Raw genomic sequence first — 144,179 nt, 5'->3', positions numbered from 1 at the left:
GAGCAGCCCTGCCTGTGGCTGTCCTGAAACAAATGGTTAGAAGAAGAAGAATAGAAAATACCCTTATTTTTTTTCTAACATGGAAGCACATGGGACTTAATGAAAAATATACAGAATTAAAACCAGAGAAAGCCCAAGATTTCCTGACTCCTGGTTCTGTCTGAAATGCCTTATTCCTCATTCAAGCATAAAGGTACTTCAGAGCCTCATTTAAACTTAAAGCTCTAATGGGATTCTCTACCACATAAGGGTATAGGACCTTGGACTACAAATTAGGAAATAAAAATTACTGAAATTCAGCAATAATCAACTTTCTAGTTCACTGTCAATACCATGAAATAGATTGAAAAAACTGTTTGAAGCTAAATCATAACAAATCTTTTTTGAATTTTCCTCAAAAAAATAAATATAACTTCTGAGGAAAAAATACTTTGTTAAACTTTTTTATTTGAGTGTTCTTCTGACTCTTAAAGGAAAAGAAAACTTCAAGATGATAAAAAGATACATGTCAGGTAGTCTGCATCTTACTGATGTATCCTACTAATCTATCAACAGGCTGGGAAATATGTGTAGTGACAAAAGGAAGCAGATGTGCTCTTAATCCTCCTAAAGTGAACTATGGGATGGGTATCCTCAATCATCCAGAATGGTTTCTCTGGTGCCCTTATGTCTCTTGGTAAAGGCTGAATGGAGTATTTGTCATGGAATCAGGCCTTCACTCAGGATTTGTGTACTTTTTAGTCCTTTGATCATATGTCTCATATATTACCTTAACTGAACCTTCACGGACTTCTGAAGACAATCATTGCTTTCCATTTTTCACCAGAAAATGCTACTGGCATGAGCAATCATCCCTGTCTGCAAGCACTCCTCTTGAAATGCAGGAAGTCATTCACCCAGCCTACTGACAGACAAATAAGATACAGGAGGTACCAGATTCAGGCTATTTTCAAAGAACAGTTGTTAAATCTTTGGTTCTTCTTGTTGATTGCAGGCTTATTTAATCTTTCACTGGTCAGATCCAAGAGAGATGGGAAAACATCTTTAATGCCAAAAAGGGAGTAGTGTTTATTACACCTTGTTCATGACCAAGATGCTTGTGTAACATGGTGTGCAGAGGGCAGTCACTGAGCTCTGCTTGGCACTCTCTCCAACACTATGTATATGAGAGCTTAAGGCAATCTTAGCCTATTTTTGAGACAGGAAAGCTGCCTTTACCAGTTTTCAGTGAAAGTAGTCTCCTATTTCGTCAGCACATAGAGGAGAAGGAGTCATGCTTTGCTAGAGAACCCGAATATCCCACCCAAATATCTGAAAACAGCAACAAAAATACACCTTGTATTTAAACACTACGCATCATGGATCCAACTCCCTTGGAAACAGGGGCCTTTGGCTCTTGTAGGAAACACAAGACTGGAGAGCAGGTCAGTGCAGTCACCAGTGAACTTTCTTCTTATTGTGAAGGAAGTATGAGCTAGATCTTCTATCAGCAATTTTCTCCTGGAGTGAGCCCTTTATCATTGTCTATTCTGCAGATTCATCAGAACAAGAAGAGAATACAGTCAGGACATTCTGCACTGCAGCAAACCCAGACTGACATTTAACTACTGCTCTAAACTCCACCAGAGCCAAGACACACATTCAGAAATTCGGAGGTCTATAAATGGTTCATTTCCTCTGTACACATAGTGCCTTTGACAAAACAGTACGTGTAGTACACTATAGCAACCCTCTTACCTTGACTGAGAAAGCAGTGTAGCTTTTGTTTGAACATAACCTCCTTTGCAAGGTATTTACAAGTATGGTATATTAGATTGATCACAGGACAAAGCATTGTGCATCATCACACAAAAGGCTGTAAGTCTTTTGCTCATAGGAATACAAAAACACTGGGCAAGTGATTACTTATTAATATCACATAATGAGACAGACAGAGCTCTGGCTGAGGCTCAGGTCTCTTGCCACCCAGATCCATTGTAAACCACTAGGCCGTTTTTCCTACAATCAGATTACTTAACCTTTGCATGTCTCATTCTCCCCCAAAGTAAAACAATACGCTATAATACTCTTTCATCTTTCATTGACTTAACTGGAGTGCTAAACATTCACAGCACACTTTGAAAATGTAAGATACTCCATAAGAAAGCAAAAAACTGGTCATGGTTTAGTGCTGGTTTGTCTGCAGGAAAAACAAAACTATGCAGTAACGACTGCAGGCACCTTTCACAGAGGTGGTACCATAAGAGTCTTCCAGATCAGCTCAGGATAGACAAAATGAATTAATTCATTCTGTGGCACTTTTCAGCTCTGGAACTGGACCCAAATGAACTAATATAGATGATTGCCATGATTTGACAACCTTCTTTACGCAGCTAAAATATTCACTGACAAAAGGCAGTGTTTTATTGTGCTAACTAAAGAAAATTGGTTGTTTCATATAAAATTGACCTGTGACTCAGGAGTTCTGAATTCAGCTGCCATCTCTACTACATATTCCTGTAGGACCTTGAGCTAGTCAAGTGTTCTTTCCATTCCTCAGCTCCCCATGTGTAGCTATTTCACCAGCAAAGCTGCTGGGATTGACAAAGGAATTGCTGGGAAAAAAACTACAGTAAGTATTGTGGATTGTACATGATTATCAAGGCATAAGTGACATAAAATCTATGGCTCTGTATCTTCTAGATAGAAAGTCTATGCAACTGTTCAATCTTGCAAAGTTAAAAAATTCAGCTGGTTCTATTTAACATTTTCCTAAGCATCCAATTTCTTCTTTCTCTTAGCTGCCAAAGTTTTGTAATTAGAAAACATTTTGTTCTCAAAGTCTTGCCATGCTTTCATTGCCATGTTTTTACGAGCTAAGTGACAGAGGAGATAAATGAAGGCTCAGCCGTCTGTGGTTAAAAAAAAAAAAAGCAGTTAAAAACTTCTTAAAGACTGGGCATAAAAGCAGCAAGACAGATGATTATCTAGTGGTTACTTCCATTAAGTGGTCCTGAAGGATAAACATTTCAGGAAAAATAAAAAAATATTATATTATCCCTCAATCGTTTAATTTGTTTTATGAAATAAAACCATTCCCTTTTCCCCATCCCCTTTAATTTCCATATATAACTCTCCAAGTCAACTACATAGGTATAGACAATGCCAAGGAAATATCACCTGATAGTATACCTGACAGGTATAAGCCATGATGAATATGAAGACTACAGTGAAGTTATAAAATCATTTACTAGTAATAAAACCAAAATTTAAATTTTATCTTGTTTACTGAATTGCCAGAAATTAAATAGCACATTTTCACTTAAACAAATTTTCTGTGCAGCTATATATTAAATATACTCTTGGACTTTCAAATCAGCTACTCACTGTATTTTACAATTCAGTACTGATGTTTAGACTAAATTTTAGTGTTGCACTCACCCCATCTAGCTGCAAGCAGCAGGAAGGCCAGTTAGACAAAGACAGAACTAGCTTTACAAAAAGGAGCATGAATCTGGATTAACTAAAACACAGAATCTTATTTTTTACAGAAATAAAGTTTAAGACATTTTGAGTTGTGATCACTCAGTACTGGTTAACAACCCACTGAGAATATATTCTATTGTGTTTCGCTAACAGAGTTGTGGCACTTCTGCACTTTACAGAAAATTTATGTCAGAAAAGCATTCTTAAAGGTGCATAGTCATACACTGACAAGTTTAGAAATGTAGAAACTAAAATTCTTTGAGACACTTAAGTAATTTCTTTAGTTTGCATGCACTCTGTTTCAAACTTTTATCAGTACAATGATACGCTATCTTCCCCTATGGAAAAACAACCAAAATGCTGATCACCAACTTGTTGATCTCAATTCTCATCTGCTTACACAGCAGCACTCTCCATATCCTCTGCCTATCTCAGTCTCCTTGAGAACCACATAGTCCTTGCCCCTGGGCACATGGAGGAAGGTTCCTCTGCCCATTTTATAGAATCATAGATCACAGAATATTCTGAATTGGAAGAGACCCACTAGGATCATCAAAGTCCAACTCCCAGCTGAGTAAGTTTTAGCAAGACTTTTATTTCCAGACAATGCTTCTTGCTAAGAAAGAATTCAACAGAGCTGCTCTTCCCTTTCCCTTGTCTCATTTGTTCTCACTGCCACACAAAGGGAATGAATTAATACAGAGCAAGGGAGAAAGGAACAGAGAGCATGGCAGAAGACTTGAGAATGAGCATGGTTAGGATACCTGCAGGAATAGGTTTTGACATGTAAAAGGGGCTCAGGATTAATGGACACGTTGGCAGTAAGCCAGGGTACAAAACTGTGTTTCTACAAACTAGTTATATATTTACTTCTGCCTAGTAAAAGGTTATAAGAGTTTCCTGTGCTTTTGTAGCACATTATTGGTCATTTGTAGACAGTGTAAGGAAGAAATCATTTCCAGTGAAACAAAATACTGGCAGGAGGGGAGAGGAGGAATGGGGAGGGATAGAATTTCAGTTAATAAACTGTAAATACATAGCTTCAAATAAAAATTTAGTAAATAGCAATCAATACTGAAAGCATTATTTTTTTGTTCATAAAAGTTTCCTTTTGTGAAAGAACAGAAATAACTTAATGGGTTGCTGCTATTAGAAATCAATGAAAATTTTTTTAAAGTTTTTCTTGTACATTAAAGAGAGACCTAAATTTAAGATAGACCCAGCAGTCAACCAGGACCTAGAGTGCCATCATATTTTCAAGAAAACAAGAATAAAAAAGGAAGCTGAGTTTAGGGAATCCATTCATAAACTTGATAGCAGAAAAAGAGCTGGCTGACACTGAGAAAAAGCAGAGACAGACTGTAAAACCACATCTCCAGAAATTCCCTTAAATGTGATAGTGCATGCAGTCTGGTGGTCTGTACAAGTGAGAGAGAGCAGAGAAACAGGAAATCAGGGACAACGATAAGACTGTAAACCAGCAAACTGCAAACATAGAGCCTAGAAAGTTAATAAAATGCCCACTGCTGTTCTCATACTTTTGGGATAGTTTCACCTATAGGAAGACTAAAGAACTGATAATTTTACTATTCATCATAATTTTTTAAAACTCTGCAATCAGTCTTTGTTACTACTGGTAGTTGCAATACAAGAGTCTCATCAGCTTACTTATGCATGCTGTGCCATGAAAGTCAGCTCAGTCGCTCCAACCTGTGTTAGGAATGAATTTGTGCTGTTGCCAACGAGCAGGAGTCTGTGACTGCCTCATTTCCCCCAGTGTGTGAAGATCTCACAAGAGTCTACTCTCTCAACACTGGTGATTTCTGCTTCAAATCAGCCCTGAAAATTCCTTCTCCTACAAGCCCTGTGCTAAATGAATCAATAGTGCATTCTGTACTTTCTCTTTTAAATGTGGATTTCAGAAGCTTAGCAGGAAAATAGAACTCAACAGGAACTACATCTTTTATCATTAACAACTGTATTAGTTCCTCTTCCCATTCTCCCCCTCTTGCTTGTTTCCATAACATTAAGTTATATCGAGTCAATCCTGATTGCAAATTCTTTGAGACAATCTTCCCAGTTTTGTTAAATACCAGCCATATTTTGGGAAGCTATATTAAAAATTAGTGTCATCATGAGTCTATCTAACAAAGTGCAGACCCAATCCCCTTAGCCAAAGATGCCATCCCTCCTTGGGATGTCATGCAGACCCACACAACTTGATTAAATTTGTCAGCAGTGAAGTCTGATAAGGTAAAATAATAGTTTGTAGCTTCTTGTACAGCTATAACAGAATTCCAGCTGGTGGCAATTCTTCTCCTGTTCCAGGTTTCCTCCAAGTGAAACAACATTTTTAAAACAAATAATTTTAAGGGAGCGTATGGCATATGCATATAAAAAAAAGTCTAAGGCATCAAAAGCACAAAGCAATTTTTATTTTGACTACCAAAGAAAGATTTAAAATTTCTTTTTGGCATTGCACAGAAAGGAACCATTGTGAGGCTTTTAGCAGCACTTACTCAGAAATCTAGCATTAATAATTAAAAGTCTTTAAAAAATACCATAAACGTAGGATTTGCGTGCCAATGTTTCAGGTCTATTAACATGAAACATTTGGAATTCCTTTTGCCCTCTAAGTCATCTGTGGCAGGAGCCACTGAACAGATCGTTTTGCTTGTTTTACCCTGGCTGCCACTACCTCAGCTAATCTAGAACATTTTTAACCCATTCCTTTGGACAGCAATTTTCAGGCAGGCTCCTTAAGGGAAGTGAGAGTTGGATTTCTCCTGCTCTTGTAACTAGTTTTTCAAGGGCCTCTCTCAGATAGGAAAGTTCCATCTTATCTTAAACTAGTCACCTCTTCTGAGGCAGATTTATAACTAGTAAGTTTTCAGCTGACGTACTATATTTGAGTCTGTTCTTAAATTTTGTTTTTCTGATTTCAGATTGTGTCAAGGAGAAGCTAATTGTGCATTTATTTGACTGGAAATCAGGATATTGTTTTCTACAAGGACTCTACTTTCAACATCTTACAGCAATGTTTATGTGCCATTCACGTGTATCATTCCCAATAATAGCAAATTTATTATTTGGCAAAATTGAGATATGTTATTTTTTTACAAACTATCATGTTGGTTTCTATTTATCTTATTATTACTCTTTCTAAGGTGGGGAAAGGAAAGAAAAATAAAGTGAAAATATCATGTCCCTTCTGAAGGAATCTTTCAAGCACCACTCATGCCTCTCTCTACAGTAAATTGGATCTTCCTGAATAGATAAACTTATATCTCAGATGATCTGGTAGCAGAGAGGATTTGCACTCCTGTAGTTCATGTCTGCACACTTCCTATATATGAAAACATGACCTCTCGCTATGCAGTGTAATGAAGTCAAGTCGTTGACGTTGTCTTTTTAATTCCCTCTGTTACTGGGCTCACAGAGCTTCAGGAATGTAAGAAGCTTAAGAAACACTGAAACGTCTACAAATAGGAGCAAGTCTCAAGACAAGCCCAGGTCAATGTCTAAATTATACTGAAAACAAGGACACCTGCTTAGCAGAAGCAACCAAATTAAAACAAATATTTCTGTCAGCAGCAGCCTCCCACAAAATGCATAGAACTCTGGTAGGATGTTGAAAACAGCCTCACCTTCAAATTTATCAATATTCTCATAAAGTCTCTATTCTACCACTGAAGAAAGAGAAGGATTCTCATCTCTATTGAGAAAAAACTTTTTGTAAGGAAATTTCTAAAAGTTCACACAGACTGCAAATTCTAATGCACTTGACTGCAAATTCTACCACTTTGGGAGTTCTGTGACAACTCATCTTTCTCTCCTTTTCAGCTCCAAAAGTATTTTCAGTGAAAGACACAACGGCTGATCTAGACCAAATAGGTACGTTATGTGTTAGATCATTTCCCAGAAACTATATGTTTCCTCATATTTGTCCTGGTTTTGACTGGGATACAGTTAATTTTCTTCTGTACTGCCGGTGCAGTACTGTGTTTTGGATTTAGTATGACAGAGTGTTGGTAACACACTGATGTTTTCATTGTTGCTAAGTAGTCCTTACCCTAAGTAAAGGACTTTTCAGTTTTCCATGCTCTGTCAGAGAGCAGGTGCACAAGAAGCTGGGAAGGAGCACAACTAGGACAGCTGACCTGAACTGATTAAAGGGATATTCCATTTCCACAGAATGCCAAGGAATTATTTTTAAAAGTATATAATGTGTAGACAAAACATAGCACTTTCCTACATATAGCACATGTGCAGGCTTTTGCTCTGAATTATTTGAGTCCAGATGTTTTCTTCAAATCCCTTGACTTCAGAAACCATGGTAGAAAATTGTTTCCCTCACGAAATTTATTCTCAGTAGAAAAGAAACATTGCCATTTACCAGATCTGGCTGGCTGGTTTTGGCCTTCTTGACTATAATATAGGCAAAGTATTCCGCTATAAAATAAGAGGATTTTTATTGGTTTTTAATCCTTTTCCATGATGCTGAGACAAAGTGGGCTTAACTGTCTAGGCCCACATAGAACCTTCCCATGATTTATGTTGTGGTTTCTTTAACAGCCATACAAATTCTGCTCTATCACCATTCCTTCCCTATCACAGCATTTTTCCTCAGCTGTGCCAGTAACATACTGCTGTTTTTTGTTTCAGTTTTTAAAATAGTTATCATCCCAGTAATATTGAATAGTTTATGTCTGTGCTGTCTGTAGTCACATAGGGTGGAGAGGAGAGTAAAGAAAGGTGTTTGTTTTTCAGAATAATTTTTATTCTTCAGAGGTGTTTTTCACCACTGAGAAAATTCTATGATGTTAAAATGCATGAGGAGAAACCACCTGGGAGCTAGCACCCACCACTTACAATCATTGATAGAAACTAAGAAAACTTTACTAGAAAGAAGAACAAAAAAGCTTTAGCAGTAAGACTTTTACCAATTTTCCAAGAAAATATAAGAACCGAGAACTGGAACATTGAAAACATAATTCTGCTTTTCTGAAGATACTGCAAGTTAAGAAACATACCTTATCCAGAAAGTATTTTTTCAAAAAGCCTCACAATGACAAAACAACCAATCTTTCTTATGTACATTTCATATACAATTGCAGAATTTTTTACATTCCCTATTAAGCTAACATTGATGATCACACTGACAAGATACACATTTTTCTGTATCTTACTGTCATGGTTTGAGACCCCTAAAATCCAATTCTCAAGTCCAAGCCCCCCTCCAACATCTCCCCCCAGTGTGAGATGGGTTTTCCAGACACAACACAAGACTCAATATGGGGGGAGGGGAATTATATTACAATCACTGTACAAATAAATATTACAATACATCATATACATAATCTTAACTATCTCTCCTATGATAAATCAGTATTTACAATGGACCAATCTCTTCTCCCTCCAATAAAAGTCCAGAAGGGCAAAGGAAAGATCCTTTCCGCTCTCAAGGCAACAGTGTCTCTCTTCTTCCATGCAGCAGCAGTAGCTGGATTGTTGTAGCTGGATCTCTCTCCAATACACACAAGGGGGTCTCCTCTCCCCTCTCAGCCCTTCGGCTCCAATCGAAGGTCTCTCTCTCTCTTCTATGGACTGTGGTAACCGGGACAAAAGTTCACCTCACCACGTCATGTCACGAAGTGCAGGGGGTCTTCGTGACAGTCCCTTTCCTCAAGGCATTCACCCCTGAGTCAGAACATCTCGGGCAGCTTTCAGTTGAAAAGCCTTTGCCTCTGCCTTTGCCTGAAAAGAGTTCTACCAGAACTCCTGTGCTCTGTCTCAGAACTGCCAGTTTGGCAGTAGCAGTGGGGGGCAGAGCAAGGTCACCCCCTCTGCATTCCATCCAGCCATCCCAGTCCAGCTCTGGGACATCTTGAGCTTCTTAGCTCCTCTCTCTGGTGCATGCTGCACTCCAAAACTCCTCTCAAATAGGAGTCCATCTCCTCCTCCTCTATAGGAGGTCTCAGAGGGGTTTGGGGAGCTTGTTTCAGTTCTTACCCCAAAACTCTGTCTCTGTAGAGCTTAGTTCTCTCTCTGCTGCTGGCTCTCTCTCTCCTTGCAAAAGTTGCTGCATGCCATCTCTGCTGCTTCTCCTTATCTCTTCTAGTTCTCCGCCACTGTTCTCCAGTCAGTGCTGTTTCTGCCACTGCTTTTCAGTCCTCTGCTGCCCACTCAACGTGGAAAAACTTCCCCAGCTCTTAGCTACAGATACCTGGCCCAGTTTAATAGTGTTCCAAGTTCCTGCAGCCCCATCTGGGGGGCTGGGGGGGCCATTGCCCCCCAGGGGGGCTCCTGCCCCTTCTCCTCGTGGCTTTAGAACATGGCCACTTCTCTCCAACAACTACCACATCACCCTTCTTTTCCAGTCTGCTTGTGATATGTTTCTATTTTGCAGGAACGCTCATTGGGTCCACATCAAGTGACACCACCCCCTCAGGAGTTACCATTTTTTTTAACTCCAGGGGGAAAACTTTTTTTCTCCACCACTTACAAAGTTCAAGTAAAAGACACCAGAGTCAAAGAATTATTCTGTCTGGAAGGGATTTTTAGAGATCACCTTATTAAATATGCAGATTACAGTATGCTAATTTCAAAATTAGATCAGGTTGCACAGGCCCTGCCAAGTCAGATACTGAAAATTCCTAAGGGTGAAAATACCACAGATTTTCTAGACAGTCTGTTGCAGTGCATAGCCATTCTCATTCTTCATATCTAACCAGAAATCTCTTGTTAGCTTGTGTTCTTTCACTGTGTACCTCAGAGAAAGAGTCTAATTCCATCTTCCCTGTGACTGCTGTTTAGGGAGCAGAAGATTTTGGGCTACCCACCATTCTGTCTTTCCTTGTCCAGGCTACACAAACGCAGTTCCTTTAGCATCTTCTCATTTTTCAGGTGCTCCAGTTCCAGCTACTACTGCTGTATTTTGCCTTCAAAAATTTCTGCTTTCGCAAACACAGTAATAAAAATGAAGTTAGGGGGTTTTGGTTTATCCTCTTCATTACTTAAATAGGAAGAAAATGAATATTCCTTAAAAAAAAATCTGGGGTTGGAGTGAATGATACACAAAAGTATAATTATTTGTAATTTATCATGAAATTAAATTATAATTTCTAATAATTAACTCATCTTTTTAAACATCTCTCTAATTATTGTTCTAGTGATTAATTACATTAATCATCTTCCAGTGCTAAAAAGGAAACAATTGCTGTTCTACTCTGGAATGTTTAATTCTAATTTTTACTCCCTATGAATACGTTACAGTTCTTCTGTTGGCAGTCGCAAAAACTCTCTATAAAGGCATCATTTACTGCAGTTTCTCTCAGAGCCAAGGAATACAAATGGAGCTTGACGTTTTTGAATTTTCAGGCATTGAGCTACAGTAGTTATTAGAACTATTGCTCTTACTATATTACACTGTCTTAAATGTACAGCTTATGGAAATTTTTATTTGTTCATCATAAAGGAAAAAAATGGCTTTGCATAAAAATGAATGTGAAATGGACAAAAAGTCTACACACAGTCACTGTAGGTCTCTAGGATCTCTGCTTTTTTGGTTACCGGGAAAGTAACACTAAGAGAAATAAAACCAGTCTCTTTAAAACACTGGAGAGCCTTCTAAACTGAATTGTGTACCAATTGCAGATACAGAGAACCTTATATTTTAAAAAGAGGCAATTCTATCAATTCCTGAGGAACGTGCATCCATTTTCTCTTTTATCACCTGTCCCTTTAAATAGTAACAGCTAGACTATGAAACATCCTATTTTTGGACTCTGATTTCCTGCTGTAAAGAAGGGTCAACTTTCTAGTCAAAACACTTTTTGAATCATAGTTAAGACAAAAATGAGACTAAAGTTCTCACTAAAAAACAATCTGCCTTAATATTTCTCTCTTACAGTAGACAGGATCAAGCCCTCCTGGCACCCATTCCCTCCCCAGGCATTCCTAACAAGGTGAAATAGTAATAAAAACACAACTGTGGAAGAACACTGACAAAGAACAATATCTAGAGAACCTCTGTGCAGTTAATAACTTTCTGCTCCATATGACTAAAACGTGTCTAGAAACAGTATTTAAAAAGCGCTTTGTTTTCACTGCATACAGGTGACCTCGTGCATCAGGTACATCATCAACCAGTTTCAGTCTGCTCAAAAATATTTGTGGTCCTCTGTTCAACTAATCACAAAGGTTTTTAGATAACAAGCCAACAAAGTAAAAACCAGTATTCTTTTTTCCACATTGCTGTTACTACAGTATGAAGAAAGGACATCACATCACCTGTAGTAATATTTTTCCCAGTGTTTTTCAAGAAACTCACAAGATGATGCATGGTTAATGTTAGATGATGATGGTAATGAACAGATTGGTCTTCAGGAATTGCTTCAGGCTCTGCTTGTGATCAGTCTCCTTAGAATACCCAATGGCTATATTCTTATTACTTTGACATCCATTCTGGCACATGCCAACTTGCTCTTCATGTGATTCTGCATCATCACTATTATCTTCTTTATGAAGCCAGAGAAGGTCTCAGTCTGAATACAGTCCCCACTGAAAATCTAATAGCCAGAAATCATTCATGTTAGAGAAGTAAACTGTTCTTCATGTGTATCAATCAGCTGACAACCATGGGGATCAGAAACTGTATATACCCTCATACGACTTTTCTTGCATAGTTCTTCATCTGGACATGAGGAGAAGAAAAACCATTCAATGCAACCAAGTTGAAGGAAAAAGAAAAATTTACTGAGGCTTATTTTTTTCACATTAGCTACAGACTAAAAAGAGAAAAACCCATAACCAAAACAGGAAAAGGCACACAATTATTTTAAAAAGTGGCTAAAATTATCCTGCAAGTTAGTAGTAACTCAAACTGTTAAAAAGTTAATTTGTACTTCAAACTCAAATGTACAATATAGGGCTGTTTGGTCTTATCAAGGAGCCAAATTAAGTTACATTAAAGTTTCAGAGCATCATTTGTAAGAAATGTAAAACAGAATCTCCAACCCTCAGAGAAGGAATAGTTAATATGAATTGAATCTTCTGCTACACTTTCAGAGTTCTGCATGACTTAAGTCTTATAGTACTCAGTTTCATGCACTCTGTCCTGAGAAACACTACAAAATATGGCCTCTAAAATGTTGTCCAGAATTTTCCATTAATGTTTCCCCCCCAACACTCTGCAGTTCTGCGTTGTATATACCTGCTAAGTAAGAGTTCAAGGAGTCCTGTAAGGAGAGTATCTAGCTGTTTTTCCACAGCAATCTCACTCCAAAGGAGGTTTTGTCAATAAAAATGGGATATTACAATACCTGATTCTGGTTCCCAATACCTTTTTTCCATGGTTACAAAGAAATGACGCGTTTTATTTTGTAAAGATTAACTATTTTACAAAATCTTACTATGGTAATAAGTTCAAAAATTTCATAACAGTATCAGAGTTCCTCTTCACTGTTTTGAAGTGAAGTTTTCAATGTAGTTTCAACTGAGTTTCAGCATAATGTGTCATTTCTTGGGCTTTTAAGTAAAGTTAGTTGTTCAAAAAGCCCATGTTTCTTTTAATTTTCCAGCATGATCACACAGCTCAGGAAATGACATCACTCTCCTACTACCAAAAATCTGGTTGAAAGTCCTAAACCTCAGTGCACTTTCTCAGCCAGTGACGAGAGCAGCCTGCTGAAATGAATGAAACCTTTGTCCTAGTCAGTGAAACTGGATTTTGCCTGCCTTTTTTAAGAACTGTACAAAACTTACCTGTTTAGAAAGCAAGTTTCAAAAAATAAAAATCTCAAAAAGAGACAAAATAAGTTTCAGAATGGGATTCAGACCTCTCGGGATTAATTGCTGGCAATGTTCCCGAGTTTTAAATAGCAACTTATTTAATCTTAAAAAACAACAACAACAAAACAACAACAACAACAACAACAAACGAACAAAAAAAACCCTATTCAAAACATGATCCCTTATTTTGTAATAATTAACAACAAACATGCAGATTCATAACAGAAAATAGGCACTGCAGTAACACGAACAGGAACATTGAAAGGCCACTTCTTTCCCCAAGTGTCATATCAATAATTTAGGAAACACTTTAGCTGAAGATCAACACAGGCCAGCACAGTAAACTAAATGTAGCTATCTATATATGATTATGTTAATGGAGATCAAAATTACAGTCCAATCCTGGTGACTGTCAAGTATATGCCTAGTTCAGGGGAAACTGTTTCACTGTCCAGTCTCTGTTCACTGTTTTGCAAGTAGGTTTTGTAGCATGAGATGGGGATAGGTCACAAGCTATGCTGACACCAGAGGAATACCTGAGGCTACCTGTAAAAAAGAAAAAACAAGATTTCTTCCATTTCTTCCACACGTTTTGTATGTTGGGGTTTTTTTTCCAAATTGTATGAAGATGGGTTCAATTCAAACAGTGATAAATAATGTTCATGACGCTGAATTTTCACACTGTTAAATCAGGTCAGTGAATTCAGACTAAAACGCCTTAAAAAGCCCACTGATAACCCTTCAAGTGCATGGAAACAACATTTAAATTTTCTTCAAGTAGCAGACACATACATCCATCAAACCCTGTCTATATCCTACTGGAGATAGAAAAAGTTAATTCACAACACCCAGAGCACATCACATAGATCACTGATAAAAGTCACCACAATTTTTTAATCAACAACAAGTGTTGTGAGGTCTGCTCTTGTTCGAAAGCACTCAGCATGTGTCAGTGACATTCCCCAGCAATATGACGTCAGTCTTTACAGACCTAAACTTCGGGCATTACAGGAACATGAAGTACCACACATCATTTTGAGCTCCACACAATTGAAGAGCCTGTGGGGAACCACTTCATACCTTAGACACTGCCATTTCCTGCAGCATACAGCAAACACGAGGCCATGCAATATCCTGGAGCAATATGCTTGAGGCTACTCCTTTAGCAAATATAAATTAAGTTCTAGCATTGTTTTGTTCTCTCCCTTTACCCCTAATGTCCTGCACATGAGTTTACTAGTTAAGCAATATTGCTTATTTTTTAAATCAGAAACCTTTTTTTTCTATCTTGGCATCAGAGGTACAACCCCAGTTCATAACAACCCACCACATCAGCCACACTTTTACAAAACTGTTGCAACTTATGCCTCCAAACAACGAGTAAAGTGAGTGGAAAATCACCCAAGTTCATTTCAGTGGGGTCAGTGAAAGAAGCAGTTTCCCAAATGACTATTTTTTTTCTCCCCCAAAGCAAGCTTCCCAGGCTTTGACTTTACCTGTGTCAGTGGTCCAGTAAATGCGTTATTTTGTTTACACTGAGCTATACTCCCGACACAGGGAAAAAGAATACAGATCAACCCTGGATAATCATGGGTTTATGGGCACAGCAGCTTTCCTGACCTCTGTCTTAAAAATGCACAACTGGTCCATGCCAATGGAGGAGAGAAGCTAGGACACAAAGTATAGAATTACAAGGGTAAATACTTATTTATGCACACGAGGTGTACCAGCCAAAATGGGGCATCATGAATGTGCTTTTGCCCAATTGTTCTGGTCTTCAAATATTCAGGTACAACACAATTTTGCTATTCGTTGACACCTACACTGCTGATTAGCAATCAGAGTAAAACATTGTAAAGCAGATATATTTTTGCAGCATTCTTGCTGCTTGTCTACTGATCCAGATGTCCCTGGGTTCAGTGTTGCTAGTTATCTGTGACATGAGACAACACTAAGAAGGTTTCAAAGACATGACAGAGAGGCTGGGATGCTGGTGTTATCTTGGTTATCCAAGCATATTTCTTACCCTTCCTAAACAGTTCTAAGCTTCCAAGAAGCAAAGGCTCTTACTTCCAGACTGAGGTAGTCATTTGTTTTGTTTTACTTATGCATGAATAGTAATAAAGTGTCCAGTAAAATTTCACTACGTTATGACATTACAGTATCTAACATGAACCAACATATATGCTAAGATAATACACTTTCACAGAAGAAAGACTTACTGATACAATTATTAGGGAAGGTAATTTTTGTAACAATTCCCCAATGGGCTGCGGAAGCAGGCAGGCAGCAGGAAGGCATTTGGGCTTGCTGCTGACCCTCTTACGGAGGCAACAGAGGATTCTCTGATTTCTCCTTCTCCCTTGTGCCAGCACAGAAGACAGACTCCGTCTGTCACTCCTTTTCCCAGTTAAACTGCCCTGCAGAAGCAGCCCACACCTTTACATGACCTCATCAAACCACATCGAGGACCTCTTTTCACCTCACAGACTACGAGCTACATGCACTGACCAGAAATCGTGGGGCTCTTTACAGCCTCTCAATTTAAAATAAAATGCGGATGCCTAATACCGCTGGAGCTCGGGGAAGGTGCCAGGAAACACCCTCTGGAAGAACCCGCCGGGAGGCGCGGCCGGCTTTGTTCCCACCGCGGCCGCTTTCCAGAGCCTTTTTATTCACCATTTGTAACTGAGACAGTTGCCAGAAGATGGCACTAGAAGATAAAATATCCTTGAATTTTAGTCCCAGCTGTTACCCACGAAGTGATATCCCCCGAAGCCTTTTACAGTAAGGTTTCGATTTACTGCAGCAAGCGGTGTGCTACAAACCTCTTGTACTCCACTGATTTAGTTCTTAAACGGTCGGGTTTATAGCAGCAGGTAGAAAACAATTTGTTTAAAGAATGTTCAGGTTTGGTGACAACAAAAGCTGGAGCCATGCTGAGGAAGCAGGAGCCAGGACCAGGGGCCGGCCAGCATGAGGGCCTGGTGCTTTGAATCACAGAATCATAGAATGGTTTGGGATGGAAGGGACGTTTTAGAGGTCATGTAATTCAAACCTCCCCACCATGGGCAGGGTCATCTTACACTAGACCAGGTTATTCAGAGCTCCATCCAACCTGGCCTTGAACACTTCCAGGGATGGGGCACCCACAACTTCCCTGGACAACATATTCGAGTGCCTCACCACCCTCACAGTAAAGAATTTCTTCCTAATATCTATTCTAAACCTACTATCTTTTGAAACAATTCCCCCCGTCCTGTCACTACATGCTCTTGTAAAAAGTCTGTCTTTCTTATAGGTTCCCTTCAGGTACTGTAAGGTTGCAATAAGGTCATCCCAAAACCTTCTCCAGGATGAAACAAATCCTTTTGCCAGTGTTAGTGAGGTACACTGTGCCTGGAAGTCCAACTCACTTCTCTCAGCTCTGCTGTGTCTGGGGCACTCTTCATTTGAGGTGGCAGAAGATTTCACAGTAAGTACCAAAGTTAGGTTTAGGAAATTCATTGTTCTTACCAGTTCTCATGAGATTACCTGATATCCACCTCTTTTTTCCTCATAAATAATACTAAAAAACGCATGGCTCCCAGCATGGTACAATGTTTTAGGAGAAATGCTTATTAAGTAATTATGGGTTTAATGTATTTTGAGAACTTGCTAAAATATGAATAACACGAGTCTTCTCAATCGACCATATAAAATACCAGAATAGTAGGAAAATAGCTGACTTTTATGCCTTCATCTGCAATAGGCATAAGAGAATCATATTCTGAACCTTTATGTAAACTTGGACAATTGTGACCAATCATAAAGAAATGTGTACTATAACAGCTCTACATATATCAGATACAAATAATTGATTTGTGGTAGAACTTCATCTTCTGTTGGTATCTCAAATATCAAATGCCAATTTGAAGCTACTGGGTCACTTAATTAATTAGCTCTACTAGTTGCAAGCTTACTTAAATTACCTTCCACAATATATTATGCCTGCAGAATAAATTATTAATTTTACAAAACTTCTTAGCTAAAGAGTCTTGCCTCTTCCTAGCCACAGTATTTACATCAAAGCAGAAAAAAAAAAACAGAGTATTTATCTTAAGTAATGAAATTATAAGGAAAAAAAGATATGTGGAGGTTATAATTTCTAAAACTATAAGCTGTGCAACCCCAGGATTGAGAAAACAAAGACACACATCTCCAGGAGGTGTGTGTTACTGTAATAGTGCAAGAGATCCATGTTTTATAACTTTTGTTGAAGTTATTTTACTGTTTGATCTTAGAAACAAGAAATATGTTTGGTCTTAGAAACAAGAAAAACACTTTCATGTGTTGGACTTGACTGTGTGACTGAAGCATGTTAGCAAGCCCACATTTACTCATGTATTAAGTGAATGTCCGGATCACATGGAAGGCTTCAATATCTGATTTCTTCTGTTACCTCTTATAACAAAACTAAATAAAATTTAATTTAGGAAAAAATACATGGTAAACAGACACTTGGTGGGACACTGGTTTTGATGGTTAATACAGATTTGCCTAAGTTCACAGTTGCAGATTTGGGTTAAAAATTGCATTTTTGGAAAACTGTTTCTCCTTATGTGGGAACATTTTATTTTCATCTTCAGTGCCCATGTTTTTTCATAGGCTTTGGTACTTTCTTTCATTAAAAAATAAATATAAGAAAACAGAAATTTTAGCTTTTACATGGGACCTTGATTCTATAATATTCATAGTTACCTGATTTAGCAATTTTTCATCCTTCTCCAGCGATTTTCAAAAGAAAACGAGCAAATAAAAACAGAAAGAATGACAACAAAAAAAACCCCACCAAACTCTTTAAAGCATAAGATGTTTTCCTTACATCTCTAGCTCACCTGCTTTTTAACCACCAAGCCTCGCTATTTATTCTGTAATGGCATTTTTTGTGCCCTGCTTTGAAGGAAAGAATATTTGTCTCTTTCTAAAACACAGTTCAAGGTACTCCTGACATAAATAACACAGTTCAGGATAGTCCTAACATAAGTAACACACCTCAAATATCCCTGAGGTGAAAATTTTTATAACATGTAGTCAGACTACCTAAATATAATAGGTCAAAATTTGAACTGCTTTGCACTTGCTAACAGACAATTAACATAATCCTCCCTCAGTAGTACCTACAATGGGTCTCTGAAATTTGGAGCTTTACATACTTTACCTGAATCCCCTGCATGCTGCAAACATGCCAACTAAGCAGCACCCTGGGAAACTGCAGTGCCAAGGTTCAGTACAGCTGCAGAGCAGATGGTAGGGGACAGAGCTGGCACAACAGACTGTGGCAAAGGCAGAGGTAAGCTAGTCATTAAGTCAACCTCACATTCTCTGTGCAAGCTCACACTGAGGTGGAGGCAAATCTGTTTGGTTTACCAGCACTATGACAGGTACACACTGAGGCCCTGCTGTGCGATTATACAATCAACCATAGAACTCCCACTGTGTTCAGTGGAAGCAGGGGCATGTCCTGATCAAATAAAACCTTCAGCATGGTCATCTCTCAGATGATTTCTCTTATTTTCACACTTGATCCCTTTAATGTTCACTATTGAGGGTGTTATCCTGCCAGGTAGGTTTTGTACAGGAGATTTAGTTCCACAGCAGAACTGTTAAGCATACTGCGATAGTCGGGCCTTAGCATGTGTCCTCCCCACATACACACACACCCTCTGCCTTGCCATTGTCTCTAGTGGACATTATGATTTGTCTTAAGATAAGGTGGGAATTGCAGAAGGAACTCTGGATGCTGGTATAATATAAGAGTGGACTAACTGGGTAAACTGGCCTCTTGAGGTTGCAGGCAGCTCCCTGGTCCTTGTCCCCAGCCTGTTCTCATCACATCCCTCCAGGAATGCCTGCAAGGTAAGTCCAGACCTGAAACTGGGAACACTCACTTTAAGATGGGTGTGTGAAAGTGCTAAGATCTGGTAAAACACAAAGATAAAATTCTAAAGAAGCTACATAGATGCTTTGTTGATTTATAATTCTGAATTTTGAAAGGCCAAAGACTGTAAACCTGTGTTTCTAGTCAAACCTACTTATTTTATAAACCTTTATATCTGCTTATATTATATAGTGCATTGACAACATTTAGATGCTGTATTAGCAACAAATTTTATCATAACAATCAACATAATCAGTGTCGCATTTCTTCTGCCTGGCTGACAGTCTTCTCTCTACCACTCTGCTACACATACGTATCAGAAGGTGCCTATCCATTAGCAGGAAGACAACTCCTTTACCATATCATGTTGACCAAATACAGACATTTAAAATTTAAATTTAAAATTAAAAAAACAGGGAGCAGTGTGGTCATTGTATTGGTGCTAGGAAAACAGCCTACAGCTGTCAGATAATATTTTGTTCTTACAAGATGGATCAAGGAATCTTACATGGTCCACGTAGGAGTCTTCTATTCTATTATGAATTTTTTGTTGAAGAAAAATAAATTGGAGTTGGATAGTCTTGTTATTAAGTGGTATTTCTGAAGCTGTGACACCTGACAACACACAATATCTGTGCAGTTTAGTTGTTGGAAGAGGTTGCACCATCAGTTTAAGCCTGTGATATTTTGCAATTTTTGCATGCTATTTATACATGTGATTTATCAGCAGCATATTATGATCTGACAGCCCTCTGATTATGGCTTCAGTGGATTACGACAGAATTTGAATTTCCTAACCAGAACTTTGTGACTATCATGTGTGGTCTTGAGGCTTCACCTTTTGGCTTCACAGTCTGCAAAAGAGCCACAATGAGAGTCATCAGGCATATCTTCACGGAACAGTTAATAAAGGAAACAGAAAAGGTGGGAAGAACGTGGAGTCTCGTTAGAGAAAATGCTGTAGATGATGAGTCCTTTGTCCTTCTTCAGACAAACACAACTAAAAATTAGGTCTGATACTCGAAGCAGTGTTGTTTTGTATGAACATCTTCATTAACCAATTTATTTCTATGTAAAAATAAGCCTAGGCCAAAACACCAGTTGTTCCTATTTTGAAGAATGTCTGATCCGTATTTCTTACCTTGTTCATCTGGTTCACTTCACTTATACTGTTGAAAGCAGTTTACACATGTTTAACTTATGTGAATTCAATGAGCATTAGAGAATTAATCAATGTTTAAAGCAGTTGTTAGCCTGACTCTTGGGCACTATCTTACATTCTTAGGCAAGTGAAAATTTTCGGTCAATTCTGAGAATTAAGCAAACAAGATTAATGCCTTTCTGTAACTGAGAGTTTAATTGGCTAGCCAAGTTGTGAATTCCAGTCAGCTTGCCCTGCATGAATGATAAAATAGGAATTAAAATAGCTGAAGTGGAAAACCACACTGTATAGATTTTTTTTTTCCTAAGAGAGAAAGTCCTGATTTTCTTATTTTGAGAGAATATGGAAATATTATTCTCTGGGATATTTTAGCTAGTAGTAATTTCCACAGTACTCTATTATAGTTTGTCACTCTGGTTTTCATGACTTCCATAGTCATGAATTAGGTGTTAAACTAAAATCCATTAGAATTACCTGGATATATCTGCAAGTAAGAGGAAAACTAGGCCCATCATTTCTTAACTCAAGAACCTATGTATTTATAGGTTTGGGGAAGTTTGTAATTATCTTCTAAATGGGACACTTACCAATAAAGAAATTACTATCAAAGTGTTGTGTGTGCGAAATTTTACTGACACCTGATAGTTAGTTCTGCAACAGTGGCCTCTAATAGCCAAGAGGAATGTCATTGACACACAAAAGGTGATTTATTTTTCCCTCAGGGGTCTCTGGGCCTTTGTAGTTCCTGGGAAAAACTTCTATTTGTACAGGCTTTGTGTGAGTTACTTTATTTTACTGACTTGAGAATATATTTTTAAGGAATGAACTAAAATAAATATGTATTTCTATAAAAATATTTCCTCTTTAATTAATTCATCTCATCTTCATTTGCTGTTTTTCTATGTAACATGCTTTTCCTCTAGTGAAATGGCGAAGTCTGAGAACTTTAACTGAAACATATGCTTGCTTCAAATATGAAACAACATATAATGCAGACATTTGTCATTCCCTATGATGGATGGTGGTTTGTTTTGACATAAATGGTATTCATTTGAGGACATTGTTTTGTAAACACAGGAATGCACATTACCTGTACTGATCGACAAGTGATTTTAGACTTTTCCATGAAATGTAATTTGTTTTAGGAGGAATGGAAATATCCTTCAAAATGTCGGATTGTAGGTTTAGTTTACTTTGGCAGTAATATGGGTGTGGAATTCTGCTGCTAGGACACCTAATTTTTTTTTTTTGCCTTGTTCCTGGTCAGTAATACTGTGCAGATAATGTTTTCTTTTGTTTTGTTTTTTTGTTTGTTTGTTTGTTTTCTGTTTTGGGTGTGTCTGGTCTTTGTTGGAAAATTCAAGCAAGGAAAGAATGTATTCTAAATGAACTGTGTTCAAAAAATCAGCAAAGCTGAGATCTAAGTTAATTCAGAAAGATTTTGGATTTTTCATTTGATAAAGCAGAGAGATTCCAAATGCAGAATAAGGAATCTGATCACACTGCAGCTGGTACACGTTCCTGCCGAGTGTTTTTTTTCCTTTGTGTGTAAGCCTGTACCATCCATCACACCATCACAAACGGAACAGACTTCACGAATAACTGAAAGAAAAAGCACAATAGGGCCACGTGATATAAATTGCTACTAGCCTTGCAAGGCACACATTTAGTAGACTATTAAATAATCCCAGAATATTGCTTTGTATTTGCTGGGGTATAGAAGTTGTATTAGCATTTAATTGCCACGTGCCATATTCCCCATTGCGATTTTAACACACTTCTCATAAGCTCCTCTGGCACAAGGAGAGCATGCCAAGTAATTTAGACGGGAGCTACACATCCTTTGTTGTCATTGTTACACAGACTGCGGCACACGCTCGTGGAGCTTTGTTGCCGTATTGCCGAGCTTTAGATCGAGTTTTAGGAGCCCTGCAATTTAATGATACGCTCGCAGGAGCAAGAAAATCAGAACCGTCAGAATCAGCCTCGTAGCTGGATTCGCGGGCCAGCAGAACTCGGGTACTGTCTGTTCAGACCTCCGTGTCGCAGCCGCAGGGAGCGAGAGGCGCCCCGCGGGTGCGGTTCCTTTGTAGGCAGGCGGACCGGCCGCCTCTCTGCCCGCCGGGCGCGGAGGGTGTGCGGGGGGTTTTGTGGAAGAGGGGTGTGCCCGCGGCCGTGTCCGCCTGTCCCGGAACGGCTCTGCGCGCGCTGCCTGGCAGGGGGGCGGTCCCGTCCTCCGGAGCGCGGCGGCTCCGGCGGGACCCAACCCTCCCGACAGCCAGTGGCGGCGGGGTCGCCGGCGGGCGAGGGCGCTCGGAGAGCGGCCGGGGCGAGGGGAGGGAGGACCGTGCGGTATACGCGGCGGGAGGAGGAGCGGCGGCCACATCACGTCACTTATCCCCCCCCTCCCCTCTTCCCTCCCCCCCGCGGCCGCGTGTACGTGGAGCCGAAGATGGCGGGAGCCCGGTGGCCCGCCACGCAGCTGTCGCGCTGTGAGGCGGCATCGGGACGGGACGGGACGGGACGGGGACGGGACCGGACAGCGAGCTTGTGACGCCCCGGCTGAGGGGAAGGGCGGGCGGCGACCCCTCCTCCTGTTACGCTAACACCCTGCTCTCACCGCACAGACGCCATGGAGACGAGGAGCGGCTGAAGAAGCTTGGAGGCTGGGAAAGCCAAGGTAGGAGGAGGCGGCGGTGGTGACAGGGCCGGCATAGGGAGGCAGCGGGTTGAGGGAGGGGCGGTTGTCCCAGCGGGGCCGGCCGCAGGTGCGGCGGCCCCCCGGGGGGGAAAAGGCGGGGGGCTTTTTGGCGGCAAGGGGCTTGGCGCGGGGCCGCCGCCGCGAACAAAGCCGCGGGCGGAGCAGGCGCTTTGGTGCCGCCCCGCGCCTGCGCGGCCCGCAGCGCGTCCCCGCCCTCGCCGCCGAGCGTGGGTGCGAGTGGCCCCGATACAGGCAGCCCCCGACAGCGGGCACGCCACCAGGTGCCTGCTCGCAGGACCGGGCGATGACAGCCCGGCCGGCCCCCGCGGCGGCGCCGGGCGGAGGAAGAGCCGAGGAGGGGGGTTAACCTCCTTATCCTTCACACCCAAGGCGCGAATCCCGTTTGCCTCATAAGCCTGGGAAACCCTGTGAACCTTTAAGGAAGTTGTATAAAACTGACAGCTGTTCCTCAGTGTGGAGCTAATGCCGCGAGAGAGCCTTAGGAGACAGGGGATTAGCGGTGCCTCCAGTGGTGCGGAGGGCCGGGAATGCCGGGCAGTGCGTGAGTCACCTGCCGGCGCCGCCGCAGCCCCGGTGCCCGCACACCTGCGCTCGGCCGTCACCGCCCCGGGGCTGTCAGGCGGCTCAGACGGTGCCCTGCGGGCTTACCCGAGTGGTAATCGGGGAGCTTATCCTTCTGCTCTTTAAGCACGGCTCAGTACACACCGGCTGAACAGCGTTTCGCCTTCTGGGCAACAGACCAGTTACTATGCTTTGGGAGGACGTTCTTTTTACTTCAAAGAAAGCTTTGGTGTGGTCAGTGAGATAAGATAATTAATGGCATCGTAGGAAAATAAGATAAAATTAGTGTTTTGGCGTCAGGTATCATCTGTTTCCTTCCTGCAATCATTGCTAAATGATAAGAGTTCAGAAGTTGGCCGGTCATTCATGCTAAAGATATACATGTAACGTGGCAGGAGGTAATAGTACAGCAAAAAGAAGACAAGCTAAAGATGAAACTATGAAACAACATCATTGCCTTATTTATGTGGATTATGGAAAAGAGCATATCATTCATCTGCAAAGTATGAATAGGTATTTTGCTGTATTAGGAAAAAATTAGTAACTTAATGTGTTTCTGTTTGGGTTCAAAACGTCTATTGGGAAATTCTCCTAGACAGAGCTGTGTGTTTGTAGAGGAAAACCTGTTCTTTAAACGCTTAGTGCAAGAATGGTGTTTGTACAACATTATGCAGTACTCCTAAAAGGCACTGGCACAAATTAAATCCTGGTGACAGTACATTCTGTCACACACAGATTGGCTAATTCTTCTGTGGAAAATTAGGCAGTAGTTCACAAGGAAAATGGTTGGAGTAGATTTGGCATTATTATAAACCACAAAGAAGAATTTATCAAGAGAATTTAGATTTTTCTGTCCATGTTGGCTTGACACAGAAAACTAATGACAATTACTGAAAGTTGAACCAAAGGCTAGGACTCTAGCAGGAGTTCAGTGGCCTCCTTCATACTTTGAGAAAAGACATGTACACATTTTACTAATTTGTTTTGCATTTTAAGACTATTGTCGTAGCTCTCACTATTGTTGTAGTCTTTTCTGCTTAAAACCCAACGATGTTCTTAAAAACCCAATGATGTTCAGTATTTGACTGAAGACTTTAGTATTCTATGTTTTTAAACATTTCCCATGGTTTAAGTAATTATCACTCTTTAAAAGTATATGTGATTTATGTGGGAAAAGACTATAAAAACAGGGTTAAATTTTCAGATTTTTCATTGGTATTCTGTGTACCATTTACCCCTTCTTTTTACATGTGAATGATGTAACTAAACGTGCTGTAGAGTGGAGACTAGGTCACAATCTTCCAGTGGCAAGTCACTGATAAAGGCAGAAAAGAAGAAATTGTGTTAGCAAAGAATGGAAGCAGGAGTTGCTCCTATAGCTGCTTTTCTCTTTTTCAAACACATTCACAAGTAGCATAATTAGTGCATCTCTTAAGATGCTTGGCTCCAGTGACTATTTTCTGAGAACTGTGGCAACAAGCATCCAGAAAACTTTTGAACCTAACCACTTGAGAGTTGTTTAAATAAAATAGTTGAAAAATGTATTTAAGTACGTGTTGTTACTGTGCTAAGAGTGCAGGTATTGCTATACTGCAAATACATTAAACCATCCACCTGAAATTATAAATTTTAAATGTAAATAAGATGTTTCATAAACTTCGGGATGAATGTAGGTAATTGGGATTATGGTAAACGAGCCTAGTAGATACCATGAAGACAGCTGCTACATTGCTAATGGTGGCATCATTGTTTGAAATTGAGACTTGCATTCTTCTTTGGTTTGGTTTTGGTTTGGTTTTTTTTCTTGAAAGGTAGGTACTGCCAAATCTCAGTAGGTGCATATCAAACAATATGAACTTTCTGTAAAGCAACCATTTGGTTGTTTTCTCATCATAATGTCAAGTAGGCAAACTGTGGATTTTTGTTTTGTGTGATTTGATCTGCTTTTGAACTTTTTCTTGACGTCTTCCTAAGACACTGTCTCTCCACATAACTTTTACATAGAAGTGTAAAATGGATTTTCTGCAACTGGTTTCTTCTGAGTCCTCCTTTATTGTTACTGGAAATAAGAAGCTGCATTGTGAATCTTACCTTCATTGAATGGTGCTAAGTGTACTCAAGCCTGGCAGAATGGGTCTCAGTGTGAGCACACACAGCCTTTGCCAGTACATCATTTGAAAAATGGAATAAAAAGCTCTTGATGGAAGCTCACCAAGATTTGTGTTTACCTGGTGATTTTTGGAGACTATGCCAAGTCTGTATTGTGAAGCAGTTGCACCACATGTTGTTCTGTCTGTTACAAGCCCAAAAAGGCAAGGGAGGCACAAAGTTAAAACCAGTAAATTATGTGTTCCTTTTTCCAGACCTGTAGTCATTCATTTTGTTTTGCTGCAAGGTAAATGTGCTGGATATTAACCCAGCCTCTATAAATGCCTGTCTCCCTCCCATTAAAATGATCTCTCTGTTTGTTTACAGAACTCTCTTCTCTCCAAACAGGCAATTTCTTCATCTTATATCATGGTGTGATTATGGTGGAGCAAGAAAAGTGTTTGTTAGAAAGGCCACTTAAGGGAAAGAGGGTTGACTGTGATGGAAGTTGGAAGGGAGAGGATGTGTGCCAGCAATAGAAATACAGATACATGCTATTAGGTTGATCAGAGCCCTAAAACAAAGTGACATTAGAAATCAATCATATATGTTTTGTGCCTTGCTAAGGAAATTCTGTAATATTGTTGATGGTCTCAAATAGTGTAGATGTATCTGGCCTTAAAAAAGACTACAGAAGATGGTGGTTGAAGAACTTGATATGATATTTATGTGGACACATACTATGTGTGCATGCCTGCATGTATCAGTTTCCGTGGAAATCTCATCTAACATTACAGAGGATACTATTTATGGTAGTTGGCTTGGGTATTTTAATTTCATGTATTTATTTAGCAGCTTAGGAGCTGGCTTTTATCAGGATGTGGCACCATTTTGATCAACTTTCAAAACTATACAGAGTAATTTCTATCTTCAGAATAAAATCATCAGTGATTATATTCCCTTGTAAGAAAATGGCTGAGGGTATTTTGATGTAAAGCTTTTGAAACTTATAAAAATATTTTGATTTAATTTATCCTCACACAGACACACATGAAAGGCACAGCTATTATAACTGGTAAAACTGAGATGAAGCTATCAATAGCAAATTTTATGGAATGATCCATTTTACAGTACTGAAATTTGGTTTGCAAAGTATTTAAATATGTGTTTAAATTTCTGTTGAGCAAAGGGCACACTCCTTAGCTGTGTGGGAGGAGTGAACAAGGGAAAAACAGTAACATGCTTTGTAAATTCTCCCAGGTTGGTCTAGGATTTCTGTTCTAAGGTTAGAAAGGCATAATTTAATGTCTTTTCAAAGCTTCTATGTATGTTTGCAATACATGGTTGCACTGTTCAAAGAAACTATGTCATTGTTGGAGAAGCTTAAGAAATTAGGGAATTGGTTTAGTTAAACACTCAAGCATAGAATAAGCAGTGTTACTGCTTTTGATCTATACCAGAGAATTACTGAGCAGATGGAACAGTGAAGTTGGTTTGGGAAGCTCTAATGACACTCAATGGACAAGTACTACAGGTTGTATAACTAGTTGGAGAAGTTATCTTGACAAATTGAATAGTAAAAAGAAATAATTGCATATTTTGTGATCTGGTCATGCATGTAAATATTTCAGGCGGCTGAAGATGAAAATGATATGTACTATTAAAATAGCATTGTCTAAGAGTCTGGGAATGTTTGCTCTTTACATGCTACTCTTTTGAGGGTAGAAAAAGATTTTGCCTGCTCATCACAAGTCTATGGGATCCATCTAGGGTGATGAGGGAGCCAGCAGAAGAGCTTTCCAAGCGGCTCTCCATCATCTACCAACAGTCCTGGCTCACTGTGGAGGTCCCAGATGATTGGAAGTTGGCAAATGTCATGCCAATCCACAAGAAGGGCTGCAAGGAGGACCCAGGAAACTACAGGCCCGTCAGCCTGACCTCAGTGCCTGGCAAGATTATGGAGCAGATCATCCTCAGTGCAATCACACAGCACCTACAGGATGGACTAGGGATCAGACCCAGCCAGCACAGGTTTAGGAAGGGCAGGTACTGTCTGACCAACATGATCTCCTTTTATGACCAGGTGACCTGCCTGGTGGATGAGGGGAAGGCTGTGGATGTGGTCTATCTGGATTTCAGCAAAGCCTTTGACACCATCTCCCACAGCATACTCCTGAAAAAGCTGGCAGCCCATGGCTTGGATAGGGGCACTCTGTGCTGGGGTAGGAACTGGCTGGAGGGCCGGGCCCAGAGAGTGGTGGGGAACAGGGCTGCATCCAGTTGGTGACTGGTCACTAGTGGTGTCCCCCAGGGAGTGTGTTGGACCCAGTTCTATTTAATATCTTTATTGATGATCTGGATGAGGGAATTGAGTCCACCATTAGCAAATTTTCAGATGACACCAAGCTGGGGCGGGGGGCGTGTTGATCAGCTGGAAGGCAGGAGGGCTCTTCAGAGGGACCTGGACAAGCTGGAGAGATGGTCTGATTCCAATGGGATGAGGTTCAACAAGGCCAAGTGCCGGGTCCTGCACTTTGACCACAACAACAGCCTGAGGACAGAGTGGCTGGAGAGAAGCCAGGCAGAAAGGGACCTGGGAGTTTGGATCAACAGGAAGCTGAACATGAGCCAGCAGTGTGCCCAGGTGGCACACTTCCCTGATCCTGCTGGCCACACTGTTCCTGATACAGGCCAGGATGCCATTGGCCTTCTTGGCCACCTGTACTCAGTGCTCGTGAGGCCACACCTTGAGTACTGTGTCCAGTTCTGGGCCCCTCAGTTCAGGAAGGATATTGAGGTGCTGGAGCAGGTCCAGAGAAGAGCAACGAGGCTGGTGAAGGGACTCGAGCACAAGTCCTAATGAGGAGAGGCTGAGGGAGCTGGGGTTGTTTAGCCTGGAGAACAGGAGGCTTCAGGGGAGACCTCATCACTCTATAACTACCTGAAAGGGGGTTGTAGCCAGGTGGGCATCGGTCTCTGCTCCCAGCAACCAGCAAGAGGACAAGAGGGCATGGTCTTAAGCTGTGCCAGAAGAGGTTTAGGTTGGATATTAGGAAAAAATTTTTTACAGGGAGAGTATTTAGATATTGGAATGGGCTGCCCAGGGAGGTGGTGGACTCACCGTCCCTGGAGGTTTTTAAGATGAGACTGGATGTGGCACTTAGTGCCATGGTCTGGTACATGGTGGTGTTGGATCAAGGGTTGGACTGGATGATCTCAGAGGTCTTTTCCAACCCAGTCGATTCTATGATCTCTGGCCTCTTCACACTGAGCAGTTTTGGAATTCTCAAGGAAAGGTGTTGATTTGGGTTTTTTTGAAATAAAATACTCAAGCAAAGCATAGAATAGTTATGTGAAACAGTGATTAAAGCTCTAATTTAAAACTCCCATAAGAACTCAAAATATAGACTGTTTGTAAAACATGGTCCTTTTAAGCTCCCTGTAATTTATGTGAAAAGGAAAAAAAGCGGTATCTCAGTGGTTCTTAAGAGTTTTTTATCACAGAAGTCAAATTAAATAGATCTAAATGTTATATTTAATTAGAGAGCTGGGCTACTAACACATCATCTTCTGATTTCAAGTGTAAACAGTTCATTTTGCTTATTCTCTGTCTGCCTCAAATAACTTGAACAAAACTCATTAGACAAAATCAAGGAAACAAGAATTTCCCTTTTAGTCTGCATTTTCTTAGTCTTCTTTTCTCTTAAAATAAGAAGTCATATTTGCCATATCACGAAGTGTTTATTTCATCATAAAGCCCTAGTCATTGACGTCACTCTTCATAAATTATGGAGGAAAGCAGCTTTTTGAGTTAAAAGTTCACAGAATGGGACTCATGCTGAGCTATATTTGAAGATGCTGGTGTGTATTAGTGGACAGGAGAAGAAGCAGTTGGATCTCTTAAGAGTTTCCTGGACGAGTGTGGGTGAGTTTTGGCTCAACAGAGCCTAATCTCTTTGTTTGTAACAAAGCAGGAGAGTGCAGTGAAACTATGAAAAAATGCTATAATGAAGAACATTTTATTTGAAGAAACCCTTTTTCTTGCACGGGAAGATCCTTATAAACCTGTATCTAATTCCTAGGCATTCCTCTGTTGTATTGCTTAGCTATTTTTTTTTGTAGGGCCTTCTGAACTTGTGGATTTTGGCTTCTCTTCTTTTACAGGCTTCAATCTACTCTCATTTGCATCTCTGTCAATTTTAAATGCAAATAATAGAAGGTATGTGGAATTGCCTGTGTATAGTTTGATTATGAACATGACTAAGCTTAAAACTGATTTTTGTCTTGCAGAGGAAGTTGCAGATACAGGGACTGAACAGCACCTTACAGAGAAAACGTGGTTTTAAAACTGTTTGAGTAAAAGCAGATAGAGCAGAAATTGAGTAGAAGTGAGAAACAAAGTGTGAGGTGTTTAGCTTGTTGTCCATGTATTTGTTTTTGTTCAAAACAGTGGATATCTTCATTTTATTGTAGAAAAAGAATTTTTATACATTTGAGATGTATATAACTTTTATCTAGATAATTGATTGCTACTGGAGTGGTACATAAGCTTGGATGAGAGATCCAACAGAAAGGTTATCTGTGAAACCATTTTCAAGACACCTTCTGTAGCAGAAAAATTGGTACGACTAGGCTAATTTTTCCTTTGAGGGTAATAGAACTGCCAGCTCTTTGCAGTTTACTCATTGTTCTTTTTTTACTTTGAAAAAATAAAAAGAAAGTTATATTTTTTTTGTCACGTGTTCAAGTTTTTTGTAGACTCTATTGGGTCTTTGTAAATAAAAAAATAGTACTTGAGTTGAAATTTAGGATTTCAAATCTCTTTTCAGTTGGCACTACTAGAACTCTTCCTGTTTCCAAGTGTGTTCTCTGTTTTTTTTCCATATCTGTCTTTTGATCTCCATTTCCCTCATTTCAGAGATCTGTTCTTACTTTTAATACAGAGTTTGATTATTGATTTTAAAGGTATATTGATAATAATATTTTTGTTCAAAGCTTTAAAGTAGCTGTCTACCTTACAATAGTGATGTAAAATAGAATGAGCTCAAACTCATTTCTTCTAAGAATGCAGAGAAATATCACTTCAGATAACCTTTGTTATTTTGCCAGTTTAGCGAGAATTGTTCTTTAATCCAAGAAGCCCGTGAATTTCACATTAATTTCATCATATAGAGAACTGTCAACACAGTATTGTTAGTAGCCCTGCAAAAGCAAGGAATTGCATTGTAAAAATGCAATTTAAAATTGCTCCTTGCGTAAGGAAAAGGAATTACGAAAATGAAAGCACAAAGTTTCTCTTTGCCTACTTGCAGGACTTTCTTCATTTTAGCACTAGTCTCTCCCTCATTTCTATGGTCTGCTTTCCAACTACTTATTTTTTTAGTCTGGGTGTTGCAATAGCAAAACAGAGATGACTGCAATATTTGTTTCCCTCAGTTATAACAGATTTTAGACAAGTTTATTTGTTTATACTGATTTGGAAATCAGCTTGATCAGCACCACAAATTCTTTCTAAAGAACTTTCAGTAAAATGTATCTGATACTCCAGGGGAAGCACATTGGACTTTTTGGCATGTGTAGGTGTTGCCAGAAAATCCTGTGGTTTTTTTCCCCATAGAAAATACCGAAACAACAGATTGCTTTTAAATATTGATGTACAAAGGTATTAACTGCAGAATAATGTGTGGTTACTCTAGCATTTTAGAGTTCGGAATAGGGAAAAATCTGATGGAAATGAGGACAAAAGAAAAAGTAGGTTGTCCTACCTTATATTGCAATATAAGATTATATAGTAGTAACACAATTGTTGGGAATCCTAATTTATGGAGTGGAAGCTCTGACTTAAATATCTGCCCTATAGAGAGGGATTTCAAGGTATTTCTCTCTATTTGTTTCAAAATAATTTTGTTACTAATGCAACCTAATATGTCATTTTGAATTTGAAAAGATAAATGCACCACAGTTCACTGAAACACAGCTGATAATTGCAGTCTTTTGACTGCCATACTGAAACATAAAGTAAGTAGATGTTGAATTTTATGACGATGAGACATATTCTGTTGACTGTGAAGTGCTGGCATGCCATATCACGTTGATGGTCCTGGTGTTCCTGTTTCTTGAAAGAAACAATAATCTTCATTTTCACATGATTTCTTGAGAAGCCAACATTTTATATTATAAACTACCTTTCCTACAACCAGTGGACAAAAGACAGAGGAATGAGTAAAAATGTTAAGATTTCTTAGAATTCTTAGTTTCTTGGAAGTATGGAGTCGGTTCTCCTGCTTCCCTCCTCTTCTGAAAAGGAGCCCCAACAGGCTTCCAGATGGAACAAATTCAATAGTTGTCAGCTGAGCAAAAGGATGTGAGACTCTGGAAACCTAACACTAAGTTTAGGATAGTGGGGGAGTGATCAAATCACAGTTGTAACAACCCTAAGTTGTAGCATCATCACAAAACAAAGAAGAGATGGTCTTTTGGACCATGCTTTTAAATCTCACAACATGAAGAAATTTTAAGATTCTCCACAATTGGAGATAATAATGTTAAAGAGAATATATAGCATTTTTGTGATATTTTCAGAGGAAAGCCTAGATTTGAAAACTACTGCCATGGCAAAAATACAGCATATCTCTCAAACTGCAATAGCAAGCAAAAGATCCAGGAAGATTGGTGGAGTTGAAGAGATAGAGTAGATGGCATCCTGGGACTGAGTATGTTTCTGTGCAAATATTGATAAAATAGGTGTTCCAGAGAATAAGCAGTGTAAATTGCACAAGATTTGATTCAAATCTGACTTCACTGGTAGGCTGTTATCCCTTCATCCTGGTTTTATTTGCTAAACTTTTTACTTGTCATCAAACTCTTCTCTCGGAAGAAAACTCCAGTATCCAACCAGAAAACAAGGGGAAAATATTTAAATATTCCTGAATCCATTTAGATTGCCTAAGGGAGGTGTATAATTTAGCATTAAAACCATACATTTGCATAGATAGATAGATAGATAGATAAATATATATATCTATATATATAAATGTATATTGAGAACATATGTTTTCAATTAAAAGGTGTATAGGAGAAATGGCTTCCTATTACAGGTAACAATGCTAAGAAAACCCTATCTTGGTATGTTCAGTCATACACTCTCTTGACTAGCCTAGTTTGCTATGTTAAAAGAAATAAGGGAAGTCCTGATACAAGACTCCTCAAAGAGGGATGTGTTAGATTTTCTTCATTATTTGGAATATATTCCTGGAATTCAATTTAGCTTTATTCAGAAAAAAAAAAGTCCACTGGCAAGTCTGCAGTTTTGTGAGCAGTATCAGTGTCTTTGTGAGTTCGCTTTTCTCATTATTCAGAAGCATGTAAAAAGTAATAAAAGCCTGTCAAAATGGTACAAGCCTGTCGAGCCTTGCACACTGAGCGTGAAATTCATGCAGTTGGTTCTCTCCTTATGTCTGCTCTGCTTCTTGCAGAGCTGTCTCTCACAAGCTGCAGAGTTCGGGGGCTTTATTCTCACTCTGTTCAGTCCCACATTGTATGAATTAATGTAAAAGTGGCATAAACAATGTGGGAAAGTAATGAAGCACAACTGAGTTTGACTTGTTCTACAGTATTTTACAATTTATTAAAAAAAGATCAAACCCCAAAAACATTTTTTAAAATGAAAATTTAAGCTTTGTTCAGTTTCTATACAGAGTTGAAGCACAGAGATGGCCAGAATGCCTATGAATAATCTCCTTAAAATGTATTGAAATTCTCCAAACTACTTTTGAAAACTCAACATGATGTGTGTGAAAAGATTGCATTGACAACTGGATGGAAATCATCACATTGCTTCAGTTTATTAACAAGGAGTGGCTATTAGTTCCTGCTCAGCTTAAACTGAATTCAAACTATTGATCTGTATCTGAACAGTTGACTGTCTTCTTGCCAAAGATGTAACCTCTCAGACTCTTCGTCAGTTCCTTTGTCTACTTGAAAAAAATTATAATCTTCTGCTCATTATTAAAAAGTCTTATTTAGACATTGTCTGTTCATTCTAAAGGTGCCTTTTTCTTTCAGACTTCTTGGTTAATGAGAAATTAACTCTTCAGGTCTTGCTGTACCTTAATATATTCTCTCTACCTGTAAAGGGTTTTTTCTCAATTTTTGATCTTTAAATATCTCTGCCATAGCTGCATTTTTACTAAAGAGGACACAGTGTGGAGGGAAAAAATCTAGGGGTATGCTACATAAATACAACTAAATTGGTTTCCTCTTGGAAGGAAATGTTAAATTTACATGAATCAGCAATATATAAGCAGTACGTAGAGTTTCAAAGTAAACTGATAGTCGATGCTTTTTCTAGCATCAAAAAATAGTCTCTTCAGCCCTTTTCAGCCAATATCTAATGAACTCTTCTTCCTTATTTAATATATAGACTAAGTGCTCTAGAAATGGTAGGTTTTTTAAGTTAATTAATTCTAATTTGCATTTCATTATTTCCAGTGTGTTGTGGAAGAATGAGCTATGGGACCTGGAATAAAATATTGATTAGGATCCCACAGGAAGCAGCAGTTGCCTGCTATGGTTTTCTTTAGACGTATCAGGATTTTTGTTGTAGGATTCTGATCAGTATTCATGATTTTTGAGAAGCAGCTGATTACCCCCAACCTTGGCCCCCTGGAAGCTACACTGATGCTTGATAATACACTGTAACCAAGGCTGCAGTCATCAGTAAGACTCTGCATATATTAGAGAGTCTCAAAAGACTGGCAAAGATTGCTCTTTGAACAGAACAGACTTCTCTAAATGAATTGTCAACATTTAGGTCCTTGGGGATCTGCACAACTGTTAATACGAAACCACCTTTAGGTAACTAGCACTGATCCAAGCAGAACTTACTGAAAGTGTTAAAATTTTTGATACTGTTTGACATGGTCTTATAAGCAAACTAAAGACTTGGTCTAGGTACAACCATCATTTCCTGGCTACAACCAAATAAAAAACTGTACTAAGCATTATTTGTTTTAATGGCTTACTGTCAAAGTAGGTGGTCTTTCAGTCTTTCACAAAGCCTATGTCACTCAGTATTTACATTATTAGTGGTGGAAAGAATGTGTGGGTATATGTAGACAGTACTAAACTGAAGTAGATGGCAAACACAGTGAAGAGACTTAGAATTCAAAATGATCTGGTACAAAAGGACACAGTAGCAACACTTGAGCGGTTTTTTTGCCTCTTTGATGATAAAGGCTGTCCTTGGGCTTCCCAGGTCCCTGAGTTTAATGGCAGAATCGGAGGAGCGAAAGCATTATCTACTGTACAGAAGGTCGAGCTGAGGACCGGTTCAGTAATTTTGATGTATACACATTTACGGCACTGTCAGCATCCTGCAGAAGTTGGATGCTGCTGTTACAAGGCTGTTTCTTTCCTCATCTTTAAAAGGTCATTGTCATTAGAGATTTCAAATTAAGCAGGGGAAAAAAAGCAAACATCAGATCCATCTTCAAGGCGGGTGAGAAGGAGGATCTGGGGATCTACTGGAAAGTCAGCCTGGCCACAGTCTCTAGGAGGATTATTTCAGATCCTCCTGGAATCCATATTGAGGCATATGAAGGGCAAGAGCATAAATGGAATTTATCAAAGGCAAGTCAGTTATCTTCTATGGTGAACTGAGTGTCTGAGCAGATGGGGACATTGTTTACCTCGACATTAGGAAGGCATTTGATGTGATCTCTTACAGGTGATTTGTAACTAAGCTGGAGATAGGTGGCTTGGGCAGGTGGACTGCAAGGTGGGAAGAAAATTATCTGGACTGCTATGCTCAGACTGTTGAAGCAAAGCCCAGCTGATAGCCTGTAATGTTCCTCTGGTGTTGAAACCATGGCTGATACTGTTTGATGTTTTTTAAATGAGCTGCAGAATAGGAAGGAGTGTACCTTCAGCATGTTCACGGATGAGACCGTTAGGGAGAGCGGTTACTGGATTGAAGTGAGGGCTTCTTTTCAGAAAGACTTTGACAGTCTGAAAAAGCAAGGAAATAATTAGATACAAATTCATTCTTCCCAAGCAACTGCAATAAGATATTCCTTTTTGTTGGGAGAATGACATTCAAATAATCCATTTCACAGAACCAGAATAGACCCAACATAAAGGTAATTTAGGAAAATACAAATAAGTATGTATTCAGTAGTTTAGTACTATACTACATCCTAAGGAGCTGGGCTAATCTGTGCAACAAAAGTGTTATATAAAAACTGCACTTTTTTTGGATGTAATGCAGTATGATGACTAGCAATTAAGATAACTTACGACAGTGTCTCACTCTTTCCGTGCTCCCTAAAATAAGTCTGTATTTTTGAGTGTTGTCTTCATCTACTTGGTTTGGGGAAGGACATCTTTTTAATTTGAACCATAATGTCTATGTAGCTCTATCTGTGTGAGGAAAATGGGTTTCAAGTATTTTATTAGGAATCCACTTGAAGTAATGTACAGAATGCTATAAAACAGGTGAAAGTATATTTATTCTGGTGATTTTTCCCCAGTTGAAAACATAAACATTTTCCTTATAGTTATTTCTTACATAAATGCATGTAAACCAAAATATAAACCAGTCTGGTAATATTCAAAATCAAATAGTGCAAGGAATTTGTATTTAGGATACTGGTATTAGAAACATAACTATCATTACTTTCCTTCTTGAAACTTTATACTTTTATAATTTTTTTGTATTTTTATTTGTATTTTTTATAGTTTAATGTTAATAGTTCAGTCTTTGTAAAAATGAAAAGTGTCAACCTTAACTTTTAAACATGTAAGACAATTAATAAGCAGAATAAAGTGTCTGCGTTACATATAAACTTGCAGATTCCCAGTGATTTGATTGACAACCACTGTGTGAAGTTCCTGGCAACCATTGCTTTTGCATACTTTTGTATTTTTGTTGTTGGCTTCTAACTGGCAGGCACAGATGGCCATAGATTGTGATTTTTGTGTGTTTCTGAATTAGGGTATTTATATGGTATTTTAAATTTCATTGTATAAATATCATGTGTTATCTACTCTATATGGATTTTTATATTAAGTGCTAAATTGGAGTGTGGGATTTTTGGAGCCAACTATTTTTTTCTTAATAATAAGAAATTATTCTGTGCCCAGCTAATAATTAGAACATTTGTTCTCAAGTAACTTCTCATTAAGCAGTCAGTGTTATTTTGTGGTGTTTAATGGAACTTCGCAAAAAAAAAGAAGCTTTTTAAAGTTTTTCTTGAAAAAGGATTCATCAGATTTGACACTATCAAGCCTTTATCTTGGTGATAATGAAGAATATTCTACTACAATGTCAGAATTGGTTGTTTCATTGGTATTAAAGTCTTAAGGTCATAAAGTATTTAGGACTGCTCTAACCTAGAGTTTAAAATGCTTTTAGAGAAACCCTGTGAACTTCTATTTGAAGGATCAGGCTTGTTCTGCCCAATCCATGAAGTTCAGTGTCCTGTATAACTTTTTTCTCCCTCAGATTCCTCGTAAAAATGAGGAGTAAACTCTGTGTTCTAGGATGTGATAAATTGCATTTGGACATGGTTAATAAGAAGAAAAATTATATTTGAGGAGAAAAATTACTAAATATTAGATATGAAAATAATTTTTTATTTTACCGGAACAAAACTTTGCTCTTTCGATCTATTATTACTGAAACTTAGATTGAAGTTTAGCATTAATTTGGGCTCAAGGAAAAGATAGATTTAACTTTTTCAGTGCCCCATAGTTTCAGGAATGTTTTCATACAGTTTTGAAGAAGGGCAGCATGTGAAGAAAATTAAGGAACAAGGCAGAGATTTATTAACTGTTTGACTGCTTGTAGTATTTGAGGACATAGTTTCATTGCTTTTTAGACTATACCTATCCTGAAAGACATTTCTTTTTACTTGAACCTTTTTTAAGACCTAAATGTAGTGGAATGAACATGCTTAATGCTTAACTGTGTTACTGCGTTGCAGTTGTTTTCTTAAAATAAATTGTTATCCTGTAAGAACTCTGAGGGATTAATTAAAGGCGTCTCCAGCTGTTGATTCAACTATATTTAGTTACATAGCTTATACCACTATATGCTTGTTAAAGAACAGGTGTTAAAACAGTTGCTTTAAGAAGAAATAGGGTGAAGTTACTACATAAGCAATGCTCAGATTGTTAGTAAGTTTATTTTTGTGACACAGAAGGGAACATACTTACTGACACGTGTCTGATGACTCTCTTGCTTTCCAAAAATTAAAGTTCTGAACAGATTAATGTGTTAATGCCTATATTTAACCACTAAGTTGCTACTATGCTGTGAAACATGTTTGTTGGTGTTTTTTTTGAAGCCCAGCTAAAGCTTGTTATCTGTAAAAGTCCATTACTTCTACCTGTATTTCTCTTTCTTGTTGTGTGGGGCATATTCATATATGTGGTTTGTTTAAGTAATTCATTGTGAACAGTTCACGAAGTATGGTTCTGCAGGTAGGAATGACAAAAATTGATCCTTGTTACTCACTTGACAGCAATAGGTCTGTAGAAGTCAACTGCAGTAAGTGTAAAGCCTAACACTACAGTTTCGTTGAATCGAATACAATATTGAAAGAATAAAGCACATGTAAAACTGGAAGCTGCTACACAGTCTTAATACTTAAGTAGCCTGGGGACCATCTCTTTTTGGTCTTCTGTTCAGGAGGGCAGTATCTGACTTTTACTTTCAGAAGATAGCTTGTTTCACAAGGCTCATTTCATCAGGAATTGAGTGGGAGAAAAGTACTTAAAATCTTAACCACAGTTGTAATTTTACAACCTTACAAAAAATGTCAATGCAGAAGCTTGAAAAAAGAGTTCATCTTTATGAAATATTGTACTAATTATGGCTTCTGTCTAATGATTGTTCTGCCAAGTGTATTTTGTTGGCATTACTTTAATCTGTCCCAGAGACTTTGAGGTGTGATAACTTTTGCAAGTCTCAGGCCTTTTTGTTTGTTTCTTTGTGTGTTTTCTTTTGTTTTGCCTTTATCTTCATGTGATCAGATTTATTGAGCACAAGCTTTGTCTTGGTTGTTCTGTATACCTTTGACCAGTGGAGATACATGGCAATTTACTTTCCATTTGGTTGGTGTCACGTGTAGCATGTGTACACTACCTCATTTAGTCTACTACATGCCACCAGTGGCTTAATTTTATTAGTTATTCTTAAGTTCTAGCACAATATTTGGCAGCTTTTCATTAAGGTGAAGGGGGATCATGTTGTTACACATCAAGACTATGATAGGTAAGGTTGTGTCTCCTTTATTTATTATTCTGTCTGTCATAGCCTCCACCAGTTATTGTTCAGCTGTTAAGTGTTGCTAAGATATGATCATTTGATATCTTGACTTAAATCACCAGAGATCAAATTGCCTGTTCGCTTCCTGAAGTCTGTCTTTTGTTTGTATCAGCAAAACATATCACATCCGGTGTTTTCATTTGGTAGGAAAGTGATACTAAAATAGTGTAAACTCTCACATACACTTTAAAAAGAACCTATCACTTTATAGAACCTCATCTACATTTACATCCTGCTTAGGGTCCTGCACTTCACTGAGCTTACTGTCCTTGCATGGATGTCAGAGCTGAAGTTATCTACTGCCGTATGTGGATACCAAAACACCCCAGAAAAGTGCCTAAAGATAAATATTGATACATTCGTTTCTAACGGACTGTGAGATAACATGTTCATACAGTCCAATGAACAGTGCTGTAACTGTGTGGAAAGCAGCTAATGCTTTCAGAGTATCTAAATCTAATCTTAAGATTCATTTTCAAGAATGAATTAGTATACAAACCCATCTTCTGGGCAAATTTTCAAAACACTTTCATGAGATGTGAGGAACGGCATGACAAAGCAGCGAAGTTTTCCATTTCAAAGAATTGGTGGAGATCATATGACTCCTTAAAAACTAGCAGTTTAGCAAAGTAGTACAACTTTTTTTCCTCATTCTTCTAGAAGATTAAAATATAACTGAAACATTTGTATCTCCTTTATTAAAATTCATTTGACAGAATTTTAGCTCCGACCTGGAATTTATTGGCTATAGAAGTTGGGTTATTTTAGAAAGGCTAAGAGAAGAGAGTAGAGGGGGAAACATTTTTCTTAAACATATTCGAGAATCCATTTGTTAGCATTGTGATACATCCTTCTCCTTCCATAACTTCCTACCAAAAATTTATTCAAAAGATTTTAGGACATTTAAGGCTGACTTTGTGCCATGGGGTTTTTTCAGCCTAGCTAAAGAACATTTCAGGATCCAGTTTTTAATTGGTGTTAATAAACCTAGTGGAATAGGAGTGTGTTTCTGTCAGTGCATAACTCTTTTTGCCTTCCCCTTCTTACCCAGCCTTTGAAACTCTGGGCAAAGGCAAAGGATAGATGGTGTCTTTTGAGACAATTGGTGACCTTCATCACTTAATGGAGAGTAAAGAAGGCTCTGTTTTATGTCAGATCCCTTTGCCTTGCTGGCCAAAGACTTCCTAATGTTTCAGGCTTCAAGTATGGATGATCTGTGTGTTTTTAGAGAGCAGCATGAAACAAGCTTCTGCTGCCCTCTCATTTTTGTCACTAACAGCTTGGCCCAATCCATTTATTTTCCTCTTCGCTTCGGGGACATATGGTACCAATGTGGGTCAGATGTTTTTTTCACCCTCTACATCAGCAGAGGCATTCAATGTGAGAAGAGTAAAGTTAAAAGTAGATAGGAACAATATATAAATCATGTCTGTAGAAGCAGTTTAGTTAAGACACCAGCTGACCAATTTTTTTTTAGAAGATAGTTTGAGGCATTGCATTTCTTGAAGCAGTCCAGCATTGAAATGTGCTTGGTGTACTTGTGTCAGTCATTGTAACCTGACTTGAGGGAATTTTCATACACTTAACTTCCATTCCTTGTCCAGAAAATAACCCAACTGTAATGAACTTAGCTGCTCCTAGATCTGTTCCTATTTAAACTCTTGGGACAGGGAAGAGCAGACCAGATCAGAACCACACTAATTCTGAGGCTTTCCAGCTCACAGTGCCATCTGGAGGGGTTCATTCAAGTTCAGCACCCTTGGTTATTAGCACTGCCAACAGTACTCTAACTTGATAGAGGCTGCTAAAAGAATTGCCCAAGGTGCTGTTCTTCTCATCCCGTGTTGACCTTCGTGGTACTTCAGCTATAAATGTAAATTGTGGTGGTCCCATTGGTTTTCTTCAGAGTACTGCAAGTACTGCCTCTGAAGCTGAAAGACTCACAAGTTTGTATTTAGGCGGAGACTATAGCACTTCTTTGGAAACTTTCATAGTCTTATTGTCATCCTGTAATACTCTGAGCCACTGAAGTCTCTATAAGGGGAGACATTCTATAGTCTTGCTCTAGCTATTTGGGAAAATCTGGCTATGAATGCAACCTAAAAATGAGATCTGAAGTACCTTGTTCCTGGGTGATTATTTCTTGTTCATTCAGCCTAATGTTTCCCATTTAGTAAATTCAGCATCTGTTGAATGGAAGAAATAAAGGTCCACTTGGCTCAACAGATAAGCAGATTGAAACTTGCAAAGAACATTAATTCTTCTCTTAGAGATTGGATTTTCAGCTATGTGACATAATAGGTATTTGCAGGTTACTTGCTTATCTTCTTGAAGTTTTTATCTCAGGATTTGAAAAAAGTTGTGATACTCTCCTATTTGTTGATTAGCAGACTAGAATAGAATTGGTAGACTTCACTAGAAAGATGTCTGTTTATCCTCTGTGCTTGAGAATTTTTCATTTGTCTCACTGTGTTATCATTTTCTTAGTATAGGCATCAGGACTCTAAGAAACAGGCAGCACTATAAATTTGCCTACATGTGGAGTTAGTGCTTTCACAACACAACCCTCAGTGTTTACACCTTTTGAGAATATGACAAAAAGTGACAAAGTGCTACTTTCTTCTCTAATACAGTTACCAGTTAACTGTTCAGCACCTCTTAGGGGACAGACTGTCAAGCTTTTACAGAACTTGGTGGCCTAACAGCAAATGAGTCTTAAAGAGCCTAGGCGAGATTTACTGCCTAAATCTCAGTGTTGCTGTCTCCCAGACTCTTTTCCTTATCTCTTGTGAGGGCCTCTTATCTGCTGCTGTGAAACATAAAAATGTGACTGTATATTGGAATCACAAAACCAGGTAATGACTGAGAGAGAGATTATGGCAGGTATTTTTTCAGTTATCCAGGGTAAGGTGGGATAGATAAGCTTAAACCACAGCAAATATCCAGCTTCTGAACAATGTCAAAATTTCAAATTCAGGTTGGCCTTTTTGCTTTGTCACTATCAGCTTGCAAAACACCCAGGTCAAGATTTTGTGCGATGTATATGTGCTTAATAAATGATCAAAACAAATCCCACCTCAGGGCCCTGCTTTTTCTTCTTTATGTTTCACTGAAAGCCTTTGTAGGAATTATTGCTTACCTATGGTCAAGGGGAGTAGTGACCTATCATTACTAGAGCAGGTGTTTCTTAAATTAATCCTTCACCTTTTAAGACAAGGTGTCAGTCTGTCTTAGTCTACACATTTTGGTTTCACTGTCACTCTCAATAATCTTTCAGAATTTATACTTTATTATCATTCAGTGATGAGTATTAGGAACATTACGACTGGAAAAGCCTGAGCCTTTCTATCACAAGACTGCTTATGATCTTCCATGAGTTTCATGATATATCTGAATGTTATCATGTACTTGCAGCCAGAGTCTGTCTGATTCTGGCACATATAGTTATCACCAGTACAGTACAGTTTGCCACAATGCATGTTGTACTTTCAGATGCAGCTTGCAGCAGACTCTTTAGCATTCATTTTATATGCAGACTAAATATATCTTTCTGAGACAAATTTGTGGCTTTTGTGTTGGTGGCAAGTCTGAAGCAACACTTGACAAAGAATACTATTTCACTTTTTCCTACCCTCCGTGTGCTCAGTTGCAGATGCTGCAGCTGTGGAGAGTCTGCTAGATTGAAAGTTTAAGATATGTTTTCTGCAGTTAAACACATCTGCATTGAAGCGCTGAAGCCAGGATTTGTTTGTTAGGCTCCCTGAGTTTTTTTCCATTGTATTGTGGGACAGATTCTCAAATAACAAATGGTATTATTACGAAATCCTTTTTACAAAACATGGAGTCTTTTTAGTCATTCAGTAAGTCATCATCATCATCATGGCCAGTCTTCGTGAACGAAGATTTGGGAAAGGTCATTACCCTTCGAGCCTGCGCAGTGGATTTTTTAGGTGAGACACAGTGTGCGCTGAACTGAGCCCACCCTTTAATCCTGAGGTTCATCTGCCGGGGCCGAGCGAGCTCGGACGGTGGCAGCGAGGTCCTCAGGACGTAGGTTTGTTTAGAGTGACCTTCTCTTAGATGGATGGCCTTACAGGGCTGAGAGCTCCATCTGCCCGGAGGAGTTCCCTGACCGGGAATCGAACCCCGGGCCGCAGCGGTGAGAGCGCCCCATCCTAACCACTAGACCACCAGGGGGCCCCCATTCAGTAAGTAGTGAATTGCAAAACTGGTGTACAGGTAGTTGGATTTGTAACTTAGTCATTTACTGTGGCAGGCATTGAGAGTCATTTCAAAGTTTGATGGTTTCTCTTCGTTGCTGCCAGGGAGGGCATGCTGCTTTCTCATGGTTAGCTTTGTTGGTTAACTCTCAGGTCATCTTCAGCAGAGCTACACACCACCTCAGTCAGTTCCCATCTGTTACTGCAGTGTGGGATAATTCCATCCCAGGTGCAGGACTTGATGTTTATTTTTATTAAATCACGTGCAGTTCTTGTTGGCTTAGTCCTCCAGCATGTTGAGGTCTCTCTATATGATGGTTCTTCCTTCTGGTGTGTCTGTCTTTCGTGTTTGTTGTGATTCATGAACTTGGTTAAGGTGCATTCAAATTCATCATCCAGATTATCTATAAAGATACTAAATATTATAGGTCTGTCAGTTTTACTTTTAGCTATTAACCACTGCTTTTAGCTAGAGACCAGAAGATTCAGAAGTCCATGTCTGTTTACATAAGATGAGTGATCTAAAGATGGCCTGGTCCAGCACAGAACATTTTTCACTGGATACAAGACTGTTTGAGAACTTCTGATAAAGAACAAGTCCCCTTCTGTGAGTTGGATACATTCATCTGAAGTTTAAGGAGTATCTGGAACCTCTTTTGAAGTTATAGTAGTTAAGAAATGCATGATGTAGATTAGATCTCTGTTCATACTTTTATTGTACTGTGTAGAAATGAAAAGAATAATGACTTGCCTGTAGCAGCTTCTCTGAGTTTCCTTTTTGTTGTCAATCTGTAAGTTTGCCACTCATCCTTCTTTACTTGTTCTTTAAATGAGAATAAAAATAGAGATTTTGTACTCAAGAGGAACTGTGAGAGGTGAACAGAGGTGAAGCAGGTGAACACACTCTTTCTGTAAGAGGTGCCTATGCAGCACTGAATTTGAGATGTGTGTGTGTTTTTAGAAAGTTAAAGTTTGAATCCAATAATGTTTGTGTACAGGTACATCAAGTATGACTGCACAGCTATACTTGTACAGGATGTACTACCTATAAATTTCTTATCTTAACAATTAAAAGTTGTTTTTTAAACAGTAGCTGCAGCAAATATTGTCTATCTTATTTCATAACATCCTTCTTTGGATGCACTGAGAAATTTAAATTCTTGTTAACTGTAATACCTTTGAAAATGAGACTATCCAGATCTATTACTTGGTCTGAGAATGTTAAGGAATAATAAGCATTCACAAAGCAGCATCCAGTTTTAAATGGCACTTAGTGTGTTTCTGTTTTAAAAAGTCTTTAAGCATGTGAAATAAAAATATAGCTATTCATGCTTTATAAATGTAGCTTCTTTGATTTCCATGGGTTTTTTCCAGTATTTTCTTCTGCTGGTATATGGGCAGTGATTAAATGTTGCAACTTCTGTTCAAATTTTTTTTTTTAAGTGCTTAAGAGGAGATTGAGTTTTGCATTCCGTTTGGAGCCAAATTTTATTTTAACATAGACTTTTACTATAGAAATAGTTCAGTTAGACCATATTTGAAATTAATCGATGGACAGTGTAACCCAGCAAACTAGATTGCTGGCAGAAGTGCCAAGGATTAGAATCTGCTGAAGGTAGCTCAATAGATAAATAATGTTCCTGTTGTAATTATAGCAGTACATGAGCTATCATAAGTGGCACAGTTTACACAACTAATCCCCTCCATTCTGCAAGTTAGTTCCCTTCAAGAGTAGAGCCTAATAGCAGTTGATTCTCTTCTGCTTTTCTGACTCTCTAGTTTGAGGATGTTGGCATTTAAAAATGAAGATAATGTTGGTCTGTAATTTTGATTCAGTCTGTGATGTGGGACTGGGGCCAGTGTGTTGTTTTGGGATTCATGAATAGAAAGAAGTTATAATTAGAACCAGATAAATACATATATCCTCTAAATTCCCAAGTTCTTCTATTTAATTGTTATTTTATTCTGGGAAATGATTTTGAAAAGTATACCCATTACCAATCTGCATGCTGCTCTATTGTAGTCTGGTGACTTTCAGTAAGTGTTTTTCTGTTTATAAGAGTCAACATGTCTTATGCAGAGAATTTAGTGCTAACATTCATTTCCCATTTTCCAAACTGATAGAAAGCTGAGCAGCTATTGTAAATGGCACCTCTGGAAATCTGAAAATAAACATGTAATTATTCGTGCGCAATTTTATTGTAGCTTTTTATGCATTAAAAGGAAAGAAACATAGTTTCATTCTCAGAGTTTAGCTTAAAACTTCAGTCTATTTATTATACTTAAGAATGTCATTGTACACTGGGTTTGATAGAAATATTTCAGACAATAAACATAGACTCCATAATTTAATTTTTTTAAATGCTATGAAGTGGACATGCCTGTTTTCAAGAGGATTGCTTTTTTGCCTCTGAGCTGGGAATTGCGAGTTGTTAGTTAATTTAGTTGCAAAAGCTGAGAGTCAAGGAGGAAAATTAGTTGTTTTTCACTATTGAAAAACACTGATGGAGTTTTTGACAGGGTTCAGTATTGCTTTCAGGATCCAAGCAAGGTTTTATCAGCATGATGGGAGAAGCTAGAGACAATGTGCTGGCAGATAGGTGAATAGTGATAAAAGACACTCTAGACTGGTTTTCAGATGTGCTAAAAGCTGTGGTAAAGTTGGATCATGGCTATTCTCCCAATACTTTCCCAGAGAAAGGTGCTCGTTCTCTGTCACTCCTTGGAAGCGTATCAATGCAGAGAGCCTATTCTGAGTTGTCCTTCAACTTCTATTTTTTTGGATCCTTCCTCCTCCATGGGTACCTCCTGTGTTTGCATACTTGCTTGCTTTACATGCTCTTCCTTGCAACTTTTGCAACTTTCTGTAACTTGACAGAGACTTGACATTGAATTGTTTCAAAACTGCAGATTCAGAACTGACTGAAGCAGCTTTAAGTTCCCCACAGGCTTAGTTCTGGCATAATCAAGCTGATGTGCCTGGAAGACAGGATTACACATTGTATCAGTGTGTATTTTTTTCATGTTTTGTTCACACTGGAAAATATATTTTTTTCTAGAAATACAAAATATGGAAATACCTTTCTGTTTAATTGAAAGTTTTATTTCTAAAAAAGTTGTTTTCCTTGGCTCCCATGACTGCTGGCAGACTTTTTCCTTCTTGTCATTGAAACATAGATAGATCCTCAACTCTAGTTCATGAGAAGGAATTCGATATTTGAGACTCCCCTCTTTTGGTGTGAGCATCACAGAATGTATTTAGTCAGCACAGCTTTTTTCTCTCATTTCTACTTTTAAAAATCTAATTTAAAATGTGAATTTAAAGTTACGTTGCGTTAGTAGCGTAACAGTTTTGTGTATGCTTGAACGTGTGGGGTAAAAAGTGCTACAATTTGTGCATGCATCCATCACTAATAGTGCAGTTGTTTCCAAAGTGGTAGATGCTCATGCAGAGGTTTGAGAACCTGTGTAATACAAAAACGTAACATGCTCACTTTCCCGTGCGTTTATCTTTCATGTGTGCCCATCTTCATTGGTGTTTAAACAGAAAAAAAAAAGTCTGCTTATAACTGCCATGGTAGATTTTAATCTGCTAATTCTGAAGAAGTGAAAGTCGACAACTTAATTTTGAAAGGAGAGAAATCTGGCGTGCCCAGATGCCTCAGTTAAAATATGCAAAATACTTGAAGAGGGACAAGGAGTAATTCACTTGTCCTTGAGTTACACATCTAATTTTGTAGACAAATAAAGACTGTAAAGCTGCTTTAAAAAAGCCAACTTAACTTGCCATTACAGAAGGTTTCAATCAAGTTGGGAAAGAGAGTTCTTGACCAGTGGCACTACATGTCATTCATTATTTAAAAATAAAAAGTAAAAAAAGCAGAATCTCTTTGTAGTTACACTTGAAGTCGGGTTGTCTGCTTTCTGTCTTTGGGCATTTGAACAAATTCTGCTTGTCTTTTGGATAAACTGAAAATATTTTGTTGAGATAAATTTAGAGTTTTAGGAGAATTTAGAATGTCCTAAGGAGACAACTGAAACCTTCACCCTTCCCATTTTTGAGAAGCTAAATCTCTGTTTAGTTGGGTTTTGGGGTTTTTTGGTTGGTTGGTTGGTTGGTTGTTTCTGTTTCTTTCTCTTAAACTTTGAAGTAGGAGGAAACTATCCTTTCTTTTCCTGTTCAGAATTTTTGGATTTAATAGATTTTTGATGAAATAATGTAAGATGCCTATTTTAAAAATAGAAAAAAAAATCATGAAGTTGAACTAATTAGAGAAGTAGTAGGGAGGAGGTAAGTATTAAATACTTAGGTGAGCATATTTGGCTCAGCAAATCTTCAGGTCCTCCTCCTGTAAACAGAGCAGGAGCCATATGCCAAGCTGTCAGTCGTTAAAAAGGAAGAGGAGGCTGAAGAAACCCACAAAGAAATACAAATCAAGGGACAAAAGCATAAACCAGCCACAAGACAGAATGGATCTGTCGATGCATTTATTTAGATTGGGGCTCCTCATCTCTCTTGGGGCCAGATGAGAACCAGAGAGCACTTCAAGTGACAGCTTGCACTGTAACCAAACGGAGACTGGGAAAGGGGATCCGTGTGCCCTGCTTAGGTTGTGTGTTCCTGAAGAAGTTGGATGGAAACCTGGTTTTCTCGATTGGTGAATATCATGAGCAAACATGCTATCTTTTCTGTGTATTTTTCTTAAAATTGCAGCATATTTAAAAAAACCCATGATATTTGGATATTAGTTGATGTTAAAAGTTTAAAGTTTTAGCATCTCTATTTGTATGCTTTACATTGGAGATACATTTATAAAACATATTGTAACACTTAATCTTGGATTCTTCAATTGGAAAGTAATGATTCTTGTTTTCAGATTATATTGATAGAATCTATTTAATTTTGAATGTTAATTGGTAAAACCTGACATGTTTGTTTTTCTTATTTGAACAGAAATTCTGTTCTTGTTAAGAAAAAATATTTTAAATGGATTTTCTTGTGTAAACCACTGTAAAGTGATTAAAAGTGATAAGCTCTTCAAAAGGCAATGTCTTACAGTATTTGAATAGCTTACATACTAATTGGTTTTTAAACTGTGTGCCTGGCTCACCTGTGACTTCTTGTTCTTCAGCATGTTTTGCTACAAGGTAGTGTGTCTTGTAATCTGCTCACTGTTTGGTTTTGGACTATTCCCTCATTATGTATTTTGCTATTTTGCTATTTCTTTATGATGTTTTCAATAACTTGATCTGCTTTCTGACTTGTAACTTTTGGAAAAAAACCTTAATATGATACTTGCTGGAAGACAGGTTTGCTTTTGTCTGTCTCTGGAATAAAAATTAAAAAGAATTTCTGTAAATTAATTTTCAGGTTACTATAAAATTGAAAGATGAGATTAGAGGTTATTTCATTACATTTGTTCTTTATAATGACATTTGTACCTTTACCTCGGAATATTTTGATTTCTAGATATCAATCTGTGGAACAGTAACTTGCTAGTATGAAACTAAGAAGGAATTTGTTAATATATTGTTGGTTTACTTTTAAGATATTTAAAGCAAACCATGTAAATGGAAAAATAATCTGTCTCACATATGGAGCATTAACTTCCAACTTGTTTGCAGTAGTGATTAGTTTTAAGCTTTATGTAGAATAGCAGCTAAGCCTTTATAGAGGATGTCGTTACTAATAAGAGGAAAACTTTCACTTTTAACAAGATTGTGTCTTCTGTTCAGCTTGCCCAGTTTAGGCAGCGGAAGGCGCAAACTGATGGTCAAAATGGATCAAAGAAGCAGAAAAAGAAGAAGAAAACAGCAAACATCAAAGATGAAGAATCAATACAAGATGGGATTGAGACCGATCGATCTCGAGGTGATGAAATCTCCACATGCAGCAGCCGAAGGGGAGCAGCAGCTGCTACTGCTGACTTTGCTATTATCAGGACTTTGCATAGTGGAGAAATTATCAAACACAGCCAGGCTTACACCATTGAGGTAAGTTTGTTTTGACCTATAAAAAAATCACTTTTGGGGGGGTGTAAAATAATCCATTAATTTTGAGACTGAGAATAAAGGAATTGGATGAGATTTTGGGCATTATTTCCTTGCCTCTTCTGTCTGACCTTAGTATGTTCAGAGCAGTTTGTAGCTGCCTGCTGGCAGTCATGTTTTTTATTGTAGTCAGTGTTGTATAGATTATGGAAAATTTGTTGGTACTGCTGTACTCCTTAAATGTGCATAAATTAATCTTGTTTTATTAAAAGTTTGCAAATTGCAGTGGATTTTTGATCACTGCACTTATGGCTACAGCAAAATACAAAACTGAACTTCTTTCTTGTATTCATAATTTGAGTCACTTTGGTTAATGAGGCAAAGAAATGAATTTAGAAAACACTACTTAGAACTGAATGACTTGAGAGATTGATAAACAGTTACTCTACTTTTACTACTTAATGAAATATAATCCTGATTGCTAGTGGCTGAAAGTACATGCTCTGGGAAGTCTGTAACGTGCTCTGTGAGACACTGGCAGTCCAGTTCAGTTCTGAGTGGACATGAATTCACACACTGTTCTTCCATATACAAGGGACAAGAGATGCTGATGTTATTTACAGAATAGCTTAGTCCACTTGTGAGAGCATTGCCTCTAAAATGACATGGCATTCTGAACAAGCATCTCAATGCAGATTCCTTGTGCTTTCCAGGTGAATGCAGGCTTTTATGAGAGATATGGTACAGATGAATGCTCTGCATTTTGACTTGCCCGTCCTGTGCTAGGATAGACCATTCTATCTCCATTATTTAATTTCAAGCAACTGAGGACTAACAGAGAAATTACACTTTTGAATTTTTTTTGCATTTTTATTAAAAAAAAGCTTAACTTGGTGGAGAGGCAGGCAGACTAAATCACACATGGAAATAAAAACTTGTAACTGTTTCATTTATTTTACAGTTTTAAGCCTACAGAATATCCGTACACTAGATATTTTGAACTTTATGGATACATACCTTTAATAAATAGCTTTTATTTCTTAGAAAGGTCATGTTAGGGCTTCAAAACTGTTTATAGTAAGTCAATAAAACTGTCTGTTCAACTCACAGATTTTCCTGGAGGAGGTAATAAATTTTTTAAGAGTATTTAATAACAAAATAACTATTTCAGTAGGTGAAGATGGGATTTTTTTGCCTTCTAGGAAGAGAGAAGGGTGTATTTTATGAAATGCAGCAGGTTATCTACAGCTAAAGAGAGAGGACTGCTAGGGCAGAGAAGTCCTTAGAGGGAATCACTAAAAATGTTGTAATAATGTAACAGTCTGCATAAATTCAACAACTGTATGAAATAACTTTCTTAATCAAATATATTTTGAAGTTGCAGATGGACTCTTCTGATGTACTTGCTTTGTTAGGATAAATATATCTACTACAATTGGAGAAACAGAGTAAAGTACAGAGTCATAGAATAACTTAGGTTGGAAGGGACCTCCGAGGTCATCTAGTCCGATCCTGTGCTCAAAGCAGGTCTGATTAGATCAGGTTGGTCCTAGTGACCTGTGTTGGCCTCTGAATGCATACAGTACAAGACAGATGATGTTAGAAATGGAAGAAATATCTGTGCTGCAGTTGCTAAAGGTTGCACTCATAGATACATTCTGAAGATTGGGTACGATTTTTTTGAGGTCTATCTTATTCCCAAAGCAACTTATGTTTAAATAAATAAATACGGAGATGCACAGATTTTTCTGATATGTTGGGGGTTTTGTTTTGCTTCTTTCTTTTTTAAAATGTGACTTTAAAAGAATAAGCCTAGTGATCATGTAAATTTGTACTTTGACTCTCCTGAATTACTTAATCTTAGTGGCTTCTAAAACAGTATTCACTTCCACAAAAAAAAAGCTACTCCCAATTGGGAGAGCATTTTAGTTTAAGTGTGGTCTGTGGCCTGCTTATTCATGTTAAACAAGTGATTGGTATTTGGAGTTGGAAGGGGATTGCTGAAGTCTCTGTGCAGTGTTAATAGAAGAGGAAAATATCTGAAATAGTTTCAGTGAATCTCGTGACTTATTGGTTTTACTCTTGAAAGTGCAATGATTGGGACAGAGAGCCTGTATTACAGTAATTGGATTGGACCTTGCTTAGTTGAAATGGCAGCCAATGTAATAGGCAGTTTCAGGCTAATCTCTGCAATGGAGAATTACAGACAGCTTCCTTGAGCTGTTTGCTTTTTCACCCAACATTAAATCTTCATAGGCTGCTGTGTCAAGAGAGTGAGACAGGATTACTGGAAGCATTATGCAGGATCATTTTCTAGCTAAATTTTGATTCCACTTATTTATTTCATCCTTTACTGGAATTGATATTTAGAATTGTTCTTTCTGTACCACAAAATATACTCAGAATGTCTGACTATACTGCCTGTCTATCTAAAAATATCGACTGGGTTTTTTGTGGTAGTTTGTACTTTTGTGGTAGTTTGTGGGTAGAAGTTTATCTCCTTGCAGTTTTTATAGTATGATTTTTTAAACCCCAGTGGAATTAGCATGTCCAAATGCAGATAAAAAAGAGTTATCTTACTCAATATGAATAACAGAAAATGAAATAGAGGTAATCCTCTGGGAGCTTATTTCCCTTCTGAAGTTAGACCAGTTTCTTTTCAGAGAGGACAAATATGTTTAGAGAGTGCAAAGTTAGTGTTTTACTATCATCCCTTTCCCTTTTTTTGCCCCTCTCTGTTCCTAAGGGTGGGCTCCTCTATCTCCCTGTATTCCCTCCAGTTACAGAATCTAATTGGAAGAACTCTGGGAGAACTATCCTTAGCCATTCCATTTTACCTTCTATCTGAACTTAAATCTCTAAGGTTTCCCATCCTTTGTCAGAGGAACAGTTTATTTACTAGGTTTATTAGAGAAATGCCAGCTGGTATTCCTTGTTTAAAGTATTTTGTTTCATGCTAAATGCTTTTTGTCTTGTTCTCACAAAGAGAATAATATATTAAGGTACTAGTTGTATTTGGGTTTTGTATTTATTGTGTCACACACGAGTATCTTTCGGTATTGACATCTGCAGTGTCCTTTTCCATATAGAAAAAAAAATCTAGAACACACAGCCTGGAAAATAAATTGGATCAATGAAAATCTCAGGTTTAAGACTGCTTCTGTTTTGACTTCTGCAGTTAAAAATGGAAGAAAGCAAAAACCACTTCCAGAGTAAATAATTGCTGAGATCACCCTCTCTAGGAAGTCTTGAAACAATGTGTTGAATCACACTGCTTTGCAGGAATGTCCTAATGGCAGGAAAGCAAAAGAAATTAACCTGTGTCACAGTAAAATTGTCCTTGAGTCACCTGAGTAGTAAAAGCTATTATACAAAGCTTCTTAGAAAAGAAAAGTTTAAAGTTCTGTGATGAAGAATACCAGCTAATTGACTAAGGTTGGATTAGTAACTCGTCTTTTGTTTTTCACAGGGCAAATCCTTTTGGTAATAGTTTAAGAGTAGCTTAACTGTTTACTCAAGTAGGTGATAGAGTTTATAGCTCCATCCATGCTCATTGTTTCATTTCTATAAGGTACTCCACTTGTTAGTGCCTGAGATTTTGACAGGAAGGAACAGAAAGGGAGTAAGAAGGAGACACTTGGTAGGATTCTTGAGAAGAAAAGTGACAGTAAGAAGAAAACATAAGCAGTATGACAAACAGAGAGGATGCCTCAGTGAGAAAAGGAGTAAGTGGTGAATGTGGGTAAGGCATTCCTATGATAGAAGCATGAAAGCAAAGAGCGACTAAAGGCTTTGACTAGAGAAGAAGTATTTTGGGATGTACAATGAGATGAAGGATTTGAAAAAAATAATAGAGAAATAAAATGTAGTCAAAATTAACCCAGTCACTTCAGACAATCTGGCATCCCTTGAAAAATGTTTTGAAATTGAAAAGTGAAGACAGGGAAATGTTTGGAAATAGCCTGTTCAATAGTAAAGTCAGTGTCACGAGAGAAGATAGTAGATTCTCAGCAGCATATGGTTCTGACTGAAGCCAGTCATCTTTCCATTCACCATCTGGCCAGAAGATTACCAGGATAACTTGCCAATTTTTTTTGATTCATAAGGCAACCTCTGGTATTATTCCTTCCTTTATCTCTGTCAATACTGATATGTAATAGATTTACTGACAAAGAAAGTACTTGTATTTGAGAATGGTCTTTGCAGAATTACATAGTATTTCACTTTACATTAAACATTTATAAGACCATGTTACCAAAGAATAGGAACCTAATTGAATGCTTAGGTTACCTCTCTGCTGGTGGTGTTTTCTGATATGGGAAATTTATACACTGAGAAGTCTGGTACCTTGCTGCAGATTACATTCAGATTTGGCAGCCATTTGTCTCCACTAAGATGCACACAATTTAAATTTGATCATAGTAAGTTGGTTTGGGTCATAAATTACCAGGGAATTTGAATTGAATAATTTTCCTGTTAGGAACTAGGAAAGACATGATGAAGCAATATATAAGAATAGCCCTTCATATTCAGAATGTTTATAATAGATCCATAAAGTTAAGGATGACCCAGGGAGAGGGTTTTCATGGCAGGGATTTTCAGTTTACATTCTCTTTATCTCACTTCCCAGTAACAGTCCTCTTAATTAGACTAAGTTGTGATCCTTTATGAATTACTAGAAACCCATCTGAAAGTGGCCAAGCCAAAATAACTTGGTTTTGCTTCTACCAGCAGCTAGTGCAAGTTCAAGAATCAATCCAGCCTTTTGTAATTACATTTTTGTAACAGTTTTCATTGAGGTCATATAAACATCAGTAATTAACTTCAGGTAGAATTCAGCTCCATGTATACTCAGTCTTGGTTCTTGCTCTTATACCTTCATCCATTTTAATTCAAGTAGTTTAGTACTGGATGTCCGTTCTTGCAAAATGTTTTATTGTCACCTACAAAAGGTTTCTAAAGAAACACAAAAATAATTTTTCAATTTTTGTGGCCAATTTTGTATATGAGTTCTTTTGTGAATCCTGTGATAATATTGAGTATCCAGTGCCTAAGAATGTGACTTCTGAGCAATGCTTAGCTGCATACAGAAACAAGTTACTCTAAAACTGACCTCCTGTATTCCACAGACTGGTACTCCTTTTTTTATGTCAGCTTGCAGTATTTCCTCTGAAGAATATATACAGATGGAAGTGGTTTTTAATTTTCTGAATACTTAAGTGTTATCTTTAAAAGTATCACCTGCAGAGTTGATGGAGATAGTTGACTATAAGGAGTCTTCGAGATGTCTTTCATTGTACTCTAACTATCAACCATGTTACCAGTGAAGAAAATACTAAATAAAGAATTAAAATATCTTGCAAGAAGAGAGTAACTGTTTCTAGCAGGAAATTGCTGTGGGATGCAGTTGGTAGAATATGTACAAAACAATGGTCAGAGTCTAACAAATGCCTGTTTCCAATTCCATAAGGCATTGAGGAGACTGATGAATAGCTTTCTTGACATTATCCTGTCAAAAGATGCCATGTTTCTAACAATATATATATATATATGAATTTTTTTAAAATATTAAATATTTTCTTTTAAACCAGACCCCCGTGGCTCAGACAGATGAGCTATGTAAAACCTAATTACTTCTGTTGACCAAAAAAATAATTGAAGCCTACAAAATGGATATGCTTAGTAGTGGAAGAAACTGGATTTTGAAATTACATTGGTCAGGTCTTAGGAAGTGAACATAGCCATTTGGAGGGCAAGATGACTGCCTGTAAAATTCTGGCTACTTGTAATGTTACAGATTCTCATAGCAAAAAAATAGCATGCAGTCTTACAGTGTTGGAGTCTAATGTGTGGCAAAAATACTTGATTTTAATAACCAAAAAACTATCTGCATCCAGGATTGAAGGAGACATTTTAGAAAGATTATTTATGCAGCTAACAGATATTGCACACCTAAATTGATGGAGAACTGTGTGGGTTTTGACAATTTTTAAAAAATTATTTTAGGTTGGGTTTCTTTTTTTTTATTTTTGGTGGGTTTGTTTTGCTTTGGGGTTTTGTGTTTGTTTGTTTATTTGTTTTACTTTAGATTGGTATTCAGAAAGGACCAGCAATATATTATTTTTTTTAAATATGTCTGGCCAAATTACCATTAAAAAATTAGAGAATTATTTTTAGTAATCACCTTCCTTTGAGAATCATATTTTCTCACTCTCACCTAAGCTTCAATTTACAAGTTCTTTGCCATTTACTATGATTATCTACTAGGTTTGAGTTTATCCCAGGATGTAAAAATTTATTTGTGATCTTTTTTATAAAAAAGAAAGTGTACTTATTATAGTGCACCTTATATAGATAATTTGCTTATTTTCCTACTAATATTTTGATTCTCAAACCTGATACATTTTATGTAGTTCATCAAGATACACTGTATTTAATTCAGGCATCTACCATGGCTTTGTTAAGGCTTTGTTCCTTTAATTCCTCTAATTCATTAGATCACAAGATTTGAGTCTTTGTCCTTTTAGCTTTCCTTGGTTTCCATGGAAGCTGAAGGGTAATATGAGTGTTTGTTTTAAAATTCTAGTCAACATCAAAAGTCATGCATATATAATTGTGTTCTTAAGCCAACAAAGTTCCTAATTAGGTAAAATTGATCCATCAGAGACAAGTCCTTTTCATGGCACTCCCTATTTCTTTTTAAAAAATCAAAAACAAAACCCAAAAAAGTGTTACATTTCCAAGATGTGACCTGTAGTACCTGTAGGTTGTTTGAAGATTTTGTCATGTGGTTATAGTGTTTCCATGGTCACAGTTCAACAGCTAAGTAACTTTTTTAAAGCTGGAATTTCAAGGAAGTGATGGTATCCTTCACTACATATATATACTCATCAAATTCATGTACACCTCAATATTTTCAAATACTGTATATTCTCAGAAACAGATGGAAATCATATTGTTTAGAGTGCCTTAATTGTAAATATTTTAATACTTTATTATATTTTATTTTAGCCGGAAAGTGAAATTTCTACCACAGTAGAAGATTACAGTTCTGAGGTAAGACTGAAGTAATGCTTTTCCTAACTTTCTTTTGACCTTTTCTATTACATGTTTACAGCAATGCTGTGCATAGTTTTTCAAAAAGAGAAGGAAATAAAGAGCAGATGTGATATTATAGACAAAGGTGTTGCATGTTATTACTGGTATGATTTACCATTAAAGCAAGCATTATGTCGACTACATAATGGGATGACTACTGTAATAAATAATGCAGTAGATACATAAACTGTTGTAACAATGTCATCCTTAAGATTGTATGAATACTTTGTATTGCCATTGGAGTATTGGCTGTGCATAATTTCTACTAATTTTCTGTGGGAAACTATTTAACAAGTCAATTATGTTTAAATGAGTTTCAAAGCAGCCCTTGCTCAATGACTGGCTGAGTGTCAGTCTGCTGGTGGGAGGTGGTGAGTGAATGCCTTTGCATCATTTGTTTGGATGTTTTGTTTTCTTTCACTTATTAAGCTGTCTTTATCTCATGAATTTTTGTTGCTTTTTCCATTCCAATTCTCTCCTTCATCCCACTGGTGGGGGAGTGAGTGACTGTCTGGGGGACTTAGCTCTAGCTGGGGTCAACCCACCACACATAGGCATCTACAACTGCTCTCTTGATGATACACATTGAAGGGTAGTAGTGTATATGGAACTTTGGTCCTGTCAAATAAAGCAGTTTATTGTGTTTGTCAGGAGTAAACTGCCTCATGCACAAACATCTATCAATAACATGCTTGCAAGAAATAGCCATGGAATATCTGAATACAGTAAAGATTGCTTCTAGTTAAAAAAAATAATTTTTCATGTCTCAATCACCATCTGTAGGGACAATCAGGGTTTTGTTTGCAGATCTCTGTGCTAAATACTTTAAAACACAACCCAGAATCTTAAGCTTGGCAACAAGTAAGAGGGGATGAAGTAATCAAATATGTGTCATTACTGAAGTAAATTTGGTTTAGAATACTTTGTTCCTCTCTCAGTTTAGCCTTTTACAAGAGAAGATGACTATGCATTAGAATAACTATTTGTTTCATGCTACTATTATAACTTCTTACTGTGAAGCCTAAGGAATATACACAGCAGACAGTATGTCCCTGACCTGTCACACTGCATGGTGCAAAAGGAAAATCATTACTGCAGTGGGCAGTTTAGGCATGCCCTGAAAATGGGAATGGCTTTTCTTTCCCAGTAAATGACCTATCTTCACTTGCTCCTTCTTCCAGCCTATTTTCTTGATCAACTCCATATCTGTTTTGTATCTCCTAGTTTTTTGTAAATTCTTCCCTATCTGTAATGACTCCTGTCAGTTTTTTCACCTTCCCTTGCTCATCTCCTTCTATTCCTTGCTTGATTTCTTAACTCTGTCTTTGCAGCCTTTTTCTATTCTTCCTTTACCTTCCTCAGTCATTCCAAAGCCTAGTTTCTTTCCCAGCCCTTCCAACTTACTCCAAGCATTGCTCTTCCTTCTTTCTTATTTTAATATTTTTTATCCCTCTCCCTTGAAAACCTGTTCTCTTTCATTCCCTGTCTTAAGTTGGGATCCTGCTAACGTTCAGCTCTACTTGTCCTAAGATACAAGGAATAGCTTTTCTTTCCGACCTCTCATTAAATCTCAGTTAAAGTTTCCTTACTAGAGTTGGTCTTGGCCTTTAGTTGAATGTTTTTCTCGTCCCTCTGTTCTCCAGTTTGGCTCTTTCTTACCCACTTTTTCCCCCTGCCCTTGTTTATAAGCACCCTGACTTTCTTCTGCTGCATTGGTAGAAGGCATTTGGGTGTACAAGTGCAATGTTCCCTCACATTCATTATTGGTTCCTTTCAAATGCAGAGGACTGAAACATGGGGACCCTTGGTCTGGTGAATTGCATTCATTTCTGTGGCATGTTTTTTGTGATGCAAATTTTAAAAAAATACCTCTGAGATCGGCACTTTTGGAATTGCTCTAAACAAAAGAAGATTTTTGTTGAGGGGTAGGTTCAAGGGCTTAAAGCAAAGTTTGCCTGGGGAAAAAAACCCATCCATTTAAAGATTTTGGTCGTCTCACAGATAAAATGTGATTTATTTTGTCCAAGGAATTGAAGTAGCAAAGAACAAAGGGAATCTGACTTTGCTTTCTGTATGGTAGGATGATAGGGCAATATGTGCACACAGTTTGCCATTGAGTGTAGCAGACATGCTTTTGAACAACTGCTGTGACCTTACTGCACCTTTTTAGAATATGCATCACTGTGGTATGTGATTACTTTTAAATGGAATTTGCAGTATGTGAAGAATGAAGCCTTGAAAACAGTTGACAATGTCATTGGTGTTCATGTATGTATTTTTACAAGTCAGACATATTACATATGTGATGAAATATGACTGTGAAATTTTGATCACTTATGAGGTGGTAGGAAGCAGTGTTGGAGCCTGATTGTAAAAGCTCAAGAAAACACATCTTTGCACAAGGCAATAGGATGCAGAAAAGATCTGGTGTAATGCCTCATGGTAATTGTGGATGTGTTTCTGATTTTAGTGTTTTGGGTTTAGTATCAGTTGAATTCAAAGCTCTCATTTTAAAATTAAGTTTTCACATCTGAACACTTAACTTTACCCTGCTTCAGTCTTCAAAGATTTCTGGAGGTACCTGCAGAGGATATTAGGGAGCAATTTTTCAGGTACTCAAGACAATAGAATTACGGTCAGACTGCCATCTGAATGTTCCTTTTAAAAATTGCAGATTTCTGTAAAAATGCAATGACAGATTGCATTTATAGGCACTTTTCACTCTTGCAAAAATACTTTTTAGCTCTCTGAGAGTTATTTTCGAAGGCATAAATAGACACACAAAACTTGTGAATAGTAACACGATACTGGATTTGGTGAAGAACAAGCTCAAGCTCAAGCAGTCAGAGTTGCTATCTTAGTAAGTTCTTTTTAATTCCAGCTCATTATAGTTGGTTGGTATCTTAAATGGGGAGACAACATGTTTAGGAATGCATATATTTTAGGAACTGAATTCTCAATATGTTTCCTGTCAGCTGTAGTCTTACTTTTATTATTCAAAACTCTGCTTACATTCATGGCCACACTGTAAATAAAATGATCTGAAGCCTTTTCAGTTCCTGAAGATGAGATTAAGTTAAATTTTGTCTGTAACAATGTAATTATGAAGTTGTATAAAATCTTGAGCTTATCTTTTTTACCAATATATAACTGTTACCAGAATTATAAGAAACCACACATTTGTAGAAAGAGGTCTGTTGATCCGTTTCCTGAGTGATTAGAACATCTGTATTATTTTAAGTGGGTTTTGCCAGAAATTAAGTTGAAATTGAGGTTGACATGCTTCAAATTGAAATAGGTCATAAATTGTTTTATTGTAGCTGATAAAATAAGTCAGTTGTTTTTAACTCTTTAGACCCTTCTCTTGAAGAATTGGATGAAATTTAGTGGTAAGTTTTTCCCTCTTTAGGAGACTTATCAGATACACAATTATAAACCAATACAGTTGTCTAAGCAAAATTGAAGGAACCAGTGTATGTTTATATGAGAGTTCTTGTCCTGAAGGACATTTATTGCTAGCCAAAGTGAAGACTGGTAAATCTTTCATATGAGCTTGTCTTTTAGGACAAATTACTCAGTTTGCGCAGGAATGACACCTAGTCTTAAATTAAATTATAATGGTAGTTATCTATTTAAGGTTATGGTCTAAACTCAGAACTAAAGGTAGTTAGGCTTTTTCCAACAAGTAGGATTTTTGGGGGGTTTTATAACTGTGTAAGGTAAAGTTACCCCCATACATTTTCTGTATGCCTCAATTTTATGGTATAACTGAAAGACTTTTCCACTTGTTTTTTTTTCCTCTTATTGACTCTCTTCCCAATTTGCAAAATGTAGCTCTGAAAAGATGATTAATATGAAGTCTACAAAGTCTTTGGGTTTTTTTTTTAATTTTAGCGAAATTCTATACCTGAACTACTACATAAAGAAACCTGTTGCTGCGCTATTAATATATAGAAAAATATATCAAGCCATGATATTTTAAAAAGCCATCAGTTGTTGTCCTTCAGAAGTTGCTTACCTTAGTTATATTACAGGATTATAATTATTTTCATCACAAACCAAAAATGGCTTTTTTTATGGAGTATAAAAAACCCTCCCCCCCAAAATACACTGAAATTCATTTTCCCAGGTTGACCTAATTGCTAATTTTAGCTAGATTTCATATAGTCAGTTGTGACATAACTAGAAGATTGAGGAGAGCTGAGAACATTGACAAAGAGTGTCCGAGGTCTAAATCCTAATTTTTCTGAAGGAATCAGGTGTCCAAAATGTAAAAGAAGGGGGGGGAAGGGAAGAAAACACGAGGTAAAATTTTTAGTCCATTCCAGATTCTTCTGTATGTTTCTACTACCAAATCAAACAATTGTTAGGCAAAAGTCTGCTTGCCCATATGTAATAGATTATATTATTTTTATGCACTAAGGTATTTTCTATGCTTTCCACTGTTTGAACAGTAGGTATTGATTTATGCTGAGCATGAATTTTCTATATAAAGGGACATCTCTGTAGTACTGGCATTAATGTTGTAAGTAGTTACACATCATATATTATTACTGCTATTTCTGAGGTATAATTTCAGGTCTTCCAAGCTCTAAGGAACATTGAACAGGGTACAGTGATTTCATAAATTCAGTCCTGACCTCTAGTGGCAATTGTCATGAATTGCTGCCTTGGTTCAGTGGTGGAAGTTGGTTTTCCTTGTGTTTCTCAGAAAGAAGATTCTTTTCATTTATCTTAAGCATATGTATTTACTGATGCAATATAAATTAAACCTTTACTTTTAGCTAATAGACTTCAGATTATATTTTACTTTATAATTGTAAATACTGTTTCTGTGAGTTATTTTGAAAATACGAAGAAGGAAGAACAATCAGACAGAATGTCCTTTGAGGGACTTCCATAACCTTCATTTGTTTCATATCCTTTGTTCACCAGAACTGTTGCTACTGAGTAGCTAATGTATTGTAAAATATAATCCTTTCTTATTTTGTGATTATTTGATTATGCAATTTTATCCAGAGCTCTTGTTACTTCTTGCTTCCATTATATTAAAATGTGTGTGGTTTGATTGTTTCTTTAAATGTTTAATCATTTGCTGGGGTGTGTAACTAAGAACATCATAAGGTATTAAGGCCTAAGGATTTCAGTGTTAAAGGTGAACTGCAAAGCTTTTAAAGAAGAAATTGTAAGAATCTACATTACAAGTATTTGTGGACTTGCAGATCTCTATATGGGTAAATCACTGAGGCCATAAGACAAAACACAGGAGTCCTATAGGCCTTATCCAGACATTTAGTAACACTCAAGTTGGCGTCTGGAGTACTGAATTAATATATTGCAGATGAGTGAAAAATTAATTCTAAATTAACATATTTTGAAGCTATTAACTCATTCCCAACTTTCTATCTGCTCTGACACAGCAGAATTTGTCATACCAGGAGTTGCCGGGCTCCTCCCAAGGTTTCCCTCAACACAGCACCCTGCTGTGGCTGTTTGGCATTTTTTTTCACATATAGCAGTGCTGTTTGTTGTCTTGTCATGTTTCAACTTTCACTTTGCCAGAAGACATAAGGCATTTGAAAGAAGAAGGTATCAGATGAGAAACAACATAGACTGCCACGTTACTGCGATTCACTTACTCGTGCGATGTCAGAGACCTAGGCTACTGTGAAATGAGGCAGGATCTCTGATGTTCTAGACAGTTGTTCTCAATGTGTGTAGCAAAATTCCTTTTATAAGTTAAAGGTCTTTCATAGAATTTTCAGCTGCTAAGGAGTCTGGAACATCTAATGAGAAAAGGCTTTCATGCCCTTCCTATTAGCTCTTGTTATAAAGCATCCAAGAGTCTTTGTTGCACATAGCTGTGATTCACAGGAAGAGAAGCATGTCCACTGTTGTAAATTACAATAATCATATACTACATCTTTATCAATTAAATAAAATGGGAGTTAAAAAAAGGAAAGGAAGGTTTACATAATAGAGTTTCTATTAAACTACTAGTGTTACTAATCTGGGGCATGAGCCAAAATCTGCATAAAGACTTTGGTGCCAGGCGCTTTGGAGACACTTGTGTATCTGAACATAAAGCAAACATCTGGCAATACACAAATGATACACAGTACCTCTATGAGTTGCCTGGACTGCCGTTTGCTGCAATTTTCTTTATTCTTTCTAAACTAAGGTAGTAATCTCTCTGTGGTGCCTTCATGTTACTGAGAAAATCAGAAATTGAGAGGGCACTGTCAGCCTTGCAAATTCTTCTCTAATGCAGATTTATTCGTTCTCTTAATACCAACTCAATGACTATATTGATCCCATTTGTAACAGAGCACTTATTGATTTCCTTAGGCATGATAGTTCTTTGTAAGTAAGCCCTGACCTAGGCTATGGCAGATGTCTGAGCAGTATAGCTCCTTTTTTTTGTTTTAAACATAGTATTTGGGTGTGAAATACTATCATGCCTTTCCATTTCTAGTACCATTATTTTTGTTTCAGGCTTGGATGTAATAAACACCTCCAAGGAGAAATACAGCTATTCTTGCTTTCTCATTTTTATACATTGGTCTGCTCTTTTAAAAGCCTGCCTATCTGTTTTATGGTTCCTCACAAGTACACAGAATGTTATTTTCATTTTGTTTTTTTTTTAACCTGTAACTGCTACTTTGACCTGTACTTGCCTTTTGGAGATTTGTTGTTATTGGTTTGCACAGTCTGTAGAACCAAAATTCTCGTAGAAGCTGAAAGGGCTTGCAATGTTAGGTGAGTGAAAGTGGATTTTTTTTTCAAACGTCTTATGTCAAATGTATTGTTTCTGTTCTTTTTCAATTTCACAAAATTCCTTCAAATTGAGGATGAGAGTCTATGATACTGTCTTTCATCCACTATGGAGAGAAAAGTGGCTTTTAGAAAGATTAAATCTTGTGGTGTATAAAAATTTTTTGGAAAGCATAACTATGTTTAATAATATATAGAAATATTAAACCTATAATTTAAAATGCAATAGTACTGTATTTTAATAATTTAAAGTATAAAGCTTTGCGTTGACCTTTAAATCTGAATTCCTTTGTTTTCTCTAGACGTTTAGATTTGTAATAAGATTTTTGTTTTAAAACAGTAGTATCTATTTTTGCAATTTTAGATGTTTTACCTGTTACCTATGCTTACTTTGATGCATTTTGCTATATATAAAGCTATTTTGTATTTCAAATGAAATAAATATAACAATTCCTGTGGGTCTGAAGGAATTGCCACATAAGATTCAAATAAATGGGAAATAGAAAATCAAACATTATTTCAAATAATGTATTAGAAATTGTCTTTATACAGGTAAATGGTTGCAGTTTTGAGACAAGAACAGCTATACCTGCAGACTTAATCAGGGTACAGTATTGCAAATTGAATTGTAATACTAATGGAGAATACTAAAAACCTCAATTTGTTTTGAACAAAAACTGTGTTACTGACTAATACTTTATTTTGCATGCTGTGCTCTGCATCTGCATTGTTTGCTATATTAATATAGTATATCATTCAACTTGAAATGCAAGCCAATTTACTCCATCTATTAAGACTAAGATTATAAAGCAGAATTGCTTTATGTCAGTGCTTTTGAGGTGTGAATTATATTAACAAAGGAGGTTACTATGGCAATAAGATCTTTGATGCTGTATTGTATGTTAATGTTCTAAGGTGGCATTTGGTACAGAATATAATATTTGACTTTACTTATTGTGATAAAACATAAAAAATGGTGTGTAAAGGAACTTGGATTGATTTAGGAAGAAGAATTTGGAGTTGGAGAGATTCGTTCAGAGCATGGAATGCAGCACTCTCACACGCAGCTAGCGGTGATGGAGAATGAATTGACTGGGAAACAACAAGAGATTGAAGAGCTAAGCAGAGAGATAGAAGAAATGAGGGCAGCCTATGGTACAGAAGGATTGCAACAGGTATAATTACCTTATGTTGCTTTCTACTTGCTGTTTGCTTACATGCAAAAGTGCAGAGCATCAACAGAAAGAGTTCACACTTAATGGCAGCTGTTCAGAATGCAGTCAGTGTGTGGTGTCAAATTAATTACACATAATTTCTTTCAATCATATACCATGTGCTCTATTACTTTGAGTGGCATTTCCGCTGTGTGTCCTTTTTCTCTGTATTTTGTGACTAAAATGCCAGTGACTTTCTTCAAATCAGGAGTGGAAAGACAATTTTCTTCAAGAAAAGCCCTAATTCATCTGTAGTTAGGCAAAGACTGTATGTCTTTGATACCTTCCTGTTCCTCCAAGATCAAAAAAACTCAGGTTTTACTCCCTAGGGAATAATATAACTGAACCAAAATGTATTTGTTTGTCAGACTTCACAGCCTGAAATACAAAAACAACTGTGTCAGAATGTTTTAATTAAAAACATCTAATAATTTGGGGTTACAGAGAAGATTTTCTTATTTTAAAAATACCATTGAAGTATAAAGTTAGTTTATAAAGTAAGGAATATTCTTCCAATTTGAGCCAGTGGTACAACCCACTCAAGTCAGTGATTTGTAGTGCTTCATGTCTTATTTGTCTCTCTCTTTTAATTTGGATTCAAGTTATGTCACTGTTTTCCTATTTTTTTGCAAAATACTATAGAATGAAAAAAACAAAACAAAGTTCTAATATTCAGTTATTTTCACCGTTATTATTGCACAGTTATAATTTTTTTCTGCTTGCATTTGTATCTGAACTGTGAAAATAGATGTGTTTTCCACAATATCACCAGTTAAGTGGGTTTTATCTGGTGTTGAATTTCAATTATTGTGTCTTGTATCTGTTGTGCTAAACATAATAGTCATAATCATAGCATAATAAAGAAAATAAGCGTAATTTTAGTTTCTTAAAGTTGTAACTACTGTTAGTTTTTTCTGAAAGAGCTGAAAGTAAAAATGTTTGCATTTTTTAAATGGCTATAATTACAATTTTTAAAATAAAAGTACATTAAAATCTGGGGCTTTGGACTGTGGTACAATAATATTTTAATAGTTGCAGCATATTTTTGTATGATAGTGGTACGGTGCATAATATTTCAGTCAAGAAGTGCATATGGTTTATTTTTCAGAAGAAACAAAAGGAATTATAAAAGGGAATTGGGAAAGATAGTTGTGTGCTTTAGTTCTACCTGTTGTGTCAAGAACAGAAATGGAATTTAGAAAGTTGAAAATTATATAACATTGTGTGGAGTGGAGCTGACAAATTTATTAATTTGGTTTCATTGAACAGATGCAAAGGCAAAGGTGTGACACACTTATGTTCCTGATCTGTGCCTAATTTTCTCTACTGTAACAAACATCTATTATTTCCACAAGGCCCGTGCTTTTAAAGTAGGAGTTCACTCCAGTGTTCTGAAAAGAACTTTAAAATAATTTCCTCAAATTCTTTGCCTAGTTTCACTAGGCAAAGACTTTTTGGTTGAGACTTTTGGTTTTTATGTCCCTGTCCTCTAAATCAATAAACTTTATCTGGAAGTATTTTACTGTTAGCATCCAAGACTCATCACATAACTCAGTGAAGATTTTGTGGGGGAAGACTGTAAACAAAACAGTTAGAGAGGGTAACTAACGGTTTAAGAAATTTGCAATATGTAGAGATGAGACTTCCACTAGCCTTCAAAGAGTTCAAATTAAAAAATGGACTTTAAAGTGAGTAACATGTTTATATAAATGCACACAAAAATATTACCAATTAGTATTGTAAAATTTCTGACTGCTTGAGTGTAATCCTAGAAAAAAATAAAACAGTTGCAAAGGATTTTTTGTACTCTTATAATTTCTTCATCATTACAAATTACAGAAGATTTATCTATTAAATATGCTGTATCAGTTTTGCAGCTGGAACTGATGTTTTCATGTAGTTATGAATAATTCCTCTGGGTTCACAATGTAGGATATTGCATGGTATCTATTACATCCTTTTAGTATGATGAATGCAATTTATTGCACTTTCAGTGACAGAAGACTTGAATTTATTGTGGAAAAAGTGTGAGAACATGAGTAGTTGAACAAAATTGCTGAAACACTATTAGTAGATATTCTGGCTTCCTTTATGGTAGTTTGTTTATGTGGCCATGTTTTTATTTTAAAAGCAAGTTATATATTTAACTAATTAACCTTCTTAAAAGTGCAGATTTTGTTATTTGTTAACTATATTTTATGGAGAGGTCATATATTGTTAAATGGGGGGGGAAATTGTTTCTGAAATATTTACAAATAGAGTTTGTGAAAACATAAATGCTTTAGTAGTATGACATCTTTGAAATGGAGATGACTTATTCCTACTTAACTAAAATTAGCTAGTATTACTTTGTCTGTGGCTTTTCTTTGCATTAATAGTTTAAATTTTATCTTTTATAGCTGCAAGAATTCGAAGCTGCTATCAAAAAAAGAGATGACATTATCACTCAACTCACTACTAACTTGCAACAGGCACGGAAAGAAAAGGATGAAACTATGAGGGAGTTCTTGGAGCTTACTGAGCAAAGTCAAAAACTGCAAATTCAGTTTCAGCATGTAAGTTACAGAGCTACCAATATTTATTTGGGTTTGAAAATAGATGTTGCTTTGGAGACTCCATAAATAGCTACTTCCTGCAGAAGCACACAATTTTTTGTGCATTTTTGAAGAATTAGTCTCTGTATAGATCGACAGACCTTTTACTGGTCCTACTGTTGTTGTTATAGTACCTGATTTACTTTACTAATTAACTATGAAATTATAAAGATTAGTCTGTTTTCTTTCCTAGTATGTGGTAGTAGCTTCTGATAAATACTGAATTATGGCAGTTATCTTGGGGAAAAACACTTGTGTAATTAGTTCTCAAAGCTTTGTGCAGAAATTTTCCCTTTTCCTGACATTTTCCCTTTGAAATCAAGAGATCCAGCCATCAACTTACATGGGACACTATGCCATGCTGCAGTCCATCCTATATTTTTAGATAAAATCTACCTTTTGTGGTATTATTAGAAGGTAATTTAAATAAGAAAGTGAAGCTTCAGAAAAACATTTCTTCTAAAAAGTATGGTGATTGAGGTGCTACAAACACTCAGACTACAGCTTACAGTGTTGCAGTTGAATATTGTAGTATTCTGTGCTGTTTAAGCACATTATATAACTTATTTTCAGATTCAAGCAGGCTATATTCTGAAGCCTGAGCTTTTACTATTCAAACTCTGATTTTGGGCTCAGTAGTTGCAACTAGTTGATTTTACTGCTTAGTAATGTTTCTGAGACACTGCTCTCCTATGTTAGCTTACTATTAATATTTAATTAATATTAAATATCTTTCTATTGGCTAGCCATCCCAAATGATTAAGGATATTTCAGTTCCTCCAAAATAACTTAGAAATTTGTGCAATAATCTTTGGTCTTGCAATATGGAAAAAGAAAGTAAAGATCACTCTTTCTGTACGTAGTGCAAGCTGGTTTTGAAAAACGTGATGTATTTTAGGTTTTATTCTTTATCATTCAAGTTGCAGGCAAGTGAAGCCCTAAGGAACAGCAGCCATAGTTGCACAGCTGCTGATTTATTGCAAGCCAAGCAACAGATACTTTCACATCAGCAACAGCTAGAAGAACAAGAATGTCTGCTAAAGAATTATCAAAAAAAGAATGAAGAATTTGAAGAACAGATAACATGTCTTCAAGAGAAAATCACAAGATACGAAATGGTATGTTCCTTGCTACACAGATCTCTTTTCCTAGACTCTTTTCAGAATTTTGTAGTTCCTTTGAAATATAAGGGCCAAAGCACAGATAATGAGTGTGTTGTGTAAAATGCATATGAAGATTTTAGGACTGTTTCTGCTAATTAACACATAATATGTGTATAATTTTAAAACTGAAAATTTTATGTCAATTTTGTGTATTATGCTTTTAAAAGTTGCAGAAATATATACAGCAAAATATGAAACTATACTACATGTTAGAATGCCTTCATTAAATGACATTATTTTAGAAAAAAAATTTAAATTACTTGTTTGAACAATCTTTTCTGTTTTAAGGAAAGAGGAAATTTTTTTTCTTCATGTACTTTTTCTAATTATCCTTCATGAAAAACATTTTAAAAGCACCTAAAAAATTAAATGTCGTTAGAAGTGATAAGAGAGGGTGGGGGAGGCAGGGAGGACTGGGGAGGAGAAAGGAAATGATGATGAAGATGAGGTAGAGATTCTCAGTTATTCCAAGGGTACGGAAAACCTCCAAATGAGGTCAAAAAGTAATATATATTTATTTTTTATCAGTTAGCATTCTAAAAAAGGCTAAATAGCCAAGTCTGTAAATGTTCTTACGTGTTCATATAATTAGCTAAAAATAAGAACATGGTTTTTCTCATTTTTTAAAGGAAAAACAGAAAAACGAGGGAGAAGATTTGAGTAAAATACAAGAAAAAGAAGCATTAGTTGAAGAACTGGAAGCAAAACTTGGGGAAGAAGAAAAAAATTCACTTCATCTTATGGAAAAATTATCAGATGTCAGCAAATTACTTGAAGAATCAAAAGAAGAGATTTCACTAAAGAACCAGCAGATAACTAATATGAGACTTGAACTTACCACCTACAAACAGAAAGAAAGACAATGTTCTGATGAAATAAAACAATTAATGGGAACTGTGGAAGAATTGCAGAAACGATGTTATAAAGACAGCCAGTCTGAAGCTGACATTGTGCAACGAATGGAACTAGAAACACAAAGGAGACTGGCACAACTTCAGGCTGAATTAGATGAAATGCACGGGCAGCAGATTGTACAAATGAAGCAAGAATTAATTAAGCAACATGCGGTGGAAATAGAGCAGCGTCTTTTGCAACAAAAAGTAGAATTGGAGAAAACTTCAAGTCTGTCTTTGAATGAGAATGTTAATAAAGATCAAATGCATTTAATGAATATTAAAATTAATGAATTGAATGTGAAATTGCAAGATGCTGATAAGGAAAGGGAAAAAATAAAGCAAGAATTGTCACAACAGATGGAATTAATTTCAGCAGAGAAGTCTCTTCAGCAAACTAGAATTGAAGATCTTCTCCAAGAACTGAATTTTTCAAGAGAGCAGGTTCAAAGAGCCAAGCAAACTATAGTGGATATGGAATGTAGACTAAATGAAGCTGAAAAATACCAGTTTGTGATTGAAGATTTAAAAACTCAGCTGGCTTCTGCATCTGAATTTAGGAAGGATTTGGAATTAAAACATGAGGCAGAAGTCACAAATTACAAAATAAAACTGGAAATGCTAGAAAGGGAGAAGGATGCAGTTTTGGACAGAATGGCAGAATCTCAAGAAGCAGAATTAGAGAGACTGAGAACAAAACTTCTGTTTAGTCATGAAGAGGAACTTTCCAGACTTAAAGAAGACTTAAAAAATGAGCACATGGTAAATATGGAAAGCCTTAAACATAACTTGAATATGCACCATAAACAGCAGTTAGATGAGGTACAAAATGAAATGAGTCAAAAGATAGAAGCCATGCAATATGAAAAGGACAACTTAATCACAAAGCAAAATCAGTTGATATTAGAGATTACGAACCTGAAAGACTTACAGCAGTCTATTGTAAATTCTAAATCTGAAGAAATGACACTTCAAATACATGAACTGCAGAAGGAGATTGAAGTGCTTAGGCAAGAGGAAAAAGAGAAGGGTACCCTTGAACAAGAAATTCAAGAGCTGCAGCTTAAAACTGAATTGATGCAGGAACAAATGAGGGAGAGAGAGGATAGCCTTCAAAAAAAATGTTCAGAACTAGAAACCCAAAATAGTGTTCTTAAGGGGAAAAATGAAACTCTGGAAGAGAAATTAAAAAGTATGTTGGTAAGCTCTGAAGAAAAAGTAATTTGTAACAGTAGTGTTAGCTCTGAGACAGAAGTTTTGGACTTGCAAAAAAGAATAGAGAAGCTGATTACTGAAAAAGAGCAACTTAAAAACCAAAACAGTCAACTCCAAGAGGATAGTGAAAGGCAAAAGAGTGCCTTTTCATTTACTGAGAAAAAACTTGAAGCTAATTATAAAGAGCTGCAGAAACAATGTGCAACTCTTCTGAAGGCAAAAACGGAATTAGAAGAGAATAAGATGAAGCAGGAAGCTGAATATAAAAGCAAACTCAAAGCTTTGAATGAAAAACTTCACCATTTACAAAGTAATAGACCAGGTTTATTTAAAACTAAAACTTGTGGTTTTGAAGGAAGTAAAGAAATCAAGGTGTCCAGGGCAGACACATTTGAGGCTGGAGAAGTTGTTGAGAAAGATGCAACAGAACTAATGGAAAAGCTTGAGGTGACTCAGCGTGAGAAACTGGAATTGTCCCTAAGACTTTCTGATCTCTCTGAAGAATTAAAGTCAAGGGATAGTGAAATTTGTCATTTAAATGAAAAAATCAAATCCTTAAAAGATGAGAAAGAGCAAATTCTAGCAAAGTGTAAAGAACTAGAAGTCATAAATAGCCGTGCTCAGAAAGGAAATAGTAGTAGTAATGACTCTAAGACAAAATGCTCTAAAGGAAAATCTCTGAAGACTGCTACTACAGCATCTGAAAGTAGAAATAAACCCCCTGGTCCTAGGAGTAAAACTGATGAAGGAATAAATGTAAGGGGAAATCTAGCTTTGGGTAAAGATAGGAGTCATGAGGTAACAAAAAGAAAGGAGGTCCAGCAACTGCTGAAACCAGAACAGCAGTCTCTTGTAGAACATTTACGTGGGATGCCAGACAGGCTGACAGATGAAGCATCATTAACAGCCATTACACAAAGTGAAAATAATAATCTTCAGCAGCAAGTGGATGCCTTAAAATCAGAACAGGTATGTTACATAAGACAGTATAGAAAATAATTTGCCTATGAGAATTTGTAGGAGCTTGCACTTGGAAATTTGCATTGTATTTTTCCTGTTAGCTGCTTTGAAGTACAGGTGTGTGTCGTGTGTGTGTGCATGTCACTGTGACCAGTGATTGAAAGGGGTTACATGAATGAATGCGATTGTAATTCTGGTCAATGTGTATGAGGATGGTATTTTTCACTGAAAGAAACACTTTTTCCCTTAGATTTAATTAACAACAACAAAAAAAAGGTAAGGAGAAGATGAGTAGGGCACTTCATATTTTGATGTAGTGTTTCACTTACATGAGGGGAAAACTTATTCAGGAGGTAAGTTTTTATTCTGTGAATAGCTTTTCAGTTCTCTAAGTGCTCATTCAAACAATGTAAAAAATAATGAAACTTCATCAGTCATCTTGTTCAAATTTTTGAAATATCAAACTTGTGAAATACTAATATTACATTATCAAAATTTTTGTGTATATGTGGTTATCACTTCTTAAGAAACGTATCTGGAAGTGAGCAGGAGGAATAATGCATATCGTGTGATTCTAACCAGTCTCTAAGTTTTGCTGGAGCAATTTTGCTTGTATTTTTTGGTATTGTAAATGAACTGCAGGCAATATAAAAAGGATTGTTATTTTGTTAAAACTCAATTTTCCAAATAATGCATGTTTAAATTTACCCTAATGCTGCATGTTTAAATTTACCCTAATGCATACCGTATGTGCAGCATTCCATTCAACACATTATTAATTGCAAAAATTTGCAAAGATGGGACTTTCTGTTTTCTTGTTTCTCACTTTTTGTAAAATGTGTCTTTTTATTCAAAGACTGATTTACAGCTACAAATGGAAGCACAGCGGATTTGCCTATCCCTGGTTTATTCAGCTCATGTAGACCAGGTTCGTGAATACTTGAAAGCAGAAAAAGAAAGTGCACTTTGCAGTCTTAAAGAGGAACTTGTTCACAGTCATCTACAAGAGGTAAATGATCTTAAAAAAATGCATCAGCTGGAGCTCCAGACCTTGAAAGTTCAGCAAACAGGTAACTTGACTGAAATTTTGAGTGAAGATCTTCATATGAAAAACAGTGTCTTAAAAAACCCGACAAAACAAACAAGCACAAGAGTTTGTGTGTGTAACTGTCCAATAAATTGTTTTTATAGAACACTTTGAAGTGGTTTTGTATCAAATTGTTTACCCATCGCCTGTAGTCTATTACTCAGGGAACTTTTAAAAAACAGTATATAAAAAAATAGGGAATAAAAAGTATTACAGGTCATCATTTTCTATTTCTATTAGCTCCATTAATTTTAAAGGACTATATAATAGATTGACCTGTAAGGTGAAATAATGAGTAAATACATCAACAAAATATTTTTGGACTTGTTCTGTTCTCTGTTCTTTGAATTCCTGTATTGACTTCCTGCCCATGTTAAGTAAACTTTACTAGAACTTTTTGCCTCAGTGAGCTTTTACGTTATCATGATGGTTTTCTATCTTTGCTTTTACTGTCATCCCATGATTTGCTCTTGGGTAAATTTTTGGCATTAAGTTCTTTGCCCTCTAATACGTTTCTGTAGTTGTATCTTTCTAGAGGCCACTAACACACAAAGCCTCTTGCTACTCTTGAACATGCAGCTCAACCATAATAATTGAATTCCATGTCTTGGAACAAGAAAGAGGGGAACAAAAACTATGCATTTCTAAAAACTGAAAAGGCAGTCTCACTGTGCAGGAAATTAGGCCTTTGAAAAGTTGGTTTCCATCTAGTGTTTAAAAATAATGTGAATAATTTGTATTCATAGATGATGACATGAAATCTACACAAAGACTTATAGAAAAACTCAATGAAGCTGTAACTGAGGAATGTTCCAGGCTTGCTCAGGTAAGAATTAACAAAAAGCCTTTTTTTAAAATGAAAATTTTGGAAACAAAAAATTATGTGTACAGAGAATCCTCATATTTTTCTACATTGTCTTTACAGGTTTTCTTTGCAGCTTTTCTCTTTGCATTGGTCTGAAAATAGAGACTGCTAAACCTGAGCTTCCAAAATAGCAGTGCAAGGGGTTTTTGTTGGGTTTTTTTTTCCCTAAACTTGCTATGTCCTTGTCTAGACAATGCTTTTGTCTTGTACCTAGTCTTAATCTTCTAGCTAACGTTTGTCTCATCTGTACTAGTTTGGAAGTATTTTTTTCCTTTCTCTGTGTCTCTGGCTATTTCTGATTTATAACAGTCTGATGTCACACACATATTGATGCATAGGTCATCAGCTCTTATATCTGCAATAAGGTAGTCATTTCTTTCTTAGCTGCACGTCACGTTAAAAGGAGCAGAAAAGAAGAATTTTCTGCTCAACCCATATTAATTTACTTTTTGTCTTTTTTTTTTTTTGTATTATCAGTGTCTCCCTCCCCGAGATCAAAGCCTTTAATGTCCAAAAGAGTCTGTTAGCATCTCACTTAATGAGACCCTTCGCTTAACAGGTTCGCTGAGACAGGCAGGACATTTGATACCTTTTTATATAAGGACTGCACTTAATAGTGGTAGAAAACCCCCTCAGAAGGTTTCTCCTATGAGTTATTTGCCATCAGTGAAACTGTCAGCACCTAAAAATGGACTCACTCTAACAGTTCACAAAATAACACATTTATTAATACAAATTTGTGAAAGTTTATGAGGTTTGTTGTTTCTGGAACAGGGTCTAACTGCAAAAACACACTTAAACTATTTAATAGTATAATAAAGCACAAGCACTAAAGCAAAAGCAACTTGCAGAGATGTAAAACGACTTACAAAGAATAAGTAAGGCAAAAAACTTAAATACACACTCTAAAGCAAAAGTAACTTACAACGAAGTAATAAGTAAAAATTTTAAAATACTAAGGAGCAAAAGTAAAATTAGTATATATGTCTAAAGTGATCACTCACCCCAAGGTATCCTGAAAAGGTGGAGGGACAAAAAGGTAGCCCATCAGTTACCTCCTCAGAGTTGATGGAACTTCTCCCTGATTTTTGCGTGGAGAAGTTTTAATACCTTTCTTTTCTAGGCAGTTTAATACTAATCTTTTTTAATTCCATTCTTCTTTAGGCAGTTCGAGTGGCTATAATCAATAAACTAATTTTGGGACGATAGATAGATGAAATAGGCCCAAGGGTCCACTTCCTGAGTTCCCATCAGCCAGGATGTTCAGGGGTAAAGAAAGACCATATCATTCCATATCACTCCTTTCTTCATTTTAATCCTTTTGTCAGCTTCTGGGAATGTGTCTCCAGGTGCTGGGGTTTTCGAGAAACCATCAGGACGTTTTTTTCTCCTTTTGTGTAGCCTTTCTATCACCCTCCACTGCAGCATATCTTTCAAAGACTTAAAACTGTCTCAGAATCTAAGAAAATTGTTGTCTATAGTGTTTTCAGTAACTAAATATTATAGTCAACAATTGAAGCATATTTTTAGTCTCTATTCTAGTACCTATCACCAATAATACTTTTTTGCCATATTTTTTTTTGTGGAGTCTAAGTAATCAATGGCCCTTTCAGGTACTTTTTGACCAGGAATCAAGTTACTTATTAAACTTATTTCTAGATAAATTAAGCTGCTTTCATCATTCATGATAAGCCATGGTTTTCCATTCTAAAATACTTCAAATGGATGAGGTCTGTGTTTTTTTCCTTCTTTGCTGGACTTTTTTCAGCACCTTTTCAGGAAAGTGAATAGCAGAACTTTTTTACTTGAGATCCAACATAGAGATTAAGCAGGACTCCTGATAGCTAACAGAAAGTGGCAGCTGAATGAGAGTTTTCAGCATTAGTTGTTTCACAGCTGTGAAAAAGGCTGCTGATCTGTGTGATTCCATGTTAAGCTTCTGGAGAAATTATGATTTTATTTGTGTAAATTGAATTTGGTGTCTGTTGAGTCTGAAGTCTTAAAAATAAAACACTGTGTGCTCTTAGCAAACTGTTTCTTTTCAAGTGTTATTATCTTCAGAAATCATATGACTGTCTTCTGTTTGCCTGCCCAGTGTGAATATGGCAGCTGTTTTGTTGACCACATAGCACCAACAAACATGAGGCATTCTGTTCATGACTTGGTTTTCTTATGCCATACCCTTTTATCCAATTTGTTCAGCACTTAAAGAGCAAGAGGAACTGTAATCTCTAAAAAGATACAAATTTCTGCTGTAGGGGAATCCTTCTTCCAAGTAAAATTGCAGCTTATGAGAATGCAACATCTACAATGTAAAGTTGCTGTCCATATTAGTAAAGGAGGCCTTTCTTTGTAAGATTTCAATACTTGGCAGTTCCAAATTAAATAATGATTTGAAAATGTGTGCATTTATGTTTTAGCTGAAAAGTCTTTTTATATCTGTTCCTTTTTTTAGAAGCTTTAAAGATTGTCTAGGTTCTTACAATTCAACAGAACATCTAAGCCATCATTTTCACTGCAGTTAATACTCACAAGATACTACTTTCCTCCCACTATTTTTCTTACTTTCTTTGTGAATTGTGATTGATAAATTAATAAAAAATTCTTTGCTTTTTTCTTTGTTTCATTTGTTGTACAGGTTTTGTGTGGCAATCAGAATGAGCATTCTTCAGCTGCTGTAGGAGTTGATGATAAGGACCAGGAAATTTGCGGTAAACCTGCTGTTGTGAAAGAAAAACTGAGTGTAGAATTACCAATACACAGAGATCAAGCTCAAGGTAATGACATTGTACTATCATGCTGGTTAAAAGTACTGATTTCAAGTACTTCAATCTGGCAAATTTTCCATTAGTTGTTCACATGCTAATTTGTCTGCTTAAATAGGTGCTTTATAGGTTTCGTTATTATTCTGAAATGCTCTTATTTTTTATTATTAATGTTTTCTTATGCTGTTTTCATTATATTGGAAATTGGTATTAAAAGGTGTTTGTTTGGGGTTTTTCTCCTCCTCCTTTTGTAGAAGAAGCTAGCAGCTGTATAAAAAAATACATATATTACAAAACATAAGGAAGGGCCTTCACCTGTTTCAATAATGTAGTGTTTATCAGACAATTCTTAGGGGAGAACTTGTGAACAAATCATCTGTATTTAAATTTATGGTAAAATGTTTGTTTTCTTTTTTTAAAGTCCCTGGTTCTTTGTGTAATTTAACTGTGCAAGAACATATGGATGCACTTCTACGCAAGATAATGGAAGAATACAGCAGGCTGAAAGCACTTCAAACACAGCTGATGAAGGATTGTAAACAGGTAAACTTCTGTAGCATATGAGTACATGAGCATCTGAATTTTCTCTGCTTCATGAATTACAGAATCACAGAATATACTGAGTTGGAACGGACCCACAAGTGTCATCGAGTCCAACTCCTGGCCCTGCACCCATTCCCCAGAGTCACACCATGTGCCCAAGCGTACCATCCAAACGCTTCTTGAACTCTGTCAGGCTTGGTGCTGTGACCCCTTCCCTGGGGAGCCTGTTCCAGTGCCCAACCACCCTCTGGGTGAAGAACCTCTTTCTAGTATCCAACGTAAATCTCCCCTGACACAATTCCAGGCCATTCCCTTTGATCCTGTCGTTGGTCACCACAGAGAAGAGATCAGTACCTGCCCTTCTTCTTCCCCTTACAAGGAAGTTGTAACTGCAATGAGGTCTCCCCTCAGTCTCCTCTTCTCCAGGCTGAACAGACAAAGTGCCCTCAGCCACTTCTCATACGTCTTCCCCTCAAGGCCCTTCACCATCTTTGTTGCCCTCCTTTGGACGCTCTTTAATAGCTTAACATCTTTCTTATATTGCAGTGACCAAAACTGCACACAATATTCAAGGTGAGGCTGCACCAATGCAGAATAGAGTGGGACAATCACCTCCTCAACCCTCTGGATGAGTGAGGAGTGTGTTTGAAATTGTCTTTATGTATCCTGATTGAGTGGCAGAGCAAGGCAATGATTTGATAAAATGGAGAAAGCTGCTGCCCATGTCACAGAATTGTGGAATGGTTGAGGTTAGGAGGCACCTCTGGAGTTCACCTAATCCAAACCATTGCCCAAAACAGTGTCAGCTAGAGCAGGTTGTCAAGGACTGTGTCCAGCCAAATTTCGAGACTCCACAAGCCCTGTGGGCAATTGTGTCTTCTTCAGGTCTTTCAAACTCTCCTTGTAAGACAAATGCTCTGGGCCTCCCATCTCCTTTATAATTCACTGCTGAACTCATGGCAGTATGTCCATTTCTCTCTCGTACTGGGAGTGCAACTCTGGACCCAGCACTCCAGGTGTTTTATGTCTCACCACTGCTGAGTGGAGAAGAAGGATCACCTTCCTCAACCTGGTGGCAAACACTCTTCCTAATGCAGCCCAAGAGGCTTCTGTTGTAATGGCACATTAATGGTTCCTGTTTGACTTGGTGCACACCAAGGCCCCCAGGACCTTTTCTGCAAAGCTGCATTTCTGCCCAGTCAATTCTCTGCACGTACTGGTGCACAGGGCTGTTCCACTCTAGGTTGAAGGACTTGGCATTTGCCTTTGTTGAACTTCATGATCTCCTCTCAGCCCGTGTCTCTAGTCTGTTCAGGTCTCTTGAAAGAGCAGAAAAACCATCTGGTTTGTCAACCACTACTCCCAGTTTTGTACGGTCGGCAAACCTGCTGAGTGTGTACTCTTGTTCCATCACCCAGGACTTTAATGAAAAGGTTAAATAGTATTATGGTAATAGTAATAGTTCTGATATCACCTGATATCTTGTGCTCAGAAACCTCCCTCAATCACTGTAACCTTTGAAAGATAATGGAGAATGGCCTCACGATAACATGGACCAGCTACCTCAGCACTCCTTGGTGTATCCCATTAGGCACCACCAAATTGTTCCATGTCCAGTTTGTTCCCTCATCTGATCCTCTTCTACCAAGATTGTCTTCCTTGCTTCAAAATTTTACAGACATCTCGGGGGCCTAGGATCCCTCAAGACAAATATTATCAGTAAAATTGGAGTTAGGTACTTCCATGCATTAAATACAGTACACTAGCCAATTATATCTAGACATGGTTGCAGGTCACATGTATTGATGGATATATATGTTCAAAAAAAATTTGTATGTGGAAACTGCATCTTTGGCCTGAGAGGAGGATATTAGTGTCTTCCTCTCCTTGGAGAGGAAGTATAGTGCTTCTGGAGTCAGAGGAATTATGACTTAACAGTTTATATCCAAAGAGAAGAGTTTGAGATTTACAGTGAACATTCTGCACGGGCTGGTTAAATAAATATAAATGTATACTTGGTCACTCAGACTATGAAATAAAACACATTGTTTTACTGGTTACACTCTCTTGTGCACTGGCCACCAACCTTTCTTACATGTTTATAATTGCAGTTAAAATTTTTGCGTTGTTGCTAGACAAATTGTTCTTAATTGCATTAACTTGATTATTTTTTAGGTCAAAGAACCATGGCTATCCTCTTCAGAAGGAAGGAAAGAAGAGGAACCTATCAATCTGGAAACAAGAAAGGAAAGTCTGAAGATTCCTTTACAGAGTCTAATGGGTAAAAAGATACATATGCTGTTTTTAATGTATATATATTCAGAGAGAGAGAAAAGACAATGACTTTGAATTTTAACTGATTTATATCTTACTACAACTTGAAGCACATAAGAGTTTTTTTCAGATTTTTGTAGTACAATAGTCTGATTTTCTTCAATCTCTAAAACATTTCAGAATTGTATTCTGTGAAACAGTTTTGGTTTAATCTTTTTCAGTGTTCCATAATTAAAGTTCTGTTACCCATATCAAATATAATTTTGCAAAATGGAAGATAAGGTTATCATTCTTTGTTATGGAAAAGTAATTGATAGGATGTCAGAAACTGGTTTTTAGTTACATTAGTTATGCAGTCCATCACTGCTAAATACTTGTGAGGAAGTTAATTCAATGTCATTTCTTTCCTCCTCACCCCCCCATCAAATAACCTACATGTAGATCCTACAATTCAAGAGTACTGTTCGAAGGAGATAGGGAACCTTAAGAAACAACTTGAGGAGCAGCATGCTCAAGAACTGGAACACCTCCGGTCCTATTTCCAACAGCAGCTGAAAGAAAGCGAAGAGAGGTACACTACAGAGATTGCCCATATGCAGGATAAGCTTGAGAGTGCTGAGGTGTCCTCTGACCACACAAGGTATTCATCAGGTTTTGAATGCATACATCTTTGCACTGTATACCAAACATGTTTTAAATAATCATTCCTGTAAAGCTGTGTGTTTTATTTCAAAATTTGAGAAATTCTCTATAAACACATTGCTCTTCTGTGGTTTTGTTCCTTTGGAGTTGTTAAGAGTCTTGCAAAGAAATGACATAAACATTGCAAATTAAGTAGTGCAGCATTTATAGTTAATAGAGGAAGATTTGATAATTGGAATAATGTATAAATGTAATTTCATATATATGAGCTTTATAGCACTAATTTCAAAACTTCAACTCAACAGACCACATTTAACCCTCGAAACTCCAGGCACTATACGTTACTTCTAAAGACATTTTGTGTAGACATAGTTACCTGAAATTAGTGATTTTCTAGAATGATTTGTAGCACTAAACTTTGTGGTGAAGCTTTTATCCACTTAACACATTCTGGTTTTCACCAAGTCATGGACCATGAAATACTGATTTTTTTAATTATTATTATTTTAATAATTATTTCCCCTCTCTGCTTTTTCTGCCTTTTTAGTGTAGCTACAGATTCAGAAAGAAAGTTAAAAGAAGTCTTCAGGAAAATAAAGTGCACGGAAAATCTTAATCAGAAAAGAACAGATAAAGCACTGGAGGTATTGTATAACTCGTTTGACAACTAATGAACATATGGTTGATAAAATTTAGCTGCTTTGGGTTCTAGGATGAAATTGAAATATGGACTAGGAATTATGAACAATAAAACTTGCTTTATTGGTCCTGGGTTTAATTTTATTTATTTATTTATTGCAATTTATTTTATCTCTGAAACAAGACATTTAGGTGGGGCTGCTTCTTACCAAAGTGGAAGAGAGTTAGTGTTCAAATTGTGGGATTTCTTCAGGACTCTTTAAAATATTGTGACTTTTCTTTAAACACTAGTTATGAAAGAAGAGCAATTTAAGTGAAGTCCTGGTACTTTTGAAGTATAGGCTGCACAGTTTAGGAGAAATTTTGAAAAAGTAATCCCAAAGAATTTAAGAGACCAAATGCAAATGGGAAATAGCCCATGCATTCCTCCCCTAGTAGTGCTGGAAACCTGGCTCAAAAATTCTGCATTTTGCAAAATAGTGATGCTGTTTTGTACTGTGATCTGTGCTTGCTGGCCTGGTTTCACTGCATTGGCAATTCAAATAGTGCTGGAAGAAGAGTTGTTGCAAACTCAACTTTTAAAATTCATTTTGAAGTAAAAACAAGGCAAAGTCTTTTACCCAGTTCTTCTATGTTGTAGTACAAAATTATATGATTTGTATGAAAGCCAAATTGAGGAAAAAATGTCTTGTCAGATTGAAGCTTGAAATGGTGAAATAGAATCACAAATACATGATCTAAGATTTCATGTTTTTCTTACAGCTTGGTAGGGAGATTGAAATGCGAAATGATCTGGATGTTGTTCAGTTACTAGAAAAGCAGTACCAAGAAAGATTAGAAGAAGAAGTAGCAAAGGTATTATTTTTAAGTTATTATTTTAAAATCTGTTTTAAAAATACTGTCATTTTTCATTTGCCATTTCTGACAATTCAAACAGTTGCAATAGTGTATGCTGATGCTCATCAGTTCAAAAGATTTTGCACTTGACTGTTCCATACTATTTTCTGGTCATATATTGTTGTGCATTTCAATATATTGTGTAAAATGTATTGTTTTTCTTTGGATCCAGTGACTTTCTCTAAAACACAAAAAGTAAAATTAAGATTTTATAGGTAGAGTATATGAATTTGTTTGTAGATTTACTTACTTTTTGACTTGCAGAAAAGTTTCCACTTTTCAGAGTGAAAAATTATTTCTACTTTTGTTATTCATGGTCTAAATAAAAATTAAAATGAACATAAATTAAAGACTGGGGGGGGGAGGGAAAACTTACTAAAAAGGTTTGTAATCAGAGCTAAGAAGAATGTTATAGCCAGCACAGGGTGATGACATTAATTTAAGGAATCCACATTTTTGGAGTAAAAGTTCCATTTCTCTTATCTGCTGCCAAGGAAACCCTTCTTTATGGGGAAACAAGGTACATGATTGGCTGCTGGGTTTTGTTAGGAGCTGTTTAAGTTCAAGAGACAAACTCACAAACAAGGAGGAGTTAGGTGTTTTCAAGTGTAACACTTCTGTATTTATTATACTATTTTTTTCCACACTTTTTGTAGCTTATGCTATAAACAACTGTATTCTAAATCTAGAAAAGAATTGCTCACATGGTTGGAAAAGGAGTTTATTTGTATTAGAAGGAGATACTTAGCAATACAGAAGTTACCAGCCTGTTGTAACTGCAACTGCAGCCAGTTAATGCCAGCAGTTTCTTTCTGGTCAAGTAAAATTCCTGTGCTGAGTATCAAGCACATGGCACTGCTTTCTTTCTACAGCCAAAAATTCCATGTCAGTCAAACTTTTACAAAGGATCCTTGGTTAGAGAAAGCGTAGCACAGCTGCTCTTATGTCAGTGTGTGAAGACTTTTTAAAATTGCCTAATAGAGTCTTCTTTAGAAGAACTTGATAATTTTGTGCTAAATAATCTATTGTAAATGAAAATAGCATCATAGTTTATTAAACTACCTTAAATACATCATGTCTGTATTTTAAGATGTGACCGTTTATGAGATTGACAAGATGTCTCTGTTCTTTTACCTTTCTGTTTTCCTCTTTAAAAAAATACAATTATAGTTCACAACTTTTAGTACTTATATTTGTATTATTGGTGGTCATGAATGAGATTTCTTCAGCAACAGGAGATGTGAAACATAAACTAATATAGACTTCCCTGATTTATTCAGGTAATTGTGTCAATGAGTGTAGCATTTGCCAAACAGACCGAATTGTCAGGAATCGCTAGGCAGAAGGAAGAAGCACCAACACAGATTGTACATCAAGAGGGAATACACTTTGAAATTAAAAAGCAACATAGTGAAGAAGAAGTTGACAGCCCTCTTAGAAGAGCAACAGAAAAAGGCAGTAAGCATGAAGAAGAATTGAAATCACTTTGCAAGGAACTCAGTGAAGAGTCTGGAGAGATCAACTCACTTGGAGAACAGCTTCACTCTAATAGCAGCCCTGATAGCATACTAGGACAGACCACACATAAATCAGTGACTTCTGAAGAACTTTTTTCCCATGTCAAAAGTCTTGCAGCAGAAGAAACAACGGTAAGTGTAAAAAAAAATAAAAATATTGACAGTGCATAACACTATGTCTGGATAATCTTTCCAATGGGTATACAGTCCATTTCAGTGAGAAAATGGCAAACAAATAGATTAGGATGAAAATTCCATTTAAATATTTCTCTTTCCCTTTCAAAGGGTTGACAGCTTCAGCTCTAAATTATCTACCCTTCTTTTCTGTGTGCTATGCCTAATGAAAGGAACATGACACTGGTTACATGAAAATGGGTGATTCCATTCATGGATAAAACTGCATTGCAGACAATAAGTGGTTTAAAGACTTTTTGTAAGCTAGGTTAAATTCTAGTGTTTTGTACATTAAACATATTAAAAATAGTCCCTAACCAGTTTGAGTCCATTGTGACAAAGGATATCAGCTGAACACAAAAATTATAAAAGTAATATATAGAGCATATATTTAGCATTTCACAAACATGGAGTGGAGGTTAGCTGGAATAAATAAAGTAAAAAGCAGTCATAAAAAGCTTAAGTTATTGGGAAAAACTTGTCTTTTAAATGGAGAATAATTCTAAGCCTGAACCTTCCAAGAAGCAGGCAACACAGTAACGCTTCCACGATAATTACTTTTATTTGCGAAAGTATTTTCTAAAATTTATTTGAATATTTACTAGAAATGGTTGTTGAACATAAAATGCTAAAATAGCTCCAATGTTTCAGCACTACGTTGAGATGACAGCATCAGACACAGAAACATCCAGCCAGCTGTTGTTATATGAGGAGCGTTTGGAAGACATGCGACAGGAGCTGGTGCGGCAATATCAGGAACATCAACAGGCAACAGAATTATTGAGACAGGGGCACATGCAGCAAATGGAACGTCAGAAAGAAAATCAAGATCAACTCTTAGCAGAGCTCGAGAATCTTAAAGTGCAATTAGCTGAGGTAATGTGCAGTTTGACTCAGTGAGTTAACGTGTGTTAACAAAGGGACATCACCAGGCAGATTTATATTTATTTGTACTTTTAAATCTGTAGGGAGAGAGATATTGAGAGAAATGCACATATTTACTATGTGCATGCATACACACCTGTGTGCACACACGTATCTGTTTGCATGTGTGTGTATATGGACACAGATATGCATGTAGAAGACCAGTTTCTTTAATCAAAGCTCTGTCAGAGATGGATCAATTCGGACTTCTGTAAACCTGGAGAAAAGCTGCAGTGCTGCATAGTGGCCAGAAGAGAGAGTGAGTGAGGGTGGTACCTTGTCAATCATGGCCAGATACATGGCCCTGTGCAGGATGCAGGCCTAGCAGCCATTTTCATCAGTGAAGCCACCAGCCATAGCTAGAAATACTATAAAATTCTTCATTTTTCCTCATTCCCACTTGTACAGTACCAGTGGCTTCCCGCAACAATGTGTTTTGGCTTTTTTTTCCCCCGAGTTCTGGGAGACAAGTCCTTACCACCTCTAGAATGAAACAAAATCTGTGGGGATTGGGAGGAAACATCAATATTTCTTTTCCTTTTTAAGCTTAACTTGCCATCACTCAGTGTCTATTCAAAGCCTGCAGTAAGTATGGTCATATACTTGTTAGTTTATCTTAATTATGAAGTCTTCAAAAATAATGTCATTTATATACATATCTTTCAAACATGTATATAAATACTTCCCTTGACAGACAAAGTTAACAGAATTCAGAAGAATTCATCTTACTCTGATTTAATTTCAACAATGTAACATTACCATAATGCACATAAAGATAGTAATCAGTGAATTCTAAAATTCTTTGCTCTCACTGTGGAGTGGAGTTTCAGACCTTCTCCAAACCTGGTTCTACTCTGCTTAAGTTTGGGCTCAAGGAGCTGGGGAATCTAGAAAGGCAGTCACTTTTATCTTCGGAATCCTTTTCAGCAATGGCAGGTTGTCTGTTTCTCCTAGCTGCTTTGTAGGTATCATAAAATCATTTATCCTGATAATCTTTCCTTTCAATATATATATACTTCCTCCTTTTACCTTTTTTCCAATTTGTAACTGCAACTTTGTCAGGGGCCGCAAATTCCTGAAACTGATAAAAATCATTAAGTAGAACTTAGCTGCTGGCTTTTTTCCAGCTTTTAATGCCAAGGATGTATGTTCCTAAGAACTGCATATGAATGTATGCATCATGTTTAAGCCATGAACACTTCTAGCTCTTCTGAATGAGAGTACGTGTAGGCTTTTTATAAAAATAAGTTATTATCATCTTTTTTCTTCTGCAAAACATATCATAGCATGTAATATCCAGAAATTCCCACCAGTTTGCATTATGACCTTTGTGTTTCCTGAAAAGCATAGAAATGGTACAAAAATCTTGAAGAAGGTTTAAGTATTTATTAGCTGTATTCCATTCTAGAAAGCTTTCAGTGTTTTTGTAATGATTTAAAGAGATGAACTGAAATTTCATTGTGCAAAATATGTAAAAAATTAAAAGTGACAGGACTCACTGTACTCAGAAGCTTAAAAAATTGTGTGTGCCTGTGTAACTCCTCTTTCTTAGCGTGTCTCAATGGAGAATGACAGCCTGGTTGCAGAGAGAGAGAGAATGCTTTTAGAAGAACTGGAATCATTAAAACAACATTCTGTACCCGGAAAAGAGAGGCTGTTTTGTGAGCTACAAAACAGCAGCACACAGACAGAGGTAAATATGGACTTTGACTTTCTTGGCAGCTATGGCATGTAAAACCAGTAAGATTCCTTTTCGCTGCTACTCTTTTCATGTAATATATTTTTCTAGAAGGTATTGGGTATTGCTGGAACAGAGCAGGTTTTAAGATCCAAGAGGTGATACTGATAGGCATAGCTTTTTTACTTCAGGTAAGCAGAAGCTAGTTGAACAGCTTAAAGGTGGGGATTATTACTACAACTATTTGCTCGGGTAAACTCAAATTTTCATATTGCTATAGCAACACCAACAGAAAATACAACAACTATTTTATCAGTGTAACAAAGTTCTTTCTAATTGACCCTGCCTTGGATTTCCTGGTTTCTTTTTGTTAATGTTTTAGTTAATTTTTGTCCATTGGAAGAGTACTTTTTGATTTCTTGAATAAGCAGAAGCTTGTTAAAAGAAACCCCACAATTAATTTAAGTTTTAAATTTCATACTCTACTGCATATAAGAAGAATATGTTGATTCTGACATGACAGGATTTCTGTCCTTTTTGTCTTCTCTCCCTCTGTCAAAACTTACCCAGAATGAAAATGAAAACCAAAACGTGAGAGAGCAGATCTTTGAGCCTGAAGACGGGGGAAGAAAGCCTGATGAAACACCTTCAGCTCTTCTTTCTAAAGAAAGGTGCTTAGAACTGATAGAAAAACATTATATTTGTTCAATTTTGATAATCATGTTCTTGCTGTTAAGTTAAAATTTATAAGCTTTATTCTGACTGATGATAATGGGCATCTTTTGTTCTAGATAATCATATTTCTAAGTTTACATACTTTAGGTTAAACAGTGTCTTATTTTTTATAAAGTGTAATGATGTAATGGCATAGAGGACAAGACAAATCTTAACCTCTTTTACTATGTATTTCGTATTACACTCATGTAAAATCATAAACATTATTTATACACATGTATTTGTATACACATTTTATGTACATATGTGAAATAAGATTATATTAATATGATTGTTGTATTTCATAATTCCATTCAACTATTCTGTAACTCTTTTGATCTGTGTAGGGGAACAATCTTCCTATTTGCCACTTTGAGAAAAGATTAAGTTTATAATGAATATGAGGCAAATTTAGACCTCTGCTTATGAAGAATAACTAGATAAAACACTGAGATAAAAGTAGAAATATAGATAAATATTTTTTGCATATTTTGTATAAAGAACTGACTTTTAACACAAATGTGTATTTAATATTTACATGATGAGAGGTTTAGTCTTAAAAAAGAAATCTCAATTTTACAGTTTCAACTGCAAGTCTTTTCTGGTTGCAAGGGTATATAAGGGAAAAAACTCACTTTGAAAGCAGAGAAAAATCAAAGGACTGATTAGTTTCTGTCCTGCAGGCACGTTTTTCAAAAGGCTAATGAAAAACTCATGAAGATTCTTTTAGAAGTTGTGAAGACAACTGTGGCAATGGAGGAGACAATTGGTCAACATGTTCTTGGGCTACTGGATCGGTCTGGGAAAGTCCAACCATCTAAACCAGCCGGATGGGACGCAGAGACAGAGGAGTCAATAAAACCCTGTATCCGTGTGGGATATGAAAAAGGTACTGGTTGTAGAGTTTTATATTTCATAAGAAATATCATTTGCATACTTTATTATAAATTTAAATAACCTTAGTTTTGAAAGTTTTAATCAAACTTTTTAAAAAAAACAAACCCCTATTTGCCATTTGAATGCGTTTGATATCCCTACTTAAGAGACATTTCAGGAGTTGCCTAGGTCATGCCCCAAGCCAATTACGACTCATGTCTAGAGTCCTGTTGCAAAGCCTGCAATAGAATTAGAAAGTGATTGAGAAATACAAAAATAAATGTTCCTGTTGAAGGAGACAAAGAGAAAGACAATGAAACATAGTTCCATGACATCTTCCACCAACTTCCACCTGCCTTCCTCTGGATATGTGGGTAATGGGGACTAATGTCAAAGGCTGTGTCTCTGCTGGTGCGCTTGATGTATGTAGGTATGTTGCTGGTCACTGAGGCCAACTGGCATGGGACAAGCCTATATATATGTGCTTGTGTACTTCCTTAGCCTCCTACAGAGGTGGTTGCATGCAAATAGCCTTTCAGAAACTGTCCCAAAAGCTCACTAACTGCCTAGACTTGCCCATCAGCTGTTTTCAGGCATGCTAGGTGACACAAACCTTAAAGGAGCATTTTGGTGTTGTAGTTAGTTGTTATCAGTGTTTAAGAACTCTCCTAGGGTCTGTTTATTTTCTTGTGATTGCACTAGAATAGTGTCTGTCCCCTTCTCTTTTGTGCTGGAGTAGGTACTTGATCATATTGCAATTTAGGTACCATTCAGGTTGTTCACATTCATCCTGGATCATGTGGGCAGGGAATGTGCAACAGATTGATTCAGTCTGAAACATATTATACATCTGGATTTGGCTGGAATTTTAACTACCATGAATGAGAAAAAGAACTGGAAGTCAAATATTACATTTCATTATTATGAAAGTGTCTACTACAGGGTAATAAGGCAGCTGGTAAGTGAAGGTGAACTTTACCTCTTTCATTCAAAATGCATATTATTGATTCCCTGTGGCTTTAAATATAGGTCACATTAAGCCTTGGGACAAGTTAAGAAAGGTTATATGAATTTGTAGCACAATGACATCTCTTTCAGTTGATTACTCAAAAGGTTATCTGCAGTGAAATGCGAAAAGTTGTAGTCTAAAAATTCTTGAATTTTTCAAGTTAGCAGCACTTTTATGCTTGTACTGCTGTTTCACTAAAAGAAAAAAAAATCAAAAACCAAACCCTGTAACTTTTGTTTTCTGCACATTTCACTGTATGTAGTTGTGAGGAAAATTATCTGTTGAAAATTCAGGCTTTTGAGGCTTTGCCTTTTTCCCCGAATAGTAGATTGGATAACTATGCTTCTGACCTTATTTTTTGATACTTATCCTTGAGAACATTTGCTACTAACCGTACTTGAAGGAATCAGTTTTTTCAAAATGAAGTATTCTTGCACTTTACTTTGTGGTAGGAAATGCGTAGAGTTTGCCTATGTTAAAGTAGTTAGAACTATGTTCAGCCACTAGCAACTATTTTCCACACAGTCTCCTAGCCAAATGGTAAAAGGAATAATGACCAGGCACAAAGTCTAACATCACCTCCTTTTGGTTTTTGAGGTAGTCTTAAATTTTATGTAAACCTTATTTTAATAAGTTTTCTATATTAAAAGCAGCAATTTAGAAATATTGTATTCCCTTTGTATAATCTGAGGTGATGTGATTTTAACAAAATACATTACCCAAAGAGATAAAAACTCGTTCTGGTTATGAAGGCAGTGATCACAGGCTGTCACAGTTACATGTATCGTGTATTACCTAGTGCATTCACACTTACATCGTGCTTGTTTAAAGAATATGTACTGTTGCTTTTCTCCCTCATTCTCACTTGCTGAGCATATTGCTCCCTTTTCTCAGGTAATGTATATATAACTGTATGTACAAAGTACTAATATGGGATTGTTGCCCTTCACTACTCTCATAAGTGCCTGCTGTGCACATTTGGAGATATTAGCAATGCACAATACATGCATTTGCTTTTTACCTGCTCCTGCACAGCAATGTATGTACTTATATGTGTCACTAATTATTGTCATTACCAGTTCTTAATATGGATTACTTGCATTACATGTATGTAGAAAAACACAGGTAGAAAGTACTTTTATTTGGTGTATTGGTTTATTTCTGCCTTTCATAATACTACTGTTTAAAGATACAGTGAGCCTTGTAATTGAAATGAATTGTTAATTTCTTGTTAAGTCTTCTAATGAAAGATTACTCTCTCTAAGTAGAACAGAACTCTATTCCATTCTGCTAGTGATGCAGGTTGACTGTTTTAAGTCTTGTGTTTGCTATTAGTGAATTTTGAAGAGTAAAATTTCAGTATTCTGTAACAAAGCAATATGTCTGTTATTGTAATGCACCTCCTTGATATAGAGCGGCATTCAAGCTGTCCACATACCAGTTGTTTATTCCAGGATCCTTTTTGCATGTTTCCTTACATTCATAAATGTAAAAATCCAAGCTTACAGTAGCTATAAAGGGTGAATGTATAGTTTGTAATATATCTTTGGGATTGTATTCAGAGTTCTCCTTTTATTCTCTCGAAACTATATGGCAGCGTCCTTGCTGCCTCTGGGGTCAGCCAGCCATAATAGTAGTTTTACTATTTCAACAGCTAAAGCATCTGATTCTTCTTCAGAGGGAATTAGATGACAAATTCTGTTATGTTTTCAGCAGTGTGACTGATGTTACTCAGTCACACTGATATTCCTATAGTGACACTAAATGGACTGAGGGGACATAACCTTTTAACATTTTTCCCCTATTGTTTTGTGGAAGTAAGAAATAGGTACGCGCTACTTTTTTTTAACCTGTGCATGTTATTGCATTTTCTAATACCTAGCCAAACAGATCTTCCTCTTTAATTAGTTAGGAAATCTGTAGGAATAAATTCCTACTGATAAAAATCTTAAATAGTAAAATAATGTGTTAATTAGAGTGAACTCTCTCTGATCTTCTGAACATAATCCATGTTTACTGACAAACAGAACTTAGCTTACTGTTTTTGTTGAGTTTCAGCATTTTTTAAAGCTTTAAATCATTAAGGTCACGTACTTATAACCACACCTGATTTATAGAGCATTTAGAGATTTATCTGGGACCTTGCCTAGGTTATCGACAAGCACGGGATTTTATTTCTAGCAGAGTGAGTAAGGTTCAAATTTCAGTCATAAAACATATCATTTGAAGTGAACAGCATTTGTGCAAAGTGATCTGGTGAGTTAATTACTTCTGCAGATTTGAGCCAGGAATCACCGTGCCAGAACCAGCACTTCTCCCCGCTCTGTTGCACCTTGGGTAGAGGGACTGCAGTAATGTAGAAGCCTGTGCATTTATGGCATTTCTTGAGCATTAAACCCTCTTACTTACTTTCTGAGTTCCTTGTTTCTGAGCAGCATACCAGGAACAAGGTAGTAAATGGCTTATACACTGAATTGCCACAAAACTGACTTTTTGTTTTCAGCTTGTAATTCCTAAACTTAATTCCTCAGAGGAATCCCAGAAGTAAACGGAGATGTTGGCTCTACATGATGCAGTATGTGTATTGCTTCGTAATGTCAGTTGACAGCTCATAAACAACTTCTGTATTTGAAAGTTTTGAGTAAGCACTGTATAATTAAGTACTTTTCTTAAGATTTAGTCAACCATGACATCTGACGTGCTGAACTGCAAGCTCCATGGCAAAGGAAACAATATGAACCTTTGTTTCTTTGTTTTTAGTGTCTTTTGGGTTTTTTTTTCTGTTACAAGGAGAGAGTTTACACAAAGAGATGACAGTTTTACTTTGAGGACAGAGAATTTGATTTCAGTTCTGTTGGGGTGGGAGATTGAACAACATTGTAAGGATGAACAAAATGGGGATTAGGTATTCAGCTGCGAGGGGTGGTTAATGAGACGGGACAACATTTCTATTTCTTGCTTCCACCACTGAAAATCTTCTGGAAAGATGCTGTACTAAGATGCTGTGTACTGAGACCATTTTGAGGGGAAAAAGATACATAGACTTTCACTTTGCAGTTAGGAAGACATTTAATGTGAATTCATGTTCTTAAGTGCCACTTTGTAGAAGTTGTAATATGGGTGTCGACATTTATCATTTGCCATTGATTTTTCTTTCTGAGTTTCCAATCCCACAGTATAAACAGAATTATTACAAGTTTTTTGTGCATTTGATACTTTTTGGTTTTCCTTTGTTGTCTTTGAGACTAGTAAACTTTCCATGTGCCAAATTATACTTTTGGTGACAGCTTTGCTTTCCTTATTTTTTATAGTTAGCTTTCAGGTAAATTAAGATGTTGTGTTCTGAGAGATTTCGTGTAAAAGAATTATATTTTAACATTGATTTATTTGTATTTATCCAGAAGAAAAGGAAGTGAATTACAAAAGAACTGTCGTAAGCAAAACAAGAGTTTAAAGTCTTGTTTTGAGTTCTTGGAGGCCACTTGCTACTGTTCTGGTCACTAGCAAGAAGAAATAATAATATTGCTTATATAAGATAATTAATAAGATATTATCAATGTAAAAGACATATTCCAGACCTGGCTTTTAAAAGATTGCATTCTGAGCAGGCATCAGTGTTTTTAAGTTTTTCTCTAAAGATTTCCAGGCAGCCAGAAGTTCAGATGATTTTACAACCAACCACATATTTCCGCAGTCTTTTTGTATAATGTTTATTTTTGTATTTGACAACAGTCATCATTGCACAATTCAGATGTACCTCTCAAGCAAATAATTTACTGAAACAGAAGGGTTACAGGGTGTGAATTATGGGTTAAACCTGAGAAGGGAAACAGGAACATTATGTAGATAATTAGTACTCCGTCAAGAAAGAATTAGATTGTGCAGTAACTAATATGTTATTGTCTTATCTTGTTTATAGCTGTGCCACTGTACTGTGGGCTTTTATTTTGTGAGATCTCTGAAGCTGAGCAGGGTCTTACCTGGTCAGTTCTCTAGATGGGTGGCCTCCAAAGAGCATCAGTTGTTGCAGTAAGTTTCTTGGTGGCTCAGTAGGGAGTATGTTTTCCTTCAGCTCAGTCTTTAACCAATACTTTGGCACAGCATTTGAAAATACTCATGCTGCTGGATGTCCATCTTAAATGAAGGTCCTTTCTACTCTGAGGATATTAAAGCTTCTGCATCACTATTGATACTATGAGACACCCAAAGCCAGCCCAAATTTGGGTGGTGAGAAATCAAAATGCTATAGAATAACAAATGTGAAATTGTTACTTTTTCAGCCTTCCTTATACTGCAGGGGGGTGGAATATTAAGGTGTTATGGGAAAGCTGTTATGCTCTACAAACCCATTGCAAATATACAGTGTGCTGGCAGAAAATGACTGTGATTCCACTATGGGAGTTTATGATGGAAGTTCGAAAGTGCAGTACTCAAAAGTGCTTTGAAATCCTGTGTAGATGAAAGGTGCCATGTGAATGTATATTCTATTCATCTGGTTATTTGTTCCATTCATGCATATAGTGTGCTTCTGTTTTTTCCCTTTGGAGTGTGAAAACAGTTTGCAACATTATATCCCACCCATCTAAAAGGAGATATGAAACAGTAATGATATAACTAGAAGAAAAAAAAATACAAAATATGTCTGCATTTAAAAAATCTTAGCAATTATAAGAGAAAAGTAAACAAAGTGAAACCTTCCTCATTTAAAGTTGCTATAGATTAATTTTTTGTATATGGGTCACATATAAGGCTGCAGATATTATAGTCAGAATATTTGCATGTATGAAAGTATAGTAAGTAGACCAGGCGGTTAATCATGTTGCAGCTTGTTATAAAAAAACTAAAAACAAACCTCAAAACTAGAATCTGACTTTCTTGCCAGATTTAAACAACATCAGCAAGAGTACTTGTATTCCCAGTATTATTTGCTTGCCTGTTTAAGAGGCAAGAGCAACAAAAACTAGCTACATTGTATGACTGACCTATTATAGTTTCGTTTCAATTTCTGTAGCTAGACAAACTGTTCTAGTTCAGCAGTCATAATTTATGGAGTAACCAGGAACTTGAATTCAAAGATAATCCAGTATTGCAATTTCATTGCTAAACAGGTATTGACTGTTCTTAATTCATTTAAGAATGTAAAACTTACAGCTGTTTCCAAAAAAAAGGAGTTTTTTGAGAAAATCATAAGCAAAAACACCTAATTGTTTTTAAAAAAGCACCACACCAAAATATTTATTTTCTTCTAAATATATTTCAGAAATATAGTTCATTTAAATAAACTGTCATTTTAAAAAACTTTCCACAATAGCATTTATTTCTAATATTACAAATCTATCAGCCTAATGACATAACACTTCTTCATTTTTAAAATGCATTATCAACTATAGTTTCTACTGTCACAATGTACCTACTGTATTGTTCTTTCATACTGAAAGTGGGTTTTTAAAACCTCTCAGGCCTTTGCTTTCGCTTGCCTTGCTTAAATACAGCCCTGAATTCCAAATACGGCAAATTTACTGTTTTCTGGATGAATTTGTATCAGTTTAATACCACAGGCAAACTTTGTGTCTCTGGCTTTTCAGAAAGTATGGATAATGTCCTAAACTGAATCAGACCTCACGAAGATTGAGAAGGAGGGAGGTGCCAGGTGGCTCATCAGGAGGGACAGTTAGTCCTGCTGCACTGTACTTGTCCAGCTACCCATTTTAATAAGCTTCCAGTTCACTTATAACAATGCTGAATTTTGTTGTTCTGTGCTCCAGTCTGTCCTGAGAAGCTGACTGAATTACATGCGTGCCTTTCTCTTTACTCACTTGAATCTGTGCATTTGATTGACTGACTTGAACAGTTTTGTGTTACTGCACAGTGACATAACTGAGTGTTGGGGAAACAGGGACTGACAATCTGTTTTGGTTGTTTGGTTTGATTTTTTTACCTAATTGTAATTTAAAGACAATCCTGCAAGTATTATTGCAAGTTATTCAAAGTAGTAAGGGTTACTGATAATAAAAAAGGTTTGAAGATGAGCATCAGAGCCCCAATGCATACTGAAAGTATGTCTAAAATATTCTCTGTTAGTATCTCCTTTTCTCTTTCCCTTCTGCTTATTTTTAGTTAACACATTATTTATCTTGTTTGTGTGAGTTTTAGTATGCAATATTTCCATTTCTGTTTTTGTGACCAAGACAAATATTTAAATTGTTTTCTGACTTGTCTTTCTAATTGTAAGTCAGATATACGATTTTTCACGTTTTAAATTGCTAAGAGTCTGTGTGCAAAGCTAACTATTTTGTTTTTCCAGAGTCCTGTTCCTCCTATCATGGTAGTAGTATGGGAGATGATGATATTAACATGTGGTCAGAGGCAACAGATGAGGGACTGCTGAGCCAACATCTTGCAGAAAGTGGAGTGGAAATAGACCCTGAAAATGAAGAGCTCATTCTGAATATTAGTTCTCGACTACAAGCGGCTGTTGAAAAGCTTCTGGAAGCTATCAGTGAAACTTCAAATCAGGTAGGGTGATTTAACAGAGAAGCATTTTGAATTTTGTGTCTCAACTAATTTTCTTTCTTTCATTTTCTTGTGAATGTGTTTTTATTAGCCTAAAACACGTAAACTGATTTTGAAAGCTGAAACAATATTTCAGGTGCCTACGCCTGAAAAGACTGCTCCAGTATGACTTTGCCGATTAATTTAGTTTCCAGTTAGAAATCTGCTTCAGTCTGCAGAAGCAGCATGAATTTGGGCATGTTTATCAATCTAGGACAGTCTTTCATTGCTTATATGGGTCATCTGCCTTCTACTGCAATGCAGAGATGAGACAGGAGGTGTCAGAGCACATTGGGCTGCCCCTAGTGAAGAGGGAGGATTAAGAGGAACTATGCCCAGTTCTCTTGAAAAACATTTTAGTCAATTGACTGGCCAAAAAGGTGGAGCTCCTCTACTGTTTCTTCCAACTATGATTTAAACATGACCAGTTAAGTACATATCCACCTTGCTATCAGAAATGAGTCTGCACTCCAATATTTATATGAGGTATGTGATTAATGAATATCCAAAAAAGAGGCAGTTTGCTATTGGGGTACTTTGTATGGTGGGATGTTAGTTGGTCTCTGGAGTACTTCCTTGTCAATTGAAATGGGAGCTATGTACCTAACTCAGTTCAAATCACACTGCTTTTATCATGCACTTTACTTTCAGATTGTGTACATCTCAATTTGAAGGTGTCAAAGTATTAAGCTCTCTTGAGGAACCCAGTCTTTAGAGTCAGCTCTTTAATCTATTTGAGACTTGAATTCAAAGGCTACAGTGTGTTTTATGTTACAGGCCAATCTATTAGTTAACCTGATAATACTAATATTGAAAAGGTCATTGCTTTCTTATCTCTTGGTGTAAAATGTGTAAATCATAACTATTGGAAAGAAGGAGAAAAAGATTATGAAAGTACTATGACATTTCAACTGTCTAATGCTTTAAAAGTATTTTTTGCTTTTGAAAAATACTTAAAATATGAAGTTGATACTCTGCTTTTTTGTAAAAAACTGAAAAGATAAAAGACTAATTTGTGACTTACTGAAGTTAAAAGTAATTTAAATACAAATTCATCAAACTCAGCTCTGACTTATCTAAATCAAGTAGTCTGGTGGATCTTATAAATAAATCCGTTTCTACATTGCATTTATTTGCAAAGTCATTCTGTAAAAACTGTCTTCCCTTTGAGCATGAGTTCAGTTCAAAAGAGATGTCTGGCTCTAGGAGGTCTTTTTTCAGCTTAAGGCCTAGCATTCCATAATAACAAAAAAGGCTACACAAATACTTCGATGTGCAAAGGTCTTAAAAAATATAGTTAAACATTTGTAGGAAATACTGCATTCAAGAGTAGCTGTTACAGACAAAAAACAATTTCAGTTTTACAGTCACAAAGTATTGTCAATTATTTATTCCACTTGGTGCTTATTTTTTCTGAACATTCGCTGCTGGTCTTTAAAGGCAGTAGTTGTATACATAGCCCTAAATTATTTTACTTTTGTGACTGATATTTTTGCAGTAAGTATTTGCTTTTCATTATACCAATGAAAACACTCAGTGTATTATAAGCAGCTTATTTTTATTTATTGTCAATTGATCAAGAAAGTTTATTTTTGCTGCGTAGCTTTGTAGCTGAGATCTTGCCAATACCAGCAACTGAGTTATGTTTTGGCTCAAACACACACACATACACATTCTTTTCATTATTGTGGATTATAAAAAGATGGATTTATCCCTGATGATCACATATGTTTGGCTCTTTTTTTTTTAAGTTAATAAAATGTTCATCTATTTACACAGTTTCCCACAGTATAAATACTGACATCTTTTCTGCCTGTTCTATGGAGGTACTCTGCAAGCATTCAAACTTGTCTGCTTTGCAATGGCTGGTGTGTGCTTACTGGACTAAATACAGGTCTTGTAGATACCAGGGGTTTACAGGTGACTTGAAAATTGTTTTTAAATATTCAGAAAGTGAATACTTTATTTTTTTTCTACTCTGCAATGTTTTATAATCTAAAACTAGTTACAGGCAGAAAAGATTTTAACCTTTCCCCTTAGTCAGTTGTATTGTGCATACAGACACGTATTCATCTCTTCAAATAAACTTAACAGACTAAGAGAAACCTGGCAAAATCTTCAAAGTAACTATTTGAGACCTGTCTGAACACACACTTTCAGACCTGAAGTGCAGTTTGAATCTTCAGGCAAGGCGTATGGTGGGTGTATTAATTCAAATTCCACCTGCTGGTGTTATGTATAGGTAAATTGGGCCACTCCCCTGAACTCTTTTGGTTGGGAGATACAGGAAGCCTTTAAACTAGCAGAGTTTGAGAATGTTCTTCCTGTTGAATTAACTCCAGGAACAAGAATGAGTACAAATAATGACATAGCTCTATTTTTTTTTCATTTGCCGTAGCAGAGTTGGAAAATCATTTTTAGTTTCTGTTTTGCTAGCTTGCTTGTCTGCTGCAGCGTTCCTGTGCAGGTAAAACAAGCATTGTGCTTCCTTGCCTTGGAAATTACTTGCCAGCTGCTATTGGAAGATTTCTGTTGCTTTTTCATGTGAAAATTCTCTGAGAAGGATGTTTTAGGAGTTACCATATGAAGTTTTCCTGTACCTCTCTGTTTGGGATTAATCCACCCCTGAATTACTCTGCTTGAAACGTGATCTGAGGCTTCCTGTGGGTTCTGAGTAGGTTTATCACTGACTGTGCTGGTATGAGTCTTCAGACTGCTAAATGTGCATGTTCTGTTATAAATTCCTGTGAGAAATTTCTAAAGCCAGCCTAGCTAGTGTGAAATACCTGCGTGACAGTTGAGAAGACAACAAGAGCAATATTTTTTGAAATGGATTCTTACCGCACCTACTGGGCATCTAATCTGTTTAGTGGTCTGTGGACTGAAGGCCAAGAAGAAGATACATATGAGGTTGAATCTCGTGTGCCTTTACCATATCCTTTTCCTTTCACTGAACACTTGGATGAGAATAATTCTGTAGTTGTAAATACTTCAATTTTTCACTTCAGTCACAAAAAAAATGGACACATTTTGAAAGTTGTCTCTAAAATCTCCTTGCCTACACCTCCCTATTCAGTAAGTATAAAAGTTTTTAAAAGAAATTATATTTTTAAACAAGCTTAAATAGAAGAGAAAGCAGTGAAAAATTATATAAACTTGTCTCTGTCATTAGTTCCTATGTACTCCTGTCACATTCTTTTCCTAGTCAGTTTGTAATGGGCACTGAAAAAGATTTAATTCTACAATTCTCTGATGATTTCTAATGAAAGAAATTTAGCAGACACAGAAATATGTTAAATTCAAGAGATTTGAGATCTCTTTTTTAATCATTTCAATGTTACTTATTTATTAGATTACATTTTTCTCACTAAGAATAATTTATGTTGCAGGAGGGACTGCAGTCAGTTAAGTTGTTCCTTTATAGCTTTGGTGCACTGACTAGTAACAGTAACTAGCACAAGCTGGCTAATTGCTTCCAGTGATCCCATGGAGAAATTGTTGATCTTAAGAAATCATGTTTGTGTTTGTACTTCCTTTTGGTTTTGCCCTGCGATATTTTTATTAATACCTTGAGTTGTCATTACTGAAAAGAGCTGGAGAATAATTTTTGTTCTGAGTTTTAATTCAGTTATTTCACGCATTTCAGTAAGCCACTTTTATGATTGTCTATGTACAGTAAACCTATCATACATTTCTCTTTTATCCAAGATGGGTCTTTCATTAAGGACTTCAATGTAAGGATAAAGTCAGAATACTCTGTGACTTTTAAAAATATGTCAAACCAGTGCAGATAGTCAGCTCTACTGTTTAGACCTTTCTTTAACTCCTGTCAGAATAAATAATTAACATGAACATGTTCATGATGTCCGTCTAAAAAGGAATGTTGTAGAAAAGTCATCAAGTATTTAAATTCTGTGTATTATAAAAGAGAATGTACTGATTATTCAGACATTCTTTTCAAAATGTAAGTGGTTAATTTTGTGTGCAGAGTTCTATTAAGTGTTTCTTAACAGATTTTTCTGAGTTTTTAAAGCAAGCTCATCATAGTCATGACCTTAGCTGTAGTTAGTGAGAAAGCTTTTATTTTTTAAGAAATTGTGACAGAATATTTTATAGAAACTATAGATGTTACTATCTTCCAAATATATGCTAACATCCAGAATATTAAAAAATAAAAAAAAAGCAAAGCAACAAAGAAGCAGGAAATATGTTATTTTCTGACATTGTTCTCATTCAAAACAAATTGCCTGATTTTGAATAAAAGCCACACAAAGAATTAATATATAGTTCAGCTCTGACAACTTTGTTTGTGTCCCTCAAAGAGGTGGATGTAGACTGTAAATGTTAACGGTTGAGAAGTAGAGATTTTGGTAAATTGTCTTCAGTTTGCTGTTATCTTAGAACATTTAGTGTAATCAAAACTTCTAACATTAATGTTCCTTCTTTACACATTATTTTGCTTTTTTAATTCTAATTTTAATCAGTTTTGAAATTATCACTTTGGGTATGTCTGAACTGGATAGTAAGTATGCAATTTTATGTGACCTGGTTTTCCAGTACTTTAAGATAGTGGTGTAGTGAGATTGTGCTACATCTGTGTTAGTTAATGTTAAATATTAAGCCACCAGGCAAGTGGAAGAGAATAATAAAAGAATCCTTAATAATTCTGCTGGGTGGACAGACACGATTGGAAGAAGCATTATTTTATTGCCTTGTTGGTTGAAAAGTGGGATATGTTCAAAATTCACAATTGTCCTGGTGTTCTAATTTATTCTCATGTTAAGGAGAAAAAGAGAGGAAGCACCATTTGTGTCAATTTATAGTAAAGCTTCTACTAGTTCTATGCAATGTTTTTTAGCCATTCTAACTTTATGGTGGGTGATAACTGACTCATATTTAGTGCAAAACTCATATGTACATAAAGGTGAATCTAGGGTAAACTCATAAATCGGGAATTACCGGAACAAAGACAAGGATTTAGCCAGGTGGCTCATGGAGTTCACTATACTGACAAAGCTTATTTGGTTAGACTTTTGTACTGTCAGTCTTTATATTGTACTTTGCAAATGGATGTTCAATAAAGATATTATTGAATGTCCGTTGAAGTTATGTGAGACTTATCATCATGCTGTAAAACAAATGTTAATTAAATAGGAATGATAGAACAGTTACTTATCAGAAAATCTGGTTTATCTAATTTCTGTAATATTTTTCCTGTGGTAGCTTGAACATGCTAAAATTACTCAGACAGAACTCATGCGAGAGTCCTTCAAAAAGCAACAAGAGGCCACAGAATTTATCAAGTATCAGGAAGAGCTACAAGAACGTCTTAATGAGGAAACCAAAGCCAGAGAGCAGCTGGCATTGGAACTTAGTAAAGCTGAAGGTAAGTAGCGTTTTTGATGAGTTGTTGGACTTTTCACCCACTTACCTATTAATTGGGTAAAGAAATTACAAATTTGATGAATTTCTTTGCAAATTTTAGAATGTTATCAGACTTCTGAATAGTTCTGGACATCATGACCTCTGGAGCTCCCTGCCAACATCAACCACTCTGTGATTCTGTTTCCCAACTTTGACTCACTTATTATTGTCTGACTTGTTAAAAATAATAGAGTGCATATGGGTTAAGATCCTCAGAATTAATTTATTTCATTATAACATGTCTATGCAGACAAGCTTAAATATTAACAACTTAGAATCCTAGAGTCATAGATAGTTGAAGCTGGAAGACACCTCTGGAGATCCTGCTTAAAGCCGGATCAGGTATATCAGGTTGACCAGGACTATATCTGTTCAGATTTTGAATGTCCATAACCTCTCTGGGTGCTTTTTCTAGTGTTTGACCACTGGCAAAGAGGGGAAAGGAAAAAAAAAATTTTGTTTGTATGTTGCAATGCAGTTTCCCATATTTCAATTTGTGCCTGCTACCTGTTGACATTGAAACAGAATCTTTAATCTAAGTGTGATCATTGGGTGGTGATATGTTTCAGTTTGCACTGTTTAAAGTGATCTTTTAAAAAGTGTATTTGCAACTGCATTAAGGAAGCAATTAAAATTCGTAAGGTCTTACAACAGGGGAAATTTAGTAATTTTTTCTGACATTTGAAAAATATGTTCAAATCTGTCAGATATTTAATTTGTTCTATAGAAGTAGCTTTATTGTTTTGATAGCTCTATGTTTTGTATCCACCCAGCATTTCTACCATTATGTATAATTAGCATCTGTAAAAGATGCGAAAAATCCCTACCTTATAGGTAAGGTCTTTGTAGTACTAAGCAGAAAGATATTTTAGATAGTTTTGAAGCTCAGCAGACTTCTCTGTTTCAAAGTGGGAGCATAAAGTTTGACAGCTAAATGTTGCTCCTGGAGAATGCTACCCTGCGAGGCTACCTCTTCTTTTTACACAGACAGATAATCCAGCATGAGTTCACATGCTAATAATAGCTGGGACACACATAAGCTGAAAAGGAGTGCAGGTTTCTAAGCCACGTGTCTAAAATGTGATGTGAAGGACAGTTGGCAACCTGTCAATTCACACAGTACAAACATTGTGTGTCATCAGCACTAGTACTGGCAGTAACATTTCAATAGCTTTAGCAAAACCAGAGAGGATGAAAATTGATTTCAGAGGGAATAGATTCAAATCTGAAAGAGGCATTACTACTTTTTCTTTTCTAAGATTAAGAGTGAAAAAAATTTTGTTTGGAGCACATCTTTACATGCAAAAATACAAAATCTTCAAATATGATCACAAAATATAAATGACCTAAGAATGTGTATTCTGGCACAGATGGAGTTTCAAAATGCTTAATATTGAAGAATTTCAGAACATAGGCAGCTCTTTATGTCTGTTGCTGCTCTCTTTGAAGGATAATATTTTTGTCTTGATTTAAATTTTATTTTACAAATTTGCAATTTATTGAAAATCTTCAATAATAAAATAAAAAAGCCTAATACATTAGGACAGAATGGCTGTTCATGAACAGTTCTAAAACATAACATAATTAGATGTTATTTTAGTCCTTGATAAATATGTTGCACAATTGAACTTGTAAGTTAGGTGCATTTGAAATTAATGCACTTGTAAATGACAGGCACCTTTTTTTTTGGTGTTGGTATAACAAAACAAAGATGTCATAGAACTCTATTTAACTTCTGCTCATTGAACTGATCTGTGAGCATACTCTGATAAAGACAAACTACATTCTTTTATCAAATTCCTTAGGTAGGTATGCAGAACAATGTCTTAGTTCATTGTATATCTGATGGTACTGTCTTCTCTTGACATAAAATGTGTCATTTTTGATAATTTCTTTCTTATCACAAAAACTACTGTAGCTGAGACATTTTCAAACCTCTTGTGTTTTAGTGGTGTCAGATATGACTTACCTAATGTGATGGAAAAGCTAATGCAAATTTGTTCAGTGAACTCTGACAACTTTCATTACATCTCTTAAAAAAAGAAAAAATGTGGCAGGAGTAAATACCACAACATGTGATTTTAGCAAATTACCTCTTCATTGTTCATACCTTCTTGGTGGAAGTGTGCACCCCATTTAACCTGGGAATGCCCTCTCACTTCCAATCTGTTAAGTACTCATTGTGAACAGCAGCTGATATGGTGGGAATAATTACTAGAGTTTATGTTGTCTCAAATTTTTGAAATGCTGTTAATGATGTTTCTAGTTCAGTATTTTCTGTTTCAATATCCAATGTCCTATGTGTCTGTGTTCTCTGTGAATTCAAATCTGGACAAAAAGATTGGTCCACATTGTTAATAAATGGAAACATCTTTAGTTTTCATATATTTTCAAGATAGGGTAAAATCCATCTTTATACTGACTCAAGACTATAGATTTATACTGATAAAGTACTTTAATATTTAAAACAGTTTTATGTTGCAAAAATGCTACTTAGATTCTGTGGGTTTAATAAGAAGAAACCTATGAGATAGGCATGTGTGTCCAACTAAGACAGTTTAGACATGACGTGACTGATGTCCTATCTGTCTTTTGGAACCATTGGTATCCAACATTGACAGAACACACCTTACTTCTGTTTGGTACCTTCTGTCACTCAGTAAAAATGGCTTTTTTGTTCTGTGGTCAGATGTTTCTGAATCATCTTAAGCCAATACCATTACAGGATCTGTTTAGATCTGTACAGCCCTCAATGAAATTAGGAAATTCCCATTTTTTTCCTATATCCGCACCCCTTCAGTTTCCTAGACAAACTACTTCACAATGAAGTAAATTTTAAAAGAATACAAGGCATTCTCAAGGTAATGTCCATAATTCTCTATTAAAAAGATAATTCATTATTCTGTACTACTTTAAAAAATGTGCATTAATAGTAAAGAAATTGAATTGTTTCTTAGATGTCAGCTGTTAAAAGGCCTTTTGGGAGTGATTCAGGTGCTAAGCATGGACACTTAATAGCCAGTTTGGGTGCCTTATGGTGTTGGAGGCATCTCTATTATACTTCACCTACAGGAGACCCATGATCTTACAGGAACTGTCGTTTGAGGTCAGACAAATGTCATGAAGCACCTAAAATGACAACTGAATTAATTTAAATTTCTTATTTCTTGTGTGTTTATTACACATGTATTTTTCCCTGGCTTTGGAGTTCCTGTTTGCTCTAGAGGTTTTGTGCTGAGAAAATATTAAGAGCTGTATTTGGTATTGTGCTACCCTTCCTGTAATTTGTTCATCATGAAAGAATAGCAAGGACAGGAAGGATTAGAAATTGTCAGGTGCTGAGTATCTAACATGCATGTGCATTCATGTCAGAATACAGTAGTGACTTCAATAAGAAAAAAATATTCAAATTTGTTTTGATTGTCTATTAAATGTGCCTCCAAACTGATGTTCTACAGGCCTCATTGATGGTTATGCAGATGAGAAAGCATTTCTGGAAAAACAGCTCCAGGAAAAAATAGATGTAATTGACCATCTTGAGCAAGAGCTGCTGTGTACAGGTAACAAATTGCAGGAGTTAGAGGCTGAGCAGCAGCAGGTCCAGGAAGAAAAGGAGTTACTCTCCAGACAGAAGGACGCCATGAGAGCAGATGCGGGGCCAGTAGAGCAGCGTATGTATTCCTCACAATCTTTCTGTGAGATTTTCTTATACTTTCAAATAAAATGATAGGTAATCTTGGTGAAAGTTTCTCCCCCCCCTTAATAAAAATGTGTTAGGGCTAAATGTGATATTTTCATACCTGATGCCTAAGGTTAGCATGATAACTTTTCTTGATATTTAAACAAAAAATGACTGAATTTTTAGAAGTGTTGAGAAATTGCAATTGTTCTTTAAGCTAGAAAAAGCTCTATATCTCTGAAAATCTGCTTTTATTTATGTTATCACTGGAGATGGAATAGCACCTATGGATAAAAATACTGATCTAAATACTTTTCAAATGGAGTTAAAGACAGACAAGCAAGCATACCCACCAGAACATGATTGAACTATATATTACAGCCATATTTATTCTAGGCATAGAAGACAAACTGTTCTGACAAATTCCTCTTCTAGGGAAAAATGGCACAACAGTTGCAGGATAAAGAAAACCTGTTATCTACTGGTAATGAAAGCTTTCAGCCCTGATGTTGAAAATTTCAGATAAATACCATGTCTATATAATCTAACTAACTGCTTACTCAAAAAAAGCATTTACCCTCATGAAGTAAATGTGTCTTTTAATTCTTCCTTAAACTAATAACTGAAATTAATGTTTTTTGTTTGAGAGGGAAGGAAGATTAGAACACTGGGGTTTTGAGAAGTACTGATCTTTCAAGGATTACAGTGCTTACATTGTAAATAGCGGGATGAAATTACCATTTTATTTAATTTATAGAAGTTTATGGCAATTTACAATGTTGCTATTTTTATAGATTGCACATCTTAGCGTGTATTTGCAATTTATTCAATCTACTTTGTGTAACAATGAAATTTTAAGAATGACCTGCTGCTTCCTACTCTGTAGTAAAGAGGATCCTTGTCTATGATTCCAGTTTAGTTATTTGTTTTATGGTTTAGACTTCTAAATATTTTAAAGTTATTTTCATGTATAACAGCTGTAAGGATAAGCCATTCTATAAATATGTGTAGGTACTTATATCATGCATACCAGAATAACTTACCACATTCCCTAAGTTATCTCAACAACTTTGTCATTAAATGCCACATCTATCTTTGGCTTCATTTTCTCTTACATTGTTACGCCACAAGAAAACTATAGCTGGCATGTGAATTACTTTGCTTCTGTTTTTTGTTTTCTCTCTCTCTATTCTCCTAGGCCTAGTAGATGCTGCAATCGATGCAGCTTCCCAAGCAGGTGTGTTTGTATGTTGCATGGCCAATCTGTAATTGGGTGGAAGACTTACACGTACTGACTTCGTTAATCAGGATTATTGGGCTTTTGGCTTACTGACATTACTTGTAATTCTTACTGGCCTGCAGCTTTGATGTTGTATTTCATACTCAGTTTTACATTTCGCTAACAACATTCCTTATAATTTCTAAACATAATTAGCAAATTCATCAATAACCATCATCTTATTCACCTATGAATTACAGATACTTAGATGGTATTGGAGAGATATTTTTGTAGCCTTTTATTTCTTTTTATTTCCAAATACAGCTGAGTCATTAATTATGATAACTAAACACTCTATTTTATTGATATGTAATGCTTACCTAGAAATGAGAATTGGTTAAATAAGATGTAAGATGATGGTACCTAAAGGATCTTTCTTCTATAGCGGAAGTAAATTTTATTGTTTCTGTCTAAATATCAGTCTTGTTTTAAAGATTCTCCAAAAGTAAGTGCACTTTGCAGTTTGGATTTTACCTCGAGGGATTTGTGCGGTTAGTTAATAGGTACTTCAGTGGGCTGTGGCTTAAGAGTCTTAATAAAGTGGTTTGGGGCTTTACTGTATGTGCTTGCCAGCTTTCTCATGAGGGCTCAAAATTGGGTATCCATGCAGTCACTGGTTTTGCAAAGCTCCAGTTACAGGTCAGTAATTTCCCTCTCTGTCTGCCCAGCAACCTCACTAAGTCTTTCAATATTTCCCTCAAATTATTCATATGTATCACATTAAAATAATGAAGACTGGGAGTGGATTGATTTTACTGATGCTGGGGATGAGAAGAGAGTTGGGTTTTCTGTGCTTCATTGTTAACTCCTGTACTGTGGTTTGAACCCAGGCATTTTCTTTTCTTTTCAGCTGTACAAAGACCTTTTAATTGATATGAAATGTAAACAGGGAAGTAATCTGATACAACTTTAGTAACAGTCCTTTGAAGACTAACTAAAGGATAGTAATTTTAACACAAATTTGGTTCAGTCATTATCATCATTATTTCTCAGAAGAAAATACATTGTCAAAAAAAGAAAAATAGTAAAAACCCAAACCGTTTCACATCCTCCTGCAGATTACAGCATGGATACCTTGGGGAGTGGTTTTGCTTCATAGCATTCCTAACTATTCATGTCTAAAAGTAGTGTTTGATGCCTCTGTTATACCCAGAATTGCTGGAGGAAACAGAAAAGCTGATGAAAGAAAAAATTGAAGTACAGCGTCAAGCTGAAAAAGAGTATGACGATCTTCAGAAGCAAGTGAAAGTCTTGGAAATAGACTTGGAAGAACAGGTCAATCGTTTCATAGAGCTAGAGCAAGAAAAAAATGCAGAACTAATGGACTTAAGGCAGCAAAACCAGGCATTGGAAAAGCAACTTGAGAAAACAAGAAAATTTCTAGATGTAAGTATGGCAAAAGGCTAGTTTCATGAAGGTGAGTGGGCACCTGTACTGAGGTTTGGTTCAGGGGGAAATGCTATTTTTTCCCGGATTCCTAGCAAACATAAAGAAGCAGATGATAGTAACAATGTGTTAGGTTCCAGCCCAAGAATTTAATTAACCGATTAAAAGTTTAATATTACTTTGAGGTGCTTGCTTGGGACAGCTCCATATTTGTAAATATAAATTAATAGAGTGTTTAAAATAATGGGAATCTTCTAAATTAATGAGGAAACATGTTTTTGTGACCTTCATTTTTTAAACAGTTTGTGGAATTTCCATGTTTTTCAATAAAGTCTGTTAGAACTAGTATAAATTCTATGCAAAGTCCTGCACCTGGGTCAGGGCAACCCTCGATATCAGTACAGGCTGGAGGATGAAGGGAGTCTGGTGAATGAAGGGCTGGACATGAGCCAGCAATGTGCACTTGCAGCCTAAAGAACCGTGTCCTGGCCAGCAGGTCGTGGGAGGTGATTCTGCTCCTCTCTTCCGCTCTGGTGAGACCCCACCTGCAGTGCTGCACTCAGTTCTTGGGGTCTCCAGCACAGGAAGGACATGAACCTGTTGGAACAAGTCATGAATGGCCACAGAAATGATCAGAAGGATGGAGGACCTCTCCTGTGAGATGAAAGACTGAGGGAATTGGGATTGTTCAGTCTGGAGAAGAGAAGGCTCTGGGGAGACCTTATTGTGGCATTTCTATCCTTGAAGGGGACAAGAAAGATGAGGACAAACTTTTTGTCAGAGCCTATTATGATAGGACAAGGAGTAATGGTTTTAAACTAAGGGTAGATTTAGATTAGATATAAGGAGGAATTTTTTTACAATAAGGGTGTGAAACACTGGAACAGGTTGCCCAGAGAAGTGGCAGATGCCCCACCCGTGGAAGTATTCAAGGTCTGGTTGGATGGGGCTCTAACCAACCTGATCTAGTTTAAGATGTCCCTGTTCATTGCAGAGGGTTGGACTAGATGACTTTTAAAGGTCTCTTCCAACTTAGACTATTTTATGATTCTTTAAATGAAGTAGTCAGTATAATTTGTATTTGAAAATGAAAAACATAATTTTTCTTAGGTTTCTTTTATAGTCTTCCTTCATAGTATCCAAGAATCTACCTCCAGATATTACACTGCACCTTCCAGCCAGTTATATTGTATGTGTACTTGTCCCCATTCACAGTAGCAGCTCCCTTTCTTTTACCCAGATTCTTCCTGCTTCAGGCCGATTCTGCGCTTTTGTTTTGGACTCTGCCTCATTTTCAGCAAAGACCATCTTTCCCCCCTCCTTCTTTTCCCATTTTATTCTGCTGCTGTTGGGGAAAAACCTACTGTTTCCATGCCTTCTCAATTAACGCTCTAGCTAACAGCAGTAGGGTGGAATAACTTTTTATGTAATGAATATAACACATGTGACACCTTCTCTGCATAATCAATTACTAAGCAGTAATTAGCACAAATGAATTTGCTTTATTTCACTTTCTGCAGTTACAAAATTACTTTTCTCACTGAAACTAGCCTGTCATAGTAGGACAAGGTTTGGAAGCAAAACTTCCTATTACAAGTCCCATAGTCATGTATGCATTATGGTTTGGATTATCAATAGCATGAACCAGAGGGTTACACACACACTACTGAGATGAGTGGCTGTTTGTGCTAGCAGCATTAGAATTTTGCTGTTTCCTTGAAACAGCAGGGGAGTTTTTAAAATCTGCAGCTTGTAAAGTCTGAGGTTTTATTCTGGTTTCCTGAATTTTTGCAATATATTTTTTGCATTCCTCTTTGTATCAGGTTCAGCTAGTTTATTTTAATACATCTGATAAGGTTTGTCTGGGTTATAAAGGGACATTTAAAGATGATTCTTCACTGCATGTTACCAGGTGCGCTTTATTTTCTATATAAAGTTGCATTTCCCAAATGTCAGACTGGGATATAACAACTGAAACTGGTCAAAAGTAAAACTGAAATACAAAATTCAAGCACTTTATAAGTATTTTTTTCTGATAGTTCCTCATCAGTGTTAACACAGTGTAAATTTCTATTCTGAATTTCTATTTATGCTACATTTATTAAAGATAAACATTAGGAAAGAAAATCATAAAAGACTGGCTTATTGTTTGTGTAGTGTACCTGGAACAGAAGAAACAAACCTGTCATTTTTATGAAGTATTACTTGATGTGTCTATGCTGTGCTAATTTTTTGATTAAAAATGTGAAATTTATTGCCCCAAATGATAGAGACATTTTTATTAATGGTAGCTGCAATAGGTTCTGCTGTCTTAAAAGTACTGACATACTGTTACTAGCCTCACGTTAACAGAAGTAAGAAATAGTAATTTACATAATTTACTTAATTTACATAGTTTTTAAATCAAGTGGTATATCCACATAATTTCTTAACTTACAGGAGCAAGCAATTGACCGAGAGCATGAGAGAGATGTATTCCAGCAAGAGATACAGAAGCTGGAACAACAGCTTAAGATTCCACAAAGGAGTCAACCTGTCAATGAACATCAAACCAGAGAGGTAACACATTTTATTACTTGCACTTAATGAATATAAATGACAAGTTGACAGCTGTTGAGATGTTATAATGAAGCTATTTTATGGTGTACCTACTCTGCATCCATTTACAAGCCAGGAAAGTAAATCCCTTGAGAATGAAGGGTAAGGTGTTGAGGAAAGTGGTGAAACCATGTTTTGGAAGTTTTTTTAGGCTGGTTGGTTGTTTGATTTTAGTCATACAGAAACTTTGTAACTTTCAAAAAGGCTCTTTTGTATAACTTAACTTAGAAAATCCACTGTTCTCAAAAGCCTTTGGAAACGTTCAGGACTGTTTTAGCAATTTTACGTGTTATGTTGTTTTGTGACATCCTGTTTATAGCACAGGTACACCACTGAGGAAATTGAGTTACCAAGGTTTAGCACTTGAGATGTAGTAACACTCTTTATGTACATTTTAACCTCCCCAGTGAAAGTCTGTTTGCACTGAAACAAATTTGTACTGTACATGTTTAGAACAGCAGCTGTATTTACTGTATTTCCCTGGGGGTTTTAATATATTTTAATACAAAGGTTTGTAAGAAGTCTTATGAAGTGTTCAGTCAGTGCTATGTGATATGGTTATCATTGGCCTCTGTGAACAATGAATCTTCTGGAATTAGCTGGGTATGTGTTAAAAAAGGATATGGAGCAATTCTGCATCAATTTCTTTCTGTTGCAAAGTGTGTGTGCACTCCTCTGCTGCTGACACATTCCACAGATGGAGGGGACTCTAGCACAGTTAATTTTCCTGAATCTGGGATGTTCATTTGGGGTTTATTTTGTTATTTGTCTGTTTATAGTTTGGACCATGGGTAGCGTGTGAATTGCTGGTTAAAATTCTCACATTTTAAAAAAAAAATTCTTTCAAGAAAAAAAATATTCTAATTTGATAGCATATTGGAAATTGTCCTATTTGTCTGTACAGAATCTATATGTAAAAATCATCCTGATTTATATGCACATGTACACGTGTATATACTCTTAAGTTGGCAGATATGCTACAATGGAAATTTAAAGCATGCTGGAAAATGAAAGACAGCTGTAACTGTGATTAAAATTTTGAGATTAGTATTAGATTTTTTTAATTAGAATTGTTTAGTAGGTAGAAAGATAGACAGATAATGTCTGCAAGCACCACATGTGTAGCAGCTATTTTAGAGTTTGGTGGTGTTGAATGTGATACATTACAAATTATAGACATGGATTTTCAATGCTGTATTAGATTTATGTTTATTTTTTATCAAATGAGGCACATAGTCTTACAATATGGTATATTTTTATGTTACAATGTTCCTTGGAATATTTCATAAATATACATTTTATCATTATTTCTCATGCTTTGCTGAGATAGCTGCTTTATTTTTCATAGTTGCACAGTTTTTGAAATCCCCTTCTGCTTTGCGTGAATGCCGTGAGCGTTTTCAGTTGATAACTTTGATTCTTTTTTACTCTTGTTTCAGCTTTGCCAACTTATTCCAGGGAGGGTTGTCATAAAGAGTCTGCTCTAGACTTGATTTTTGTTTTTCCATTTCTCTCTCAGGACTTTTCTGAGGTCACTTCAGACTTTGATGTTACTCATGGATGGATAACATCAATAATACCATCCTATCAGCTTTATGTTCTGATCTTCTTCTCTCCTATCTGTTGAAATGCTTTGAGTCTTCTACATTTGGCTACATCATAACTTCCTAATTGTAAATACTGAAATCAGCTTCTTGAGTGGGACAAAGATTGCTTTCCATGTCTCTTGCTTGATTACTTAGTTTAACTCAGGTCTTAACTCTTGCATCATACTATGGGTTTGTTATGCATCTTTCTTATCTGTAATTTCAATTAATAGTTTCTGAAATACAGCTAGAAATGGATAGATACTCCTATCTCAGCTACTTCACTTAATCTTTTAATATGTTGTTTCTGAGCTGCAAACATTTGACCTACTGAGATTCAGAATGCTTTATTTGGATGCTTTGTCCCCCATAGAAAGTAAAATGATATCTTCCATGACATCTGTTTGGTCCCATTTAAGAAACTCAGCAAGAAAGCAAAACTTCCTGTTCTTGAGATTGAAGTATAGCAATTCTCTTCCAGTGCTGAAGACCCAGTGAGTTTTAGGATATTTCTGTATGTCACTAATCAGCTCCTCCTTTTGAATAATTTTGTCACAAGCTTTTGTAACAATTACATTCCTCAAAGAGGCAAGTAGCATCTTGACTTTAGGGTCAAGACATTCCATCCGTAGATGTTAAAGGCATCTTTTTAGTGGGCTGCATAGGAATACCATGCTGCTTGCTTTTAAGTGACTAGAAAGTCTGAAGGCTTCAGAAGGACAAGGTCAGATCTAGAGAGAAGGCAATGTAGCACAGAACATATCAGTTCTTTAAAATACTGTTTATATTTGTTGGATGTAGTACTGCAGTATTCTAACTGTACATTCTGTTTCACCTAAAGAGTAGGAGTTTTGTTATTGCTGTCAAAAATGAGTGGTGTTGCTTTTGCTACCAAACCTTTCCAGTGTGGTACAACATATTAATCTTCTTGCCATATTGTCACCAGGTTGAACAGTTAACAAATCATCTCAAAGAAAAAACAGACAAATGCAGTGAGCTTTTGCTTTCTAAGGAACAACTTCAGAGAGATATACAAGAACGAAATGAAGAAATTGAGAAGCTAGAATGCAGGATAAGAGAACTGGAACAAGCCTTAATCATCAGTGCAGACAACCTGCAAAAGGTATTGCTTTGTCTAAACTTATCAAGGATTTGCTACTTTCTTATTTTCTTGAGACAAAATCAGTGTATTTTTTTATCTGACTATTACTAATATAATTTCTATTTAAAGGTAGAGGAAAGGAAACAGTTTGGTACCATCATAGTAAAGGGAGAGTTACCTCTTGAAGTACAACTGCAAGCTGAACGAGAAGCTGTGGACAGAAAGGAAAAGGAGGTAAAATGCCTGTGAAATGTTCCATGTTTTCTCTGGTATTTTGTTTTGTCAGTTTTTGCTTTCTGTTGTGTTTAGTGAACTATACAGATAAAATTTTTTACAGATCACAGAGACAGCAGTCCAAATCCCCTTGAAATTCTCTTGAGAGGGAGAGCCATGATAGTTGTTCTGTTTTAATATTTATGACTTGCAAGAATGTTTCTGAAATCAAAATTCAGCCCAATTAAGAAAAACTTCATGGCAATTTCAACTGATTTTTTAGCGGGGTTTAAAATTCCATTCAGTTTAAGGACTCGGGTCACTGAGTACACATTCTTTTGTTTGTGCATAGCAAACCAGTTCACTGTAGACATTGTACTTGAAAATTATGGTATTTAATTTTTGGTATGGCTGTCTACTCGTTTTCCACCTTTTTTTTTTTTTTTGAAACATAGGTCACAAACCTCGAGGAACAATTGGAGCAGTTTCGAGAGGAGCTAGAAAATAAAAATGAAGAAGTTCAGCAATTGCACATGCAGCTAGAAATTCAGCTAAAGGAGTCCACTACACACTTACAAGAACTTGAACAAGAGAACAAATTATTTAAGGTAACTGCATAACAGAGAAGCCTAGAGCTTTATTCTCTCTCCTCTCCAGAAATAAAGTCTTTGAAAATGGCGAGACATCACATTCTTTCTCTTTCTTAAGCATTTCATAGTTCAACTTGCAAAAATATTAAAAAGCTCATATAATTATTTCTCATTCCATGGAATCTGTTTATTTTAATTCTTACACCTGAAATACTCGGAGAAGTAGATGCAGAAAATGTTATGTACACCTCTAACATGTTTTGTTGTTATTGTTTTTTGGCAGGATGAAATGGAAATACTGGGACTAGCTATCCAGAAATCTGAAGATACCACCATAAAGGACCATCATTTAGTGGCTGGGAGGCTTGCACACATCATGCAAGAAAAGGAGCAGGAAATACATCATCTTCATGAACAAATTGCAAAACTGCAACAGCAACTTGAGGCCACGACTGACAACAAGGTACATACTACTGAAATCTTTTTCAGAGTCCTACTTTGTCCTGCTAGTTGTTTGAAGGAAAAAACCCCTCTGTTCCCCACCAAATACATTAGCTTCTATTGCTGCCTTAGTTTAAAAACACAAATGCTTCAGTTTCAAGCAATGCTTTAAACCTAATATCTTTTTCCTCTTTAGTCTGATTTTTTATCAAAGATGCTTTTTGCTTGCTTTTCTTTTTAATTATTCTACCTTATTTCTGCTTGAGTTTTTGTCTTAAATTCTTCATTTCTTATTCTTCTAATACTTTTGAACATTTAATAGTATGCAGATAGCTGAATTCAATCTCAGCATTCATTTTAACATCTTCCCTTCCGTGACTTACATTCATTGTTATGTTTGAGTGACACCTGCTGGATCACATTAGATTTTAAATTTTTTTTATCAGTTGAACTTTTGAGCCCCATGCTTATGTGAATACTCTGTCATCATACCAGTGCTGGCAACATCTTTTATCCAGTTTGAGGAGCAAACAAAATGCTGTGTTTTATTAGAAATAGAGACAAAAAAAAAAAAGCAGATTCATCTTTTATTTACTGAGATTTAACACCTGTAGTTTTCTGTTATTTTTGAATGATGTGTTTTTATGATAATAAGCTTCATCTTCTTTTGGGTTACTTCTATTTTTTACAGATAAAACACACTTGATTCAACAAAATACTACTTATTTTGCATTGATGTAAGTGACAGCAGAAACAGACCTTCAGTCACATTTTTTATAGAAAGAAAAATTGATTTTTTCAGTGGATGCATTTTTGATTCTTACCGCTTTAAATGTCATTTATTAGCCATAAGCTTTAACTCAAGAGCAAGTATTATGCACTAAGTTAAGAACAGGATTTCTGTTACCCCTTAGTAGCTGATTGAACATTTAGGCTAACATTTACTAGGACATATTTAATCCACTGAAATAGAGCTCTGACTGAGCTGAATAATTTCACTGAGTCTTTATGTGCAAAATGCAGTTATAAAGAACCTCAGTGAATAATGACAGAACTTTGAATTGGATTTAGGAAATTGCATTTAGGAAACATCATACTTCAAGAATCCAGAATGGTTTTGCTCTATACAATAACTCTAGTAATAGAGTTAAAATTCTTACCTTGAGAAAAATACCCAAAATTCAGTTATAATTCATTTTAATGATTGGTTCTTCTCCTGTTATATGAAGCTTCATTTTCTTAATTTCATCCTCTTACTTGGTTTTATTTTTCAGGACATTAAATAATTACTCTGCTTGATTATGAGATCAGTATTAAATATTAATAAATTATTTTTAGGTTAATCCTTTTTCTGAGTAACTTAGACATCTTTGTCCCACTAAGTGCTTTTCTTTTAATTACTGTATTTGCCTTCTGTGGGCCTTTATTCCATTATGTTATGAAGAACAGGAACTGTTATGCTGAGTTGATAGCAATCACCAGGATCACTGTTCTTTCTTCTACCTGCAGCACAGGGGTTGAAACTAAGGTCTCTTCCAACCCAAACTGTTCTGTGATTTTGAGCTTTCCGTAGTCTCTGTGGTTTTTAAAATTAGGTTCTTGGTTTGAAAATCAGCCCCCCTAATTTATATAGTCACATTTATCTTTTATTTTTGTACATATTATGCTTATTACAAAGTCATCGACTTATTCTATTTAACTAACTAAGCATAGTGAAGTATAGAGAGACAAAGGAAAAAGCATGATTATTTGAGTAATGAATTTAGTCATCTTTCTTTTCTGCATTTTTTCTTCATATTTTTAAAAGGCCCTTTTTGAGTTCTTACCTATTTTAGATACCATAACTGATTTTATTTATAATATGTATTTCTAAATATTTTTGATGTATTTTCTTCTGTCTTCTTCATTTCCAGTGTAGAAGCACTGTTCATTTCAGATCTTCAAACATTCCATTAAAAAAATACATCCACTTTGTTTCTTAGACTTACTACTTACAGTCTGGGCTGTCTTTATTTTCTCTTTGTAAAGACAAAATCTTTTGTCATTTTCCTACATTCAAATGAGAATTTGCCTCTACGGCAATTTAACAAGAAGGTTTTTTAATGAATTTTATTAAACTTATTCTATTGGGCTCTAATAACTTCTTTTTATTCCTTTTGCTAAGACTTTTTTATTTAGTAAATTTAGTGTTCATCCACACTCGTCTTTCCATTTTTTGTTTCTACTCCTTATTAAAAGATGTCTTCTCTTTTCTGCATCACGAAGTCATCACCTTCATATTTGCTCAGTTACATCATTTTATTAATTTCCTGGAATTTTGGGCCCTTATGCAGTCCCTTATGCAGAACTTCTAAAGCCAAGTGTCTTTAGAAGTAATCTAGGACAGTATTATTCTCACTGTTTTCATGTCTTCACCATTTTGTTTGGATAGTCATATATATTGTAAAATAAATACTTCTTTAACTTTGTCTCACTTTACTTTGATTTAAACTATAGCACAAAGAAATAATTGTGCTCTGGGTTTATGAGTACTATTTGCCCTGCATGGTTTTGAGCACTGCATATGTGTGCACACACACAGAGACAGACAAACACATATTTAGGTTTGTGGTAGAAAATGTCAGAGTCAACTGATAGGTGTTTTCTGTAGTCTCAGATTAAAAGTGTTCTTTCTCTGAATATTACAAATGCTTTCGTTTCATCTGATGTTTTAATACCTGTTTTGCAGTTCTTTATGGTCACAGGCTACTTTGTCAGTCCTGTTCGAAGTCTGTATTCTCATAAAACTTTGGAAGAGACATCATATTAAAAAATTCACTGAGCACATACTTTCATTTACAAGATGTTTCAACATTTGATTAAACTGCTTCTGTGAAGTCCAGGGCAAAAATTATCTGAGGTTTTAATAGTTACCCGTTATAAAATCCTTTTCTTGGGTTTGGGTTTTCTTTCCCCCCAGGTTATTGAAGAGCAAAATGAGCATATACGTGAACTTGAGGCCCGGGTAGAATGTCTGAAGAGTGAACAAGAACGTGTGAAGAAAAAAAATGATGAGGAAGTAGAGCAGTTGAATGATGTAATTGATAAGCTTCAGCAGGAACTGGCAATTATTGAACAAAAAATACCTGCAGACATTGCTGCTTTTCAAGAAGATCCTGACAGTCTGAAACACATGCTCGAAACAGTTCTGGCAGAAAAGGAAGCTCTGGAAAAGCAAGTAGAAAACATAAATGCAGAGGCATCTCGAACAAAGAATGAGCTTGAGGAAACTAAGTTAGAAATGAATCAGTTAAAGCAAGAAATAAGTATGTTAAGAAAAGAGCATGAAAGAATAACAGAAAAATATAAGTGTGCACTGATGAAAGGTGATAAGTCAAAAACAGAAGATAGGAGCGATGGGAAAACTGAACAAGTGGATGAAGGCTTATGTGAGGAGATAGAGGTGCTAGATCAGTCCCTGCTTAGAGCTTCTGAAGAGGATACAGGAGTCACCATTAGCAAGATGGAGATGCAACTGCAGCATCTTCAGGCATGCATTAAGGACAAAGACTCAGAACTGTGCCAGTCCTACAATGAAATAAAAGACCTGAAAGAGCAAAGCAAAGCTGAAAGGGAAACACTTAAAAAGAAGATATTAGAACTGGAAAAGACACTAATGGAGAAAGTTGCTGCTGCTCTTGTGAGTCAGGTTCAGCTAAATGCAGTTCAAGAGCAGAGAAAATTCATGCAGGAAATTCAGGAAGCTTCAAAATGTGTGGAAGAAGCAAGCAAGAATGACCAAACAGTGGGTTTGAGTGGTGCAACTGAAAATGAGACAGAATCAAAATTATCACTCTTAACACAGAAGCTTAGTGAGATGGAAGACCAACTGTCAGTGGTAAATCATAACTTGGAGATAGAAAAAGAAAATGTAAAAGTTGCACAAAAGGAAGCTAAAGTGAAAGAAGAGCAATTCTTAGAGCTTCAGCAATTACTAGAAGAGGTTCAAGAAAAATATAAAGGCGAGATTCAGAAATACATGAAGCAAGAAGAAATGCAGACATATCAGGTAATTAGATGCCATTTTCTTTTGGCTTGTTTTCACTAAAACCTGTTATTTTATGTAAAGTATAAATGAAATGGTTCTTAATGAAGATAACTCTAAGAATATTCTGCTATGTGGGCTACTTTAATTTCTATATTATTCCTGGAGTTATAAAGAAGAGAAGGGTGTTATTTTAGGTGAACCTCACTACTGGTTTCCATTTTGCATTAAAAACATCTTGCCATTTTATGAATGCAGGGTGATTTTGAATTTTGGAGATATACTTTCTTATTCTTAATTTGAATTGATATAGAGTGGAATGAATTACACTTTTACATGATGTGGAGGTAGAGATAAAAAAATTAAAATTATAAAAATTGTCTAAGAGAGGATTCAGAATGACATGGGAAATTATATCAATTTGTCTGTACAGGTATTTTTGGGAGGGAGGTTGATTGTTTATGTCTGTTTTGATCTTGGTTTATGTTTTCTCACTTTCCCATCTCAGTTACAAAGATATTTCCCATCATTAGTTTTTCCACTATACATTTGTCCTGATTTCCACCCACACTGGTTTGTCGCGTCTGAATTTAAAACCTTCAGTCAAAATTGACTATGCTTGGTAATCTGAACATGGGCTTGATATCTCTAAACTTGAGAGTTTCAGCAATTGTGGAACCCAGTACTGGACAAGAAAAGGTTTTAGGGTCTTTCATCCTAGTGCAGATTGAATTAATGTCATAAATGTCTTATAAATTAAATAATATTATCATACCTCATTTCCTACTCTCTGTTGACCTTCCTCCCAGTGCCTTCCGTGTGGTGTAGGCAATTTCTGCTTGCAGTTCAGTAAACTGTAAGAAGATAGTCTTTCCTCCCATGGTCTCTTAGTCTTAATTTTTTGAGGCTGTGTTAATCCAAATAACATACCTTTGTTTTCCCCTATGGTCTTTTCATTTTGTAAGTTAGTGGGAAAGTGATCAGTGCTGATACTACTTGATTCTCTACCATTTTCCCTATCTTGTGTTGCCATCTAGGTTGGAGCACAGCTCACTGAAAGTCAAAAAGAAAATGTGCTTATGAATGAACTTGAACAAGTTAAAGAAGAGGCAGCTGCTGCTAAGGAAGAACTGAGCAGTTACAGAGAAAAGGCAGAAAAACTTCAGCAAGAACTAGCAGTAAGAACCAGATTGTTACATATTGTATTTAAAGCAACTGATTATACTGGACTTAGTGTGCAAATATGCCTGCTATAGTTTTTTTTATATCTTTTACCAAGAATGCCACCAAGAAAAACAATCAGTCAGTGCCTACTGTCAGTGGAACAGAGTTGATGCTGTAGATCAGATCTTCACTTGTTGCCAAAGTACACAGTTGTTGCCAAAGTACACAGTCCACTGCAGTGCAACAATGGATCTACAGATGTATTTCTTAGGAGATAATTTTTGATGCCATGTGTCGTAACTGCATTAAAATAGGACTTAACCGAGCTGTAATGGTTTAGAGGATTGCTTGGGTTTTAGATATTTTAAGTATTTGGAAGGACTGCAAATGAGATTCTCCATATTTACAGGTAAAAGAGGCAAATCTGATACATCTTCAGGAAGACCTGTGCAAAGTTAAAGAGAATCTAGTTCAAGCAGAAGAGAGGCTTGCAAGTTACCTGAGAAAGGACAAGGAAATGGCAAAAACTGAAAGCAAGAAGGATGCAGAAATGTCATGTGATTTGTCAACCCGTGAGTCTTCTCTAATTGGAAAAAGCTCCTCATCACAAACAGACAAGACTGCAGAAATCAACAGCTGTATGCAAACTTCACCAGTCTCTGTTAAAAATGCAGAAATCCAAATTGATTTGCAAAATGAATGTTCTTCAGAAGAGATTGCAGAGATCATAAGAGAATTTACTGAAAAAATTGACCAAATGCAAGAACTCCATGCAGCTGAAATCATGGACATGGAGACAAGGCACATCTCTGAATCTGAAGCATTAAAGAGAGAGAAGTTTGTTGCAGTGCAAGTATTGACTGAAGAATGTAATACCTTAAAGGAAGTCATAGAAACTCTACGAGCCAAAGAGGTGTGTATCCTATTTTGTATTCATTGAACTGCTTCAGTTCTTGTTCTTTCTCTTTCTACAAAAATTTCCATTTAAAGTCTGTTAAGCGTAAACCACTCCATGTTCGTTATAAAGCTTTTAAGTACTCTAATGTTTCCATGGCCTTGGGAGAGACTGTGAACCCCTTCCTCAGCAATTTAAGTTGCAAGGGTGCTCAATGATCAGGTGCTTCCTTGTGCTTCTGCCTTGAACCTGTTCTGTTCTGTCAAGTGGGGACAAGTGTATTGTTGAATGCCATCTTTCTCATCTCTGGTTTTATTACTTTGATTGCAGGGGAAGTGGAATAAAGTGGCTCACATTGTTTCCTGCTTCTTAGAAGTCAGTCCCTTATTGAGAGTGTTTAAAGGGGTGAGGGGTGTTTAAAGATTGGATTGTTTTCTTTTCTAAATACAGAGAATCCCAGTTTCTGGAGTAGCACGTTCTCCACCATATCAAGCTAGAGATGGAGGTTCTAGTGGTAAGAAAAAAATTTTTATAGATTTCAAACAGCATTATGTATTAAATCTGCTTTTTTGATATTAACTTTTCTGTTAAAGAGTTTGTGCTCTAAGAAATCAAAACAACTACTCCCCAGAGAGAAGCAGAAGCCTGTTGCACTAACAAAAGGTGCTGAGCGTGCCATGTCTGATAATTTGCTACAAAAGGAAAATGTCTAAAGCGGAGATGGGTTGATTTGAGGCATCAGATGCTAATTTTTTTTTCTTCCCACTGTAGTTCCTATATTCTTCTTACCTATTACATTATCTCTTCAGCATAGCTTCATCATCTCTTGACAGTATTTAAAGCTACAGCTCCCTAGCAGTGGGGGATAAGAACAGGTGCTGACTTCTCCATGAGCAATAAAAATTATTACTGTGATCCTTTTCAAGGGGAAGGCTAAGCATATTGAGAGGGGGTCATTTGGCAGAATTGTTTGTGTAAGTAGTTGTTTCTCCTTTAAACTAAGACTTTTAAGTTTGGTTGGGTTTTTTGTTTTTTTTTTTTTTTAGTTCTGTTTTGATTTTGCTTCTTTGAAACTGAAGAAGAAAAACTATAAAACAGGTAGTCTCCAGGCTTAGAATCAACCCTTAGTGACATGCAAGTACCTGTTACAACAACAAATAAAAAATACTGTTTTGATGCCTGTTCTTCAAAGCTTCACAGTAATCCAGCTTTGATGTTTTTCTCTCCTTTTATTTTAGACTCCAGTTCAGACTGGAGTCAAGGAATATATCTTACTCAGACCCAGGGATCCGACACAATATCTGAAGGAATAGATGAAGGTGAAACTTCAGCTGATTTACTTCCAAAAAAAATTAAGGTAAAATAGACCTGATCCTTTTTTTTTTTTAATGGAACAAGAGTGATACTAAACAAAAGTTTAGATTAACTGCTGCTTGATCCAGTGAAAAGAGACCCATTTAGATAAGTTTTAGTGTTGACTATTTCAATACAAAATAATTCTGAACAATGATGCACATTTTTGCATTTTAAATGAGATTAAATATGAATTTTGTAAATAGCTTGTTCTCAATTATGATTATGAGAAATAAAACTATTGTTAATTATAATTTATTGTAGTTAAACTATATTAACAGTAATGTCATGATCATATGTTACGTAATATTATAGATTCTATTGGTATAGGTTTAGAATAATAGCTATGTTATGAAAGCAAACATACATGTTTATTATAAACAGTAAGGGTATCATGCTTTAATTACATTTAAAAAAAGATCTTTTGTGACAAAGCCCCAGCTTCATAGTAATTTCAAAAAATGAATTGCAAAGCTCACTTGGAAGCTTCCCAAGACTTTGTTTTTAAAATGTCAGTTTCCATCAGCACCTATGCTAAAAAATTAAAAATTGATTTGACAGATGTACACTGGAAATTTTCTTTTGAAACTGAGGAAAAATACACCTATTTAATAAATTTCTATTTGAGAGATATTAGTAACTCAGTGAAACGTCCATCTTTGATATGGGGAAGTATAAATAGTTTCTTTACGCTGATGAAATTAGAAGTACAAATATTCCAATGTGTATGAAATAAGATTATTATTGTTGTTGTTTGTTTTATTATATGTTGTTGTTACTGGCATTACTGATTTCTTTTTGCATTTATTGTAGGGTTTGCTGAGAGCAGTCCATCATGAAGGCATACAGGTGCTGTCTCTCACTGAATTTCCATATGGTGAAAGAGATCTGTCACCTCATAAGCAAGAGCCAGAACCTTGGCTAGAGGAAAGAAAAGCTTTTCTAAGCACCATTTCATCTTTGAAAGATCTGATTGCAAAAATGCAACTTCATAGAGAAACTGAGGTATAAATGATGTCATAAGATCCTATCTAAATAAAAAATAATTTGTGATAACCTGATAAGACACATTCACAGTTCAGGTTTAAATGCTTAAATATAGTGTTATAAGGCAAAATATTTTAAATATATGCTGTAAAACTGCATATTGCACTTTATGGTAATAGTCTGTCTTAAATTACAGCTTGTGTTTATTCTTCTGTGCGTTGATATCTTTTGACTGTATAGATCCACCTTTTAAAAAGAATTCTATTTTGAAAGCATGTTCCAGGAGCACTTAAAGTAGATTTTTTAATGATGTTATTTATTGGTGTAGTAGAACTTAGATACTATTAAAAAGATATTGTAGTGAGAGATGTTGTAGTGAGAGAATTATTTAAAATACAACATAGTATTAATCAGTAATCTGTTAAAACTTTTTAGGACTTACTTGCCTGTTAAATTACCCCAGTTAGACTTTTGGATATATGTAGGTAGTTTGTATTACTTCAGCATTTTCTTTAGCATGCAAAGTGGGGAGATTAACTTCATGTCATTTAAAATGAAATCTTTTTCATACACAACGTCTGCACAGTGCTACATAGCTCTGTGACAGCCTAGGAACATACATGTAGCATAAAAATTAAAAGAATGATGTGATACAATAATATAAATAGTAACTACCCAGGCCTAAGCTTTCAGTTACAAAAAGTTAAACCCCTCCATCTAAAACACAGATAAAAGTTTAGCATTTCTGAATGCAGAAGAAATCATAACATATACAATAAATGCATCCATTTTTATGAATTAATGTTATACAGTTATTTAGTAAGAAAAGCTAAATATTCCATTGAAAATACACACTTTACATAAAATTGTAATGATGTAATCTTTCAGTTCTGCTGATTAAATTTGTTTTATACCACTGCAGATTTATGCAAGTCCCGAGTCTCCTGAAAATGTCTCAGACTGGCGAGGAGAACTTCTGCGTGCTATTCAACAGCTTTTTGTGAGGGAACAAAATGTTCTTCTTGCTGCATTTCAAACTGAACTGGCAGAACTGGGCACAAGAGATGCGGTGATATTGATGAATCAGTTAGAGCACAGACTACAAGAGCAGGTAATATAAACCATACTGTAGTCAAAGTGTTTGTCTACATTAGATTTTAATTTTGAATGTATAAATCCATTAAAAATATATGTATTAATAGTAGTTTTGACAGTCTAAGAGTGAAAACAAAGTCAGACTTGTAGAGAGAAGTGGTGTCTTTAAAAAAAAATTATGTGGTATGGAAAAGAGATTTTTGGGTGCATGAGTTATAATACAAATACAGCTTTCAGAGATCAATTTTAATTAAACAGAGCTGTCCTGAGCTAGATGTCATTAAGGTAATTAGAATTACTTTACATTGTGTAAGAGAAAAAGGTAGCTTGTATATATGAAGCAAGTTGTAAGAAGAGACAGTGCTAAGGCTGCTATGGGACAGAGAGAGGTCAGTTATCATGTCTGAAACATGGAAGGATTAGTAAGAAATATTACAGTTTGTCAGAAAACTGATAGTTCTTCTCATTCTGTAACTTTGGTGCCTAGTAGAGAAATAAAAAAATAGGTCTTCAAAATATTATAATATTGACTTAATTGAAAATGTTTTGAATGTGTATGCACTATGAATATATAAGTTAATGTGATATCAACATCATAGATATTATTATATTTTTATTATATTATTATTAGTTATTCTAATTAGATATTCTAATAAAATCTGGAGTTTTACTTTGAAATGTTTCTAATGCTAATAGGCTACTAACCAGAGAGCAGCAATGGATTGTCTTCAGAATGCAGACAGAAGAAGTTTGCTGATGGAGATTCAAGTGTTGCATGCTCAGATGAAAAGTAATCCAAAGAGAGAACAAGAGATTGATTCAAAAAGCCAAGGTGACTTCTCTGGTAATATATGAGTGTTTCCAAACGCTTTCATGGAAGTGCTCATAATGTTATAAGTTACAAAAATGCTGACTTTCTTTGCTCTCTGATTTTGACACGTTCTGAACATACATACTCTTCATCTTTTTCAATCTTATTCAACTAATCTTGAAAAAATTAAGATATAATCTGTGTTCTTATGACTTGTATCAAATTGAAAGTGATACAAAGTTATATTCAAATGCTATAAAAATTGAGCTTGTATTTTAAGGTTATTTTCCATGTATATGCTTCACTGTTTAGGTTCAACAGATTTGAAATTGTCTAAGTTGGATAGTCAGTCATAATGCAGAAACTAAGAAGCAATTAGAACGAAGAACAAAAAATTCAGAGAGCAGGTATACTTTAAAATTAAGTTAAAGCTCACTGTCAGTGTTTAGTCACAAAAACTGGGTCATAAGTATGCATATATAATATGCCTAACTTCAGTTATGTTAGTCATTATCCAAATTGTGCATATTGATATGGTTGCACACATTTTATAGCCTTTAAGAAGTTCAGGAGTTGAAGTGATTTTTTGAAAGTGTGAAAGGTATTCAAGTGCAAAAGGCATGATTTTGCTTTTATTCCACCTATGAAAGAATATATTTTTTTAAAGTATCACTCTTAATGATAGCCTTGTGGTTATGCTCTGGCTAGGGAAAGCTTTGGACAGTGTTTGTTTACGAAATAATTTCCCTATTGATGGTATTCTCATTAGAAACACTGGAGTATAATATGCAGCAGAAGCAGTTACAGCTACTGGAGATGCAAGTGGAGCTCCGGAGTATGAAGGACAGAGCAGCTGAGCTTCAGGAACAGCTGAATTCAGAGAGAATGATGGGCGCAGAGCTGAAGAATGAACTTGCACAAGCCAAACTAGAGCTTGAAGCAACCCTTAAAGCACAGCACAAGCACTTCAAGGACCTAGAAACCATCAGGTTGGCTTTCAGTTGGCAGTTCAGCTTTCTGTGTTGACTGTGAAGATTCTCTTTCTGTCATGGTTTGAGATTGCCCCCCCTGGGAGCCAGGGGGCCTAGAAGTGATTGGATGCCAGGGCAGTTCCCCCTGGAGGGTCAGTCACCACTCGTCTTGTTCGCTCCTGCTGAAAAATCATACATACACAACTGGCAAAAGTTGTTGGCAATCAGTCTGTGTCTGCTGTGTGTATGTGGGTGTGTGTGAGAGAAGGCCCGGGGGTGGCAGGGCCTCCTTCTTCCCCTTCTGGGGGGAAGGGGGGCCCTGCAGCCCCACAACTCTGCCTAAGCTTGGAGGCAGTATTTCTTTATTTGTGTAAAATAAATGTATATATACTTCCCCTTTCCCCCATAGAGGTGTCTGCCTGAAAATTTCTCTTCGGTGTTGAGATAAAATATTGGGAAGGGCTGGGGGAAGCCTGGAAATTGAATTTTGGACTTTTGTGGTGGTCTCAAACCACCACGTTTTCCTAATCTGAAATCATAATACTGATTTTATTAAGGGCATTGATCTCATGTAATGTAAATGCTTCTCGGTTTTTCTGTAAAACATATCTGAAAAAAAGTAGACTTTTTCTCCATTCAGTAAAAAATGTAATTCTATTCTTAGTTTGATTTAATGATTTATTAATATCAAGTTTCTTTTTAAATTTTGACACAGTAGGCTTCTGTATATGAGCTAATTAGTAGACCATATTTATTAAAGGTTTTTCTGCTTCTAAAACTGAACATGAAGAAAAAAAATCCAAAATTAAGATGACTGTGCAAGTACTTCCATAAGTAGTCCTAAGTGTTGCTTTGACATGGTTGGCAGCAGAGGTAACAGGCCAAATATTTGGTACTTAAGAAAACCATTATTATTTATGCCTGTACCAGAGAGATGTGCCCATGTACAGTATCTTAATGTTCAGCTCAGAGCTAACAAATTAATCTGGAGTTTGAATTAGGATTACTTTAAAGATTACCTTACAGCCTTTACAGACTATCAGGAGCAAAATTCCTTTGCAAACTGATGCAAAATTGATTTGCAAAAAATGAAAATTCAGGTCGTAGATTTTTTTTTTTCCCCCAGTATAAATTTCTTCTCTTGAGACACATGGCAGCAAGAAGCACATTCTTGCAGATTTTGGCCAGTGACTGGATTAGGTTGAACACTAACTGCCTCTGAGACACAAGTTAATAAAAAATGGCAGCTACCAGTATATCAGGATGGACACACTCTGTGGTTCTTGAGCTGTGCAACTCTTCTGGTTTTGAGCTAGTCTTGTTTTTCTAAATAGGCTTTTCTCTGTTACTATACTACACTGTTTTCAGTGCACAAGACAGAATAAATATCAAGTAACTGACCTTACTGTGGTAGGATTAGAGCCATTGCCTAACGTAAAGGTTGATCGTTTCTCTTTTAGGACTGAAGTTAAAGAAAAAGCAGCTGAGCTAGATATTCTCAAGGATACAATGGCCAATGAACAGAAAAAATCAAGAGAGCTGCAGTGGGCTTTGGAAAAGGAAAAAGCTAAAATAGAACGCAATGAGGAAAGAGGAAGAGAAGAGCTTGAGGTATTCCATAATCCCAAATGGCCTGGAACATCAAGGAATGAAATATATTGTTTTGGTTAATATTTCATCTCATCTTACATTTTTGTCCAATGCATGCTCCATGTTCTGTTTTCAACTGCAGCATTATATCATTTAGAGCTGAAGAAAGATGTATAGAATCTGTATGGCAAAGAAAGAAAAAAGCCCGATGCACGTTCCATTTAAATCAATAAGAATTCTACAATGCTTTTCAGGGCCAAAATTAAAAGATTCTGTAAGGGCCCTCAGTTATTCCACCAGACAGGATACTGCTAATGTGGCTACACCCAGCGCCCACCACAACCTAACTCATAAAATATAGTGTTTAAGAATATTATTTAAGGAAACATATTGTCTGTCTCCATTTTAAATGTCAGCAGTTTCACCTCATGAAAATCAAACTAGGGAGTTTACCTTTGGAGAAAATGCATTAGTAGCTTCTTTGGTACCTCCACAGTATTTGATATAGTGAGGGAGAGAGCAGGTATCCTAGTACAAGTATTAAGACAAAAAAGCAATCGTTTCAACAGCATAGATTTATTCGCATCATGAAATCTGAAGTTGAAAAATCATTTTCAGAGGTTTAGAAAGTAAAAGCAGCTGGCCAGCTTCAATTTCAGAAGTACAGCTTTTTGTGTCTCATTATAAAATATGTGTTACAACGAGTCTTTTATGAGATGATCTGATTTTAGAATAAAGATGCCTGTGATATATTTTAGTATCAGATGTAACTGCAGCATTCAGAGTATTGTTGCATTAATTACGAATAGCAAAACCTGTTAAGAGCAACATGTGTAGAGGTAGCAGATTTCCAATTTGCAGAAGATAATGAAAAGTAAACGCAAATGGCTTTAATTGGTTCTTCTATTTTCTTTTGAAAGGATTTAAAATTTTCTCTTGAAGATCAAAAACAAAAGAACTTACAGTTAACTAAACTTTTGGAGCAAGAGAAACAGCTGTCAACTGATCTGCAAGAGAAAATCGAATCCCAAGAAGCACTCAGTGCTGCCCAGCTGTCACGTGAGCGAGGCCGTAATTCTGAGTTGCAGGTGCTTCTTGAATCAGAGAAGGTTCGAGCTCTCGAAATAAGCAGTGCCCTAGAAAGGGAAAAGGAGCTATGTGCTCAGCTTCAAAGTGCTGAAGATAAGGGGCAAGCTGGAACACCTAATCCATCTGAGGAATTACTTAAAGAGCTACAAAAACAAATGGATGACAAACATGACCGTATAGTGGAGTTAGTAAGTGAGATGGAGAAGTATAAATTGGAATCTGTGCAAGTGAGACAGCAAATGGAGAAAGAAAGGCAGATGCACAGGAAAGCATTACAAGCAGAACAAGATGCTAACATAATAGCACAGAAGAAACTTCATGAACTGGAGTCCAAAGTAGAAGACCTTCAGTGGCAACTTGGAGAAAAGAAGCAAGAAGTTCATAAATTAGGGAATGAAACAAAGAAGTTGCAGGAAATAATCCAAGATCTACAGAAAAAAGAGCAGGAGAATGAAGGAAGAAAGGAAACTGAAAGGACACCAAGCCACAATCCAAATGAGGTACAGTAGGACTGAAAGCAATGTGTAATACTGAAATATGCAATTTAGCTTTAGTTCTTTTGCTCAGTTAACACTGTGTGTCTCTGTGCCTTTACTCAATCTATGAAATAGCCTGAAGATTATAGAACATGGGCACCAGGGAAAGGGAAAGCATTTGAGTTTGCTACCTAAAAGTATTCACACGCCTCCTCCTGAGAGTGAAGTTATAGAAGTGTGTAAGGAGGAGCGTGAGCAGGAGAAATGCATCTGGATGTATACACACACTTTGTGTCTCAGTATAGGACAAGAACATTCCCTGCAACCAGTTGCAGGAATGAGCTATTCCTACTAAGAAATGCTCCAGGTCAGTGCCCTTAATCTTTAGTTCATAAACCACAAAGGGTCTTTGAAACATTTAAAAATGATCTTCCAACAGCTTCAATAAATAAATGAGCAAGCAATCAAACAAGCATATGCATGAGTACGTGTATGTTAGCTAACAAAATAGAAAAAAGAAATAAAGGTAAAAAATCAATTTAAGAATTTATCCTAATTTTTTGATGAATGAAAGTTGGAAACTGTTGTTTTTCTCTCTCATAAAAAGTTTGGGAAGTTTTAAAATTATTTTTAAATTACTTTTAAAACTTTTAGAAACTTCCCTGTACACACAAAGTGTTGCTGGGTGAGTGATTTGTGAATAGTCAGAGAAGGGGTTGACAGGAGACTTGCCTCTTTGCTGGCCATGTTTTTGCCCATCTTGGCATCATTCCATGCTTTTTGTGAGTTATCTATCTGTGGAGCCAGGAAGGAGATTTTTCTCTCCATCTAATTTGGCTACTGGTTTTAATCTTCTGAAACATTTGAAACTACTTACAGCTAGAGGCAGGATGTTGACCATATTGGTAACTGTGACATCAGCAGCCCTCCTGCCATGCTTAGTTTGTGCACCTTGTTCTTCTGCACAGAGGTAACTGCCAGCACTGTGGTCAGTGAATAGTCTTCCTGTGGATCAGGTTGACAACAGCTGTTGGGTTTTTTTTCCTGTCCTCATCAGCAGACAGTATGATCTGCTTTCCAGGATCTGCCTGGAATTTCAAATAATGATTCTTCTGCTGCTTCCTGTGACATTTACAACACACTGCTTTGGTATCACACTGTAGTCAAACAGCCAGTGGCAGAGCCGTGGACTCAGGTTTCCTTGTGAGGGATAGCAGTTTTTCCATGGCAGTGTTTGGAGGTTGTTAGTGATGAATGCATCTTCAGGGCATTGCTTGGCTTGTGGCAGCACTGGTGGTGTGGTTGCCTGTGACTGTGGACTGACCACCTTGACCTTCCAGCCCCTCTTCTTCTGGCACTGAATTGGTCACCAAAACACTTAGGCCCAGTTGCCCAAATTCCATGTACCACTGGTAAAGTAGCTGCTGGTGGAAGAAACAGAAAGGCTTGGTGACTTCCTGCTGACTGGGTTCACACTGTAGCTCTATGATTGCTAGGTCTTAGTCAAGAAAGACATCACACTATGCCTTTCACAAATGATAGTTTAGGGGTACACTACAGCAGTGCTGTAGTCACACTAAGGCTCTTTCTGTGTCAGAATTGTTTGTTCTTCAGTTTCTGGTTGTGTTTCAGAATCATATGTTTTCATTATACAGCACTGGATCACATACATTCTGTATATATATAAAACCACATATTTCTTTCCAGACTACTTGGGATACACCCAATGACAGAACAAGAAATTGGGTTCTCCAGCAAAAAATGGAAGGAGCTGAGACAAATGAATTGACCTACCACACGCTGACAGGAGATTTCTCTGCTGCTACTGAAATTCTGGAAAAAGTCAGACAAACTCTGCAAAGTGCATCTCCAAAGCTGAAGCAGTTGGCTCGGAAAGCTGCTAGCAGGTTTGACCAGTCTTCAGCTGTTTGGTTTTGTTAATAGCAACCAGCAAGCTAATATTTTGGGTTTGAATCATAATCCACAGACTGCAGGATTTAACTGAGTTTGGGTTTATTCTACTTTTATAGTGTATGCTGCTACTTGAGATATACTGATGGAAGACAGGATCACAGAGTATTAAGTGCTGCTTTAATCTTACATGTTTAACAGGATCCTTTAGAAGTAACAGCAGTATTGTCTTTTTTTCTCTGAAAAGTGATAAGGTTTATCTGGGTATGGTGTAGGTAGATGAATTTAAAACAATTCAGTAATTAAATAATTCATAATGTATAAGGGGAAGAATATAGGGATTATTGTTCTGAATCAACCCCAGGAAAAAAAAATATATGGTAAAGTGAAACTGATCTTGATTCTTTTTTTTTTCATTATCTTCATAAGATTAAAAAATAATATAGTACCAGGTCCATGGGAGGTTTGAATCTGTTTTTATTTTGCTGTGATGGTAATTTAATATTAAACATTCATTCATTCATTTGGGCAAAGCAGAATGTAGTATATCTCGAAAATTCCCTAAGATTTTCCTCACACAGATTCAATAGATTTGTGGGAAGCAGAACCACTATTTTAAATGTGCTTCATGTAGAACATCCTTGTCTGCAAATGAGTGGAAGCTGTTCTATACACATTTTTTATCAAATCGAGACAATTTAGTTTAGAGTTGTTGGGCAGTCTTGGAAATGTTGCCATGTCTCCAGTAACTGTGCTGAAGTGACTTGCTAAAGACCCAGTGCGTAGGGATCCATGGAAAGTCCTGTTGGGCTGGCTCATGGTGTCAGACTGCACCTGCTGTTGAAACTGTCCCTTTTGTTTCAGATTACAGTTTGAAACAGCAGATGATCAAGATTTCATTGCAGTACAAAGTGCTATTGAAGAAGTTATTTCTGAACTTAAAATACTGCCTGGATTGTCCTGTCTGGGAGAGGTGAGAGTGCAATGTTGTAACTTTGGTGGGAGAGTTTGGATGATGAGCTGTGAGCAGAAACTAGCAAGGAGTTTGTTAAGCCTATACTTATTTGGGTCTGTGCTTTGTAAAGGAAAACTCCAGTAAGTGTTCTGAGTGGAGTTGGTAAAGTATAAAAACCCCTTCCCTTTTATTTTTTTTCAATTTTAAATACTTTAAAGGTGATTTTTCAACTTTCAAATTAAAACTTTTTCAGTTTCATTATAAAATTTTTAACCTCATGGCTTTTTCTTTAAGAAAAGATATTTTCCTTTCAGCAGTATTCCTGTAACTGAGTAAATTTTGCTCAGTACTTCCTGATATTAAAAGCAACATTTAATATTTACTGTATTGTGTTGATACAACACATTTGCTTAAACTGCCCTGTATTTACCAACAGAAAGGCCATTTGAAGATTGAGTAGCATGCACTTGGTGTAAAAAATGAAGTGAGGCAATCTGTTACAAAGAATTCAGCAATACCTGATTTTTAAGTGAACTTGGCTTGGTCCTTACCTGTATTTTAAGCAAGTGTTTTCAAAGTGACTTGAAAAAAGCTTTGAGGCACTTCTTTTCCTCAAAGTTAGATAAACATAAACATAGTAGAAAAGCTTTGCAAATTGTTATAGCTGGTACAGTTGAGCTTGTATGAAAACATTCTATTATAACGTACAGGATAAGTGTAGACAAGGAAGTCACGGTTAATGTATTGTTTACATGTACACTTTATTTAAGTTGCTACAAAGTTATTGTCATTATCTAAAAAAGTTCTTCACTGTAAGCCAGTCATTTTCAAGTTGGCAACTTTAATCTAATACAAGTTGTGTTTGGTTTTCTTTCTCCCTTGTAGCTGAAGCTAGTGCTACCACCTGGGACTCCATCTAGCTCACTGACTGAGAGGCTGCTGAGACAAAATGCTGAGCTGACGGGCTTTGTCAGCAAACTGAGTGAAGAAAAGAATAATTTGAGGAATGCTGTTATGAAATTGGAGGAAGAACTGAGAAGATACCAGCACAGACAACCTTCTGGAGACTACGTATGTCTTTAGTGGTGCTGATATAATGGGTTAGGTATAGAGTCTTGGCTTCCCTCTGCGGAGTAAAGGGGTGTGAGTTGTTCTTGTTCGGTGGTCAGTGTATCTCAACTCCCTGTGTTTAGTGTAAACTTTGTGATTTTACCCAGCTGCTTTTTGTTAACTTCTCTTTGCTTTTAAATGCACTTTTCAATCTGTATCACCATGTTAAGTAGCAAATAGATCCAGATAGCTTCAGGCTCATGAAGCTAGTATGATCCAACTGAGGGTGTGGGTTTTTTTGGAGAAGCTGTGTTTTTCTGGGACATTGATCGAGCTCCTAAACTCACTGCTTTTCAGGTGTCAGAATGCAAGGATGGCCTCAGATCCAGTCAGTGGATAGTTTTTCTCTCATTAATTTTATGAGCTTTTCATAAAAAACCAACTACTAGAATAACACAGCTTAAATTTTTCCAAACTGTGTGGTTCAAATTCAGTTTCTTTTGTCTTCAGTCTTCTAGGCGCTCATCGGATGTTGGAGTTAATATTGATACTCTTGTTGCCTCTGAGAAGGAAACTTGGAACAGAGAAAGGCTGTCACTGCAGAAATCTTTGAAACAAGCCGATGCAGAGCTCTCCAAGCTGAGAGCAGAGCTCAGGAGTGAGACTTTCCTCAGAGAACTGGGATCCGATTCTGAAAATGCTATTTTAAGGGTAGGAAGACTTTTTTGCCCACATAGTAACTGCAGCTACTTTTTTCATTTTTATTTGGGCCTATTTTTCATTGTGTTCACTCTGCTTATTCAAAGGAAACAGGTATTAATTCAGTTTTAAAATGTTCATCCTCAGATACCAGACTGTTAGTTTTTCTCCCCAGGAATGACATGTAAGCACCTACATTGTCCTTTTGTGTATGCTCTGTTTCTTGCTGCTTAGGTGATCCTCACATTATGAAGCTGCATTCAACAAGTGTGAGCAGCTGTGCAGTTGCTGATAGTGAGAAATGAATAATCACAGAAATGCTGTAGAAGTAACGGTGTCAAGAGACTTCTAACCATAGTCGTTCTTGGAGCTTATGGGGCCTTTTGTCTTTTTTAATTGTTGCAGAGAATTTATGGCAAATACCTACGAGCAGAGAGCTTTCGGAAAGCTCTCATATATCAGAAAAAATATTTGCTGCTGTTACTAGGCGGATTCCAGGAGTGTGAAGAAGCCACACTGGCCCTCATAGCACGGATGGGTGGACAGCCCTCCTACACAGACCTCGAAATCATCACCCATCATTCTAAGGGTTTTACACGATTTCGCTCTGCAGTCAGAGTGTCCATCGCAATTTCAAGGTAAACTGGAGGAAGTAATATTTTGAACAGATGTGACTATGCAGTTTAATAAATGCTTTTCTAGCTCTCTAGTGAAATCTAGGACTTGTCATATTCCATCCTCTTTAAATGATGCGTTTTTGGTATTCATGAATATAGGTAGATACTGTGTAGGGTAAAAAGTTGAGCAGAGCATGGTAAAATCTGTAATAGGAATAAGCAGTCTGATTATAGTTGAAGAGGGCTCTGTATTTGATAATCACTGATGGAGTGCACTGTTAAAAAAAATTATTAGCAATTCTAGGGATTGCATTTACTTGCAAAGGTTTTTTCTGCAACTTCATTTCCTTTAAAGGTTAAATTCTTACACATAAGTATAATGCAGATTTAGGAACTAATTTTCTCCATCTAGGCAGTCCTTTGAATTTCACAAGACTAAGGATAAGGAGGAATCAACAAGGAAGAAAAATTAAAGTTTATTACTGCATTGTACTACCATGTTGTAACAAACCTTCACAAAGGTTTGAATCCCCAAGCACTTCTGCTTGCTATTGTTCTGAATTCAAAGAACTATTCATGTACCTATTATAAGTGAGGTTTTTACTTGTAGCACTCTGCAGTTGCAGTTTTGGGGCTGTGACAGGGCAAAAAAGTATAATTAATATCATTTTAAAATGCTGACGCACTGTTGCTTAGGTGCTTGAGCCATTTGCTGTCCACTTCAACCTATGCAGCACCTCTGGAATCACTGGAATTGCAGAGGTGAAGCTGAAAGCAGGCTTGGACAAAAGCTGGTCTTTCTTAGGGATGTGTATAAGGATGTTTTCTGTTTTAGACACCCATCCATTAATTTTGCTTGCTGTTCAAGAAATTCTTATACCTCCTAGAATACAAGGAGCAGATTATTTTTATCAGACTATTTCATTTATCCTGAAGCTGGTTTTTTTTTTGTTTTATTTTTTTAATTTGAAATGCAGAATGAAGTTCCTGGTTCGTCGATGGCACAGAGTTACAGGTTCTGGTATTCTGAGTATCAACAGGGATGTCTTTAGCCAGAACACAGGTAAATCATAGTCCAGTAATGACTGAAGAGATGGTATTTACAAGTCACACCACTGCTTAATTGAAATGGTTTTTAATTTATATTTTTGTCATGCAGAATGAATGGGGGCTGTTCCCCCTTCCTTTTGCTATAATTGTTTGGATTAATCTGTTTCTCAGTTTTCTGAGTTTCCATGCTCAGCACAGACACTAACCTATTTGCTTTCTCTTCAGTCTTGTTTTACTCCATTGTGGGTGGGATTTAAAAAAATATGGAAGCTTTCCCTACGGAGTGTGTTCATGAAAGCAATTTTAGCTGCATCATTGGAGTTTTTCTAGGAGATCTGCACCTTGGCCTTTTCTTCAGAACAAAAGCTTATCATTTTTTTGCTATAGCTTAAAGTCTGGGAAATAATGGTTTTCTGATTGCTTTTTTGTAGGACTCTAAGGAGAATCAGAAGCTTCTTTATTATTTACTGACTCTCTAGGGCTGCACTAAAACCCTTGCTCAATCTGTCAGTTTTCTCATTGACTTCAGTGAGGCCAGAATTCCACCTCTGCTTCTCCCTGAGGGAGTCTGAAAGTGGTCTACATTTGTTAAATACCATTTTTGTGATATGCAAACAGAAAACTCACATTTGAGATTCCCAGTAAAGTGCAAAAGATGTTAATTTCTTTTTAGTTTTCAAGACATTGCTTTTTGTTTTTCTAGGTAATGAATTACGGCCTGATTCATTCTCTGGTGGCATGGATCTTTATGGAGAACAAAGACATTCCTATAGATCCAGGTCAGGCATGGAGTCTCCTAGATCTCCTGTAAACTTTCAACATACGTACGTTTTATTTATTATTCTCTGTCAGACACTGTTTAACTAAATGAAAGCATCAGTGTTTACTGCTAAGGTTTGTAATCTTTGATGCTGTAAGATTTAACTTTTTTTGTAAGGATATATAAAAAATTATGTCTCAGGCATTCAATGTGCGATTACTCATCACCTGATCAAGGCCAAAGCTTGCACACTTCTGAAGACTGGTTTGCGTCATGTTCTCGGCACTGGCAGAGATCCTGGTTGGAGCTGTGGTTACCTACACCTGTAGGGTCTGGGCTTTGCAACCAAGCAGTCCTGCCCAACCTTCTGGTTGGCAGCAGTGTGGTGTGGAGAGGGGCTGCTTCAGGTGCCCTCAGCCAAAGGAGGGGAAAAGCAGGGCTGCCCACAGTGGTTGAGATCACCTGCTTACTGTGGGCAGGGAGGAATTGCTGCAGCCTCAGGACCAGAGTGTGGGTGGAAGCTGTTTGGCAGCTCCACTGCTTGTTCTTGTTCAAATACCTTTGGTTGGCTGCCCTATGCTGTGATACCAGAGGCATCAGTGAGTCAGATGCCTGTGAAACCGGATATTTTTCCTCCAGGGCAATGTTTTATGAGTGCCATCAGTCTTTGATGAGCTTATATGAAGTTGTGAGCTCAGATCTTCACTGAGTATCAGATTTGAGCCATTTTGGTTTTTCATTTTCATGTATATGTATTCATTTTCATTCATCTGTATAATCTTAGTCTGTGATGACTGTAACAGTTTACATGGAAAAAACACTCTAATCTGTTATAGCCACTGTTGACTTTTACTTATAGAGAATAATGACAAGAGGTAGAATCCTGTAAAGGTGGTGGTGTCCTTGTTCACACAAGCTTCTTAATAGAAAGCAAACTTTCACATACCATGGCTTCCACTGCAGTCTCAGTAGAAATTTGCTGGTCAGTCCTTGTCTCAAAGAAATGCAGCAACAAATCAGGTGTAGTGAAGACGAGTGGGCAGAGTGGTTTCTCTGGGGGAGGCAGTATGATGGCTTGGGCAATAAATGGCAGGAAGATTACATGGGTATGATGTGCTGGCTACCACATGGGTAAGCTAGGGGACGTGCAGGCCAGACCATAAAGTATCCCTACCTACAGTAATTTGCTGTGTCTGCTGAAATTTTTACTTGAAAGTTCACTTTTTGACAAGTTGTGTGTGTTGTTCTGCCCCTAGGTTCCATGGGATGCACGCTGATTTAAACCCAGTCTCTTTCACCTGTTCTCAGCTGCAGAACTACGATCCCGAAAGAGCTCTGACAGATTACATCCATCGGCTGGAGGCACTACAGAAGCGACTTGGCAGCGTGCAGTCAGGTAAGGGCACAGGTAGCCCTCCCTGTGGCTCCTGGGAGCACAAGGCACACTTCCAAGTGTGTGCTGGTTCTCTCAAAATAACATGCAAACAACAAACAACTTTGATTTTAGGCATTTTCAGCCTTAAGAGGCATTTTTCTGAGCTGTAGCAAAAAGCTCATGAAGATTATAAAATTCTTTGAAGAGACATACAAGTGTGCTGTAATTATAGATTTTGAGTTTATTGATAACACTTTAACTTCCCTGATTTCTAATAAATGTGCAAGGATTCAGCTGGCATCTTACTTAGATTGTAAGCTATATGAAGAAAAACGTACCCAAAGACAGGGATGTGGAAGTACAAGGGGAATTTCTTCTCCTACCACTCTGAACTACAGGAGTTACAGCTGTTTTGTCACATAGATTATGGCCAATTTTGTGCTGCAAAAGGAATACATAAAATAAATTGCTAGAACAATAGGATGAAATTTATCAACCTTGATTTTTGAAGTTCCTGTGTTGAAGTCTTACTTCAGCACAAAATCCATCATTTGGAGAAGCTCTGTTCTTAAAAGATTTGACCTTTAAATGCCCCTTCCAACCCAAACTATTTTATGGTTTTCCATGTAAAATCTTTCAAGCTTATTCAGCTGAATGTCACTGATGCATCTTGGTATACTTGTTCCAAGTAATCTTAATGGAAATTTTTCTCCATCTTACAGGTTCGACATCATACACTCAGTTGCACATGGGTATGAGAAGATAATAATACCCTTCAACATCTCCATCACTGGCAGTGATGCTAACAGATTGCCTTCTGTAAATCTGTGCTCTTTCTGTGCTTTTGTACAACGTGTATATTGTGGGACCAATATGAACACAGCTATACGATTGTATACAGTTCCATCCTGGCACACCCACGTAGACTGGGATTTATGTATGTAGGCACTTTGTGTTCATGGAAAAAAAAAACAACCAAACAAAAAAAACCCTCCAAACAAACAAAAAACCCAAAAAAATCCCCCCAAACCCAAAACAAAAAAACCCCCACCATTAAATTACATGTATATTTGTGGAATGCTAATTTAAATGATTAACTTATGAAGTGTGTATTTATGAAAAGGGTGCGAAGATGAAACTTGTGTATTAATTAAATTGAGCTACATTCAGCAAAGTTTACTTGCACTTTTTCTGGCAAGGCTACTGAAATTACATTGACTCTCATAATATTTGCTACTGGCAGTGCAGACAGAATATCACTTGTAGAGACCTATTTTTGTAATGGTAGAAGTTTTGAATTTTATGGGTATTTTGTCAAAGTACTGAAATAAAGATGACCATGCTTCTAACTGTGTTCAAGGACTGCTCTCTTATTTACACGGAACAAGTTGCTCCTACCTGTGGTCCTGCTTGTAGTGGCTGCAGCTTTACTTTTTACAGATTCCAAAGCACTGCTACTAAAGAGAAGGACAGGTACAAATCTGGCTTCTGCAGTTCCTGGTCATATCTGCTGATAGGGCTGGAAGAGAACATCCTGCACTCCCTCAGCTGCCATGACTGATACAAATACAAGGTTTTGTAACTGAGTTCAGACAGGAAAAACAGGACAAAGCCCTTGCTACACTGTGCACTAATAAAGGGGGGAGGGAGCTCTTAGCATGACTAATTGAAGTTGCTTTAGTACAAAATTACTTACAAAAGCTTTTCAAAAAGAACTGACAGAGTTGGGCACAGAAAACATCCCCAAGAGGTTTGTTTACAAATTTAATTCAAAAGTCACGTGAGCCAGAGCTCATTACCATTTATCATCACCACTTTTGAACCATAAACCATTTAACAATCCTGCATGATTGGTCCATCAGTACCAAACTGGACAACATTCAGCTATTTCACTTAATTTGTGACCCTTTTATACACAAACATCTTTTTTACGAAATTCATGGGTTTAGATCATCATATTGTTACTTTCACACTGTACATCGAGCTTCCAGAGATCACTATTTTCAGAACTTTTTTGTAGAGAATTATTTGTTGCTTTCTGAACCTAAGCATTTTACCACTACTTCAAGTTAGACAGTTAAATGACCTAAGTCTTTTCAAGAATAACTGTCAACATTTTGTACTCTGCCTGAGTACTCTACTACTGAGCTGTACAGTAACATTTTGTTAAATCAGCCAAGACCATCCCTCACTTGCATGGAACAGAATCATAAATGCCAAAGGAAGGGCACCACCAAGTACATTCCCCTGTGGTGCCTGTTCCCTGATGGACTTACTGAGATTGAGTGCAGAGGTAAGGTATTCAGCCTTGCCCCTTAGTTATTTGGGGTAAGTAATCTTCAATTATTTTTCAAAAGTAAAAGGTTCCACTTGTAGAAATCACTTATTTCTTCATTAAAGAGCTGGCATGCATCTTAAAAGTGTTACACCAATAGAAAAGACACTTTTGCTTTAAAAATACAATGAGAAAGTTGTAGAACAAGCAATTATACACAGCAGCAGTAAATGGTGGGGGCAAACAAAACAGATGCAAAAACTTTGCATTTGGTAGATGACTTTTGCTTCCCTAACAGTAGATGCAACAGCTTCCATTTGCCACTCATTCTGTCACAATTTTATTCAAAAGTCTGTTAGTTCACACAGTTTAAATAAGTAAGGCTTTAGGACCACAATTTACAGTGACCTCCTCTTATATCTGATAACGGGGTTATTAGGTGTGTGTATCATTGTTGTATAATTTATAGTCGGAAAATAGTCATTGATGAGATCAAATTCATACAAACGAAGCAAAGTAGACCAAATAGTCTTAATTTGAACATATGCAAAGTTTTCTCCAATGCAGCGATGACGGCCTAGAGGGAAAGCCATAAAATGCAGTTAGAATTTTTTGTTATTAAATCCCCTTTGACAACCAGTTAACTTTAAAAGTTTTATGCAGACAGTAGTTGCCCCTTTCTAAACAATCCAAGGCTCTGATGTTGGACATACCCCATTCCATAACTTCACTTAAGTCTTATTTTTCTAAGCTGTTACTACGTTAAACAGATGTGTAAGTGGAACGAAATTGTGTTGTTCTGTCCCCACTAAAAAGCTTTAATTTATATACTAGCAAAGAAGTGTTTGCAACACTGAGAAATGAGATCAACTCTAACTGCACTGTGGCAATAATTTCAAGGTGACTCTACAGATTTTTACTCTGCCTAAAACTGACCTTGTAATACCAGGTTTTACCTTGACTTGAAAAGATTTGAGTCAAACATCACACATGCTAACCTAAAGATGTGTTTCGATTACTGCTCTGAGCGATACATACAGCTATGACTAATGCAAAACTATTAACTTAATTGTTTTAACAGCACTTCCACAGAAAGAAAACTTTCAGGCAGAAACAGAAAGATGCTTCAGTGTGGAGAGGTGCTGTACGAGATAACTGGTATGAGCCACCTCAGCACCCCTCAGTCAGGAAGGTGCTGCATTCTCTTACTCACCAGCGCCAAATGGAATGTACGCAAATTTCTCTCCAGCTGCTGGGTTATCTTGGAGGTATCGGTCAGGCTTGAAGTCTAGAGCATCATTCCAGGAGTCTCTGAGTCTGTGGTTAACAGTAGGAGATACACAGACCTGATGGCCAGGGGGAATACTGTATCCAGCAACGGTCTACAAGAGAAGAGACAAGACCCTACACGTCACAAAATGGCTCCATTTTTCTTTTAAAAGTGCTGCCTGAAGAGTTGCATCATGAGGCTTAAATTTCAAAAGAGATTTTGGCTAAGTGCATTTAAAATTAATGCAGCCTAACTCTCTCTTACTTGTACAGGTCACAATGTTCAAGTAGTTGCAGGAACCTTTCAGCTGCTTTAATAAGACTGGCAATTCTACAGGAGGTCTTAAAAAAATTAATAAACTTAAAATTTATTGAAAGTCTTTGTCATTGGAGGGGCATAATTTAAAAAAATTACTTATCTGACTTGGTATCTTATTTGTACAAGCACCAAGTTTTCTTTCTGATTTCCTAGCTTGTATTAAGTGCATGCCAAATTTTTCCATGATAGCTATTAAAAATACTTGGCAAACAAGAAATAGCTTTAAATTGTGGCACCAGACTAAACTCAAGTAAGACTGGATAGCTACAAGAAAGAGTCAGTTTTGCTGCATGTGGCTGTTCCTAGATTCCCTCAGAGCCTGCCCTTCTCCAGACCAAAAAAAACCCTGTTCCCTCAGCCTTTCACCACAACCCCCTACAATCTTTGTGGCCATCTGCTTGCTTCACTCCATCAACATCTTGCTTTCTGGGGGCTGGAGTGGTCTGAAACTAGCCACAATTCCAGATGAAGGTAACAAATACCAAGTTCAAGGTACTAATTCCTTTCATCAAACAAATCTGGCTATGCTACCACTGCCAGAACCACAGGTGACCATCGGCTTCCCTCCCTGCCAGCAAACACTGCTCACTTGTGTTTCCTTCTGCCAACTGAGATACCTCTGATCTGGCCTCTGCTGCTGCAGTAAAGTGAGCTCCAAAAAGTGTCCTCACCTGGGGAGTTCTGGCCATTCTCATCATGGTCATTATAGGAGGTCTGAGCCTTAAAGTTTCTTTTAGACAGCGATCCAGCAAACTGAGATCCTTGAGCTGAAAATATAGAGAAAATTATATATTGCAATATAGCCAAGTTTATTCAACACAAAATGCTGTTTTATACCATTTAAAAAAAAATCTTTAAAAAAATTTAAAAAATACTAAGCAGCTTGTATTTACATGTACTTTATAAGCTACATTTCTTTTTTTCTATTTGATTCAATCAAGAAGGAAAAAAAATCTCTGACCAGTGGAATCAAATACAACTAGTTTCTTACTGATCTGTCTCCTGAGTGTTTTCTGTTGCCTAATTAAAGAACAAGGTCACGTAGCATCACTTTCCTTAGTGGGAATATGAGGATCTTCCTCCTCTACAGAACTATCATTTCTTAAATAGACATAGAAACTGTAATTTCCTTTATGAACACTAATGAAAAAAACAGTATCAAGCTGAAAATTTACTTGGACAGGAAGAGAGGAGGAGATATACTGGCAAACAATATCGCAGAATGACTGTGCCAGTTATTATTCTATCACAAAGCATATGGCTCTATTTCATGTTTGTTGATTTTTTAACTTTGTTGTTTAAATACCCAGCAGAAATAATGTACAAACCTGGTCGTAACTTAAGGGTGGCAAGTCATCCCCACAAACTGCTTTCTGTTCTGCATAGCACCGTTCCTGTATGGATTTGTCTCTGGCGAGGAAGAAGCCAAGCCAGGCACTGGTGGTGGAGGATGTGTGCTGCCCTGCCAGCAGCAGCCCAATCAGCATTCCAGCAATCTCATCATCGGTCAGCGGGCGGCCGTCCCTACATCAGAGGGAGTTATGTTAGAGCCTCACTTGGTCACACTTCCAGTTACAATAGCATTTACAATTTCTTCTAATGTACTTCTGTCTCCTGCTACTCTTTGGTTGCCTACCCTAAATGGAGAGCCAAAAGATCCAGGGGCAGGGAGAAGGGAGAAAAGAGGGAGACTCTTAGGAGCCGTAAAGAAAATCATTCCCCAACAGACAGCAAAGAGAAAGGAAGTAAAGTCAGCAACCTCAGAACCACTGATGAAAATCTCAGAAATCTGAATAACGATTGACAAGTTTTAAAGCTGTTTTTAAGAACCCAGCTAGGACCAATTGCTGGTAACAAAACCAATTCAGAACAAGAGGGAGTATTTCTTGGGTTTTGGTAGATAGTTTTAACTGAAGAGCTCAAAGCTAAAGTAAAATACCTATAAATGGCAAGTCTCCAAACCCTTGGCTTACTTGTATGAAGCATCAAGTAGAGTTTGGAGCATGTCGTCCTCCTTTTCCTCAGACTTCCGACGTTTCTGGATAACCTTGTAGAAAATATTCTTGATTTCTTTGTGTGCTCGATCTCGACGTCTGTGATTCAAAACACTTCTGTTAGCAACTTAATACATAAAATGCACATGAGGATTTATTGGGATGTCTAGAATAGCTTAAAAACAAGAAATGGTGGGGGACAATTCAAACAACAAATGATGTTTAGACAAAATGCTGAAGTTGCTTTATCTGTTATTCCTGGTACCTGAAGCTTGGCAGAGGTAGCCAACCTGGCAGAAGCCAGGCAGCATGAGTAAAACCCCCATCCAGGTCGGCATACAGCTGAGCCACCTTCTCATTCAGCAAGCTTCTGATTTCTTTCCCATGTAAGCAATGACTTGCTGTCAAAATGATAAGTTCTGAAAGGGCTTCAAACAGGTCTGAGGAGAGATTTGAAAAACATTACTGAAGATGCATCTCAGTTGAGATGTTATGTTTTACAGGTCATTCTTCATTTTTATTTTGTAGAAGAAAAAAATAAGTAACTGTACACAGATTAATAATTTAAAATAGAGTTTTAGATTGTTTGACTAGGAGAATGAAGAATTTTCTATGTGTCTATGAAGTGTCTCTTCAAAAAACTTTTTAATTAGATCACTGATTTCAACACCTTTTTTCTAAGGTATTTCTTTCTAGAAATTTTTCTAGCAGAGGTAGTAATCCTTCCAAAGCAAGCTGTGCATCACGAGCACAATCCTTTATAAATATAAGTGAAGTCATACAAAAATTTAAACCTGAAATCCAAAACCATGGGAAAGCAGTTAGTCTTGCTGCTCATTGAATTATTTTTATATACTAGTACTCAGATACTGAAATATCAAATTATATATTACCATGTTATTAACTATATGACATATAAATTATATCCTTTCAATATATTTCAATATATTAATATATAAATTTAATGTATTTAAATATAAATACATAGGCTTAAATAAATATTTCTGACACTGTTATGCAGCTGGGGGCTTGTGACAATGGTGATGGTGTATGTCTAGGAAGCTAGTTGGGAATGGGGGGAAATAAAAAAAGAATTTCACTTAGATCACTAACCTAACCATATCAGCTTCAGGAATGCAGTTTTTCAGTGTAGAAGGTCCCTGAGCTTAAGATCTCCAGCACTGGCTCTGGGGAGTCAGAGCAGCACCTTTTCCTAAGGACTAGGAAGTGATATCATGCAAAACAAGCACAACAGGTGCGCTGTCTGTGAGCTGACTAAGAAAGCAAAACTGAAACAGTTCTTCATTCCTTTCAGTAATTTTCTGAGCAGCTTTATTCTCCAATAGCCTTGTATTTGATTTTAAAAAAACTTGTATTATGTTTCTTCTTATGTTCAGTACACTTTTACCTATGTAATTTTTAATTTCTTTAATATTGCAGTGCATAATTTACAAGAAACATATTGCATTGACCTTAATTCCTTCCCAGAAAATAGGAGGAAAAATGCATCTGATATTGCTTACTTTTCTCTCCACTGTCTCCCCATGCTCTGAAATACTCCTTCGTTTCTTTTTCAATCACAGATACATGCTGTTTAAACTGGGCAATGTTTAGCCCAGTTTTGAGCATCTTCTTCTGTTCCAAAAATATCTAAAGGAACAAAGACAGAAAAGCAATCAGTACAAGGATCATCATATTAATGTAATTAAAATGTATTAGCATTTGTACTATAAGAACATTCAGAAATAAAAAGGGATTATGATTAGGACTGCAAGGTACAGCAGATATTCAAATTTAAGTAATAGGTAATATTTTGGTTTTCACCTTCTTTGTTTTTCAAGCAACAGTTTAGAAATGTCCAAGTAAAATAACAGCTCAAAGGAGCTGTGGTTCTCTCTTTTGCAGTACCAAAACAAAAAATTATTTTAGTATCTTCATTAAGCTTTATCCCTGAAGACACAAGACGCATTCAAGGTTGAAATATGAAACACCCTTTAGATATATAATCACAAACCTAATCAGCCCTGTCCTTGCCAAGTCCGGATTCAGCCTGTGTTGTTATGTGGCCTCCTTGCTTTCTCTCCCCCTCCTGTCTTCTCTCAGGCAGTCATACCTTACCCCTGGACTAGAGATGACCCTTTCTTTTACAAAGCCCTTTGATCACTGCCCAAGAAGTCAGACACAGAAGCAGGGGGCAAGCTGGTTCCTAGGAAAACAGTGAGCTTCACACCCTTCTCACCTTTTCCTCTTTTTCTTTGTATAGACTCATAGCTAATAAACCTAGTGGTGAAAAGCCCTTTCTTAGATGAGAACCATTAAATGAACTGACAGGACATCGACTCAGAAAATCATCAATTTGATTTTTAAGCCCGAATTATGAATGAGGCATCTGTCCTACAGATCTGCACTGTGTCATGAGTAATACACCAAAAACTGCTTTTCCACCAAGGACTCTGCATGTACTATAAAGTATTCACAGAACAAAAGGCATAAAAAGAAAGGTTACTTCCTAGAAACTTCTGTTTTGAGAATGCAGTGGGGACCCCAGCAGTCTCTCAGAGGGTACACATGCCACAGAGCAAAGAGACAAGCACATTTTCCCTTGCAACATGCTAGCCAATCTCCAGCTTGATGGAGACAGGAATAACACAGGAGTGAACACATCCTCTGCCATTTCAGCTCCTCTTGGGAAACTACCTACAGAAGCTTGGAGGGAGGAGACAAAGAGTGAACACGAGTCAATATATACATCAATGAGTCATACATATATATAGACTATGCATATTAATAATTACCAGAATCACTGGTAAATAAGCACCTTACTCATTTTAAAG

At 36.6% G+C, this 144,179-nt stretch overlaps 2 protein-coding genes across 5 annotated transcripts in view; one reads left to right on the top strand and one right to left on the bottom strand.

Annotated features, from left to right (window-relative positions):
• The first annotated feature begins 49,195 nt into the window (after positions 1-49,195).
• On the top strand, positions 49,196-136,842 carry AKAP9 (A-kinase anchoring protein 9). Of its 3 annotated transcripts, none has more exons than XM_018075297.3 (49): positions 49,196-49,254; positions 56,263-56,307; positions 64,128-64,298; positions 66,737-66,892; positions 67,852-68,049; positions 68,724-71,171; positions 72,019-72,232; positions 72,996-73,075; positions 75,753-75,891; positions 76,301-76,422; positions 78,598-78,703; positions 79,138-79,336; positions 79,886-79,982; positions 80,740-80,832; positions 82,155-82,523; positions 83,217-83,441; positions 85,042-85,182; positions 85,738-85,838; positions 86,565-86,770; positions 94,071-94,282; positions 99,542-99,704; positions 103,201-103,413; positions 104,620-104,658; positions 105,854-106,086; positions 108,526-108,645; positions 111,217-111,393; positions 111,502-111,606; positions 112,041-112,193; positions 112,459-112,638; positions 115,576-116,664; positions 117,678-117,818; positions 118,214-118,717; positions 119,150-119,213; positions 119,938-120,056; positions 120,866-121,057; positions 121,962-122,150; positions 122,831-122,978; positions 123,715-123,934; positions 125,377-125,527; positions 126,427-127,095; positions 128,779-128,978; positions 129,847-129,955; positions 130,823-131,008; positions 131,498-131,698; positions 132,092-132,324; positions 133,281-133,366; positions 134,057-134,177; positions 135,370-135,509; positions 136,211-136,842. In XM_018075297.3, the coding sequence occupies exons 3-49, from the start codon at positions 64,170-64,172 to the stop codon at positions 136,252-136,254; spliced, it is 11,424 nt and encodes a 3,807-aa protein (XP_017930786.3). In that variant the 5' UTR covers positions 49,196-49,254; positions 56,263-56,307; positions 64,128-64,169; the 3' UTR covers positions 136,255-136,842. The 3 variants fall into 3 exon arrangements, with proteins under 3 accessions (XP_017930786.3, XP_017930788.3, XP_017930787.3); XM_018075299.3 differs by lacking the exon at positions 49,196-49,254 and adding an exon at positions 63,676-63,729 and having other exon boundaries at positions 56,270-56,307; positions 134,057-134,132; XM_018075298.3 differs by lacking the exons at positions 49,196-49,254; positions 104,620-104,658 and adding an exon at positions 63,676-63,729 and having other exon boundaries at positions 56,270-56,307.
• Positions 136,843-138,090: 1,248 nt separating this feature from the next.
• LOC103766282 (lanosterol 14-alpha demethylase) overlaps positions 138,091-144,179 on the bottom strand; it is a 10,795-nt gene continuing 4,706 nt past the window's right edge. For both annotated transcript variants that reach the window (XM_018075306.2, XM_018075307.2), the window contains 7 exons: positions 142,869-142,995; positions 141,611-141,785; positions 141,325-141,444; positions 140,680-140,875; positions 140,023-140,118; positions 138,977-139,145; positions 138,091-138,340 (listed from right to left, as the gene is read on the bottom strand). In XM_018075306.2, the coding sequence (XP_017930795.1) occupies positions 138,162-138,340; positions 138,977-139,145; positions 140,023-140,118; positions 140,680-140,875; positions 141,325-141,444; positions 141,611-141,785; positions 142,869-142,995 (1,062 nt within the window). In that variant the 3' untranslated portion in view covers positions 138,091-138,161. The remainder of the gene's footprint in view (positions 138,341-138,976; positions 139,146-140,022; positions 140,119-140,679; positions 140,876-141,324; positions 141,445-141,610; positions 141,786-142,868; positions 142,996-144,179) is intronic.

Source organism: Manacus vitellinus, unplaced genomic scaffold, assembly GCF_001715985.3.
Source record: "Manacus vitellinus isolate BGI_N305 unplaced genomic scaffold, ASM171598v3 scaffold_3_pilon, whole genome shotgun sequence".
NCBI lineage: Eukaryota > Metazoa > Chordata > Aves > Passeriformes > Pipridae > Manacus > Manacus vitellinus.
Note: the sequence above shows the minus strand (reverse complement) of the source record. Positions and strands in the feature narration are given on the sequence as shown.

Bases quoted from the DNA above. Each gene is read 5' to 3' on its own strand.
- AKAP9 (XM_018075297.3), top strand. From the start codon at position 64,170: ATGCAGCACTCTCACACGCAGCTAGCGGTGATGGAGAATGAATTGACT. The intron at 106,087-108,525 runs GTAAGTATGGCA...CTTAACTTACAG, and splicing joins AAACAAGAAAATTTCTAGAT to GAGCAAGCAATTGACCGAGA. The intron at 120,057-120,865 runs GTAAAATAGACC...CATTTATTGTAG, and splicing joins TACTTCCAAAAAAAATTAAG to GGTTTGCTGAGAGCAGTCCA.